The 130,740-nt window shown below is 49.1% G+C and overlaps 1 long non-coding RNA gene across 1 annotated transcript; it reads right to left on the minus strand.

The window, feature by feature from the left end:
* Positions 1–15,057: 15,057 nt before the first annotated feature.
* On the minus strand, positions 15,058–121,154 carry LOC120619705 (uncharacterized). The gene is made up of 4 exons (XR_005657632.1): positions 121,030–121,154; positions 116,256–116,433; positions 15,497–15,642; positions 15,058–15,191 (listed from the first exon to the last, which is right to left on the minus strand). It is a non-coding gene; the product is annotated as an uncharacterized LOC120619705 (long non-coding RNA).
* Between the last annotated feature and the right edge of the window lie 9,586 nt (positions 121,155–130,740).

The following is a 130,740-nucleotide window of genomic DNA, read 5'->3' on the forward strand; positions in this document are numbered from 1 at the left end:
AATTTCTTTAAAAGATTATCAATTCCTCCTGCCTCTGGTTCCAAATGTAAGGAGGTTAGAAGTCACCATTCCATCCTAAGAACAAGGAAAAAACTGAACGGATCGAAAAATGAACAATTCCTGGATTTGCAACGAGATGAGGACACAGGGCAAACCACTGCCCCCCAAATCCGAGTGACGGGATCACGGCTTCATGACTGGACACCACCCTGGGAACCAGGGCTAGGAGAGGAAGACCCTGGTTCTCTATCAGTGTAATTGATAAAGTGCTGGAGGCCCAGTGTGGACAGCTCTGACAGTTAAAAACTCCAGGGGCACCCAGTTATTGGGACCACCCACAATACTGTGAGGTTTGCGTCCAGGAGCTTGACCAGATTCCCACAAGAAACAGGACAGAAAAATCTCCTGCTTCCTGCGGGGGAGGAGAAAGGAACCACTTTGAAATACAGCAGAGCGCTCCGGTCTCCCGACGAGTCTTGCCCTGGTGAGAAATTAGTTAACCGGAGCGGAACCGACCTGGGAAAAGGGAAAGACCCAACTCCTGCCCACTCTAGCCATCACGTTTCATTTAGCGGGGGAGAAAAAAAATAAAACCCACGAAACACTGGAGGAGTTCACAGTCCAGAGGCGCAGGCTCACGAAAGGCCGAGACCTCCCCATGCGGCTGTAGAATGTTTCCCCTCCCCCTCACCTGAACGCCATGCTATGGAGGCCTATTCACAGCAATTGCTTTTACCTGCCATCACGTCTGGCTGTTAGGAAAAATTACAAGGCATACGAAAAGACAAAAAGCACACTTTGAAGAGACAGAGCAAGCATCAGAGCCAGACCTGGCAGGGATGTTGGAATTATCAGACCGAAAATTTAAAACAAATACGATTCATCAGCTAGGGGCTTTAATGCGTTAAGTAGACAGCGTGGAAGAACATACAGGCCATGTACGCTGAGAAATGGAAATCCTAAGAACCAAAGAGAAACGCGAGAGATTTAAGAGGCAAAACACTAACAAAAATGGAGAAAGCCTTTCATGGGTTCGCTGGTACGCTGGACGATGGTTCGGAAAAGAATCTCTGAGCTTGATATTTTAATAGAAATCTGAAAAATTGGAAAACAAAGACTGTAAAACAAACAAACAGACAAACAAAAAACCAAAAAAACCAAAAAAACAGACTATCCAGGAACTGTGGGACAACTACAAAAGGTGTAAATACATGTAATGGGAATACCAGAAGAAATATTTGAAACAATAATGACTGAGAATTTCCCCCAAATTAATGTCAGACACCAAACCACAGATCCAGGAAGCTCAGAGAACATCAAGCAGGATAAATGTAAAAATACAGGATTTCAAACGGGGGAAAAAAATTCTGAAAGAAGCCAGAAGAAAAAGCATCTCATCTATGGCGAAGCAAAAATAAAAATTATATCTGGCTCCTCCTCAGAAACCAGGGAAGCAAGAAAGAGCGGAGTAAAAAATTTTAAGTATTAAGACGAAAAACTCACCAAACTAGAATTCTGTACCCTGTGTTCAATTATGTACGTTTATGTCTACATCATATAGATATTATATAAAACACATATAATGTATATATGCCTATTTATGCTTATATATAAATGAGATAAGTGACAGCAATGATATAAGAAACAGGATGGAGAAATTTGGATTTTTTTTTACAATAGGTATTCATACTACATATGAAGCAGTACAGTGTTATTTGAAAGTGACTTGGGTTAGTTGTAAAAGTATATTGCAAGCTCAAGGGCAGCCACTAAAAAAAGTTAAAAAAAAAAAAAACGAAGTATAACATATATTTAAAAAGGAGAAAAAAATGAAATCCTATAACGTGCTCAATTAAAACCACAAAAGGAAGAAAAATAATTGGAGATAAATAGGGACAAAGAACACAGGCAACAAATATAAAACAGTAACAAAGGTAGATATTGATCCCACTATATCAATAATTGCTTTGAATGTCAATGGTTTAAATGTACCAATTAAAAGATAGAGATCATCAGAATGGATAAAAATGCAAAGTCCAACTATATGTTCTCTACAAGAAACCCACTTTAATTATAAAGACACTTATAGGTTATAAATAAATGGGTGGAGAAAATATACGATGCTAACACTAATTTTTTAAAAAGCACGAGTATCTATATTTATTTCAAACAGAGTAGACTTCAAAGAAAGGAAAGTTATCAGGGATAGAGCAAAGACTTACATAATGATAAAGGGATCAATTCTCCACGAAGACATAATAATCCTTAATGTGAACGTTTCTGACAACAGGTCATCGAGCTACGTAAGGCAAAACCCGATAAAACCGCAAAGAGAAAAAGAGAAATCTACTATTATAACTGAAAACCCAGCGAGCCGAAAATCAGTAAGGACATTGTTGAACTCAATGACATCACTGATCAACTGGGTATACTGGGCACTTATAGAATATTCCATCCAACAAAAGCAGAATGCACACTCTTCTCAAGCTCACATGAATTATTCGCCTAGCTAAACCACACTCTGGGCCATAAAACACACCTTAACAAATGTAAAAGAACAGAAATCATTCAACATCTGCTCTCAGACCACAGTAAAATTAAACTAGACATTAACAACAAATATCCACTGGAAATTTTCGAAATACCTGAAGATTAAACAGCATATTTATAAATAACATACAAGACAAAAAAATAATCTAAAAAATTTAAAAATATTTTGAACTAAATGAAAATGAAAACATACTTATCGAAATTTGTGGGAGGCAGCAAAAGCATTCAATTCAATAGCATTGAATGTATACATTAAAAAGGAAGAAAGATCTTAAGTCAATTTAATCTCAATTTCTACCTTAGGAAACTAAAAAAAAAAAGAGCAAATTAAATCCAAAGTAAGCAGAAGAAAATAATGAAATTGAAAACAGAAAATCAATAAAAAAAAAAATTAAACTAAAAGCTCATTCTTTGAAAAGATTGATAAAATCAATAAACCTTTAGCCAGGCTAGCTAAGAATAAAAAAGAGAAGACACAAATTACTAATTTCAGGAAGGAAAGGTAAGACATCACTACAGATCCCATGGACATTAAAAAGAATATCAAGAAATACAGTGAAAAATTCTATTCCCACAAGTTGATAATCTAGATAAAACTGACCAAGTCCTTGAAAGACTCAATCTGCTAAAACTCACAAGGACCAAGAGACACTTTAAATAGGCTTATATCTATCAAATGTTTTAATCAATAATTAGGAACCTTCCAAAAGAGAAAGCACAAGGCTCAGATAGTTTCCCTGGTGAATTCCACCAAATATTTAAGGAGGAAATTATACCAGTTCTCTACAATCTCTTTCAGAGGACAGAAGCCAAGAGAATACTTCCTAACTCGTCGCATAAGGCCATCATTATCCTAATACCCAAATCAAAGACATTACAAGAAAACTATAGTCCAATATTAATCATGAACATAGATGCAAAAATTCACAAAAATAGCTAATCGAATTCAACAATGTATACAAAGAATTATACACCATGAACAACTGAGGTTTAGCCCAAGTAGATCTCAATTAATGTAATCCATCTTATTATCGAGATAAAGGAAAAATAATCATACAATCATATTAATAGCAGGAAAAGCATTTGACAAAAGCCAACACACATTCGTGATAAAAAAAAAAAATCTCTCAGTAAACTAGGAATAGAGAAAAACATCCTCAACTTGATAAAGAATATTTATAAAGAACCTACAGCTAATGTTATACTTGGTGGTGAAACTCAAAACTTTTCCACCAAGTTAAGGTACAAGGCAAGTATATCCCCTCTCACTACACCTTTTAAACACTACTGAAAGTCCTAACTAAACAATACGACAAGGGAATAAATGTATATAGATTGGGAAAGAATTAAAACTTGTCTCTTTCACAGATGACATGATCCTGTATGTAGAAAATCTGAAAGGATCCACAACAACAACAAAAAACTCCTGGAACTAATAAGTGATTATAGAAAGGTTACAGAATATAAGGTTATTTTATAAAAGTCTATCCTATATATTAACGTTGAACGAGGTGAATTTATCATTAAAAACCTAGTGCCATTTATATCAGCACCACCCAAAATGACATAAATCTAACTATATATATGGGTATGTATATAACGATTTATATAAGGAAAACTACAAACTTCTGATGAATAAAATCAAAGGATTAAATAAATCAAGTGATAGTCCATATTTATAGACAGAAAGACTCATATTGTCAAGATGCCAGTTCTTGTCAACTTGATATGGAGATTTAACCAATCCAAAACAAAAGCCCAGAGGCTTATTTTGTGGATATCAATGAACTGATTCTCAAGTTTATATGGAGAGGCTAAAGGCCCAGAATAGCTAACACGATTTTGAAGGTAAAGAACCAAGCTGGAGGGCTGATACTACTCAATTGTAAGACTTAATGTAAATCTACAGTCACTGAGACGGTGTAGTATTGGTGAAAGAATAAACAAATAGATCGATAAAACGGAATATAGAGCCCAGAAATAGACCCACATAAATACTGTCAAATGATCTTTAACAAAGAACCAAAGCCAATACAACGGACCAAAGAGAGTTTTTTCAGCAAATTATGCTGGAACAGGATATCCACATGAAAAAAAAAAAATCAGTCTGAATACAAACCTTACATACTTCACAAAAATTAACTCAAAATTGATCATAGACCTAAATGTAAACACACAACTGTAAAACTCCTAGAAGATAACATAGGACGAACGCTAGGAATCTTGTTTATAGTGATGACTTTTTAGTATAATTCTTGAAAGAAGTAATTGATAAGCTGGATTTCATTAAAATTAAAATTTTTTCTCTGCCTAAGATGATGTCAAGAGAATGGGAAAACAAGCCACGGATGGGAGAAAATATTTACAAAACACAGATCTGATAAAAAGGCTTGTATCCAAAATAAAAAAGAACTCTCAAACTCAACAAGAAAACAAAAAATACAATCCAAAAATGGACCAAAGACCTTAACAGACACCTCACCATAGACTACATACAGACAGCAAATAAACATGTAAAAAGATGCTCCACATCAAATGCCATCGGGAAAATACAAATCAAAACAACAATGAGATGCCACTACGCACTTATTAGAATGACGAAAATCCAGAACACTGACACCCCAAACGCTGGTGAGGACCTAGGACAGCAGGGCTCATCACTAGTGGGATTGCAACATGGTGCAGCCACTTCGGAAGACAGCTGGAGATGTCTCATAAAACTAAACACCCTTTGACCACAGGATCCAGCAGTCGTGCTTCCCAAAGGAGTTAAAAACCTGTAACTACACAAAAACCTGCGCACAGATGTCTACACCAGCTTTATTCATACTTCCAAAACTGTGAAGCGACCCAGATGTCCTTGAGTAGGTGAATAGATAAAAAAAAAATAAGTTGGATCCATCCAGACAATGGAATGTTATTTAGTTCCATAAAGAAATGAGCCATCGAGACATGAAAAGACACAGAGGAACCTTAAATGCATATTGCCAAGTGCAGACTGCCCAGGTCTAGCTCCGACTCTACTAGGACAGCACAGGGACTTGGGCCGGGGCGGCCCAGGGGGAATGCTGGCTAAGCTGACCACAGGAATGCCACCACCCCGTCACCCTTTACACGAAAATGTAGAAATAGCTAATTATGATCTTTCTGCTGTTGACTTCCAGACACATGTCAGGACCACTGTCCGAAATGCTCACAGTTGGAGGTTTGACACTGTGTAACCTTCCTGGAGGTGACCATAAGGAGCAGGCTGCCACCTTGCCCCACAGCAGCAAGAGGAACACGGTTACTGGGTAACGCAACCGGTAATGAAGGCCGGTGGCCTTCAAAAAGCCCACCTCGCCCCAGTTTGAGAAAGCAGCCAGACAAAGCCAGGCCACGGGTCAATTTGAAGAACCTCCCCCGCGCCCCGCCTCCCCATGCTGCCTCCTTTGTGCTCCAGCATAAGCTTAATAAAATTTGTCTGGAAACTTCTCTGGGGTTTCCTCTTGATTTCTGTCTTGGGGAACCCAAGAACCCAAATGCCGGGAATAATAGGGCATTCTGGAAAGGAAAAAACTATGGAGACAGTGAAAAAAAAAAAAATCCATGGTTGCAGGGGTTAGGAGGGACGGATGGACGAGAGAAGCACAGAAGATTTGGGGACAATGAAAATATCCTGTACGATGCTATAAAGACGGACACATGTCATTACACATTGGTCCCAGCTCATAAGTTGTACAACATCAAGGGTGACTCCTATGGTATTCTACGGACTTGGGGTGCCTATATGTGTCAGTGTAGGTTCATCAGTGGTAACGAACGCCCCACTCCGTGGGGAATGTGGGTGGTGGGGTGGTTGGGATGCCGAGAGCAGGGGGTAGATGAGAAATCTCTGTGCCTCCCTCTCAGTTTCGCTGTGAACCTAAAACGACTCTAAAAAATAAAGTTTAAAAAAAGACAACTGACCGTTTAAAGTAAAATTAAGAGTAATGCTTCGTAGAGTTTGTAACCTTTGTAGAAATAATGTGTAGAACAATAATAATACAAAGACAGGAGGGGGAGATGGAAACAGTTTATATTTTTACTGTATACGTGAATTGATACATTTTTAAGACAGACTGCAATAAATTAAATGTGCTTATAAATCCTTGATCGACCTTTAAATGAAATAAAGGGGTACAGTTAATAAGCCGATGAGAGAGATCAAATAAAATGCTAAAAGTAACTCAATCCAAAAGAATTCAGAAAAATGGGGTAAAAAAAAAAACCAAAAACAAAAAAGAATGCATGGAAGGCAACAAATAGCAAGATTATAGAATTAAACTAAAAATGTAAATGGTCTAAATGTACTCATTAAAAGCAAATTGTCTGACTGGATAAAAAAAGCAAGACTTGAGACTTCCGATTTCAGCCCTGAGGTGGAAAGTGTTTGACAGTAATCACTCCCATCTTTACAAAAGAAAAAAAAAAACTGAACAAAGTGAAAATCAATGCCTTTTGTTGGACTCATCAGAGAACTGAGGTCACAGGGGAAACCACCAGCTGAAAATGGGAGAGAGAGCAGAATCCAGAGCCACAGCCCAAAGCTGCTTACCTGGAGCGGAAGCCACTGGAGCCGTAAACTGGTATTAATCCTTAAATGGTAATTGTGACAAACCGCCAGAGACGTGGTGTGGACACGCATGAGAGTGAGAAACGCCCGGGGACTGCATTCTTGGAGGGGAGGGGTGCGCAAATGAGTGAATTTTATCTCTAATCCCACAAGGTGCTCCCCTTAAAGAGCCAAGAAAATTCCCTTCACGTCTGAGGCAGGGAGAGGGGAAAATGAACCATTCGAAATAGTCTCAGAGCATCTTCACAGCAAAGCCCTACTCGGCAGGAGAAGACTCTGTCTGCGGGGCATCTGCTGGGAGGAAGGGCAATTAACCAGCTCCACCCGCTCTGGCCTTCCCGTCCCACTGAAGTCAGGGAGGAAGGGGGCCGGCCAGCGAAGGTCAGGAACACAGGCTCGCTAAAATTTAATCACGAGATTACACGATGCTTCCCCTCCTCCGCACCTTACTGGCACGACAACAGGGCACTATTATAATGCCAACGGATCGCCGCTAACAGAGCTGTAAGGCACAGACTGTATTTAGGAAGCAGTCCTTAGAGGAATACACAAACAAGGACACTGGAGGAAATTGAAACCTCTGGCACTTAACATCTGCAGCAAACGTTAAACACGATTCGACTACTAGCCAGGTTAACATCAAACCTTACACCAAAGACCTATTTAGCTCAGCTACACCACGCTGGACAGTCAACGAAATCGTTATAAAGCATTCTAGAAAGCAAGGAAAAATAAGAGCGGGTTCCGGTCAAGGGGGCAGGGTAGGCAAAGGCTGGGCTCGCCCCCTCCCATGACCGCATTAACATTACAAATAAATTACAGGACAATCAACCTGGAGAAGCATCTGAAGACTAGCTGAACAGAACGCCTACAACTGAGGATATAAGGAAGAGGCCACATCTGGTAGGAGAGGCGGAGACGCAAGACAGGCTGGCCCCGCACTCGCCTGCGGCGGTTGACAGACAGGAGGGATATCTCCGCCGTGGAGGTCCCCCTGGAGGAGTGAGGGGCCCCCACCCCGCCCAGGGCTCCCCAGCCCAGGGCTCCATTGCCGGGAAGAGGAGTCTCCACAAAGTTCGACTGTAAAAATCGAGGGGGATTCCAACCTTCTGGCCTGCTAGAAACCCACACATCCCCTTAAAGGACCCATGCACAGGCCTGCTCGCAGGCTCTCACCCTGGGCTCCTGCAGAGGGACAGCAGCTTAGGAGGCGCCAGAAAAATACAGGGGAAGGCTGAGTTGTGTGGCTTTGGTGCAAAGACTGGAGGGACAGCTGCCATTGTCCCTGAGTTGAGCCTTCCTGCTGTGCTGCCTGCAGGCGGGCACCATCTTGCCCGGGTTGAGCCCTCCTCCACTCAGCCATATCTGAATCTGATTGGCCCGGTGAGATCAGCTTGCTCCACCCAGTGACTTCCTGGGACCCCACCCACCCAACCTTCAAACTGCCCAAGACATATTCATGGCTAGGAAACCAGCCCCACCCAGCCCTCTGGCAGGGGCTCCTTTAGCAGCCATTGCGAGGCCTCCACTCCCGCATCTCCCTGGACGTCAGGTGGCGGGCAACTAGCCCCAGCCTGAACTGCAGTGATTCTGAACAAATCTCGGAGGTCTGTGGCCCGAAGAGGGCGGGAGCCGGCCTCGGCGTGATCTGAGACTTTTGCAAATAGCTATGGGCTCGGCACTGACACCAAATCTGAATCTGCACTAACCCGGGGGAAACCATCTGCCCCACCCCGAGGACTCCCTGGCACCTCGCCTCACCGAACTCACGTACCACCTGAGACTCTTTCAGCTGCTGAGCCTCACAGGTAGCCGGCAGGCAGCCTCAGGCCTGGGGGTGCCCTGACCTTTTGCCAAGCTGCTCTAGGCTCAGTACGGGTGGCAGCTGGCCTCCATTCACCACGAAGTCCCTCCCATATGCCTCCAGGTCCAGCACAGGCAGCCACCAACCACGGACCACTTCGTCGCTCCTATCAGGTAGCCCTGGCAATCACAGGCAGTGGCTGACCTTGGCCTGCATGGGAGCCCCTCCCAGGAGGCCTTAGAACCAACGCACCTGGAGGCTGGTGTCAGACCACAACTGAGCAGCACCTGATTATCCCCACAAGCGGCACACCCAAAGGGTGATCCCAACAGGCACACGAGCTCACTGGGGCGAATCCCACTCCGTGGGGTCAGCCCGAACACAGCAGCTCATACACTGAGTGTGGCCCGTCCTCACAGCTAGTCAGTCTGAGAGCCGATCCCACCCACCGATGTGCCAATAGCAACCAAGGCTTAACCACGACAGGAGGGCACACACAACCCCCACAAGGGACACTCCTGGAGCACTGGTGCAGGTGACCAGGGAGACTGCTCCACTGGGCCACACAGGGTACCTACAACATAAGGCCAGCCTTCCAAGACTGGGAGACATAGAAAATCTACCTAATGCATAGAAACGCACACAGAAAGGCAGCCAAAATGAGAAAGCAAAGAAACATGTCTCGAATGAAAGAAAAGGAGAAAACTCCAGAAAAAGAATTAAGCGAGGCAAGCAACCTACCAGACAGGGTTCAAAACACTGGTTCTAAGGATGCTCAGTGAACTTAGCGAAGTGTAGACGATCTCAGTGAGAACGTCGATGAAAACATAGTAAGCATACGAAAGGACACAGAAACCATAAAAAAGAACCAGTCAGAAATGAAGAATACGATAACTGAAATGAAGAATACGCTAGAAGAAACCAACAGTAGATTAGATGAAGCAGAGGATCAAATCAGTGGTTTTGGAAGACAAGGTAGCAAAAAACACTCGATCAGAACAGCAAAAAGAAAAAATAATTTAAAAACGAGGAAAATTTAAGGAACTTCTGGGAAAACATCAAGCAGAATAAATTTGCCTCATAGGAGTATCAGAAGAAGAGAGAGAGCAAGGGATTGAGAACCTATTTGAAGAAATAATGACGGAAAATTTTCCTAACCTAGAGAAGGAAATAAACATACAAGTCCAGGAAGCACACAGAGTTTCAAACAAGGTGAACCCAAACAGGCCCCCACACCAAGATTCACCAAAATTAAAATGCCAAAGGTTGGAGACGGAGAATCCTAAAAGCAGCAAGAGAAAGTGCAGCTCGTTACTTACAAGGAAGATCCCATAAGATTTCTCAACAGAAACTGTGTGGCCCAGAAGAGACTGACACGAAATATTCAAAGCGATGTAAAGCAAGGACCGAAACCAAGACGACTCTACCCAGCAAAGCTATAAATTGAAATCGAAGGTGAGACAAAGAACTTCCCAGATAAGAAAAAGCTAAAGGAATTCATCACTACCAAGCCAGTATTACAAGAAATGTTAAGAAGGAGGAGAGAAAATAAATATAATAATACAGTGGCAATAACTATATACCTATCAGTAATCACCGTAAATGTAAATGGATTAAATGTTCCAATCAAAAGACACAGGGTAGGTGAATGGATAAGAAAACAAGACCCATACATATACCATCTACAAGAGACCCACTTCAGATCGAGAGACACACACAGCATGAAAGTAAATGGCTGGAAAAAGATATTTCATGCAAATGGAAATTTTTAAAAAGCTGGGGTAGCAATACTTATATCAGACAAAATAGACTTTAAAACAAAGGCTATAATGAGAGACAAAGAAAGACATTACATGATAAAGGGATCAATCCAAAAAAAAGAACATGTACACATACGTACCTAATAAATATATACGCACCCAACTTAGGAGCACCTCCATGTATAAAGCAAATAGTGACCAACATAAAAGGAGATATTGACAGTAATACAGCCATAGTGGGAGACTTTAACACTTCATTGACATCGATGGACAGATCTTCCAGACAGGAAGAGAGAAAATCATAGCAATACAGGCCTGCATCAAGAAACAAGAAAAATCCCAAACAATCTAACCTTACACTTAAAGGAACTGAAAAAGAAACAGTAAAAAATAAATAAAAATAAAAATAAATAAAAAATAAAAAAGGCCAAAGTGAATAAAAGGAAGGAAATAATAAAGATCAGAGAGAAAATAAGGGAAATAGAATCTAAAAAAAAACAAAAACAAAAAAAACAAAAAAACACACGAGAGATCAATGAAGCCAAAAGCTGGTTCTTTGAAAAAATAAATAAAATCAATAAACCTTTAACCAGACTCATCAAGGAAAAAAGAGAGAGGGCTCAGAAAAATAAAATCAGAAATGAAAGAGGAAAAGTGACAGCCGACCCCGCAAAAATACAAAGGATTATAAGAAAATACTGTGAGCAATTTTATGCCAACAAGTTGGACAATCTGGAAGAAATAGATGAATTTGTAGAAACATATAATCTCTCAAGACTGAGTCTAGAAGAAACAGAAAATCTGAATGGAGCAATTAATGCTAATGAAATCAAATCAGTAATCAAGAAACTCTCAACAAGATTCCTGGACTGGATGGCTTCACAGGTGAATTTTACCAAAGAATCAAAGTAGAATTAATGCCTATTCTTTTCAAACTATTCGAAAAAAAATTCAAGAGGAGGGAAGGCTCCTAAGCTCATTTTACGAGGCCACCATTACCCTGATTCCAAAGACCTTACAAAAATAGAAAATTACATGCCGATGCCCCTGATGAACATAGATGCAAAAAATCCTCAACAAAATATGAGCAAACCTAATTCGTCGATACAGTAAAAAGATCATACACCATGATCAAGTGGGATTTCTTCCTGGGATGCAAAGTTGATTCGATATTCACGAATCAATTAACGTTATATACCACATGAACAAATTGAAAAATAAAAATCATATGATTATATCGAGAGATGAAGAAAAAAGCATTTGACAAAATCCAGCATTCATTTGTGATAAAAACTCTCAGCAAAGTAGGAATAGAGGGAACATACCTCAACATAATAAAGGCCATATATGACAAGCCCACAGCTAACATCATACTCGATGGTGCAAAGCTGAAAGTATTTTCCTTAAGATCAGGGGCAAGACAAGGATGTCCGCATTCACCACTTTTATTCAACATAGTATCGGAAGTCCTGGCCACAGCAATCGAAAAGAGAGAGAAATAAAAGGCATCCGAATTGGAAAGGAAGAAGTAAAACTGTCATTAATTGCAATGACACGATATTACATATAGAAAACCCTAAAGATTCCAGCAAAAAGACCGTTAGAACCGATAAGTAAATTCAGCAAAGTAGCAGGATACAAAATTAATATTCAGAAATTAGTTGCATTTTTAAACACCGATAGTGAACTATCTAAAAGAGAAATTAAGAAAACAATCCCATTTACAATTGCATCAAAAATGATAAAATAACTGGGAATAAATTTAACCAAGGAGGTAAAAGACCTGTACTCGGAAAATTATAAGCCATTGAAAAAATAAATTAAAGAAGATATAAGTAAATGGAAGCAATTACTGTGCTCATGGGAGGGAGAATTAACATCATTAAAATGTCCATACTACCCAAGGCAATCTACAGATTCAAGGCAATCCCTATCAAAATACCAATGGCGTTTTTCACAGAACTAGAACAAGTAATTCAAAAATTTAAACGGAACCATAAAAGACCCCGAATAGCCACGGCAATCCTGAGAAAGAACAAAGTTGGAGGTATCACACTACCTTATGTCGAATTATGCTACAAAGTTATAGTAATCAAAACAGCATGGTACTGGCATAAGAACAGACATATAGATCAACGGAACAGAATACAGAGCCCAGAAATAAATCCACACCAAATGGTCATTTAATCTATAACAAAGGAGGCGAGAATATACAATGGAGCAAAGATAGTCTATTTGATAAGTGGTGATGGGAAGAGTGGACAGATACATGCAAAAAACTGGATCACCTCCTTGCATCATATACAAGAATAAACTCAAAATGGATTAAAGACTTAAATATAAGACCTGAAACCATAAGACTCCTAGAAGAAAACGTGGACAGTAAACTCTCTGACATTGCTCTTATTACTATTTTTTCTGATATACTTCTCGAGCAAGGGAAATAAAAGAAAAAATAAACAAATGAAACTACATTAAACTAAAGAAGGTTTGCATAGCAAAGGAAACTATCAACGAAACAAAAAGACAGCCTACTGAATGGGAGAAAGTATTTGCCTATGACACATCCGATAAGGGGTTAATATCCAAAAGTTATAAAGAACTCACACAACTCAACACCAGAAAACAAACAAACAAACAAACAAAATAATCCAATTAAAAAATGGGCAGAGGACCCGAATAGGCGTTTTTCCAAAGAAGACATACAGATGGCCAATAGACATATGAAAAGATGCTCAACGTCACGAATCATCATAGAAATGCAAATTAAAACCACAGTGAGATATCACCTCACACCTGTCAGAATGGGCATCATCAATAAACCAAAACACAACACGTGTTAGTGAAGATGTAGAGAAAAAGGCCCCCTCGTGCACTGACGGTGGGAATGCAAACTGGTGCAGCAACTATGGAAAACAGTTTTGAGATGCCTCAAAAAAATTAAAACTAGAACTACCTGATGACCCAGCAATTGCACCTCTGGGTATTTATCCAAAGAAAAGCAAAACACCAGTTTGAAAAAGAAATCTACACTCCCACGTTCACTGCAGCACCACGGAAGCAACCTGAGTGCCCATCAATAGACAAATAGATAAAGAAGGGGTGGTACATATATACAACGGAATATTACTCAGCCAGGAAAAAGAGAAATCTTACCATTTGCAACGACATGGATGGACCTAGAGGATATTATGGTAAGTGATGTGAGTCAGACAGAGAAAAACAAATACCTATGATTTTGCTTATATGTGGAACCTAAAGAACAAAATTAGTGGAAAAAAAAATGAAAACAGACTCATAGATACAGAGAACAAAGTGGCGCCTGAAAAGGTGACGGAACTAGGCAGTACGAATCGATAATTACAAAACAGTCACAGGGATGTAAATTATAACATAGGAGATAGAGTCAACTGCATTGTTCCAGGCGGGTACTAGATTAAGCAGGGGGATCAGTTCATGAATTATATAGATGTCTAGCCACTATGCTGCACACCTGAAACTAATATCAAATAGAATTAAATTTCTCTTAGAATTCGATTCTAATAGAAAAATAAAAGTTAAAAAAAGTAAGAGCAAACTCTGTGCTGTCTACAAGAAACCCAGTTTAAAAATAAAGACACAGAAATACGAATAAAAGGATAAAAAAAGATATCATACGAACACTAATAAGAAAACTAGGGTTTCAATGTTAATAAGAGACAAAGGAGACTTCAAGAGAGGAAATATTCCCCGAAGAAAGAACAATATTTTATAATGATAAAATTCTCAGTTAATCAATATGACATTAAAAAAAAACCAGAAATGTGCGTGCTCCTAATAACAGAGCATCAAAATATGTGTAAAAAAAAAAAAAACAATGAAAAGATCCATGAAAATGTGCTATTATTTGAGATTTCAATTTTCCTTTCAGTAATTGGGGGAAAAAAGTACACAGAAAATCACTAAGAAGGAAAAATGAGAGTTACATTGAACTTTTCTTCAGAAAATATGGAAGCAAGAAGAGAGTTGCAGTGCGATATTTTTTGTAGAAAAAAAATTCCACCCATCTAGAATTCTGTATCCAGTGCAGTCATCCTCCGAAAGTGAAGTTGAAACACTTTCTCAGAAAAAAATTGGGACAATTCGTTGCCAATAAATTTTCCTTGAAAGAAATGTTAAACGGGTTTCTCCGGAGAGAAGAAATGATATAGATCGGAGACTCGAATCTACAAAAAGGACGAGGGTTAGGGAAGGAATATAAAACGGTAAAATAAACCTTTATTTTTATTATTTTTAATTGAACTAATGGATAACCGTTTGTTCCAAATAATGATAGCAGCAATGTATTCTGCGATTATACTTACGGAAAAGCGAAATGGATGGCAGCAGTATTATAAGGAATAGGAGGGAGGAATTGAGAACTCTCTGTTATTAAGTGCCCGCACTCCCCATGAAACAGGATCATATTGTTTAAAAACGGACACTGTAAACTCTGGAGCAGTCACTAAAAAAGTAAAAAGAAAGAAAGAATATGTAATTAATATGCTAAGAGAGGAGAGAAAATGGAATCATGAAATGCTCAAAACCATAGAAGGCAAAAAAAAAAAAAACAAAAAACAAGGGCAATGAATAGAGAACAGTAACAAACAGGATAGATATTAACCCAACTGCTGTGGTCTGCATGTCTGTGTCCCCCTAAAATTCATATGTCAAAATCCTTCCTAATTCCCAAAGATGATAGTATTAGAAGATGGGGCCTTGGGAGTGCTTAGATCATGAGGGCGAAGCCCTTAGAAATGGGATTAGTACCTTATAAAAGTGGTCCCCGAGATATCCCTGTCCCCTTCCATCACGTAAGGGCACAGTGGTGAGGGACCGGCTATGAATCAGGAAGAAGGCCCTTGCCAGAAGGCGATCCTGCTGGTGCCTTGATCTTGGACTTCCAGCCTCCAGAACTGTGAGCAACAAGTTTCTGTCATTTATAAGCCACCCAGTCTGTGATATTTTGTTATAGCAGCCTATAGGGACTACGACACTAATCCTATCAATAATCACTCAGAGATTGTCAGAGTAGATAAAAACAAGACCCGCTATAAACTGTCTACAGGAAACTCACTTTAAATATAAAGACTCGGATAGATTTGAAAAGTAAAGGAATGAAGGATTACACAATGCTACTAGGAAAGCTAAAGTAGTTACGTTCATTTCAGACAAAGAAAAAGTTCAGAGCAAGGGAAATGAACAGAGATTTAAAAGGAGGTAGCACTGAATAATGATACAAAGGTCAGTTCTCCAAGAAGACATAATAATCCTTGACGTGTACGTACTTAAAAACAAAGCGTTAAAATACATAAGGCAAAACCGCCGAACCTCCAGGGAGAAATAGATTTACCCGCTGTCGTAGGTGGAGACTTGGACTCCATCCTAACAGAAGTGGACAGACACAGCAGGCAGAAAATCAGGAAGGACATAGTTGAACTCAACAGCACCATCAATCAGCTGGATCAGACGGATATCAGTAGAGTACTTCCTACGACAGTAGCAGAATATATATTCTTCTCGTGGAATGTTCGCCAAGATAGATCGAATTGTGAGTCATAAAACATACCTCAACAGGGTTACAAGAATAGAAATAATAAAGTCTGCTCTCAGACCACGATGGGATTACGCTAGAAATCAATAACAAGAAGACGCTAGAAAATCCCCCAAATACCTGGAGATTAAATAACACATTTCTGAATAACTCATGGATCAAAGAACGAGTCGCGAGAGATATTAAGAAATATGTTTAACTCAATGAAAATGAAAATACGACTAATCGAAATTTGTGATTAGAAGGAACTTTTTAGCGTTGAATGTATATATTAGAACAGAAGGTCTATGGTCAATCATCTAGTTTTCACCTTAGGAAACTAGAAAAAGAAGAGCATATTAAATCCAAAGTAAGCAGTAGTAAACAAATAATAATAAAAAAAAAAACCGAGGGCAAAAATCAGTAAAACTGAAAACAAGAAATCAGTAGAGAAAATCGAGAAAAGCGAAAACTGCTTCTTTGAAAAATATAAATATTCTATAGTGGCACAAAGCAGTTAAGTGGTTTCCTAGGGACAGAAGGCGTGTGTGGGGTGTAGGAAAGGTCAGAAGTCGGGGTTTAAAAAGAACAGAGGAAATTTGGGAAGTAATAGATACTTTCCTCATTTTAATTGTGGTGATGGTTTCATTTGTCGAAACTTATCAACTCGTACATTTTAAATGCGTGCTGTTTATTCTAAGTCAAGTATACCTCAGTAAAGTTATTTAGAAAATTTTAAAACGTTTTTCAAGCTGCTTCTTTGAAAAGGTCAATAAAACTGATTAATCTCTAGTTAGGCTAATTAGAAAAAAACAAGAATACACAAACTACTAACATCAGAAATGAAAGACAGGCCATTACTACCGATTCCATGGGCATTAGAAGGATAATAACACTCTCTTCCCACAAATTTGATAACCTATATGACACGGACCAATCCCTTGAACATACATTTTACCAAATTTGCACGAGAAGAAATAAGCTCAATCCGTGGTAACTGTAAAATGGTGCAACCAGTTTGAAAAGCGTTTCGATCATTTCTTAACAGCTAAACACACATTTCTATGGCCCTGAAATTTCATGTATAGATATTTCCCCAAGAGAAATGAAAGGCTATGTCCAAAAAAATTAGCTGCTAGACAACTATGTAAAGTATATGCTTCCCTAATAACCCCACACTGGAAACAACCCAAATGGCCATGAACAGGTGAATGGATAAACGAATCGTTGCACATCTGTGTAATGGAGTACGTTTAGCAATAAAATGAAGAAGTATCGATGCACGCAGCGACATGGGTACATATGAAAAATATTATGCCGAACATCACAGGCAGACCTGAACGAGCACTGAACATATGACATTTCACAGGAGGCAGTTCAGCTGCCTGAGGGCAGAGGTGGGCGGGGAGATGGACTATGAAGAGACAGGAGAGGACCTCAGGGGATAGGAAATGTTTTATCTTGATTGACAGCTTACATTTGCCAAACCGCAGGGAAGTGGACCTTAATAAATGAATTAATAAACATTTTGGACATACATATAGGAGGTGGTTGGCTTTTGGGAGGGTTAGCCGATCTGCAAAATGAGTGAATGGACTCTGCTCCTTAACGTTTACAAACGGTTACGCCTGCAATTATAACCTCCGCTGGGGGATGTACTACAATAAAGGCAAATTAGAGGATCGACCAAAAGTATAGAAATTAAACATAGAACGTAATGAACGAATGATAAATGCCTGTCTAAAAAAAAAAACAAGAACGCAGACTGATGTATTATTTGTGGCTGTGCCCCTGGCCAGCTCGCGGCCATAAATCAACATCACTGGATGAACGAGTTTGATTCTCTAAGTCCCAGCCTCCCTCAGTCACCAACCGGGTGTGTAGCCTTGGGCAAGTACGTTAATGCTGGCTCATAAGATTCCTGGACGTCTGGGTCTGAAAGACAGAATGCTATTTTTAAGGACGAGAATGAAAGGAGCAAGCTCCATAATACGGTCATTGCTGATTTAATTTACGAGGGTTTATGGGAGGCATAGGAATCAAATCAGCGAGCACATCTGCCGGGGAGACGGTTTCCCCGCGCTCGTCTGAGAAGCCCTTCATTTCATCTTCTCCCCGGGAGAAGGTTTCCAGTGGACACAGAGTTTTAGACTGGCAATTACGCTTTCTTTTCCAGCAGGATATAACTGTCCCGCGGCCTGGCCGTGCTGGCCGCTGGTCGCAGTCGCCCCGTGGGGGCGAAAAGCAACAAACACACGCGAGGTGGGGGGTCCCTTCCAGCTCCTGGAACCCCGCCGTCGCCCGGACCGGGGCTGGATGGGGGACGCGGGGTGCAGTCCTAGGTTTTCAGCTGCCATATCCCAACTCGGAGGTGCTGGAAGACACAGGAGGAGGTGGGGGGAGGGCGCTCGCTGACTGGGGGGCCCTTCCTAGGCCGCCTGTTACCGTTTACTTTGGGGGTCCACGAGGGCTGGTTCCCGCACCCCGTCCAGGGTTTCTGTTGGATCCGCGGTTGACACGCAGGCTGGCGTGGCCCTGCAACCTGACAGCCGCGACGCTTTCCTAGCTGTCCCCAGCGGGACGCCCCAGGTGCCCAGGCAGAGATGGGGTCCACCTCCTCCACGCGGCACCCTAAAATTCATCGCATAAATGGACGGCGCGTGATGCCTGAAGGGAGCGGTGTCTGCAAAGCGGCGGCGCACGTCGTGCATCCGAAGGATGCTCGGTCTGGGCGAGCGACAGCCTTCGTCACCACCTGCAGGGGCCGAGGCCACCCACGTCCTCCTGCTTTATCTTCCAACCAATGGACGCGGAAATCTTCAACACAGGGCGCGACGCGCCTGCGGTTCGCGGACCTACTTAAGCAGATGAGGCAGCGCCCCAAGAATGCTGTGCGTAAGCCCCCCAAGATCGGCGTTTACTGTGGCAAACGCTGCACGGAAAAACGCAAGGCCGCTCTGCACGGGCAGTGCACGTGTGCACGCACGCGCGCACCAACAGTGCCGAAGCCGGAGCTCTTCGAAAGGGGACTCCCCCGTTCCCCGCACTCAGTCACCCGACCGAGGGACATCATCCCTTTGGGGGAGCTCTGGGCCCCAACGCTTTGACCCAACGAGGAGCGCCCACCCTCCTGTGCAGAGCGGGACACAGCGCGCTGCGGGGCGGGGTCCCTGCCACCGTCGCGTCGCTGTCCCTCGTGCGATGGTGGCACCAGGCTCTGGCAGTCCGCGGCCTGCCAGCTGCTGGGGGGTCCTGTCCCATGCCACCTGCCCAGGCGCTGCCTTCCGTTTACCTAACCAGCGAGGGCCTCTCGTCGTCGGAAAAATTACACGCGACCTTGCGGGAGCGACGTCGCCCCTGGACTTCCAGCCCCGGTCCCTCGGGGGCGACCTCGGGCCGTGATGGCGAGTTCCCCTCTCAGCTGTGATCGCGGGGAGTCACGCTCTGAAGCGGGGGCCGCCTTTCCATTCCCAGGACAACCGCGCTCTCCCCACGCGCCGCTGCATTTCCTTTCTGAGGTTTGGGCTGGAGTTTTTCGCGCGGGTTTCATAAAGCGGGGCGGCCTGTGTCCATCTTAGTGCCGGATTTCGTATCAGAGTTAAGCCAGCTTCACTGAATGACTGGGAAGTCATTTTTCTCCTCTGTGGAATAGTTTAGATGAGCACAATGTAGGTGCCACGTGTTCCTGAAGCGTTTGCAGCAGGCCGGCTGGGGCCTAGGCCTGTTTTGGGTTTTATTTTCCTGTGTCCCTCAGATTACCTCTTCCGTTTGGTCTACGGGTTATTTTTCTCTGTAGATTTTTTCTCCTCTTTTGAGTTCCACTTTAGCTCATCCGTTCTCAATTACTTCTAAATAGTTTTTAATTTTGTTTTCAATGTTCTTTTTAACCGAAGTTATTTCAAAAATTTTTTTGTTTGTTTTTTTTTTGTTTGTGTTTTCAGTTTGCAAGTGAATGGATCCTTTTTTGATGAGGCAGGAATATTACTCACCGCCGTAAATCACCACCTCTCTCTCTCGCTTGAGGGGCTGCATTCCGGTCACGGTGGCACCGTGCCCAGCCGAGGCGTGGCTCGTGGGTCCCCAGCCGAGAAGCCCTGCTTCCCATCGCCATTGACTCACTTTCCCAGCCTGCTCAGTGACGGAGGTGGCCACAGGACCCCACCTGGCCCCCTTTCGTCCTGCTTTGGCTCAGCCTAGAAGGTGAGCCCGGATGACACAGTACCGCTGGGTTCAGCTCCTAGTTCCATCAACTACTTAGTTCTGTAACTTCGGCCAAGTGACTGCATCGCCCTCGGCCTCGGTTTCCCCATCTTTAGGTGAGAAAGAACAAAACCTGCCTTAGGAATTGATGTGAGTGAGGGAGTGAAAATACCTAAGGGGCTGAGGACAATGGTTTGTACAAAGTCGGTCAGACAAAATATCATTCCCATCATGGTCGTAATTATTAATACTGTCACCATGACAGTCATCGTCGTCATTTTGGGGCCTTGCGGACGAAAAGAATACAGAGCAGAAGCAGAGAAGGGGCCTGGATCCTTGGCGGGGACGTTGGACAGAGCCCAGAAAACCCACCTGCACACATCCAGAGCGTGTCAAATGGCCTTCCTTAGGCCTTCTGCTGATTTCCATCGAATGCATTCTAACCGACATGCCTGCTTATCTTTCCCATTAATTCAAAGACGGGTGCCAAGCACTGTTCTAGGCTCGGGGGACACAGCTGTGAAGAAAAACAAAGAAACCCTTTGCCTCCCGGAGCTGAGATTCTTCTCTTACCAACATTCGATCGTATTCCGTTAAAGTCAGAAGAAGGAGCCTTCGAGTTCTGCTTTGGAGACTCTACTGAAATTTTGCTCCTAACACACAGTTTTTATCCCTGTGACACAGGGGTGTTGTTTACCCCAGGGACATTTTCGCTTCAGCCCTGCGTGAACCGGGACTAAAATCTAGATCAAGGTTCATTTTTTTGCCCATCGATGTCCAACTGTACTATTTGTTGAACAGACTGTTCTTTCCCCATCGAATTGCTTTTGCACCTTTGTCCAAACTCAGACGGCCACACTTCTGGAGATGAAGCGAGAGAGAGGCGGGGAGGGGAGGAGAAGGACAGGCAGAGGCGACGAGAGCGTCCAACACCAGAGAGCCGCGTGCCGGCAAAGGCACCGCGCCGCCTGCGCTGCGTGCGGCTCCCCGCAGGCGACGTGTCCATGGGCGGAATCCATCTTTTCGAGCCGAAACGCATCCTCTAACACGGCCCTTCCCGCGCAAGTATGTGCTCAAGCCGAACCGCTCACGGACATTCAACAAAAGCACAAGCTGGAGTGCGCCCAGCAGCTCCCTCTGCGGGAGCCCCACGCCGGAGACCACCTCGGGGCTCATCCTCAGTACGGCCACCTGGCCAGTTCGCACGATGGATCGCGAAGGCACAACGGGCGGGAACGACCTAGCGCGGCTCACGGGGGCCGGGCCGAATCTCATGGACACGGATGTGGGCAGAAAAGCAGCAAGATACGGATGGGGGAGATGCTATCATTTCACGCACGCGAGTCCAAGAACAGGCGAAACTCACCTGTGGCGCTCGAAGTCGGGCTAGACCTCGGCGGGAACGGGGGATGCTGAGGTTGGGGGATGTTCCGTCTCTTGATCGGGCGACACAGGTGCGTTTCGTTTGTGACGACTCTACGAGCCGTCACCCATGCGCACTGTTCCACGGGTGTTACATACGTCAAGTAAAAGTTTAGAAAAGAGAGAGAAAGAGAAAGACAACGCTTCTCTGGAAAGAAATTACTAAGAATAAAGTCACCCCGATTTTTGCAGACCAGGGTGCATTCTGCCCTCCTGCTCCACGACCCTGCATGTTACAGCCCAGCCCACTAGTTGACCTCCCCAGGTATCCGAAGTGTCAGGTCCCAGGGTGTTCTAGGATGCTGACAGGACACGTCCCTCATGAGGTTAAAATCTTGAGGACCCCACTGCCATCACACCCCCCAAAGCTAAACAGTACGAGGGGCCACATAACTGTGCCCACACGGTAAGCCTCGGCACCGATGGTCACAGGAATTCTACCTAAAACCCCGTTTCTGGCCGAAAGCACTCTCACCGTGAAATGCTCTGTGCCACAGCTCACTGCTCCGTTTCAAATCGCCATCCTGGACCGCACTGCGGGTTCAGCCTGCCGCCGAGGCAGCCTGTGCACCCCAGCTAGGAAGCGCTGAATGGATGTGCCTGTCGCCGGCATTGACATCGCGTGCGATTTCCAGAAAGGCACAGAGCCCCTGCACGCTCCTCCTGGGAGCAGGAAACTTTCTTTCTTCATTATGAGAGGGGAAGATGGCTCCATCCTATCCAGGGAAAGCCACGGGGATTAATGCTCTCTACGGCACAGAAATATCCTGTGGCCAAAAGCTTTTGCTACCTCTTCTCTCGATCTCTTTCTGTTCTTTAGCTTTTAAGGCTCAGAGCTAGAAAGCCAAGCCTGTATTTTTCAATATTATTAGCAGAGATTAGAGAGAAAGAAAAAGCCACGTTCCCAACCCCTGGACCCCTATGCATATCCCGAGGACGTTTTCGCTTCAGCCATGGAGAGCATGAATGACAAAGCAACGCGAGACTGAGGCGTGATGGGCTGAAGTCCTCAAAGACAAGTAAACTGTCAAAATCACCTGGATATAAATTTTCTTAAAAGCCATGCCATACAGCTGTCATTTATGAATCCCTATGTTAAATGATATTTAGTTGTTTTAATAAAGATTCCCATTTTGCTGCAAAAGGAAGAGTCTCATAGCACCACTAGATATATACCACAGATGGAACACAGGCCCCCCGTTCAAGATGAAGGACAGCGGTTTAGGTGATTTCAACCTCTCCTGGCACGGTGTCCTACCTGCAGTGAACAGTTCTGCTGAGTTGAAAGAGCCTTAAATAACGAAATCGCCAAAGGAAGCCCACAAAATTCTGACGGTGTCCTGACACCCCAGCCACATCGTAAACAAGCTGAGGGCATGACCATCCTCATCCAGGCCCTAGGGGGCTCAGGGATGTGCACGCACACATGGGCACAAGCACACACATACATGCACACGTGCACCATGCTGGCCAGGAGCTGATGTCTCCTTCCAGGGGGGCTGTTATGCCCACAAGGGAGTAGAGATTGGATTCAAATCCAGGGGTACCAGGACCTTAAGCCAGTGGCCCCTCCAGCAGACAGCTCTATAATTTCCCGGATAACCTAGTAAGGACATGTCATTTCACCGGGGAGGTGGGGACTAGGGACCAGAAGGGCAAGCGACTTGTCCACCTTGGAGGAAAGCTCAGAGCGCCTGGGGAGACGAAGGGGAAGGCAGTTACAACGTTCACACAGGGTCCCGGCCCTGCACCTGACCCCCACAGGGATCTTGAGAGGGGCGCCACGGGCCCCCGCTTCACGGGTGCGGAGGCTCGGAGATGCGGAGGGATTCGCGGAGCTCAGAGCGGTGGGTGACCGAGTGAGGCCGGAATTGCGTCTCTGAATCTTGAAGCCAGTGGTCCTGCAATCACACCCCTTTGTCAGCCCTCCTTAGAAAATCAGCCCCTTGCCGGGGCCTCCAGCCTTCCGGGAGCTGACCCTGTGACCTGGTGGCCCCATCCGCCGCCATCCGCCGCCATCCGCCGCCATCCGCAGGCTCCCGGCCGAGCGCAGTGCTGAAGGGCATCTGTGCCACCAGCCTGCAGCTCCCCAGGCCCACCGCGCACCCCACTGCTGTCCCCCCTCCCCCCACCTCTGCCCGGAGACACCTGCTCGCCTCCTGCCACCACCCTCTCGAGAGTCCAGAGTCCACGGTGGCTGATGTTGACGTTCTTCCAACAAGAGGTAAATTTCCTGAAAAAAGCCCATTATCAAAAAACAAACACTCGCAAGGACCCCGAGCGGGGTGTGCCTAAATGACTTCTGCAGGGCCGCTGTCCTCCCTGATCCACCACCCCCCAGGGCCACCGATGGCCGCGCCCTCTTGTGTAACTCAGCTGGGTGCAGATGCCAGAACGGGGAGAATCCCGGGGCAGCCCATGACAGGCTGTGACAGCCCGTGACAGCACGTGACAGCACGCGAGTGGACAGCGCTCCTGCAGGGAGGAGGAGGGCCTGGGTTCCTGCTGGCAGCCAGGATTCTGCTCCCGCGGCCACGGGACCCCAGGCAGCAAACCTGCCCCTTTCTGCCCCCAGCCTTGGGGAGACGGAGGGGTACCCTCCGACATCTTATGGTTCAGCTGACGCTCAGGCGGACACAGTGGGAAAGAGGCAGGTTTGATAACTGCGTCCATCTGCTCCGACGGCCACCTGGAAACACGACAGGCTGGGCAGCGCCAACAGCAGGACTGCAGTTCTGGGGGCCGGAACCTGAGATCCGGCCGAGGCCTGCAGCCCCCCGACCCGCCTCCACCTCCACGTGGCCTTCTCCCCCCACGCTGTGCGCGTGGGCGTCCAAATGGCCCCTTGCGACAAGGCCGCCAGTGTGTTGGATTAGGGACCCACCCGACTCCAGTGTGACCTCATCTACACTACCGACATCAGCAGCGACCCCGTTCTGAATAAGGTCACCCACTCTGAGGTCCCGGCGGGGCGAGACTTTGATACGCGAATTTCGGGCAAGACACAAGTCAGCCGATGACGAGGCTGAGCAGAAGTCGAGCTCTCAGCACTGCCACGGCCTGTCCTCCGTCACGTGAAGGAAACGAGGGCAGGAAGCGGGCCCGCCGGGCGCAGGCGCGAAGGTAAGGACGCCGGGCAGCCTGAGGTCGGGCCCAAGCTGGGCAGGTGGCGGAGGCGGGTTGCATCCCGGGCCCTCGACTTCTGCAATAAAAGGCTGATCTTCACTTCCCGCGGGTCTAGAAGGACACGGTGTGAAAGTGTCAGAAGGTGTCCCTCCTCCGGCCCTCCAGGGACACGCCCCAGCGCCAGGGCGAGGCGACCCCAGCGTCCCTCGTTAGCTGTCGCTCGCATACCTCAGTGAAACGTGAACTACTCTGCAGCCCCCCACACGTGTGTCCGTCCCTTCTCCTTTTTATCCAGTGCCAGCGATGTCCCCTCTTTGCTTCCCTCCCTAATCTGCGGGTGGTTCCGTAACCCTCCTCCATGCCACCTCGCCCTATGATTGTCATGTATCGAATGAACTGCAAAACTGCCATTTCCCAGAGCATTTTCGCGATCCTTTGAGATTTCGCTTCCACGTGTGGCCCTCGGCCGTGGCTCAGATATAACTCTTTAAAACTTTCCTTCCGTTTGGACTTTGTGTTGTCGCAAACCGCGATGGCTTCAGCCGGCAACACGCTGCCCTCATCTGTGAAACAGGAAGGAGACCCCTCTCCCTCCCGGCTGAGCCGCGGGGGCACCGTATACTTCACGGCGAGGCGTCCCACGTGCTCAGGACGGCGTGGGTGGCGTCCTGCTCGTCACCAGGCAGGCCTCCAGTGGCTCTCAGGGGGCGGGGGGCGGGGGTGGCACCTCACCCCACAGGTGTAAATATCCCCTCCCCCGTCCCCCGCCAGCCTTGGTGACCTTCGGAAAGCCATCAAGAGGCAAGCCAGGTGTTGGCGAGCCAGGTGTTGGCGAGCCGCAGGTGGAGGGGCGGCTCATGCCGCGCAGCCCTCTCCGCAGCCCGCGCTTCTCCTAGACGCGTCCGCAGCGGAGCTGGACGCCGTGGGAACAGAAGTCCTGCGCGAGGACGTCCGCGCTGAACTGCGCATGTCGGAAATGTATGGCCTCGACTTGTCCTTACATTGCTCTTCGCTCCCAGTCACGGTTTTAGGGGTTCGTGGTGAGTAAAACCCATTCCAGTGCGACAGAGCCGCACCTCCCAGAGCGCCGGAAAGCACAGCTGACCCCAACGTCGCATTCCGCCCGGAGGCTGGCATGGCTCGGAGCAGGTGTCCTCTGCGCGACGCCGCGCTGTGTACAAACCGTCACGCTCGGGCACGCGCACGCGATGACAGTGGCGGGGGCCTGATCGATGACGGAGGGGACGACCGACGCCCAAGCACGTCTTACAGACAGGAGGCCCGGACGGAAGGGGGCAGGGCGCCGGCGCTGCGCGTGGAAGCGGGGGCTGCGTGGGGAGAAGGCGAAAAGACGGGGAGACCCGTAGAGACGCGCGGCGCCGAGCGCGGCGCCTTCCCACACCCAGGACGCGGTGAACCTGAGCACTTTGTCTCTGCGAGACCGCGATCTGGACATCGGAGGTGGGTCACCTTAGCCACTCGCCTCCAGCAAGCCAACTTGGAGGCCGGCTCTTGCCGCCCGGCACTGGGAGTCTATCCGCTTGGCCTCTGGGGACGGACGTCTTTGCCGCATTTAACGCCGTGTCGCCCCGGGTGAGGAAGCTGGCAGGTCCGCTCCAGAGCCGGCCCCGGATGCCCGGCCGGCCAGGACCGCAGGCCGTGGCCGGAGAAACGCTTCAGGAGAGCGGGCGGGCAGCTGCTTGCCCTGTGCTCTGCTCCCCGGGGGGGGGGCCCCCAGCCCCCCTCGCCACCAGCCCCCCTCTCCCACACGACCATAGCATCACATCTGGAACCAGTCGACACTTAAGCCGTCTGGCGACCCAGAGATAAGCAGAGAAAAGAGTGTGCTGAAGTTATATTCTACAAAGAGTTGATGGGGCTGTGCCTGCTGTGGGGGCGGGGGGAGCTTACGGGCATTTGTCCACAGCCTCGGGGACTCGTCACAGCCATGCTCCCTGAGCGGGCTCCAACACTGTAGCTATTCTGGGTCACCCCGCAGGTAGCCACTGTTCCTGCTGAGCCCCCCGCCCTCACCAGTCCAGCACACACCGCTGGGACAGGCCACCCCACCGTCCCAGGCACTGCCCCCGAACCCTCTCGTGCTGATGGGAAGAGGGTCCCATCTCGACCCCTTTCCCTACAAGGAGGCTCCTGTGCAAACGTGCCCACCGCCTCACAGGGCTCTCTGCAAACTAGCATTAAAATGATGGCGGGGCCCCAAGTCCCCTCCCACAAGGCAGTGGGGGCCCGGCTAGCACACTGGTACCACTGAGAAGAACAACGTGGCAGGAGTGCCTGGGAAAGACAACGCCTCTAAGGCGACTGTCCGCGTGTCAAAGGACGCGGAGGCAGTGGGCGGCTCTGTCCCTGAGCGATCCGGGCTCGCCCTGCCCTGCCGCCTGCTGCGGAACCAGGCACAGGGAACCGAAGGGCCTCGTCGGCTACTACGTGCGGGGCGGGGGATGGAACCAGGTCCAGGCACATCTGAGATCTCACTTCCCTTTGACTTCTGCAGAAATAAAAGCGGGGACCCATGAGAGAGGCAGCGGTTTGCCAAGGTCCGGTGGCAAGGGGCGGGCTTGATGGTGACTTGCCATGAAACCTTCCGGCACCGTTTCATCAGGTAGCATTAATGAGTGCAGAAAATCGGGAGGCCAGCCCGCCACCCCCACCCCCACCCCGGGCGCAAACCGGGTGATTTGGGGCTACTTGATCCGTTCGTCCCAGTAATGCCACCTAATTAAGATTCCAGGAATACGGCAGCGCCGGGCGCTTCGCAGGGGTGGGGGGGTGGGAGGGGTGGCCTTCCGAGGGCTCAGTGGGCTTCGGGTTCGGGCTCCCTCCTAAAGAACGGCTCCCATCGGGTCCGAAAGAAAAGACACAGTCGGCCCAGTGCAGGACGTCCGAGGACCCACAGGACGGGCGGGTGACCTGTGACCCGCGGAGCAGCGTGAGGACGTGCTGCATCGCCAGGCGGTCCTCTGCTCCGGCCCTCCGGCTCCCCGGGGTGGGGGCTGAGCAAGACCGAAGCCCAAGACAGGAACGTGGCCGACTTGGAACGGCCGTCCTGGGACTTCTCAGGGGCAGCTCATTTTGTCTTAGGCTTGTTCGTGTTTTTGTTTTTGTTTTTGGAAGGGGGTGGCTCACGCTCGATTTTTGCCCCAGTTATCCAGATCGCAAAATAACGTTCCTTTGCTGTTGGACTCTGGGGTGTCAGGAAGTCATCGCTTCCTCAACCAACGAGAATTTCCAACAGCGAGGGACGCGTCAGTCCCGTTTTGCCGGATGGTTAAGGAGGATGTACTCGGTGGCGGGGACATGGGGGGCACTGACCTCGTGGCGGGGAGCACTGCCACACTCGCTCCTTGTGGCCCTGAGCTCCTGAGCACAGGACGACGGTCCAGTTTCCGGGGGGAGAGAGTAATGGCGACAACTGAAGGCTGTTTATCGACTCTTCCGTCCCCAGGCTTGGGGAGCTGTGTCTCATCTCTCCCGGAACCTGCTGGACACGTGACACTTCAGCTTATTCGACTGCAGGGACCCCCAACAACAGGAGGTCAAGAGGAGGCTGGGGCTCCCCATCAGGAGACTGCGGGGTGGCCTTCGCCTCAGGACACTGGGCCCCGGCAACCTGCAGCCGGCAGCGGCTCGTCCTTCCTTCCTTTTAAAAATCAACACCCGTCCCCAGATTTGCTCTTGGCAAACGTCGCTTGACTACTGCTGTTTTCCCTGAAGTCACTGAAGAGAGTTAGGTAATGAGCTGGCACGCTCTTTTGAAATGTTTACTGTGTTCCTTAGAGCAAGGGACATGCTGGTTCCTCCACTAATTTGGGGTTGCTAGATCTTTTCCACTCTGTTTTGGAGATCTCTGAAGCAAACGCATGGACTCGAGTATAATGAAGCCATGTCGGGGAGTCAGAGCGACAGTCGTGGGGCTTCTTCCTCACCGAGGAGCCACGGCAGGTCTGACGGTAGAAACGTTTCTCGATTTCCCCAACAGAAAGGAAAGGGAGACACGGGAGCATAAAGAGAACGCATCATGGGACACCCCAAATGTTTGAGGACAAAAGAGGAGACGGCCTTGACTTCATTTCAAGGAGACCAAACACGGGACAGGACCACGGTGACGGTGGCATACAGAATTAACCCAGTGTTCACAGAAAATCTAAATCCAGACTAATTTTTGTAATGGGGCTTCCATTTGAAAATTTCTGAGCCTCGGCCTGGCATAATTCACCTTTTTTTTTTTTAAATTAAAACTCAGGGCATCCAGTCGTGTGTAATTTCTGTGAGAACTATAATAAATGCATCCACATAAGCCCTAAATTCCCACTTTCGAAATGAATATCTGGGGTTAGAGTGACATTTATATAAATTCCACTTGGTATTTTGGTTGCATGTTTTCCCCACGGAGTTCAAAGGCATTTATAGACATTCTGATTAGTGCCTGTGATATCCTGGGGGGTGGCAAATTCTATTAGCTCAGTTTTACGATTGGGAATAGAAAATCTTACAGCAGCCAAATGGTTTGGCAAAAACCATATGGCGTGTCACTGATAATGCTTCGAGAAGAAAACAGGTTTTTTGTTTTTTTTTTCCAGCATCTCTTCTCGCATTAGTCTTCTGTCCGACTTGCTTGCAGGATGTGTTTAAAAAAACATTAGCTGCGAGGTGATCCCTAGGGTCTCTGAAGAGCCTCGCCTGCCTTTTCAGCCTTTTGGTGCTCACCTGTGCAGAAAGGGGTGACACCGAGCTGTGCCCCTCTGCTTGTTGGGAAGGACAGACTTCCCTGCATCGTCCCAGCCATCTGGACAGCGGAGTCCAGAAAGCAGAGAGGGGCGTCCTGGCCAAAATGCCGAATGAGGAGATGTGACCCAAGACCACCGATCCCTGAGCCCCCTTCCTGCTGCGGACCCCCCTCGGCTTGCCGAGCGTGAGCTATGGCGACTTCCTCCGTCCCCTAATCCGAACGAGAAGTGGAGAAGGAAGAACAGGAAGACGTGGGCTTGCTGTCTAGGGCAGATGGTGTATCGGGAACAGATGCCAGGGACGAAGAAGACGCTTTTTCCCGACTCCTTGTCGGCTGCCACCGTCCCTTCAAGAAGAAGGCCCTGTCGCGTGTGGAGGACAGAGCAGGCGGTGGCCGCAGGGAGAGGAGCCACCGCGGCTGCAGCCGGCGGGAGCAGGGTCTCGTGCTGCGTTCCGGGCGTTTCAAGACCCTACGGACAAGATCGTTCAGGGGCCCGGTGAGGGCATTCGAGGAGTCATGGCGACGCCATGGCCAGGAGGAGACACCGGCCGTGGGTCCCGAAGCACCTGCCGCTGCCAGCTGGCCCCGTGACCTGCCCTCCGTGCCCTGGTCACAGCCGGTCCCTTCACCGTAACCTGCTCCGTCCTGTGTCAGGGAAGGACAGGCCATGCCGGCTGCCGGGGACACCCCTTCCCACCCTGCACACGGGCGCCTGTCCTGTCCAGACACGAACTCCCCAGGGAAGCTCCTGACCTCGATCTGGGGTCAAGTCCGGTCGCTCCCAGCCCTCTCCTGTAGGTGACAGAGACGATGGAGGTGAAAGCATCGATGTCACTTAGCTGCGCGGCGGGCGTCCTGCCCTGGGAGCTGAGACCCTGTGAGCGGGTTCGTTTTCTCCCATGCACCACTGCCAGCCAACGCCTGCATGGCACCCAGAAATACTGAACAAATTAATAAAACCAATGGGCATCCGTCTGGCCCAAAGACACAGTGACCCAGGCAGCGGGGCGGCAGTTAGTGGTTTCACGGCCCCGTGTATGAAAACGGCTAACGTCGGGTCACGTGGTCTGCCGCCTCCTCCCCTCCCCTCCCCTCCACCGCCTGAACTTTCTTCTGACTCCCAGGCACTGGCACAGACCCCTCGCCTGGCCCACACCTGCCGCCTAAGAGGACAGCAAGAGGGAGGTGGCCCGTGGTGGCCGTGTTTCCTACATGGACACGAGCTGCTCCCTCTGAGTGGTGCCTTTGAAAATCCGGCTGGGTCTCTTCCCTAACGCGATACTTCTTGTGCTGGAGGGAGAGTGAATTCACTCGTATTTTCCGATATTCACATATTTTTCATGGCAAATCTTTTCTATGCAATATTGTAGTCTGCACTTCCTTGGGAGGAATCAATTAAGGTTGTTATATTTTAGCCAGACTTTTAAATACACAGGAGACTCCAACTCCCAGCTCCTAATGGCTGTGTTTTATAAAATTAGGACGGCTCGTTCAATTATAAATAAAGGCTCCATCAACATCGTTAGCATTGTTTTAAGCCTTTTTTCCCTCTCCACGGAATCCCGTATCTCCCTAATGGGACTTCATAAAATTATCATTAGAAACAAAGGTATTAGCCTCTCTTCACATCTCACCCAGCTGCCTCCCCTGCCTCCTACCCCCACCCCCACCCCCAGAAATATCCAGAGATGTTTTTCAAAAGCAGAGAAACTCTCCAAGGAAGAAATTGCTTGGTGATCTGTCATTGCTACTAGAACACAACTACCAATTTTCATAAGTGGTAAAAGTAATTTCAGAATAGCAATAGGTAAGTGGGATTGTGAGGCAGGAAGAGAGAGGCGTGGGGTGGGGAGAGGGAAGGAGGGAGGACAGGCAGGAGGCAGGGGTGGGGGGGCGAGAGAAGGAATCGAGAGAACAGGACCCCCGAGGGGCCAGTCCAGCCCCCCACCCCACCCCCAGGGCAGAGAAGCCACCAGAGTTTAGGGATGTCGGCTACAGGTGTATTGGGTTGTACACTTTGTCACAGAGCCCCTTTCTAATGATATAAAAAGTCCTGCAACTTTGAAGCCAGTGGGGTGGGGACAGCAATCATCTCTCTTCCGAGTCCCTTCACTGAACCGAACTACCCTTCGAAAGGTCCAGAACCCTACATCTGTGCGTGGCCTCTGTGGTTTGCCGGGTCCAAAAGGATCATTCCTGAAATTCGAAAGCTGATTTCGTTTAGGTAATAATGACACACCTATAAGTCACACCCACTTCGATCAACCGTTTTCGGTTTTCTATGACGAATAGCACGCCCTCCTTGCCCATCACTCAGGCAGACGCAATGCTGAGAGCAGAAGCTGCCATGAGCTCTGCAGTGGAAAACGAGGCGGAGTCTTCTGTTCTCTCGACTGAGCGTTTTCTGGTGTCGGTTGTCATTGCCGGCCAGGCAGGAACGGGGACAGGGCAGAGGGAAACCGGACACCCAGCGAGCGCCTTTCTGCCAGCAGGAAATCCCGTCTCATCCCTCACGTGTGATGAACCACCAACACGGGCAACTCAGGCCTCTTCAGAAATTCCTTTTACCACCTTCCCAGCTTCTAGAAGCCGAAGATGCCTGCCCAGATGGAGGTGGCTCCTCTCCTCGTTCACGGTTAAGTCTGTTTGCGTATAACATGTGAGTTTCCAAACACGCGGTCGCCCACGCCTGTCGTGCATGAGGAAGCGTGTCACCCTGGGCCAGGGCCTGGCCGTCACCGTGAGAGGACAGGGTTAACAGGGTCTGTCATCTTCCAGCTCGTCGCTGCAAGTGTCCACACTCGTCTCCCAGAGTCTCCTTCCCAAATGCCCTCCGAGCCGCTATGGTCAGTGTGATTTCGAAGCACACTAGTCTCGTCAGATTGGCCCCTAGTTAACATCCGCCCTTAGCTCCTGGGACGAAGGTTGAATTTCTGAGTTTCACGCTGCAGGTGCCAGGAAGTGTGACCCTAAGAGAGGTTCCAGCCTCATCCGCCACCCCGCCACCCATGCCCTGTGCTGTAGCCACACCCCGGACCACACAGTCCCCCAAGCTCCCTGATGCTCCTACCACTGAGTCTCCCAGCTGGGCAATACTTACCGACTGCTGAGGGCTCACCAGGCACAGCGATGGGTGCCAGGTAGGGAGGAAATGAAAAGTAACACTGGATTCAGCTCCCGTCACCCTGACCCTGGCCGGGGGGCGGGCGGGCACCTCGACTGCCACCCCCCAGCCCCGCTGGACCGAGAGGCCATGTGTTCATGCTGCAGGGGCTGAAGGGCTGAAAGACCGGTGTGTGTGACGCGCCTTGCACCCATTGTGATCGTTATTATGAAAAATAAAAAAATTTAGAAAAACATAACACAACAAGTGTTGGCAAGGACGTGGAGAAACCGGAACGCCTGTGCACTGCTGGCGGGAGTGGACAATGCTGTTGCTCCCTGGGAGGATCTGCTGGGTCATCAAACAAATCACATCCAGAACTGCCCTGCGGTCCAGCAATCCCAGTTCTAGGCGTACGCCAAATCCACAACGGCATTGCCACGACAGCCAAGAGGGGGTGACGACCCGAACCCCCATCAACAGATGATGGATACACAACCTGCAGTAAGGTCACACGGTGGGATGTTATTCAGCTCAAACTTAAACAGGAAGGAAATTTGGACACGTGCCGCAACATGAATAATCCTTGAAGATGTGAAGCTGAGTGAAATAAGCCAGACACGAAAGGAAAAACATTTTCCGATTCCACGTATATGAGGTACGTAGAGTAGTCAAATTCATGCAGGAAGTAGAATGGTGGGTGCCAGGGGCTGGGGGGAGGGTGGGGGAGTCAGTGTTTAATGGGGACAGAGTCAGTTTGGGAAGATGGAAAGTTCTGGAGATGGATGTGACGGTTATTCTGGTGGTGACGGTTGTACAACAATGTGAATGTATTCAATGCCTCTAAACTGTACCCTTAAAACGGTTAAAATGGTAAATATTGTGTGTATTTTACCACAATAAAAAAATTGCACATGTGTGTATTTTACCACAATAAAAAAATTGCAATTCTGCTTCTGACCATGATGCAGTCACAGAGAGCAGGTCTACCCTCCCACATTCAAAAGCAACCAGACCGAACAACTAGAAAGAAAAGATAAAACAATTTTCAGATATAAAACAACAAGCAGCACAGGACAGCGATCCTTGAGAGAAGGAGAAAAAATGAGGTGAGCCCTCTGGTGACCTTAACTTACCACCTAGAAAACGTTTCCAGGCCACGTTGCAGGAGGGGTGACCCAAACGGAGCCTGGCCCGTCCCGCAAATGAAGAGAAAGAGCCGAAACCCCAGGCAAGCCAAGGAGGCTAGAACTGCAGGGCAGCATCCTGGGGAGGCAGGACTGCAGGAGAGGGGCAGGTTGCATGAAGAGAGAGATCTGGGGTTCTGCAGAGGGTTCCCCTGGAGACTTCAGCTGAATACACCCATCAGCGTATGCACGTGTGGCCTGGAAACACCCACCAGAAAGGAACAAGCAGAACAATCTTCGTAGCTTACAGAGGGCTAGGAGTGGACAGTGTTCTCACTGAAGCAGAGAAACCTTGTAACACACAGAGCATTAGGAAGAGTACCCAGAAGGACATGGCCTCGAGAGCCGAGCGAACCTAGCCCGACACCAAGGGCCATCTGGTCTTGCCTAAGAGAGCTTGAAAGTAAGCCTCAGAAGGATCTCGTGGTTTCCAAGAAATGTAATGGCTCCCAAGAACGAAGTTCAGGATCCTGTAAAGAAATATATAAATACCAAAAATAAAATTTACGAATCGGCATCCAGTCGGAAATTATTAAGAATACAAAGTAACCAGAAAATATGACCCATAATCAGGAAGAAAAACAACCAATAGAAAGATCCGGAAGTGACACAGATGATAGAGTTAGTAGAAAAGGTGTTAGATTGTTATTAAAACGAGATTTTGTGTGTTAGGAGGGTAGAGGAAAACATAATGCTGAGGAGATGTGGGAGATATTAATAAAAAAGACAAATCGAACTGGTGGATATAAAAATATGTCTAGAATTAACATTACGCACTACAGAACAGAAAGAAATCGTACGCTTGAAGACTAAATAGCAATAGAGGCCATGAAAAATAAAAGAGAGAGAGTAAAAAGATGGAGAGAAGCCTGGACAGAGCAGTGGGGAGCGATGGGACAAATTCAAACAGCCAAATATACACGTCATCGGAATCCCTCAAGGAGAGGTGGGTGGGAGAAAATATTTGAAGAAATAATGCTTGAAACTTTTTCACATGTAAACGATCAACCCACAATTTTTTATACAAGAAGCTAAATGAATCCTAAATATGAGAAATGTGAATGAAACCACAGCAGGTTACATTATAATAAAACTGCTCAAAGCCAGTGACAAAGGAAACTTTAAAAGCAGCTGGAGTGGGCAAGGAAGGGACACTTCATGTACCAAGAAACAAAAGTAACGATGACAGCCAACTTCTCATCAGAGACAATGCATGCGAACAGTACATCAACATCTGACACTGCTAATTTTGAACAATTTACCCCAAAAATACCTTTCGAAAATAAATACAAAAAAAAAGCCTTTCTCGGAAACACAAATGCAGAAGAAATTAATGAGCAGCAGACGTACACTGAAAAAAAAAATGTTTAAGTAAGTCCTTTGGGCAAAAAGCAAATAACAAAACTTTGGATGTACACAAAGTAATAAGGAGCACCAAAAATGGTAAATATTGGGTAAATATAAAAGAAATTTTCTTTTTAAAAAAAACTCTTTAAAAGAAAATTGACTATTTTAAGCAAACATAGTAACAATATATTGTGGGATTTAAAGTATAAGTAGAAATAAAAGGCACGACAACACTGGCTAAGGGGCCGGCAAGGGAGAAATGAGTACAGCCTTGCAAGAGTGTTATACTTTAAGGGAAGTAGTCTAAAATTACTTAGAGATGACTGTGATAAGTTTAAGAAAGTGACCGCTATTAAAAAAAAAATGTATAGTGAATAAAACCAACAGAAAACATAAAGTGAAATAATATAAATTACTCGTTATTCAAATGAAGTCAGAAAAAAAAAACAACACATGGGATAAATAGAAAAAAAATAGCAATATGGTAGATTTAAGCTCAATTATATCAATAACCACATTAAATGTAAGTGCTCTAAACACCCCAAATAAAAGGCAGAGATTGTCTTATCGAATAAAAAAGCAAGAACTACATATTGTCTAAAATGTATAAATTAAGAGTGAAATAATGGAAACGGAATGTATCATGCTGAGAACAATCAGAAGAAAGCTGGAGGGGATTCATTAATATCAAAGTAGATTTCTGAGCAAAGAGAACATATAAGGACTAAGAGAATCATTTAATAATGATAAAGGAGTCAATTCATCGGAAGACATAACGTTAAATGTTTATGTTCCCAATAAATGAGCCAAAATAGATCTGGAACAAAATTTATAGGACCGAAAGAAGAAGTAGACAAATCCACAATTATAATTGGAGACTTCAGAAACCTCTCTTAATAACTGACAGAACGAGTATACAGAAAATCAGTAAGGATGTAGACGTCTTCAACAATACTATAAGCCAATTCGACCGAATTTGAAATGTATAGAATATGCTACCTAAATATAGAAGAATACACATTCTCCTCAAGTACACATAAATATTTACCAAGTTAGATCTTATTTGGGGACAAAAGAAAAGGATAATTAAAAAAAATTCAAATCATACAAAATATGTTCTCTGGCCACAAGGAAATTGACTTAGAAATCAATACCTGAAAGATATGTGAAAAATTCCCAGATATTTAGAAACTACATAATACACATTGATTCATGGGTCAATGAAGAAACCACAAGGCATATTAGAATGTATTTTGAAACAAATGAAAATAAAAACGTGACATGTCAAAATGCACCAGACATAGTTCAAACGGTGTTTACAATGAAATTTATAGCACTAAATGTTAGAAATTAAGAAAATAAGAAAGTTCTTGAAAAATGACCTTAGCTTCTATCTTAACAATAAGAAAAAAAGGAAATCGATCTCGAGTTAAGCAAAAGACAAATAGGAAAGATAATCACAAATCATGAACTAGGGAAAAGAAAAATGATAGAGAAGATCGACGAAACCAAAAGCTAAGCGTTGGAAAAGATGAACCAGACTGATAAACCTCTGGCCAGACATAGTGGAAAAAGAGAGGAAACAAATTAACCAGTATCAGAAATAAGAGAGAGGAGAGACATCATCACAAATCCTAGAGGCAAAACAATAACAACGGGAAATATTACAAACAACTTTATATAAATAAATTCAATAGCTTAATGAAATGGGGAAATTACTTGGAGGAGACAAACTCCCAGAGTTCACTGAAGAAGAAATAGATAATCTGACTAGTTCAGCTTTACGTCTATTAAAGGAATTGAATTTGTAGTTAAAAACCATCTCATAGAGAAAATTCCAGGCCCATACAGCTTAACTGGAGAGTTCCGCCAAGCATTTAAGAAGCAAAATCAATTTTATACAAATCTTTGAAAAAAACTGAAGAGAAGGGGACATTTTTCCAACTCATTTTGTGAGGCCAGCATTACCCTGACATCAAGAGCAGGAAATAATATTACAAAAACACAAAAACAAAAAAAAACTACAGAGTAATATCCCTCATGAACATACATACAAATTTTCTTAACAAAATTTGAGCATATCTAATCCCACGATATGCAAAAAGGATAACATTGTGGCGGGATGAGGTTTATAAAGGGATGTAAGGTTGATTTAACATTGAAAATCAAATAACATAATTCACCATAAAGGAGAATTATATAATCACATCAATAAATGCAGGAGACTCATTTCACAAAATCTAAAAGCTCACTCCTTAAAAATATTCTCCTCAAATTAGAGGAAATTTCTCAACTTGATGAAGGGCATCTATTAAAAAAACTACGACTAACATCACTAATGATAGACGACATTCCCCCAAGTTCAGGAACAAGACGAGGATTTCTGTTCTCACCCTATTGTTCGATGTTATCGGAGGTTGTAGCTAACGCAACGTGAGGACGAGAAGAAATAAAAGGCACACGTATTTGAAAATTAGAAGTACAACTGGCATACTTGCTCACGACATGACCATCTACATGGAAGATCCTAAGGCGTCTACGAAAGAACCACTAGAATTAATGAGTCTGCCGAGTTTGCAAGATACAGGTCGATAAAGAATATTGTATTTTTATACATTAGGAGGTGAACAAAAGGAAGTTTAGAAAATAAAATCATTTACAATATCATCAAAACAGATAAAATGCTTGGGGTTAAATTTGACAAAACATGTGCAAAAACAAAAAACAAAAAAAAAACAAAAACAACAAAACGGTGCTGAGAGAAATAAAGACTTATGGGAATGGAGAGATAGACTACCTTCACGGTATAAAAGACTCGGTGCTATTAAGATGTCAGCTCTTCCCAAATTAATGTACAGATTCCATATTATCCCAATCGGAATCTCAGCAGGCTTGCTATAGAAACTGAATAGTTAATTTAAATAGAATACACACACACATACACGCAAACTTTTAAAAAAGAACAGTCAGAGGGCTTAAACTAAATTAATAAATTTCATGATTATGAACTACAGGAATCAAGACAATGACATATTAACGTATGTACGGACACAGAGTCAAAACTGCAAAGTGGTCAGAAGCGGCTCCAGACACATATGGCCAACGGATTGCCAACGACAGTTCCAAGGTAAGCCAGTGAAGAAATGATAATCTTTTTGATCAATGATATTGGAAAATTCGTTAACCATACACAAAGTAAAAAACGTAAAATAAATGAACTTGGACATTTTCTACCGCAGGAAACATTACTCAAATTAGGTCATAGTTCTAAATGTAAGAGCGAAAACTATATAAAACTTCTATAAGAAAATATAAGAGGAAATCTTAGTAATCTCGTGTTTGCAAGGATTTCTTAAATACTATGCAAAGTATGAAATGTAAAAAAATAAATAAATTGGATTATATACAAACAAAACTTTTACTCTTCAAAAGAAACTTATGAAACTTAAAAGTGATGCCACAGAGCAAGAGGAAACATCTGGAAAGCATAGATCCAATGGCGGACGCGAATCTAGACTATCTAAGGAAGTCCTATAGCTCCATAAGACACGACGAGCCAATAAAATTGAGCCATAGATTTGATTACGCACTTTATCAAAGAAACTATCTAGATGGCAAATAAGCACATGGAAAGATGCTCGATATCATTGGTTATTACAGAAAGGTCAAATGAATCCACAACGAGGTACCACTACGCACCCACTAGAAGGACCAAATCAAGTAGACTGACCACACCAGGTGCTGGGAAGGATGTGGAGCTTCTGCGGCGAGATGGTAATACAAGTTAGCCACTTTGGGAGGCAGTTTCTCAAGAAGTTAAACATACGCTTCCATACGATGCGGCCATTCCGCTCCTAGGTAATTTCCCCACCCGAAATGGAGGCACGTGTCCATACGGAGACTTGGACACAAAGATTCTTGGCAGCTTTATTTGCAACATTAACAGTCTGGAAACAACCTGAATGTCCACCAACAGGTGCATGGACACGCAAATTGTGGTATGTCCACACAATGGAACACTACTCAGCACTAGAAAGGTACGAGCTATCGATCCACGCAGTAACGTGGATGAAGCTCAAAATAATCACGCCGTGCAAAGAAGTCAGACAAAAAATGCATACCGTACGATTCCATTTACATAATAATCTGGAAAATGCAAATGAATTGATGACGAGGATGGAGGGATGGATGACAAAGGAGCTCAGGGAAGCCTTAGGAGGTGATGACCAACACTCGATCGTGGTGACGGTTTCTTGGGCATGTGTTAAAACTCATCCAATGGTACACTTTAAATAGGTGCAGTTTATGATAACTCAATTGTATTTTGATAAATCCGCGAAACGCAAAAATGATATCTATACATCCACTAATTAGGTGACGCGATGCCCATTTTGGAGATTGAGAAAGAGTCTCTGAGCAGGAAACCAGGGTTCCAGCTCAGGTCCACAGGCTGGTCCTGGGACCGGCATGGCACACTTGTGGGTCTTAGAAGATCCAGCCTTGCCTGCTCTTCAGGACTCAGGTTGGTACAAGCTTTTCTCTCCCCAACCCAGCCATCCCTACTGGCCCAGCTGACTGAAGAAACTCAGTTCAAAGGTTAGCTCTCCATGGACTCAAGACATGGACGACACACAAGGACAGGGGACGCCCGCCTGTCCTCTGATCTGTACTCATGGTCAGCCTGGTCTAAGTCCCATCACCTGTGGGTCACTCAATAGCCGCAGTTACTAGCACAATGCCTGGCCCCGGAAATGTGCCGGGTGAATAACTAACAAGCACACGGGTAGGAATAGGTCTCAAACAGGCTTCCATCTGGAAGATGCAGAGACAGCTGAAGTTAAAGGTCTGGGAACCAGGAAGCGTGCCTGTACCAACTCCAGATGTCACCCCTCTTGCTGCCCAGAAATGAGGACAGAGAAATGACCCACTAGTGTCTCCAAATGGGCCTTGACAAATCTCCCTTCTTCTAGCTCAGGCATGCACTTGGCCCCAAGAGGAGCCCCTCTAGAGTGGCCATGGGTCATCACTGGCCTCCCCAGGACCCACGAAGAAAGGCTACAGAAAAGGCTGGGCAAGCATGAGCCTTCGTAATAAGGACAATAAGGACGATCCACCAGAAGGGGCAGATGCAACTGTAACAATCTCTGTTTCTTCTCTCGGATGCCAAAGAGAAGATGAACGTCCACGTCAATGGCCTCAAACTTTTGACCAGAACTGAGCTGACTCATGCAGCATCTCCCCTCTTGGATGGGGTCCCTCATGGGTTCCAGAAAGGCTGAGCGCTGCTCGGTCTGACCCTGCCCCCGAAAACCACAATTCATTCCTGAATGAGCATTCCTTTCTCTCCCCCATATTCCCATCAGTCCCCAGATCAGCACCGCCAAAGGAACCCTCGTGGGAATCTGGCTTACGGCACCTGCCAACGCCCTTCTCAATGCCAGGAACCTGGGCTTCCTAGGCCAGGCGAGTTCCAGAACGCATGCCTCCTCCGGATTCGGCGCTTTGCTCTCACAGGCAGTCATTTCGTAAGTACCAGACAGTATCTGAGCCGGGCAAAGGTGAAAAGGACCCGGGGGCCCTCTGGGGAACCCCAGTACCCCGGTTCATTCATCACGAAGACGTGCATCTGCCCCTGCACCTGTGCTACGTGAAGGAGAAAATGGAGAAAGGAAGTCCCAGCTTCCGGGAGCTCACGGGGGGGAGGGGACAGGGGGGCCGTAAAAGGAGAGATGGTCACGCGGGAAGTGAGGGCGCAGCCGGGGGAGGCTCGGGGAAAACTTCTGGAGGTGAACGAAGCCGAGACTTTAGGAAGTGCCAGACCGGAGAAGGCCACTTCTGGGGAAAGGCGTCAGTGTGCGTGAAGGCACGGACGCCCAGGAGCCAGGCCCGCGTGTAAGCCATGCGGGTGACAGCGGGGAGGGCCCGTGAGGACAAGCACCCCACGCGGCCTGGGCCTGCCCAGAGCAGGGGCTGGAAAGTAGGACTCGGCACTCTGTGAGTGACCGAAGTGCCGTTGCTATAATTCACGGGGATTTTTAAATCGCTTTTTCTATTTGTTTATCTTGGTAGGTGCGCGTTTCAAAGGGTGTCATGTGAAAATAAAGCTTTTTCTTTCACTTTCATAAGACACCGGAAATGCTAGGAAACGGTCAGATCCTGGGTCGACGGAAAGGAAGAAGGGAGGAAAACCTCTTTTGATGCATTGCTGGACTCACAGGAAGTGAAGGAAATCTCGAAAAGCCGACACCCAAAGTCCTGCACACGCACACTGCAGCACACCGCAGCAGCGCACACAACACCGTCGCTAGCAATAACAAAGGGACTAGCAAGAGATGGGACGGCCGATCCTGGAGCTGGCACCGAGGCGAGTGGGGAAGTGGGGCCCAAATGAGACAGGCACCCGATAGCAGCCTTACTCTCGGGGCATGAGCCGTGGTGGAGAAAGGGGAGACGGGGGGTGGGGAGGGGAGAGAGATAGGAGGGTAACGGCACCCTGGAGCTTCCACGGGACACTTGAGGATGGTGACCTGGCTGCTCATTAAAGCACCGGCCAATCCTCTTCCAAGAAAATCCTTGGAACTCCCATGAACCAAGAGGCAGCACATACGGGTTCATGAAGATCACCAAGCAGAGAGGAGGTGGCCCATGTGTGGGAGAAAAGACGCCAGAATTAGCGAAAACAATATGGGAGAGGCAGGCAGGAACGTTTAAAGACATGGATGAAGTACTGAAGACATGCACACGAGGGCCTGGGTGACGGATGGCCCTGCAGATCTCAAAATGAACCGAAAGGGACTTCCAGAAACGGAAGATATCGCTTTGGAAATAATCGACTCAACGGATGGATCGAACAATCCCCAACATCTCTGTTTCCATCCGCTCCCCCAGCTGGTACTGCATGGAGAAACAGCAACCGGTAGAGACCTCCCCGGGTCTCTGTGCTCACACCAGCCCGCGTGCCAGCGTCTGCACCCACACACTCAGCCTGCTTCCTGCTTCCAGCCACGAACTTTTCATGCCCCAACCTGAAGGCGACTCCACCTGTGTTCCAGAACCATCCGTCCACACCCCCCGAAGGGCGTTGCTCCAGACAGCCTGCCTTCTCTCTCCCACGCTGGTCACTTTCTCTCTCTCTCCTGGAATGTTTTCACCCTTTTCTCATGACCTAACTCTAGAATTAGATGGATTCATGCTCAGAGCCAATTCTTTTCCTTCATCCTTTGTTTAGCTAAAATTCTACTTCTCGGAGCGTCTTCAAGACAGGCTGAAATGAACGCTGTTTCCCGAGTTCCTGCGTGTTCACCGTGCCAGTTGCCTTCACGTTCGCATGACAGTTTAGTTAGGTATGAAACGACTTTCTCGGGCAAGTCACAGGCTTCGCTCCTCCTCCTTCTGGCTGCGAAGACTAACGCCATAGTTCTGTTCTTTCCCTTCTAGGTGACCTGATCACTTCTTGATTCCCTTTACATCTTTGAAATTCAGGAACTCTAATCAGAAACACTTCAGCATTGAACACTGCGTCCACTTCTCTTGGGACACGACGTTTCCTCCTAATCTGTAGATCCAACTCTTCTTTTATTTCCAGAAATGTTTCTTAACTTATCATTTTAATTTTTAATTTTTTTTTTCCCTGATCTCGGTTCTTTTATTTTTCAGATCACTGGGTACCCATATTTGGGCTCTTTTTTTACCATCTCCTGGAACTCAAATCCTTCTACATGCCTCGCATCATTCCATTTTATTTTGTTCACTTTCGGCTTGATCTTGTCCTCCGCACACCTTGCTATGTTTTCAGCAACGTCTATTCTCTGTTTTTGTTCTGCTTCCAAGATGCCCTCATTATCTGCAAAGACTGGCGCGTTTCTCTCCCACATCGTCCTGCGTTCTGCAGGTGCACGTCTCATTTCCTTCTCATTTGCCCTATCTTCCCTGATGTCCATCTCTGCTTTAAGCTCTTGTTTTATAGAGGTAGTTATTCTATATCTTCTTCTTTAATTCATGGCAATAGTTTGGCCATAAAGTCTATCTGCTCTGTGACAATATTTTTTGATTAAAAAAAAAAAAAAGGAGAGATTTAAAATGTACATGTACGTCATCTATTTCCAAAGAAACCCAGTCGGTCCCCATTTGATCAGTGTGCCGGTGGCTAAACAATGCAGTGCCCCTCCTGGGGGCTCTCTCTGGGTCTTCCTTCTGGGTCTCCCATCATCCCCAAATAAAAGACCTGTCTCCAGTTTGGTCCTTAACACCCTTTCTATTCCTTGGTGCTCTGTGAACCGCTGTGTCTCTGCAAAGAACCCTGGCTATTTCCTGTGACACAGAACAAGAGTTTGGGGACCTTCCACCTCTACAACCACATATATATCCTTCAGCTAAACGGCCTGCCAGGGATGCTGATATGTCAGTGGACATGATCCGGGTAGCCTGGATGCACTTCAGCCTTCCCGGACAGTGTCTTAGAGGAAAAACCTCAGTGCCAAGGACGGAAGGACGGGAAAAGAGCCTTGACAATCCTGCGAACGGGCACAGTCTCCTCGCTGCTTTGGGTGCTAAGAACTCAGCTCCGGCGGCTGTCAGAACAAGCACTTCCTCTGACTCATTACATGCTCCCTTGCCGCCATGCCTTGCTTGCTCTATCTATTCCTGCTTCAGTGTGTGCATGTATAAATAAATCAATGGCAATCAGAGAGTGGGGCTTGTCAAGAAAGGCATTTCACGGAAGAGAGGACATCGTCTCAAAACCACTGAATTAAGACAGTGACAACGAGACGCTGATGTTCATCGAACATCGAGTAAAGCTAATGCCGGGGACATGATCTTTGAGCTGCTTTTTGATTTCTCGTGAGCAGTGAGGACCCGTCCATACGCAGTCTTTCGCCCAAGCAAGCTGGGCCGTGAGGGGCGTTCGTGATTCATCCGAGAAGGATGCCGCGAAGCTGCAGGAGCAGCACGAGACTGGAGTATCAGGAAAGTGGGTGCCGTGCCAGCCTCTGGGACATCACAGAGGGCATCTTACCGCCAAACCTCACCCACCTTCTGCAGCTAGAGACTCCTACCTCAGAGAGTGGCGTGAAGATCTCACGGGACGTAACCCGTCAAAGCATGGAGCAGGGTGCTTGAAACCCAGGAACCCAAAAATTCCATCCGGCCCCGTTTTCCCTGTTTCGAGCTCTGCAGACGTTGGGGGACAGTTCCCCTTGCTGTCCGTTCCTTTTCTGACGCAGGCCACCACAAGCGTCACTTTCACCTGGCAACTTTTCCAAGGCCATTTCGATGCCAGGGATTTGGGATGTATCGACATCGAAGTGGCCTTGTCACTTTATTCAAATCATTATTCTTTTATTGAGTCACGTCCACAGCAGACGTGCTGGACACTTGCCGCATTCCACGCTCCCTGCAGCCACATCACAGCCGACCTTTCCCATACATTGTCTACGCGTCTTTCATTTTCCGGTTCCATTCTTTTTTCCGCCTTCTTTTTTTTTTAATCAGGAGCCCTCATGTTCTTTACATTGGATTTGCCTGAATCCTTGTAAGTCAGGATTCTTTTTATAATCAGAAGAAATAACACGCATCCTGAAATCAGTCACACAGTCGTGTTCCTGTGCATGTGTCACGGTCTGCTGGGAATTCAGTGGAGGTTCTTCCTGTGAGATACGAAGCTGGGAACTGGAGGGCGTCCTGCCACCCAACGTCCCCACGACCCGACTCCGCACCACGGAACGGCCCGGGTGTGAGAACGAAACCCTCCCAATTAGGATCTTTGACCCGCCTTTCATCAGATGCGTGACTCTGGTCCAACAGCTAAGCTCTCCGCTCCTCAGCTGCCTCACCTGTCCAGTGCAGAGGAGGACAGCCCCAAGCTTGCCAGGTGACTGTGAGGGGTGAACGAGGCAACCACTTAGAACGGTTCCTTGCGCATCCTGTTACTAGACACACGATCCAGGAAGGGACACGGAGCCAAAGACCCTGGAAAGGAACAGGGGTCCTTCAGCCATAAAGAGGAATCGAGTGCCCGTTCACACCACAATATGGATGAATCTTGAAAACACTGTCTTAAGTGAATGAAGCGAGCCAGTCGCCAAGACCGCGGGTTGTATGATTCCGTTCACGTGAAATGTGCGGGAAACTCAGTAGAGATGGGAGGTGGAGTAGCGGTTGCCTAGGGCTGGGGGTGCGGGGAGGACGGGGGTGGCAAATAACCGGCGGCAAGCGCTCAACAAGCACAAGCTTCCTTTGGGGACGACGTAAAAGTTCTGGAACTAGGAGCGATGGCTGTACGTGCTGGTGCACATTCTTAAAGTTAAAATGGTGAGTTTTATGTGATTTGTACTTTACCTTTGGGAAAAAAAACGTACAAGAGTCCATCCTCCACTTTTCAAATGGAAACCAGATAAGTTCTGCCAATGCTGTATCTTAACCGAAAACCAGGCAAGACCCTGGGACCCTACGGGAAGTTCAGACCTGAGCACACACTTGGCTTTGAATGACCGATGGCCCCTGTATCCTGAGCTTTGCCGTTTAACAAACCACTTTGACATTCAGTGGCTTGACACGATGTCCATTTTTTTAAGCTCGCGATCACGTGGATCAGCTGGGCTGTTCTGGTTCGGGTCGGCTCAGCTGTTCTCTGCTGGTCTTCCTCATGGGGTCAGTGGGCAGGTCAGCTGGTGGCTGGAGGGTCGAATAGAGCCTCAGTCTCATGCTTTGCTGTGGGGGGCCTGGCTGGTTGGGGAGTCTCAACTAGGAGGGCTGGTCTCTGCTCCACGTGGTCTCTCATCTCCCAGGGGACTAACTTTCCTCCAGCTGGAGGGAGAAGCCACGTGTCTGGAGCCCTTGCTTCTGCCACATGCTATTGGCCAGAGCCTGTCACAAGCCCAGCCCGATTCCAGTGGTGAGGGACAGAGGCCCCAGTTCCCAAAGGGAAGGGATGCTAGGAAGTGCGGGCCGCCGCCCTCTCCCACCGCGCTTCTGAAATGACGGGCGCTGAAGACCCCAGATGCCTAGTTTTCTGCACTTTGCTTCCCAGGAGGTGCCCGGCTCCCACTCTGTCCCTCCGTCCCCCGATGTCCTCGCCCCCAGGGTGGGCTTGCAAAGGGCGAGGCTCAGGCATGAGGTCGGGTGTCCCTGTTGCCCATCTCTTAGTAAAGTAACGCAGCTGCAAAGGTAGCGGCTCACATTCCAGGACTCGCAGTGTTCCCAACGCCAAGACGGCCGCACTGGAGGGGACACACCAAAATGCCCGCCCCGGTGTTTCCGATGGCTAATCTCTCTGCTTCAGAACTAAACGGTTTTCTCACCCGTGTTCTCGACCCGAGTCCAGAAGCCCCTCCTGTCAGCAGCCGGCGAGGCCTCTGGACATTCAACTCTGTCGGGAAGGGGGTTCCCTCCAGGTGGCAGACGCAGAGTGAGCAAAGACAGGGATCGGCTGGGCGTGGGCCTCTGCACAGTGCGCCCGGGATCCTGGGCATGGCAAGCAGGGTTCCTGTCCAGGAAGGCGAGATGAGCCGCACGGTGAGGAGCCCAAGACAGCGAGTGAAAGCGACTGGACCTCACGTCCGTGTTGATGGGGGGTCATCCGAGACTGCAGAGCGCCACAGCCAAGGCCAAGTTTAGGAAAAGCCGCCAGCTGCAGGTACAGACAGGTGGCGTTCAGAGAGCTCGGAGGCAGAATGGGCCACTAAGAGGCCGCTGACACAGCCGAGGATGGCGACGACACATCACAGAGGTCGAGGTAACGCGATCTGACGACCACTGAGATGTGGGAGGAGAGGAAGGGGTGGACGATGAATGATGACAGGGGACAGGTGACCGGGAGGGCAGCGGCGCCAGCTGTCCAGAGAGGGGGCCAGGGAAGGACGCAGTGCGTTTGCAGAGAGCAGGGAACAAGAGGCGGGCGAGTCACGCTGAACCTCTCAGAAGGCGCCGGAGCGACGGGGCTGGGGCCGCGGGGCCCCCGCGGGCAGAGGGGCGCGAGCACCCATGGGCGCCGCCCCATCTGGAATCTCGCCCAAGGTCAGCCTCGAGGTCGGATATGCCTCCGGGGTCTAAAACCCAACTCTCAAGATTGAGCAATAGCGCTTTCTTCTCCCAGATGAAAATCTGTCCAAAAAAACAGGCCGCTTGCCCGCTGCTGGCTCCACGGCTGCATCACTCGCAACAGACTTTACGAGGCCGAGCCTCTGCCAGGGCCCTTTTAGAAGTAAAAATAGAGGCAATAAGCCCACTGCCCCAGGCCGTGAAAACATTTCCCCTTACCTCAGGCTTTCCCCAGCCCGTGTCGTCCTATGCCCCACACGCCTCCCGCGGGACCAGCTCGCGGGCCCCGAGGGGCCATTCCGAGCACCCACTCTGCACGTGCTTGACGTGGGGCTCAGCTTTAAACGGGGACATCCAGCCGGAGACAGAGGCCGTCGTGTCCAGGTCCCACTAAAGCGCACCGAATCGCCCGAGACACGCAGTCCGTGACAGGGGTGCGCTTTCATCCTCGGCGGCGCCGGGCTGGGGCACGCACGGCCCGGTGAGTCCACCCCCGGCCCGCGTCCACCTCCGGGACCAGGGTCCCGGACGCCAGCAACGTGCTCTCGGATCAGCCACAGAAACATCGCGCAGACGTTTCAGTTACTGGTGCGTTTGTGAGGTCATTCGAGGCTAAGACCAGAAGGATTACAAGATCTGATTCCTTCCTGAGGCCCTGAGCTGTAAAGGACCAAAGAAGCCATAAAACAAAGATTTATTCAGTCTCAGAGGACAGCTCAGTGGCGCAGCCCCGTAAAAACCAAGAAAAAAAGAAACATCTGGCCAGAAAAGCACACTTGTTTACAAAAAAAAAAAAGAGAGCGAGAGAGAGAGAGAGAGAGAGGTTTAAGACTCCTCTCCAGCTTCACCAAATTCTTGGACTAAAATTAGGCTGAAAATGAAAAACAATGCAGAATCGCGGGCGTGCAGGCCGTGCAGGCCGGAGAAGGAACATGTTGTTTCTTCCTTGTCCAGCTGCCTCCGTCCACGGGCCCCTCCCGAGCACCCTGGGGAGAAGCCCTGCCCCATAGGTAGCCCCGGGATCACAGAACAGCTGTGGCGCTCCCCGCACAGGTGGCCCGGGTGGTGGCCGGGCTGCCTGCGCTCCCTCCGAGGCCAAGCCAGAACCCTTTTGGGGAGGGTGTTCTCTGCGTGGAGGGCAGGGCCGAGCTCTGCCAGCCCCCATGATCAAACTCCTCTCCCTCCAGCCCTCGGTGCAAACAGTCCCAGTGCTTGGCACTCGGATGCCCACGACTGCCCGGCCCGGGGGATGGGCGCATCTCTGGAGACGTGGACAATGGCTGTTTTGTAAGGAGCGGAGCCTGCGTTGGCAACGCGGCCCTCGGCCTGAGTCAGGAAACTCGGCTTCTTTTCCAGGCCCGCGTTGACTCAGCGAGGACGCTGAGGCCAAGCCCTCTGCTCAAGCTCGCCGAACCCCTCCCGACCTTCCCAGGACCGGCGTGGGAGCCACAGGATTGGGACAGCGCCTTCCGCTCTCCCCGGGATGCTGATGGGATTAACGGGTTAAGGCTGCAAGATGCTTTGAACTTCTTGGCACAAAGCTGTCTCGAGCATCGTAATTAATAAATCTTACCAAAGAGGTGGATTAAGGTCAGAAGGCACTGGGGGGCCGGGGCATCGAGCTGGCTCGGCTTCGAGGCTGGGTCTCAGCTTCGGGGCTGGGTCTCAGGAGCCGACGGGGAAAGACATGGCATCTGCCATCTGCAGCCCTGAGCGGCTGAGTGACGGGGCCGCAGGGATCCCTGGGTCCCTGGGCCATGCACGCTGGCCACCCAGACTCACGATCTTAAAACGCAGCCAGCCTTGGGACAGCTCGCGGGAGCGGAGAACATGAAAATGCACTGTCTCCACGAAATCAGAGGCTAGAGAAGGAACGAGACTGCGCCGCCAAAGCAGAATGGAGTTGGCCAGCCGATGCCACGCAAGGGACACGGAGCCTCCGCCGTGTGGGGATCAGAGACGAAGCCTCTAGCAGGAGCCAGTAAGGAAAATGCTGCTCAGACCTGTCGCCAGGCTTACGGTCACCCCACTGCTGCCTTCCAGTGAGCCTGGGAACCTTTTCTAAATCTCGAGTGCTCAGGACCTCGGTGCTCCCACGGCCCACCTAAAGGTGTCGTTTCTGGGACTCACACCAGCGAATGGCAAGTCAAGAAGACCGTAACTAAGCCGGGACTTTGTCACAGTGGCTCATTCTCTTTTCCTAAAATGGGATGCCACACTAGCCATGGCCTCCGCGCTCCTGAGTCGCCCAGGCTTCCAGTCCTTCACGCCTTGTCACCCCTCCGTGGGGTGGGCGGTCTATGTGCGGTCACCCTTCTGCTGCCCTCCTACGTGGGGGAAACTCGTGAGCGTGGAGGGCAGCACAAGGGTGACCGTGTTCACTGGCGCACCTCACGGCCCGATGACGTCGACCACCACAAGTGAGCAGAGTCAGGCACGGCGTGAGCTGGCCTCATCTCTAATGCGGCTGGCACATGGCTCCATACTGTCCTCCCCACCCAGTCCCCTGGAACCTCGAAATCCCCTCCCGTGCCATAAGCTGCTGGCACAGAGCCACGGCAGTGACGGTCCCTGCTCCCGAGCCCCTCCCCAGTGTGTCAGATTCCACCAGATGGCCCAGTGACTGTCACGTGGCCACCATAGTGTCCGCACGCTGGTTTTGCACTCAGGCTTCTCTGCGGCAAATCTCTTTGGGCCTACGTCCCCCAGGAAGTCCTTCCAGATCGGCCTCCGCTAGCTCTGCATCGGCGAATGAGTCCTCAGACCTCTTAAGCGTTTGGAAACACATTTCTGAAACACGGGGGACCCGGCCTTTGGGCTAACGAAGTCCATTTCCACCAGCAGGGCACCCCCGCCCGTCCCGACATCTCTGAGGATCCCCCCGCCCTGCCCTGATGGGAATATGTTTGCATGCAGAGAAAAACCCATCAAAAACCCACAATTTGTTCTACTTGTCTGTCCCGCACTGGCCAAAGACACAGATGGCAGTGGGCACCATTGGCGCGCTTGGTCAAAGCTGAAATCTTACGTCTGAGGGGTACCGTGTGCTCTGCGGCCCGTCAGCCCCGCGCCTGGCTCGTTAAGCACCCCAAGCCTGGGAGGTGGCCCCAGGATTCCCTTGGACATGGGCCTGGAGGTCGAAGATGTTACCTGACATTCCGAAGCACCGAGTGTCGGAATCTGGACACGGAACCCTGCTCCCATATCCACGGCACGCCCTTCATGTCAGACCACCAAGGGCTCCGGCCTGCGGCCACCTCCCCCCGCCCCTCGCGGCCACCTCCCCCCGCGGCCACCTCCCTCCCGACTTGCGGCCACCACCCCTCCTAACCCGCTGCAGTCTCCGGCCTGACTCGGCTGCCGCAGACGCTGGCATTGGTGTCCAGCCCTCCGGGCCTCCCCCACGCCCGCAGAGCTGCTGCGCCCCCGAGCCCAGGCCTCTCCCCCGGCAGGCACGAGGCAGCAAGATGGCCTCGGGGTGCTGGCCAGTCCTCGCCGGGAGTCCCCAGTCTCGCCAGGCCCCGGCTCTGTGCAGGGCCTCCCCTCTGCTTTGCACACTCGCACTCGCGCCAGCTGACCCTGCTGCCCTCGGCCACCGTCACGGCCGTCCTGGCCCCACTTCCTGCGGCGCACGCGTTAGACTCCCTCCGCGAGGCTGCCGCGCTCACTCCCGTACCCGCTGTCGCACACGTCCATGCCGAGAACGTCCGCCACCTCCTGTGGTCTCCATCCCTGCTGGCTGAAACTAGTCACTCCAGATTCTTTCTTCCCTTACCCTCCGCTCCCTGACCCTGTGCCAACCCCCACGGCCACAGCCACAGCCACGTGGTCACCCAGCCGCTCCCTGGGTCGCCTGCAATCTCCAGTCTGCCTTTCCCTGTCCATCACCCCAGGGTGAACCTAATTCCCACCCCGCAGTGTCTCGTTGGGATGACCGCAAAGCCCCTACCTAGTCTTCCCATGTCCCCAACGTCCCCCACGTCAATGCCAGACATGGGTCCTTCTCAAACGCTTTCTCAGCGGCCCCAGCGTGGAGCCTGACCTGGGCCGGGCACCCAGCAGATGGTCAGTATGGACGGATGATCACACCTGTCGAATGGGTCATAGCGTTTTCTCTTCTTAAAACCCACAGATTCTCCTGTTGCCCTGAGGACACGGCCTGGGTCTTCAGAGTGGCTTCGAGGAGCTCCCGGTAACCCGACACCTCCTCCCTCACCACCTCCCACTCCTGACTCAGACCTGCTGTCAGGACCGCCCCAGACTTTTCACCTTGACCACCACTCTGCCTCCACGCTTGGTGCATACAGCGCCCTCTGCCCACACGCCCATCGGCACCTCCACTGTCACCGTCCCATCGCCCTTCGCCTCCTAGGGGTCCCCGCCACGCAGCGGCTTTGCTGGCCGCCTCGGAGGGACTGTCCCTGTCCTGCTCCCGCAGGGGTGCGGGGCCGCCTCACACCCGCAGGGGCTGGTCTGGGAGTGCGCAGTCTCCATGCCCTGGAGGGCGTGCTGGCACCTCATCCACGCGCTTAGCGCGGGTCGGAGGCGGGCGCACTGGGGTCTCCGCGTGCGGGCGAATAAGCGAGGCCTCGTCTTGCGCTGTGGTTCGGCTGGGCCAGGCGTGAGCAGAGCTTGCCACTGGGGCTGACTTGGGGCCAGGGGAGCCTTTGCCTTTGAACTTGCTTTGTTTACTGCGCGGAAGGCCAAGGCTTTCCAGTTATCTCGGAGCCGTTTTCATCTTACCCGTGAGTTACTGCACTAAAGTGGAAAGGCCAGAGAGAATGCCAGGGCGGCCGCACGCGAGCCAAACCGCGCTGCCCCTGGCCCGCGAGGTCCGGACGGCCTCGGCAGCCCCGCTCACGAGGCCCGGGCGTTCCAGAGTTCATCCCTAATAATGCAATGTTTTGGAAAATCGCAGAAAGCGAATCCGACCGGCTCCTACCCCCCCACCCGCCCCCCGCTCCGATGGGACCGGCCTGCGCCTCTGACTCAGGCGAACGGGGCTGGGGTGGCCTCCTCGGAGCCCTTCTCGCCGCCCGCGTGTTCCTGCGTCCTCTCCAGCTGCACTGGCCGAGCCGCCGAGGGAAGAGATGGGCGTAAATCACCTGCCCGCTGTCCCCATGGAAACATGATGAATGCTCGGGAGAGGGGTCGTTTGAGCCCAGCGAGCTGCACCGCCAGCCCGAGACCCTGCGGCTCTGCACGCCGGGCTTTGAAAGTGCTGCGTGGATGCAGCGCCGAAGCCTCCACCCCCATAAATCAGCCTGAGCCTTGGCGTGCTCGCCGGGCGCTTCCCACTGGGTTCACACGGGGGTGAGGGGGTGCTGCTGGCCCAGGATCCCTCGGACGCGCAGGCCGGGGCCTCGGCTTAGCCTGGCCTGACCCCCGCAGAGGCCCACACGCTCAGCATCCCACACGCCACACACAGCCGCAGGATTACACAACGCCGTGTTGATGCTGCAGGGAACACCATGTACAGGCACAGCCGAACCCCTCGGGCCCACAGGAGACAAATAACACGGAGGAAGGAACCTGGGTGCTGCCCTCGGGCCACGGGCCCAGTTTCAGTCCAGGCTGCGTCACTCGCCGACCCAGCCACCTTGGGCAGAGACACCACGCCCTGGGCAGCCTCCCTCAAAGGGCAATGAGCAGCACCCTGGGGCTCGGCCTGGCAGGCGGGGTGCAGGCGCACATCAGCGCACCCTGCACCCCCACCCCCACCCCGGGGCGCAGGCGCACATCAGCACACCCTGCACCCCCACCCCTAACCCCACCCGGGCACAGGCGCACATCATCGCACCTGCACCCCACCACCCCAGAGGCGGGCACATCAGCGCACCCTGCACCCCCCACCCGGTGCAGGCATCATCACACCCTGCACCCCTCTACCCCACCCCACCCTGTCTGTCGCCGTGGGCTGAGAAGAAAGGACCTGCTCTGGGGACTCTGCCCGGCTCCCACTTAATCAGGATAAACCGCCCGGAGAAAACGGGCTGTCAAAATCTCTCCTTTCATGTCTGGCCAGGAATATCGCTGCTCAGAGCAGAAGTCTGCGTCCAGGCTCCTAAGCCATCTCAGGAGAGCCCAGGGGTCAGCTGTCCCAGAATGACTCCGGCCGCGGCTGCGGAAGATCTTTGCCAGGAGGAAAACGGTAAAAGTGGAACAAACAAGGAGACTTCCTGTGAAAACGGGCCTCGGGTACCGGAGCCTCGAGGAGCTGGGTCCGCGTTCCCGGGGACGAAGACACTGCGGGGGAGGGGGGGTGGCGTAGGGGACCTGTCCTTTCCACTCCGAGAGCACCCTGCTCACGGTCGCGCCCCGGCGCTGAGTCACAGGTGACCGGCAGGACAGAGCTGCCACCCGCGACGCCTCCCAGCGAACCACGTGTCTCTCTGTGACACGGGGACTTCCCGGAGAGCACCTCGGCCTCAGGGACCAAGCCCGCTCACGCCAGATGCCTGCGGACGGCGAAGGACAAGGCCTTCGAGCCCCGGAGCCGCGGCTCAGTGGCCGCGTGACGCTGGGCACGTGATCCATGCCCCCGTCCCACGACATCCAGCGAACGCCTTGGGATTTCGGAGGCAACATAGCTCTCCTTTGGGCCTGTCGCTCCAGCCCCCTCACCAAGTCGCCCCCAAATGGCGGGTTTCGAGTGGGGCCCGGAACGAGAGGGCCAGTGTTTACTGGGGACAGGGTTTCAGTGAGGGGAGATGACAACGTTCTGCAGCGGGACGGTGGTGACGGTGCCACTCAATGCCCCCGGACTGTGTCCCTAAAAAGGGTTAAAAGGGTAAAATTTATGTCCGTGTGTTTTAGCACAATTTTTAAAAACTAGGGGGGAAAAGGGTGGACTACACTTCGAAGTACTGTATGTGCAAAAATACAATACTGCCCGAATCATTTAATTCGTGAGGTATAGAAACTGTGCAGAAGATGCGTAAACCTAGTTAGAGTTTTAAAGGTCACAAAAACAATAACGGAAGATGGGGGAGGTGTGGTGAGCCTGAGCCAGTCTCGTCTTTATAGTGGGGGGGGGGCGGGCGGGCAGCAATGAGTGTCCCTCGGGGACAGCTGGGCACATGTCAGCTTCCTTGCGATGGGCGTTGCCCAGGGAACACTCGCCAGGCGGCCAGCTGGCCCGAGAGCGCGCGCCACGGCCAAGGAGGTCCAGGAACACACCCGCGAGGGGTCCCCGAGGGCAGAGCGGCGGTGGCGAGGAGCCCCCCGCGCACCCCGCCCCGTGGCCCCCGGCGGCCCCGTCCTCCCGTTTCATGCTGTTCCCTGGCTGCGGTTCCCCCGCTGCATTTTTCCTTCTCAGCACTTAATAATGAATTAAATTCTTTTCATTTTTCTCCTGATGCAAAATAACAACAACAGAGAAGGAAAGAAAAAAGGAAAAACCCCAGCTGATGAAAACCCCTAGCGTGTCTGGTAGATCATGACAAAGCACATCGGAAGTGGGCGAAAACACGAGGGCAGCTGCGCGGGCGAGGGCGGCGCGGCTGCGGGCAGGGCGGCCGGACACGCGGCCGGCCCACCGCGGAGCTCACTCGGCCTCCAGCACGTCCCTTTGGCTTTCGGCATCAAAACCAAAAACCTATCGCATGGACACGACCACCTGCCGCGCCACCCCCCCCACCTCCGCCCAGACTGAAATGAGGGTGAGGGGGAACGCCTGGCACCCAGTAGGCCTCGGTGACAACTACGTTTGCTCACGGGGGCGTCCGAGTTGACGCGGACCACGCGGCAAGCACGACGTCCCCGCCGGGGGGTCAGAGCGGCTCACAGCGCTCTGATGGGAAACTTGACACGTGCGCTTTACCACAAGGTTTAAAAATAAAATTATAATGAAAAAGGGTGTGTTCAGAGGGCTTTCGGTCAAGATGGCAGAGTAGGGAAATGAGGCGCTGGCCACCCTCCCCCCATCGCGACCTTGCAGAGGAGTGCGTAGCCCTGCCCCGCATGAACATGGGGTGCCAGGTGGGCTCCCCCACCGCACACCTGGCCCCCGGCTGGGGATCAGACTCCTCTGATCCTGGCAGAGATGCTGAGCAGCATCCTCCCCCTCCGCCGGCCCACCTGAGCAGCAGGTGAGGTCCAGACTGTTTCCGGGCTTGTCTGCAGGAGCCGAGCTGGTGGGGAGGCCTGGATGTCCCCGCCAGTGTCTGATGAAGTCTGCACGCGCGGCCTAGAAATACTGGACTGTGGTCCTACACGCGCAACCCGTATTTTTAGCTCCTTCCAACGATAGTGACGAAGGCTTCTGTGTACCTGCTTTTCCGCTGACAAGGCGGCTCCGCACCATGTGTCTGCCGACAGCCTTGAGAAGATGCACTGTCGCTAAGCCCTCCACTGCAGAAAGGAGCTCAGAGGCACAGCACGGCAGGCGTGGAGCCACCCACAGCGTCAGTGGGGGCCCAGCCACCTGGGCCTCCCCTCTGCCCTCCCCGAGCCCCTGGGGACCCCTCTGCGAGTCATCTTCAGCTTCTGGCTGGCCACTGGTACTTAAAACGGAACTTCCCGGCAACTCGATCTAAGTGGCCCTGATCAAAGCCGTGGCCATCGGTTCCCAGCAGTCGGGCACTCCCCAGAAATCTCCAGACCACAGCCGGGGCGAACCGAGGCCGGGTGGGGGCCGGGGAGCATGGCCTGGTGGCACAGAGGAACCAGCAGGACAGCAGCACCGCCTGGCTCGGCTCTGTCCCTCGCCTGGCCGCCCACGTCACTAGTCGTCCTTTGCTCTGAGCCACAATGTAAAATCCCCACTGGAATCGTTGTCATTTTTTTTTAATATGTAAGTTTGTGAATTGGTTTCCCGGGTCTTCTGTAACAAATCGCCACAGGTACGGGGACTCGCCATCACAGACATCGACGCTCTCCCAGCTCTGGTGCCCAGAAGCCCACAAACGAGGAGTCAGCAGGGCCGTGCTCCCTCCACGGATTCACAGGGACGATCCTTCCTGCCTCTTCCAGCTCGTCCCTCGGCTTCTGCGTCCCTGGCGTCTGCCTTAGCGTGGATTCTTCCCTATGTCTCCATGTCTCTTATAAGGACACCAGTCACTGGATTTGGGGCCCGCCCTATCCCAGTATAATCTCATCTCAACCCTTAATTCCATCTGTAAATCATTTTTTTTATTTCCAAAAAAGGTCACATTCTGGGGTTCTGGGTAGACGTGGAGTTTGGGAGGACCCCTTTGACTCCCCGTGTACTGTTTCAGATTTCCTCGTTATTCCAAAATAAGATTAAGTCCGCGGAGCTAAGTCTCTGTGACACAGCCAGGACCCCTGGAGCTTATGGCCGAATGGTCTGGTTTTACACCTGCCAGGGCGCCTCCCCCTCGGGCCGAGGGTCCCAGATTCGGAAGGAGGGGGCGCGGGCTCGCCCGCCAGGCACAGAGGACGGTGTGTGCGGTGGGACGGGCTGGGCACGTGTGGCATCGCTTTGTGCTGTCGTGACTGGTGCACCTGTGCTTACCTGGTGTCTTCTTTTAGACTTTGGGCTCCTGGAGGTCAAAGGCCAAATCCTCCCTCGGCTGTGTGTCCTGACTTCAGCACAGTGCCCGGAGCAGAAGGTCCCCATGAAATGTTTGCCAGCCTAGTGAAGACGCCTGCTCCAAACGTGCACCTAATCATCCTAGAACATTCGCTCAGACTCACGTGTGACAGGCCCTGACATGTCCCCAACTGACTCCTCAGGGGTACCTCACCCAGAGGACGGGGCAAGGCTCACAAGCTTTCTTCCCAGAGTCCACTTTTACAGAAAATTGTGCCATTTTATGTGCATACAAAAAGAAAATTCCGAAAATGCGTTGCCAGTTGGCTAAAAGTAGATGTAAAAATACATAATATTTGGGATGATTCTGGAGTTCCCCGGACCGAAAGGGCAAAGTGCACATCTATGAGCAGACCAGACACTTACGCCCACTGAGTCACCGGGGCAGAAAGGTCAGAGACAGTGTGGCCGATGAGCCAGGGACAGCTGGCCTCTCCTCTCCGCCTCCCCCTCAAACTCAAAACCCGCCCAGCACGCAATTCTGGTGATTAGCAGGACAGTGCGGGCCGGCGATTCGGGGCAAACCTGCTATGACTCTCTGGAGGAGGCGGCCGAAGGCAGAGCGCATCACGTCTGCACCAGCCTGCCCAGGGCCCAGGCCGACTTCGGTCCCGCCCTCAGCCGGGCACCAGGCCCCTCCGCCCACAGCCTCGCCTGTCTCCCCGGCTCCCCGGGGTGGGCTGACCGCTCTCGGACTAGATGCTTCATGCCTGTCCTCTCTGCCTTTGCTCTGCTCTGCTGCCCAGGCTGCCCAGAGCCTGGCTCCCGCCCTCGCGCCCTTGGCAAACCCCTTACAGCCCTGCAAACCAGTTCCGGCATCTTCTCTGTGCGGGGCAGCCCGCCCCTCCCCCAGTCCCACTACCTGGTAAATTTTCCTACCTTTAAAACTTTGACGGTTTGTTTCTAGATTCGACTCATCTAGCCTTGGTTTACAGTAACAGGGGCTAAACCAGGTCTGGAAAGAGTGATTCCTTCCACATCCGGGTTCCCCAGTAGGTGACCACAGGCAGGGCCAGGGCCAAGCAGCCCCACCTTCGCGTGCTCACCCTGCATTGTCGGTCACAGGGGTCAGGGCTTGACCGTCCTTGTCACCCAGCTCTACTATTCCCAAAGATCCTTCCTTTTACTCAGTTTTGCAACCCTGCATCTCATTCATTCATTCGACCGTCTGCACAGGAACTATTTGGGACCCCTTCAGGTGAGGGTGGAGGTGCCCCATCTCTGCCTCAAAGGAGCTCCCGGCCTAATAGCGAGAAAAGATGCACCTTGACACCGAAATCACCTGCAAAATGCAGCATCTTTCCCCGCATCTGTGATAACTTTGTCACGATGAGCGAGAATTCCCGGAGCATCTCCGAATGAAGGCGAACCACAGACTCGCCCAACTCCAGTACCCAAGAAAGTGAAGAAAAAACATCATAAAAACAAACTTCGCTGGCCATAAGCACCTCATGCCATGAGCATCGAAAAGGCGGCCAAGAGAAAAGCAGGCGTTTCAGGGGAGGAATCAGTCCTGCCGACCGCACAAAGTGTGTGCGTGGAGGCCGGGCGGAAGCGACGTGGAACCCTCGAGAGCAGAAGAGCCTGCGTGTTGCAAGGAGGCGCCACATAGGGGACAGTCTTTGCCATCGTCCAGGGCCTGGGGCTGGCCAGACCGGCACATAAACGTGTGCCAAGGTGCCCCATCTGCGATATGCTCATACTAAACAATTACTCGTTGCTTATCTGAAATTCGGATGTAGCTGGGTATTTTGTATTGTAACCGGCAGCCCTACCAGGGTCCTGTGCTGAGTCGGAACAGCAACGTGATGCCCATGAAAGGGGGAACGTGCCCTCGGCTGGGTGGAGCGGGCCTTGGGACGGGGCGCTCGGAGGGGAGATCAGGACTGGGGCTCGGCCTCAGCCTCGGCCCGGGGTCCCTTGCTGCCCCCTCACTCCCCACGGTGTAGACTACAGGAAATCTAACGGAGAGACACGTAGCTTCAAATTATAGCCCCGAGAGAAAGACACGCCAGCCCCAGGTCAAATGGGAAAATGACATTTTCGCACAGATTAGATCACACCGATTGAAAGGCTAGACTGACCTGCCCTCGTCACCTATGGTGACAAGGATGAAGGCACAGCAAGGCGAGGAAGGCAGATGTACCGCAGAGGCGGAGAGGGCGGGGAGAGGCAGAAAAGAGAGAGCGAGGACATGCAAGACAGAGTTGAAAACCTACGTCTGGAGGAAAACATGGCGTAAGACACAGAATCGGACTCCAGTGAGTTTTGCATACGAAATGTATATTTAAAAGTGAATGCCATTCTCCGAAAACCAAAAAGTGAGATTATAATATAAAAGAAAAATATCGCCCAGTTAAGGGAGCAACTTATAGATCTAACAAATACGTTACAATCAGGGAGAGAGCAGACACTCCTGAAAATCGAAGTAGTGACGGGAAGTTAAGATCTGAGGTCGTCCTGGGAAATGCAGAACAAAAAAGCAGAGGTAAAAGTAAGTTAAGAGAAGGTAGTGAACATGGAGGGCAAACTGCATATTCAAATGAAAGGAAAATATTTGCCTCTAAAGCAGACAACAAGCGGAACAGAAGAAATTATTACAAGCCATAATACAAGACATTTTTTCCTGCGATGAACGGAAAAGTGGGTGAAAGACCTACATATACCAGGAAAACATAATACGAAACGATTATAATACATATAATATGGTCGTCATTAAACAACATCGTTAAAGTCTTTAAGCACACAATCGGAAAAAAAAGCAAAAAACTTCCAAGAGGGAACCATCCATTAACCTCTGACTTCACAGAACCAGTCACGCACTGAGAGCACAGAGCCAGGTCCGAAGCGACCCAGAGGGGGTGTGTCTGGCTTAGACAAGCGGCCCTTCAACGGAGAAGCGTAAGGTGGACATTCTCAAATGCGAGAGAATTCAGGAAATCAGAGCCCGGGAATCGTTCTTGAAAGAAACATTGGACAAGAAATTCAGCCGAACAAAAGATGAGCCCGAATGCCAGCACTCCACGGCAAGCCACGGCAAAGAGCCGGGGGCGGCCACAGCCCGTGACTGAGAAAGGCAGTGACGGAGGGTCCAGCCGGTGCCACCCAAGGGGAAGACTTTGGTCTGGGTGATACGGTGACGACGATGACGACGAAAGAAATATTTTTAACCTGCTTTGGGGATTAACGACATCACTGACATACGAGAAAGTGGACTTGTTCTAGGCCTCCAGATGTAACCGGGAAGAGAATGTTTCCACCAATCCAGAAAGTTCCCTCACACCCGTTTTCAGCCAACTGCTCTCCTCCCTTGCAAAGGCAACAGCGGTGCATTAGACTCGTCGTTATGCGGGAGATGTCTTTTTTTCTGAGATTCGTACAAAGAATTTCATTTCATCCTCATCGTTGCTTTATCGACTATATGTCTTTGTCATTTTATGGTCGCTTTAGGGTATGTAGTGTACGACGTTTTCGTATCGTTATCTCGAGCGATGGTATACGACTTCACGGATAATATAAAAGCCTGATTTCCATGTCTCTTGACTCCAACTTTACGCTCGTGTTTCCCGCCTTCCACTTACGCAAATGTCAGAAACCCCAAAATACGTTGTGACAACCTTTGTTCGAGCCACCATCTTAAAGAGATGGACGTTAATAAGAGAATATCTTCCACGTTTTCATGTCGTCTCCATTCCCGACCCTGTTCTCTCCTCTGTGTTCACCCCGATTTGTTCTGGTATCATCTGCTTTCAGCCCGACACACTTGCTTTAATGCTCCCGCAGTGCCCGTCTGCTGAGGAGAAATCCTTCTGGATTCTGTGTCTGAGAAGCATTTTCTCTGGGTACAGAATGCTGGGTCGAGAGCCTTTTCCTTCTGTACTTAAATGATGCTGTTCTTCTCGCATCGTGTCCAATGAGGAATCTGCTGTCACCTTATCTTCGTTCCTCCATGCGCATGTGTCTTTCTTCTCTGGCCCTTGAGAACACTTTCTCTTTGGACCAAGGTGGTTATGACCGCCTCGAAGCAGTTTGCATCACATCTCTCGTGCTTGGAATTCATTGAGCTACTCGGATCTGTACGTGGGTAGTTTTCATAGAATCTGGAAAATTGGGGGCCATATTTCTCGATACACCTTTCCTGCTTCCCTGCCTCCCCCCATTTCCAATCTCACTTATGTTGGGCCAGTTGATGTTTCCCACAGATCTACAAGTCTCTGTTCCTTCTTTTTTTTTTTTATTCTTTTTTCTCTGTGTTTCATTTTGGATCATTTTTATCACTGTATCTTCAAATTCCTTAATCTCTTCTTCTGCACTGTCTAATCTCCCGTTAATCCAAAGTCTAATTTTTCATCGCACACGCTGTAGTATTCATCTCTATAAATTTAATTCGGGTCATTTGTATCTTCTGGGTCTCGGCTTAACTTTTTAACATACAGAATACAGTTATAATAACCATTTTAATGTCCTTGTCCCAGTCTGACGTCCGTATTTAGTTCTAGGCTCACTTTGATTGATTGATTGATCATGACAGTGCTCTTCATGACAGTCATTTTTTCCTGTTTCTTTGCATATCTGGTAATCTGTGATTAGATGCCAGACATTATCGATTTTACCTGGTCGGGTACTGGATTCTTTTTATTGCTAAAAATATGCTTGAGCTTTCTTGGCGTAACTTGAGGATGATATGAAGTTATTTGGGAAAAGCTGATCCTTTCAGGTCTTGTTTTGATGATTTATTAGGTGGTTCTGGAGCAGAGCTCAGTCTAAGTCGAACGATTCCCAACTACAGAGGCAAGATCTCCCTGAGGATTCCACCGAAGCCTCGTGAGGTTCTGCATTTTTCCTGTCTGGCTGGTGGGAACAGGTGCTGTTTCTGGTCTTGCATGCATGTCTTTTGGGTGTATTTTTCCCCAACTTCAGGTAACTTCCTTACATTTGTGTGCTGATTGTGCTCTGCTGAATCCTCCAGGAGAAACTTCTGCAGCCTTCTGATTTGCTCTGCGTAGCTCTCTGCCCTCCAGGGCTCTGCCCTGCAAACTCCAGCCACCTTGGTCTCCCCAGACTCTCAGCTCTTGGTCCTCAACTCAGCAGGTCAGCCAGGCTCCCTCTGGGTTCCCCATCCTGTGCAGCAGCCCAGACACTTTGTCGAAGCTGTAACTAAGCTCACTCAGTCTTCTCTCCTTCCTCCGGGATCGGTGTCTTTAGCGCCTTGAAGACTTCTGTGGTATAGCTCTTATCTGGTTTGTATTTTTAGTTTTTGGTTGTTTCAAGCATGAAGATAAATCCAGTCCCTGGGACTCCATCTTGTGTGGAGGCAGAGGTATCCAAAGAAATCGTTGTATTCACTTTGAGGATTACAGGTATAATTTACATATAACAAAATAAGCCCATTTAGCGTTTCCAGATAAATTTTCCCAATGTTAATGGGATGTGTCTCCATAGTACTTAGTTCTTTAAGTTCTTTATATAGGATTTTGTAAGATATGCATGATAAACATTTCTTCCCATTCTGTCTCACCTTTTCCTTTTCTTAAGTATATTTTGAAAGGCGAGTTTATGTTTTTGATAAATTCCAAATTAATTTTTATAATTTTTGATTTGCATATATGTGTCTTATCTAAGAAATCTTTGTCTACTCCAAGGTCACAAGAGCTTTCCACTGTTTTCTCCCAGAAGTTTTATTCTTTCAGAGTTTAGGTCTATGCCCCACTTGGAGTTAATTTGTTGCAGACATCATGTGACAAGAGTGTCATATGGATATCCAGTTGTCTTGGCACCATTTGTCGAAAAGTTTTTCTTTTCCCCATTGAAATTTGATACTTTTATCAGAACTCAACTGACCACATATCCCTGGTCTATTATAGGTATCCCCAAATCCTAAGCTCGCTTATTAATTCTAGTAACTTTAAAAATAGGTTCTTCAGGATTTTCTTCTTACGCGATCAGTCACCTGTGAATACACACGGTTTTATCCCTTTTTTATTGCCTTTAGAGATCCCATAAAATGCCGAATGAAAATAGTGAGAGTGGACATTTTTGCTTTGCTCCTCATCTAAAGAGAAAAGCGTTCAGTCTTTTACCATTAAGTATGACGTTGGCTATAGGATTTTCGGAGATGCTCTTTAGCAGACTGAGGAACTTCTCTTCTATTCCTAGTTTACTGAGAGTTTTACCATGAATAGTATGGAATTTTGTCAAACGCTTTTTCTGAAGCTATTGAGATGATCATAAGAGTTTTTCACTCTGCTTCGTGAACACGGTAAATTACATTAATTTTTTTTAAAAGTTAAGCCAATCTTATATATCTTATATCCCACTTGATCATAGTGCATTATCCATATTGCCAGATTTTATTTCATAGTTTATTAAGAATTTTGGCTTCTAAGTTCATGACTTTCCTATAAAGACATCATTTGGGTTTGCTATTGAGCTAATACTAGACTAAAATGAGTCATTTTAGTCTAGTTATTTTCTGAGTTTGTGTAGGTTTGATATTAATTATTACTTAGATGTTTGCTATAATTCGCCTAGGAGGCTATACAAATTGGAATTGTGGTGAAAATGTGTTATTACAAATTCAGTTACAGTAATAGATATAAAGCTATTCAGTTGTTTTATTTCCTCTTAACTTAGTTTTGACTATTTTTGTCTTTCAAGAAATATGTCCATTTCACCTAGTTGCAGAAGGTAGGGCCTAAAGTTGTTCATTGTATTGACCGGTTATCCTTTTAACGTCTGTAGGATTTGTAGTGCGTTCCCCTCTTTTACTCTTAATATTAGTAATTTGTATCTTTTCTTTATTAGTCTTGCTAAACCTTTATTAATCGATCATTTCCAAGAGCCAGCTTTTGGTTGCATGGATTTTTCTCTATTGTTTTTGATGATTCCTATTTCATTTATTTTTGCTTTTACTTTTCTTATTTTCTTTCTATTTACTTTGGTTTCGATTTGCTCTTTTTTCCTCTAGATGAAAGGCGGTAATTGATTTAGGATTTTTCTTCTTTTCTAATGTAAACATTTAAAATGATAACTGTTCCCCCGATCAGTGCTTTAGGTGCATTTCACACATTATAATACATTGTGTTTAGATTTTCACAGTTAAAAATATTTTTAATTGCCCCACTGCGATTTCTTTTTGTCTCATAGGTTATTTAGAAGCATAGGTGGTGTTTAAAACTCTGACATTTCCGAGACTTTGAAGATTTTTCCCGTTACTGATTTATAATTTAATCTTGTTTAGATTAGAAAACATTGTGTATGTTTTCTTTCCTTTTTTAACTTAATGAGGTTTGCTTTATGACCCTGGATACAGTCCATGTTGGTGACTGTTCTAAGTGTACCTCATGAGAATATGTGCTATAGATTTTGGGTACAGTGTTCTGTCAATTAGGACAAGGTGGCCGATAGTGTTCTTTAAGTCTTCTCAATCTCTATTAATTTTCTGTTACTCTTCCTATCAATTACTGAGAGAAGAATGTTGAAATCTCTGACTGCAGTTGTGAATCTGTCTATTTCTCTTTCTAATACTTTCAAAAGGTTCGCTTCATGTATTTTGAAGTTCTGTTAATAATTGTGCATAGGTTTAAGATTTTTATGATTTCTTAATTAATCAACACTACTACCGTTATGAAATACAAGCCTGGCATTGTTCCTTGTTCTGTGGTCTACTCTGAATGACACTAACGTAGTCAAGCTTTCTTATGATTAGGATTTGCATGGCATATTTTTTTCATCCTTATATTTTTTCATCCTTATGTCTTTAACCCTTTGCATCTTCATATCTAAGAATATAGATGGGTGATTTTTTTTTTAAAAAAAGAAGTTCAGTCTGATAACCTCTGCCTTTTAGTTAGAGGACTTAAAGCATTTCTATGTAATGTACGTATCAATTATATTACCGTTTGCTATGTGTCCCATTTAGTTTTTGTTTTCTTCCTCTTTCCTGCTCTTTCGATGAATTTTATTTTAGCATTTTATTTTTTTCTGCACTGTGGATGTATGAATGATACTTCTTTGTTTTATTTTTTTTGGAGAGATGCTCTATAATTTGCAATATGTGTCTTTACGCAATCACTTTCAAATAATATTATACTACTTGACATATAATCTAAGAATCTTATAAACTTTTATTTCTTACCTCCCTGTCCTATGCTTTTGCTGTCATAAATTTTACTCCTATATATGTAATAAACCTCATAATTCATTGTTGTTTCTTTGTTTGAGTCGATCATATTATTTATAAACAAACTTTAAAATGAGAAAAATGTTTATATCTCCTCACACATTTGCTATTTCCATCATTCTTCATTATTTTGTTTAGATCCAAGTTTCCATCTGGTATTGTCTTTCTTCTGCTTAAAGAACCTGCTTTAACATTTCTTACCGAGCAGGTCTGCTTGCCACAGATTCATACAGGTTTTGTTTGAGGTTTGCAGGCAAAATGCCTATTTCATTTTTGAGATATATTTTCTTTGGTTATGCAATTCTGGCTTGACAGTGTTTTACAGGGTTTCTTTCGGCACTTTAAAGATGCCATTCCAGTGTCTCTAATGCGTATAATTTCTGATAAGAGGTCTTTAGTAAGTGTTGTCTTGTTCCTGTATATGTAGAGTGTCTTTACCTCTGGCTGCTTTTATGTAACATAACAGGTGTGTGAGCATAAACAACCCTCGGTATTTAAAATACATAAAGATGCTCACTAAACAGGATAGGCCAGAAGAAGTTTGAATGGCCACCAAAAAGGCTTTTTCTAGGGACAAAGGGATAAAGAGCACGTCTCTTCTGAGAAGGTAGTTGGATCAAATATAGAGCTTTTTCAGAGTCACTTCCAAATATTATTATATCTATTCTCTAATATTCGCATGTCAATGTTATCAACATTAACTAATAATTAATATAATTGATTATATTATGTGATTATAGTATACATATGATTATGTATGTATGTGTGTATGTATGCACGTATGTACGTATGTATGTGTGTATGCATGCATGCATGCATGTGGCGGTTCGCTAGCACGTCCTTCTCACCTTGATTGAAACTGCTCGGATCTCTTTGCCAAGTATCGACTCCAGGCTCTTCCTTTGGGAGCCCACCAAGCCAGGGCGCTCTGCCTGACGCAACTGAACACGTGTTACTCTTACGCTTATAAAACAAGAGAAAAGAAAACCAGCAAGTCGCCCCCTTGCCTACCAGATAAAGTCCAAGTGTTTTAGTTCAGCATTCGCGGTCTCCAGGAACAAGCCCCATGCAATCTCTCCCAGTTCATCTGCTGCCACTTATCCATAACCCAACACGGGTCAGCTTTGTTTCTCCACGGAAAACCGTGCCCTTGGTCGCTGCCACAGTTTTGCTGAGGCCCCTCTTAACTTCTCTGCTTTCTAGAGAACTCGAGAGCTCATCTGGGTGGCGAACAGTGGGCACACACCTCCGGCTCGGTCTTCGCCACGCTGAGCCATGAAGACTGGGTTACCGTCAGTCTCTGTGAGAGTGCGTGTTGTAGGAGGCAGGAACCATATCTTCTCCATGTGTGGAGCCTCAGGCTCCGGCCGGGCACAGAAAGGTGGTCAGCGAGTGCGGGAGGAAAGCGGGAAAGAAGGAGAAGAGCTATGGACTGAATATGCGCCCCCCGCAATCCACATGTTGAAGCCCTAACCCCCAATGGTGACAAGGTTAGGTGAGGTCATGGGCGGGGAGGCTTCAGGATGGGACTTGTCCCTTACAAAGGGATGAAGAGACTAGAGCGCTCTGTCCGCGCCATGTGAGGACGTAGCAAGAAGCTGGCTGCCTGCCAGCCAGGCAGAGACCCCCACCAGAACCCGGCTGTGCTGGCGCCTCGATCTTGGATTTCTGGCCTTCGGAACTACGAGACACAAATGTTTTCTTTTCAGCCACCCAGTCTATGGTATTTGGTTATAGCAGCTTCACTAAGATGTGTGTGTGTGAGGGGAGAGGGCGGAGTACGCGGGGCTGCCATGAAAATGTACCAGAGACAAAGCAGGGCATATCTAAATGCACGACATGAGAGTCCACCGGCTCATCTCTCATCATGCCCCAAGTTCGTCAGATAGGAATCTGATCCCGTTATATAAGACCGGCTTCGGGGGGACCATTTATCTGCACCCCCGGCCGGTTCAGGACTCACTCTCCATGACCTGTGTAGACGTCCTCAGCCTGTGCGGCCTCAGAAGCTCCCGCTCTGAGCAGCTTGAAATGAGTCCAAGAGCAGAACAGGCAACCGTTGGCTCTGAATCTAGACGTGGCATTAAATAAGCATATGCAAAAAAAAAATTATATAATATCTAGAAATCAGTCCAAGAAACAGGCTATGGTCTCAGCACCACGGTTCTCAAGTACAGCATGAGCCTGAGAACTAGCACATCCATCTACTGTGGGCGTCCAAATTTATAGCTAAAAGGTAAACCAATATTTGTAAGGGATTTCAGTTGTCACTTTAAACAAACAGCTCCTAGTAAAAACGATTTCCATCTCCCCGTTTATCTGCACCTTTCTCATTCGAAGGTCTCAGCCTTAGCTTCAAAGAACAAAAATCTTAAATACCGGAATGATTCAAATGCTGCAGGTTTAAGACTGATAAAATAACTCAAGTCGAAGGGAGCTGGCGTCGCCCCCAGGGCCTCCTAGGCACGTGACCAGCTCCGGCGAGACTCCACACACAGCGAGACCTGGTTTGTAGAAGGCAACGGAGGAATTTTCCACACGTTAGAGGAGCCACATATAAAGCATCCGTGCATTAGAAGGGAACCGGGAAAAAAAGGCATCCGACCTTTTTATAAAGTGTGAGCATCAGAGACGCTCGATCGATGAGTGATGACGAGGAAAGCGCGTGGCGCCCTCGGGTGCATCGTCACCCCCCCCCCAGGCGCATCTGTCCCTGCGGGCCTCGCTCACGGGGACCCTGCTGGACTGGCCCGATTTTAACAGCTCCTCTAAAAAGGAGGAGAATCGGCAAACAACATTTGGCCAAAATGTGGCGTGGGATGACCTGCCATCAGACAGCCCCAGAAACAGGACGGAGCCGCCCGAGCGGAGGCAGCGAACGGCTTTGCCCACTGAGGCGCCCTACAAGGGGAGCGGAGAGCTCCTGCGCGCTTGCCGGGCTCTCGTGTGGGTTCTGCAGGTTCTGAATTGTTTTAACAGGCTTTCTGAACGTGTGCAAGAGAGAAAACTTACATAACCCTTTGGACCAGTTTGCTAAGGAGAGCAGAAACCTCAAACATCAACTTGCAGCTGATAAAGAACAGATACTTCTTTGACAGGCTTCCCTTCGGAGGCTGGCCTCGGGACGGCCACGGCCGGGGACAGGCTGGACGGGCCCCGAGAGGCGCTGGTCTCCTCCGTGCTCTTTGAACTTCCTGAGAATCAGCGTTCGCTCGTTTTGACTTTGACGGTATCCAGCTGCGCCTCGGGTGAAGCGAACCAGCCCTTCCACAACCTGGGTCAAATGCTCTTTACCTGAGTCTCGGCCTACGCTGTGCCGTTTCCACAGACTTCTTAAACGATTTCAAAGTAAAGAATTTGTATATAAAAAGATTGGGCACATCATCCCTCTGCTTTCAAAGACGGGTACCAACTCTCACAGGTGGCGAGGGGCTTGCCCAGGGCGAGATCTCGGACAGTGCATCAGTCAGGACGTGCTCGGCGATGCTGCGGAAAGACCATGCCCAGTCTCAGGGACTCGTGGCAGCACGCACTTACTTAGCGGGCGACCTGGGAGCTCTGCTCTGAGTCGGTGTCATCCTGTCTCCATGGGACTGACCACGGCCCTCACCCAGAGCACTGTGGGTCCCCGAGGAAGAGGGACAGCACGGCCTGTGGTGTGCTGGCATTTCATGCCGCCTCCTGCGAATGACTGGTGTCACCCCTACTCGCATTCCACTGGGCACGGCCACCTCACAGTGCTTGGAAAAAGGCGATCCTACCAGGTGCTGGAAGGAGCCAGGACGCCACACCTGAGAGCAGGTGTCTCAGAGCCAGAAATGAGACCCGTGTCGACTGGATCGCATGGCCAACAGGCTTCCTACTACACCGTGCAAAGTCTGCAGCTGCACCGCTGTTTTCAATTAAAAAGTTTAAATATTACATCTTTCAGCCTCTCTTTTTTTAAAAAAAAATCGAGGCATAGAACCTACGTGTCTCTTAACCCAAACCCGGCTTTAATGCACGTCTACAGGGTCCCTCAGAGAAGGACTGCTGCATAATATACTAGATACTCAGTAAAATCAGAATGTCAAATAAACAACAGAAAAGTTTAGGCTGTATGAGCATGTCCCAAATATTGCACAGGGCCTACTTATACTAAAAAAAAATTATTCATTACTTATCTAAAATTCAAATTTAACCAGGTGGCGGGGGGGGGCATTTATTTTCCCTAAAATCTGGCAACCGCACCTCAAAGGTGGGGCCATCGTGCTAACCCACAATGGATAAAAGGATGAGCGTTTAAAAATTATAATCACTGAAAAACACGCAAGGCCAAGGGACCGTGAAGACCTACAGGGCAGCCAGAGGGTGTGTCCCCCGTAATACTGCGGACTCAGAGCAAGACCCATTGGAGGGTGTCTGTGCTCCCCACAGCTCCCTGCTCACCGTAAACCCTCTCCACAGACCCTGTCTGCCGGGTCTAGTGAACGTACCTCTGAATAAAGCGCCAGCTACGATGGATACCCCCATTCTACGTCATGTGGCCGTTCAGAACCCAAAGAGTTGGACCTACTTTGATTCGGCTGCATTTCCCAGCAACCTGCACATGACCTGGTACGAAGAGACCGTGATGCATGTTCACTGGACAGAACTGAAATGGAGAGAAAGGAGGAGAGAGGGAGGGAGGGAGAGAGGGAGAGCGGACGGGCGATGACAGCACAGGACCCCATTTTCACTGAATATGTCTGAAAACCCCTGTATGTCCACCAGATGCTCAAGAAAACTGCTGATTGAATCAAAGCCACGGCTCCCTCAGGGCCATGTGGGCCCTTATAGCTCCTGCTTGAGCATCAATCAGTAAATGGTGTCCCCTTTGGGAGGACATGGCTCCCAGCACAGGGTCAGTGAGCACACGAGCCTTTGACTTGGCGGGAACACGCCCCCTCGCTCCTGGGGCAGCTCCGCCCAGGCCCCGCAGCCCCGCCAGCGGAATGGGGGTGGGCTGGCGCCCCCGTCCGTCACTCCTCAGCCAGGCGTTAGCGCCGGCATGTCAGCGCATCCCCGAGGTCCCTCCCCTGTCCCCAGTGGGAGGGACAAAGCCCTGGCAGGTGCCCTCGAAGTGGACTTACGCCCTTTGCAGAAAATCTTTTCTGTTCACGTTTCCCACACCCACCAGACTGCTCCGAACCCGAGAGCAGAACAATCGCCGCCGAGCGCGCACGCACGCACACACGTGCACACGCACACGCGTGCACACGCGCGCGCACACGTGCACGCGCACGCACAGTAACGGTGGGCGCTGAGTCGTGCGCAAGGTAACGGTCCCGCTGGAGCGGAGTCTGAACGCGGCTGATCCAATTAACGTTCCAGATGGAGCGGACGGAGTGACACGCACATTCTCCGCACTCGGTTTCACTTTTCCACCGTCTTCGTGGTGTTTTCGGTGCTGCTTAACGATGATTTAATGAGACAAAGAAGACATTACAGGGTTGCGTATAATGAAATGAGGAGGATCGCGGCGAAGGCTGACATATATTCTTTAGTTAATTCAGTTGTGCCTAATTATCTTGTTGCTTTGCCATCCAGCCTTCTCGCAGCCAGCACCGGCTTTGAGAACACTGATAATTGCAGAGCAGCCGCGAGGCGCTATCTGAAAGATAAGATGAGTAATCCTCCACACTCTAATTTTTCTGCCATGTCCCTGGATGCCTCTAAGCGCGTGGAAGAGAAAACTTCAGAATCCAGCTTTTTCCCTGAGACTCGTGAGACATCGATGACTTGCATTTCCCATCGTGCTTTGCCACAAATAACCAGCTGTCAGTCTGTCTTTGTCCACTTACAGAAACGAGGGCCCGTTTTAGGGGGACCACCCTGAGGTCTGGGCAGAGATGAGATGAACCATTTTTAAGTTACTTGACTCCAAAATCTCCACCGAAGAAAATGCACCGGGACACGCATTGGCCTGGAGTGACCTTTGGCTTTGGGGCTTGATTTCTCCAGCCGGTCAGTCCGTGCTTTTACAAATTTTCCTCTGTGCCTACGCCGTTTTCTGTAATGAGAAAATGTTTTTTCAAACACTCTAAAACTCCTCTGAACTTCAAAATTATAACCTCAAGTCAACTTTGCAACAAAGTGGGACTTCTTTGGTTTACCTTCCTTGTAACTTGGTTTGGGAAAATGTGGTTTTCAGTCATAGCAAAGAAAATTGTCTTCAGAACTTGAACTGTCTTCGGTGAAATGTCATTTTTTTTCCCGAATGTGTGTTTCCACGAAATGTTTTCTAGCAGTTGGGAGGGTCCGTCAGATGAGCTCTGCGCTAAACACAGGCCCGGAGTGTCCCCCACGCCCAAGCCCAAGGCCGGGTCACGGGACTCTCGCTTCGGACTCCAGTTCTGCCCCTTAAAAGCTGTGTGACACTGAGCAATTACTTAAGAGTGACCTTGTCTTGCAGCTGTGTTAGGGACCGTGCGAACTGCCCGAGGAGCACACTAAGGGAAGAGTGAAGGCTTTTTCTCCAAGACAGTCGGGTATGAGCGGCGTGATAAAACAGCGCAGGACGAGCACGCTAGGACAGGCACACGCGGCGTCAGGGAAAGGGAAGGAGAGGGGGGGAAAGGGTCCCTACCGAAGAGATGTCACATCAGATCACGAACAGCAAAGGCCGAGCTGAGACAGTCTGAAGTAGTGCCGGGACGTGTAGCTCCCCGCCCCGATGTCACCGCATTCAGAATTATCTGTCATCGGATGGAGAAGTCGTTCGAAAGAGGACGGAGCCATGAAAAAGGGAAACAAACTCTCCGCCTTCGCGCACACCTGACGTAGGCCCCATGACGCGAACCCACGTGGCTGACGCGCCAGGCGCAGAGCGAGGCCCCCAAGCCGCGGGGCCTGCGTTCGGACTCCAGTTCTGCCCCTTAAAAGCTGTGTGACGCTGAGCGATTACTTAACTTCTCTGTGCCTCCGTTTCTTCATCTGTAAAATGGAGCTAAAAGTAACAGCTTCCTTGCCGATATGTAGAAAACGCTCGTTTACGTTCAATTATCCATGCGACTTTGGGTGGAATCCCAATGCAAATCGCTCTTCAGTGGGATCTTACTTCTTTCCTTGACCTAGAATCGTGCAATTTTAAGATAAATGAGACTGGCATCCTTTTAGCTGGGCACAGACGCCCCCGGTAGTGAGAGCAACCAGGCACCGCTCACATTCGTGAGCATTGATCAAGACCTTTCCACACAATACTCCTGGAGGAACGGGTTTTGGTCCCGTGTCACAGAAGGGAAGTGGAGGCACCAAGATGTTATGCAACCCGCCTCCACAGCCAGAGAGGAACGGGGCCAAGACGTGAACGCCCACCTGTCCAGAGCCCACCCCCTCCACCTCCGAGCCGCCCCGACTGCGCACTGGACACGTCTATTCTGAGAAGGCGCTGAGTCACCTGGAGCACCGTGATTTAATCGGAGGAGAGCGCTTTGCAGAGCTTTCCAAATAGGGGAGGTCCACAAGCGAGAGCAGTGATTCACACAAATAGTTCAGCCACATGCATTCCCTGGAGCCACACAGGTTGACAGTCGGGGACAGGAATCACGTGTCGCCGGGGACTGAGGGCCGACCTTCTCGCTCTGGGGATGACGCTCGGAGGCCCAGAGACAGCAGAGGCTGAGACCCCACGGGGTGCCCTTGCGGCTGATGCAGGGTCCAGCTGGAGCTTGGCCTCCCAAGAGAACAGAAGAAAAGCAAAGTCCCTGAGCTGGGACCTCAGAGAGGCTCGCGTCGCCCGGAGAAGGGCTGCGATGGGGGTGGGAAGGGCTGAACTGGGAGATTCTTGCTGTTGGCTCGGGGCTCCCCTGCATCCCATGACGCCCCAAAGCAGAGGGCGAGGGGAGCAGAAAGCAGAACAGTGCTCTCTGCCCTGCACTCTGCAACGTATTGAATTTAAACTGTCAAATGCTTCGGCCTTTCTGCACAAAATAAATCCTCTGCACAGGGGTGAGAGCTGGCTCCCTCTCCGACCAGAAGGCCCTCCCTGCTCGGCAGTGAGCCCCCGGCGCCCACGGAAAACGCGGGGCCGCTCTCTGCAGTCTCCCTTCCCTTCGCCCCATATCTGGAATTTACATAATCGCAGGCAAATAAAATGATAAAAGCATACTCTTTCATAACGGGCATATTGTTACTATTATTATTCTTAAGGCAAATTAGCTTCTGATTATAGAGATTAGTCAAAACCATGATTCTGCTGATTGTGAGGTGGGGCTGGTTTTTTTCCTCCCTCTAACTAGGAGAAGAGCTTTTGTTTCAATGTTAAGAAATTACATAAAATGGCACTCCGAGGGAAATAAAGTTTCTGAGAGTCATTTAATTATTTGTTCTCTCTGAAGAGTTTAGGCATTCCAGCCTCTCGGCTATTGTCTGTCTAGTCAAATATTTTACCATGAAGTCGATTAACTTTTTTATGGCAGATCGACCTCCTCCTTTTACAAGAATCTCCAACTTTAACATATGCATTATTTTAGACACTGGTGTGTGTTTGCTGGAGTTTCTCCATCGTTTTAGGACTGCGTGCCTCTCTGGAAGGAATACTGAGTGTCCTGGCTGAGGAAGGTCTCCTCACCTGGCAGGTGGAGGAACGGGAGCTCAGGATGGGTCAGAGGCGATACAGGACCCCACCGCCCACAGGTAACAAAGCCCAGAGAGGCCGGAGCGGGAGCTCCTGGCTGCACCGGCAGCACCGGTCCTCAGAGGCACATGCAAACCTGTCACCTGGAGAGGCACAACCCGTCGCTTCTCCCTGGACTAATTCTGTGGTTCCCACCACACGGGGCATGGGCGGGGGGTGGGGGGCATAGTGGTGATCTGTCAGGAGACACTTTGGGTTGTCATGGAGGTGGGGAAGGCAGTGTTTGCTACTGGCATCCAGGGGGCAGAGGCCAGCGATGCTGCTAAACATCATATGATGCTCAGAACAGCGCCCACCCCGGCCCCCAACACGGGATGGCCTGGCCCCGAATACCACACCGCCCAACCAAGAACCCCTGGTCCACCTGATCTTACTGCACAAACACGGAGTGGGGAGTGGGGGCATGGGGGGCCACGTTTGAATCCCCCTCCGACCCCGAGTGCCCAGCAGGAGTGAAATGCACGTGGAGACCTTATTCTCGTCCCACGCCTCTTCACGATGCTCCAGATCCCCAACGTCATTTTGGGTAGAATTACACAGGAACAAAGCAAAAACCGTATAATTGATTATAGCTGTATGTCTGAATTGAGGAAGAATTTCAAAACAAAAAGATCCCTTCTGCAAAACGTATAGATACAAACTTTTAGGGATGCAGATAAAATCGCCCACTTTTCCATACGATTTCCTCATGGGTTGGCCGATGTCCCAGCTGTTCCGTCAGGAAAAAGCTGATGGACTATTTCACCATCTTTTTACATGGCCTCTTAGGTTTCACTAATACGCCGATTGGTATGCATTCAAATGCTGGTAATTACCCCGTGAGACAATAGTTCATGTAACTTTTACAGAGCATGTTACAGCTAATAAGTTTTCCTCCTCTGAGCATGTTGGAGTAAAAGAAAAGCCTAATTACATGCCCTGATCCTCAAAGAATTAAATATTTCAGCGTCTCTTACAACAGGATGTTGGCAACGTTTCCTGTAAAGAGTCGGATAGTAAATATTTTTGGCTTTGCAGGTCACATGGCCTCTGTCGCAACTTCTGGACCCTGCTCGGTAGCTGGTAGCTCCCAGCAGCTTTATGCAACATGAAATGAAGGGGCTTGGCCGCGTGCCAATAAAACTTTATTTACAAGAACAGCTGTGGGTGGGACTTGGCTCCGGGACCAGAGTTTGCTGTTCTGTCTTGCAACACAGATTTCCTGAAAATAATGCATTTAGGCTAAAAGAATGGGGGAAAGTTCAGAGCAAGCCATTACAGAGGCGACCGTTGTCATTGCCTTAAAACAAGCAGCCCTGTATGACTCTCTGCTCATCCAAGGGGACCGAGGGGCGAGCTGGAAGCTTCGGAAGGATTCGAAGGAGGAGCCGAGGACGTGCAGCCGCCCTCGTCTGTGGGAGAGCAGACCCTGTGTTGTCAGAGGCGATCTGTGTTGTCACGTTCACGTCTTCACTAGGTCACCCTTTCAGATTAAAGCAATGCTTTCGATTCCGAAGTCGCCCCTCCCCTTCACAGGCCGGCGCCCGGGGGGGGGCCAGGGGGCCAGGAGGGGCCGAGCGGCCTGCGTGACCCCTGGGACGGCTCGGTTTGCAGGTCAGAGGCCGTCGTAACCTGGACACACACGCGCAGCTGGGACCCATGGCCGCAGAGGCGGGACAGGAGCGCGGGGGACTCCTCTGGGGAGCACGGACGCACTCCCTCCAAAGTCCGCGGGCGCCTGGCGCTGAACCAGCTGCCGAACGGGACGAGTGGGACTGAGTCGCTGGCTCCTGACAACAGGTGCACGCGGCGGGGACCCTAAAAGGCCTCTTCGCAGACGAGGAAACCGGGCGGCTTGGTGCACAGGGCCGGCGGGGACTTGGGCCAGGCTGCAGGTTCGGGCTGTGCTCCCGATCCCTGCTGGGGGGCGCTGACCGTCCCCCCGCCCAGGACCAGTCTCTCGGTTTCCTGTATATTACGGCAACGTATAGAAAACATCAAATTTACCATTTTCAGCATTTCTCAGAATTGTCCCTTGGACTCTGCCTTTCTAGGGTTGAGGGTCTCTGCTGGAGTGTTAACTCCCGTGGCCAGGAAGAGGTAGAGAGACCCAGGAGGTATTGCTGTGGCCAGCAGGTGACCGCTGGGTGGACCAGAGGGGAGGGCGCAAGGGGCCCCCAGCGTCCAGCCTCGCGGGGGGCTGTGGCTCATCGTTCCAGGGTCTGCTCTCCCACGGGGCTCTGAGCTCCCGCACGGCAGGGCCCCCCACCTCTGGCGGGTTGGACGTGAATGAGCACACAGATGGCTCTGTGGCAATGGGATCCGGGCTAAGGCTTTGGGGAGAGAGGGTGACAGGGGACTCTGGAAAGGCAGGAGGAGGCGAGGGCGGGCTGGGGCGTGGCGTGGCCTCTGCGTCTGTCCCCCGACTGCCCGCGCCCTGCCAGACCCTCCCCACCCCACCCACTCCCGTGCCGTCTCTGCGGGGAATTGCACCTTGCCCAGCACCAGCTGCCACCGGGGGACGGCTCTCCCGTACCCCAGCAATGACCAAAGCGCCCTGATGACACTCCAGACGACACTGACCGGGCTGGGAGAGGACCTGGCTTCTCAAACCCGGGCTGCGGCGCACTAACCGCCAGCCTGACCACGCGGGCAGAGGAGCGACTTCGCTCCCTCGGGTCTGCCCTGGGCCCTGTTCCTAAGACTCCTGTTGCACCCTGTTCCCATTCAACTGGGTCAACATGTGCCTGCAACTCCCTCCCTACGGGGGAGATCGCAGCGGCGGCGGCAGCAGCCCCAGAAATGACAAACAACTCAAGTATGGGGAGGCCGCTGCCAAGTGCTCAACAGTGCTCAAGTTGCACCAGGAGAAGAAATCAGATAAGAAAAATAAACCGAGCTGTGCACATATTTCCTTGACTATGTGTCCCGTTTTGTGGTTCCCCCGGCTTCGGTGTGATGAGTGTGTCTGTTTGCCGGGGTCACCGCGGGCGGGCCCACGGCACTGCCTGGGATTGGCGAGACCCGCCGGCTGGTCCCCTTCTCCTCCAGAGCACAGAGTGGGGCCAATGTCCAGAACAGGGAGCCACTGACGTCCAATTTCCCACTGGCCCGCTTGCTAAATTACTCGCCAGCTGCGGCCAACCCATTTGCCTGAGCCGCGGCCTCTCTCTTGCGTTTGAGTTGGCAAAACGTATCTGCAAACTGCTTTGTCATCCTTGAGTGGAAGAGGCTGGGTAACATTCGCCCAGCGGATGGCCCAAGGCGTGGAGGGCCGTCACAGTCACCTATCTCCCCTTTGTTGACACTACTCAACTCCACAGGTAAATGGCAGTGGGATGGGAAGACCGGGCTGACCGGGGGAGCCGTGAGCCGTGACCCGTGGCATGCGTGATGCTTGGAGTCAGGAGAAGCCACACTTCACTCAACAGCACACTGCCTGCCCAGGGCACCAGCGCCTCCGCCAACCTTGGGCGGCCACTCTTGGCATAACCATAAAAGCCACAGCCACAAACACTGACGAGGCAAGAAAAGAATACGGTGAGAAACCGGCTTGCCTTCGCTTCTCAGACTCCTCAGAAGATTCTAGAAAAGCATTTTCCTATCCCCTGAAAGGAAAGGCCAGATTCCTCTATCGCTCCATCAGGAAACACGGCCCGGCATCTTAGGGCTGGGGCCTGCGCCTACGACCTGTCTTCGAGGTGCTCACATGCCGTGATTTAAACCAAAGTTGATGACACAGAGTGGCCCACACATGACCTCTCTGTGGTCAAGGTGGCCTAGTCAAAGGCAATGGGACCAAGAGAAAGAGGGTCTGAATCTAATCGGGAATAAACACCGAGAACGATGGGACCTCGCCCGAGAGAAAGCCATCTCTCTCTACGCCTATCCTTCTTCCTGTCGCATGTGCTTTCCAGGAGAAGGCGGCCATGATCTGCTCTGGCAGGCACCCACATTTTTTAAATTCCATCCCGGCTACTGAGGACATTACCAGGCACCCTTTCTTCTCAGATCTGAAACCGCACGATTGCTGCGGCTTATTAGGTAGTTATGGTTACTCTCAATAATGCCCATTAGAGAGCCGGGCGGCATCGTGAAGAGGCGTTCGGCCCATGACAACGCTGTCGCCACCCTCCCGGGGCAAACGGCCATCCGAGTCCTCGTCGGCCAGTTCAAAACCAAGCCTCGCATCTCCGTAGGATCACACATCCACTACGTCCCTTGCTGTTGTCCGCAGTGACATTAGCTGTTGAGGCTTTGAAGATTCGATTCTGTGGCACTTACTGAAGAATAAATTGTCGGCTTCCCTTGAGTTTTTGCCTAAGAACTCTGCCGAGAGAAGTCCAATCCAAGTGTAGCCTTTTTAAGGAAGGCTCGATTCAGATGGAAAGGCCAGGATTTTTCTCCAAGTGGAAATAGAGATTTATTATTTACGAGAACCCCTAAATGTTGTTATTGAGGTTTTATAAAGATTCACAGGGTTTTTTTTTAAAGCCAATCCATGAGTTCTGTACCAATTATTATGTTTATCCCGGGTAAATTACCAATCTATGAGTCACGTCTGTGTACATCGCCCTGCCCAGGGCGAAGAGAAGCATCACAAATAAGCAGGACCTGGAAAAGGCTTTTGATGATGCTCATGATGCCAGGGGCAGGGATGGGAGAGCCTCAGAGGGATATTCGCCACTTCTTACAAACAATCCCTTTCTGTCATTTCTAAAATGAAAACCATGATCTTGTCGAATGTTGAGTAGCTTGACGAGCAAGATGAACCCAAGATGGAAATAAACGAGGAGCTGGTTTCCTCGACAGACAGCAAGAGTAAGGAAACAAGGGCATTATGGGTGAGCGGGTGCTCGTTTCCAAGGGAGGGGGAATAATGCACAATTTGACCCATAAATGTCCTTTTTAAAAATGATTTCTTTTTATTTTCAACTACAGTTGACATACGTTAGTTTCGGGTGTACAACACAGTGAGTAGACATTTATGTAACTTACAAAGTGATCAACCTGATGACTCTGGTATCTGTCTGACACCATAGTTATGACAATGGTATTGACTATATTCCTATGCTATATTTTGCATCCCGTGACTATTTTGTAACTACCAATTTGTACTTCTTAATCCCTTCTCCCGTTTCGCTCAGCCCCCTAAGCCCCTCCCATTTAGCAACCATCAAAATGTTCTCCGTATCTATGAGTTTGTTTCTGTTTTGTTTGTTTGTATGTTTTGGTTTTTTTTGGATTCCACATATAAGTGAAATCATACGTATTTGTCTTTCTCTGTCTGACTTATTTCACTTGGCATAATACCTTCCAGGTCCATCCATGTCGTTGCAGACGGCCAGATTTCATTTTTTAATGGCTGAGTCATACTCCATTATATGTATATATCACATCTTTTTTATCCATTTATCTGCCAATGGGCCCTGAGGTTGCTTCCGCATCTTGGCTACTGTCAATAACGCTGCAGTGAACATGTGCCTTTCTGAATTAGTGTTTCGAGTTTCTTTGGATAAATACCCCAAAGTGAGATAACTGGGTCCTTCTCTGTCTCTTCTCGAAGCCTTCGTTGTAAAGTCTATTTTGTCCGGCGTAAGTATTGCTACCCCAGCTTCTTCCATTTCTATTTTCGTGAAGTGTCCTTCCCATCCCTTGGCTTTCCACCTGAGTGTGTCTTTTGATTGAAGTGAGTCTCATGTTTTCTTGTCCATTCAGCCACCCTTTGTCTTTCGTTTGGAGCGTTTACTTCATTTACGTTTAATTGTTGATAGATATGTAGTTATTACCATTTTGTTATTCATATTTTTATCTTTTTTCTTCTTCTTAAGGAAGTCCCTTTAACATTTCTCGTAATACTGGTTTGGTGGTGATGAACCGTTTTAGCTTTTTCTGAGAAGCTCTTTATCTCTCCTTTGATTCTAAATGATACCTTTGCTGGGTAGAGTCATCTTGGTTGTAGGTCCTGGCTCTTAATCACTTTGACTATTTCATGCCAACCCCTTCTGGCCTGCAAAGTTTCTGTTGAGAAATCAGCTGACAGTTTTATGGGAGTTCCCTTGTAGGTAACTAACTGCTTTTTTCTTGCTGCTTTTGGGATTCTCTCTTTGTCTTTATCCTTTGGGATTTTAATTATGATGTGTCTTGGTGTGGACCTCTTTGGGTTCATCTTGTTTGGGACTCTGTGCAATTCCGGGGCTTATATGTCTCTTTCCTTTGCCGGGTTAGGGAAGTTTTCTGTCATTATTCTTCAAATAGGTTTTCAATTCCTTGATCTCTCTCTTCTCCTTCTGGTACCCCTGTGATGCAGATATTGGTACACTTGACATTTTCCCAGAGGCCCCTTAAGCTATCCTCATTTTTTAAAATTCTTTTTTCCTTTTGCTGTTCTGATTGGATTATTTCTGCTACCCTAGTTTCCAAGTCGCTGATTCGATTCTCTGCTTCATCTAATCTGCCACTGATTCCCTCTGATATATTCTTCATTTCAGTTATTGTAGTCTTCATTTCTGTTTTCTTGTTTGTTTGTTTTCTATCTCCCTTTTTATGTTTTCCATCTCTCTTGAAGTTCTCACTGAGATCATGGAGCAGCCGTATAACCAGTGTTCTAAACTCTGTGTCTGGTAGATTGCTTGTCTCCATTTTGTTTAGTGCTTTTCCCGGCATTTTCTCCTCTTCCTTCATTTGAGACGTGTTTCTTTGTCTCGGTTTGGTGGTCCCCCTCGTTGCTATGTATTAGGTAGAGCTGCTATGTCTGCCGGTCTTGGTAAGTGGTCTTACATAGTAGGTGTCCTGTGAGGCCCAGTGAGGTAGTCTCCCCGGTTACCTGAGCTGGGTGGCTTGTGCGTGCCCTCCAATTGTAGTTGAGGCTCAGTTGCTGTGGGCACGTCGGTGGTAAGGACTGACCCTCGGGCTGATTGGCTGTGAGGACTGGTGTGACTACTGCGGAGGAACTGTCGGGCAGGGGCTGACCCTACAGAGTAGCATTCACTTTAGCGGGGTCTGGTGACTGCCCAGTCTGCCCTGTGGGTCTGTCACTTGTGGAAGTAGTTGGGTGGTTCTCTGTTGTGGTCTCAAGCTGGCCATCAAGAGTGTTGGTTCTGGGGCCTCTTGGGAGGGGCTCTGTTGCCTGCCAAGGTCAGCTGCCACCTGAGCCCTGCCTGGGGCCACTTGATTTGAGCTATGAAGTGATCTGAAAATGGTTGCCACTTGTGCTGGACTTGGAGGTGCCTAGGAGAGGCTCAGCTATGAACCGAGACCAGCTGCCACTAGTACCAGGCTTGGGGCTACTTAGCAAGAAGTGAGGGGCACGCTGAGGCCAGATGCTGCTTGTCTGGATTTTATGAGCCTTTGAGAGATTTTAGATAAGCCTGCAGCATAAGCCAGAACGAGCCATTTGTGTGGAGAAGCCACTAGAAGCAGCCTGGGCGGACTCACAAGTTGGGTCTCAGGGAATCACCAAGATGTAGTGATAGTGTTAGCTGGGTTAGTAGAGACTCAGACATGGCAGCCACCTGTGTCTGCACACTGGAGGCGGGGAGGGTTCAGCAAAGGAACAATGAATTCTGCCAGCACTTCTGCCCCGGAGAAGCTGTTCCTCCAGCCCTCATCTTCAAGCCAGACAACTCAGTTCCTCCCACTGGGTCCCTAGCACCTTTCGAGCCGCAGCCCCAGCGCTGGAGCTCAGAGTGAGCACATCTGTCAGTGCTAAGTCCCTTAAAAGGAGCGCCTGGGACTCCAGCTGCCTTCGTCACCATCTCCATTTGTTTCCACAGTCACAGTTATGGGGGCTTCTCTTTCCAGCAATGGAACCCTGGGCTGGGAGCCTGGTGTGGGCTGGGACCCCTCGCTCCTTAAGGGGGACCTTCGCAGCCAAAATATCCCTCCCGATTTTTAACCACCACATGTGGGCGTGGGACCTGCCCGTTTCACGTCTCCAACCCTCCTACCAGTCTCCACATGGCTTCTTAGTATGTCCTTAGTTGTAGGACTTCTGTTCCTCTAGCCTTCAGGTGACTCTCGGTGACAGTTATTCTGTAGTTTGGTTGTAATTTTGATGTGGTCTGGGAGGAGGCAAGCACAGCGTCTACCTGCTCCGCCAGTTTGACAAGAAACCTCCTCTAAATGTCCTTTAAGGAATAATATTGTCAGGTTTTCAATGATTGTACTTTCAAATAATTATCGAGGTTTAATTATAGAAAAAGAAAGAAATTGTTTGAACGGTTGCTCCAATGAAGAACATCTCATGGACCATATTTAGAAAGATACGAAATAGCCCTTCAGTGCTTCATAATGTACTGGAAGTTTCTCTTGTCGACTCACAGTAGAAGGAAGATCGGAATTGGTTTTCCTTCAAACATCCCACTGGGAACAACCTATCTTTTTTTTGTTGCTCAGATTTTTGTGCAGACTCACACACAACTTGAGAAAACAAGCTGAGCCTCTGGCATCCCTGTACTACTGAACATGCCGTGGGGACCCCAGACAAAAAGGGTGTTGTATATACAGATCTTTCTATAATTTGGTGATAACCTGTTACGACTTGTTGCTTTGGTGGTGGGGGAATGTACTTAAGACATTTTAAAATATCTTTTTAAAAATTAAATCTAGAAGCCATAGAATTTCATTTTTTCCATACCTAGAGACATACATTCTTTAAAATGCAATGTTACTTAGTTTTCTGTTTGCACTGGGTTGAATAGTGTTCCCCCAAGACCCATGTCCACCTGAAACCTCAGAATGTGACCTTATTTGGAAGTGGGGTCTTTGCAGATGAAATTCTTTACAATGAGGTCATATCAGATTAGATTGGGTACTTCTAAGTAGAGGCACAAGCAGGAGAAAGTCACTTCTCCTGGGTGTCTCTCCGTCACTGTCACATGACTTCCACGATCACATTATATCCAACACCACGAGTGTGGGGTTTTCTTTCCACACCAAGCGATTCTCCGAGTCACCAGCTGGATGTCCTACAATTCGAGTCTGACACAAACTCAAGATAGCGCATTCCCCACAGATTAAGAGCTCAGGTCCATGAGAGTGTCCCCCGCTTGAGATGCCAATCACAAGTAGCAGATCTCCAGGTCACCCACAACTTCTGTCTGACTTGGCTACAAATCGGAGGTTCGTTCCCACGACCCCCTCCCTGCATTCAAGTATTTGCTAGAACAGCTCACGGAACTCAGGGAAATACTTACATTTACCAGTTTGTTATTGAAGGACATAACAAAGGGACATAACAGATAAACAGCACAGATGAAGAGATACACAGGGCGAGGTCCGGGAGGGCCCCCAGCACAGGGGCATCTGTTCCCACGCAGCCGGGTGCGTCATCTTCCTGGTACGTGGATATGTTCTTGCCTACGTGAGGAAGCCCCCATAAAAACTCCAACACTATGGGGTTTAGAGAGCTTCCAGTTTGGTGAACCAGCCTCCGTCCAGGATCCCACCCAGAGGCATCTCATTAGAACAAAAGACATTCCGATCACTCAGGAAATTCCAAGGATTTTAGGAGCCGTGTCAAGGAAGGGGTCAACGACCATACAGTACAATAAAAGATGCTCTCAGCACTGTCATCGCTTAGGGTTTGACCAGCTCTGGGCCGGGAACCAAGGGCCGAGACCAACATACTTATTTTCTATGGTTTTACGAGGAGACGGACACAGAAACGGATACACAAAGGGAAGAAGTCGGCGCAACGATGGAGACAGAGATTAGAGCGATGTGACAACCAGCCGAGGAACACCGAGCATTGTTGCCACCAGCGGGAACTGGATGAGGCAGGAAGGACCGTGCCCTGGAGCCTTCAGAGGGAGCGGTGCTTTGGGAATAAATTTCTGTTGTTTTAAGCCACCCAGTCTGTGGTCATTGTCACGGCATCCCTAGGACACTAACGCACTGTTGAAACGTGCCTTTAATGATGTGATTTATCCCTGTTCCCATAATTGGACAAAGAAATGAAACAGTATGGTATGATCAAAAGCATCTGAATCTTTGGCGGTGGGTGGCATCCTTGGCTATGTGTCAGAGCCCCTGGGGGCTTTTAAATGCCTCGCTGCCCAAGCTGCACCCCAGCCCAGTTAAATCAGAAACTCCGGAGGTGAGAGCGAAACGTCAGGGTCTGCGAATGGTCCCCAGGTAGTTCCAACGTGCAGCTGAGGTCGCAAGAGCCGCCGAGCGACGTGGTGCGGCAACGTGGTTTCCAGCAAAGCCACGGGCTTCAGAGCGAGTCGGGTGTTGGTTTCATGTCTGGCTTTGCTGCCTACTAGCTGTGTCCTTGGGCAAGTCATTTAATTTACCTGGTATTTACTTTTTCAAATTGAAAACCGGATTGTGAAGATTAGTCTTTTTAAGCATGTAAAATACCTCAAAATGCCAGGCTCAGAGCAGACAGCTAATAAATGTCACTTTCCTTTCGCACAGAAAGGCGATTTAGCAGGATGTGTAGGAATCCAGGCTCTCGAGCAAGACCGTGAGCAAGAGATTCTGACTCCGCCACTCACTAGCTGTGAAACCTCAGGCACTTCTCCACACTCAGTCTCCTTATCTATATAATACGGGGCCTCGGAGAGTCATTATGAAGTTTACGTGGGATAATAAGATAATTTGATCTAGCTAAAGCACTTAAAACAGTATGTGGCACATTTAACCATTCAATAAATGCTAGCTCACATTATAGACATTATCTGATCACACTCTGCACACCTCCGCCTTGACGATGATCCGGAACTCCACGTGGTAAATTTTCGCAATGCTTTCCTTAGCAATCAGAAGCGATGTGATGTGTTTGAAAGAGCTGGATTAGACCAGGAGTCAGGACACTGGAGCTCTGAGCTCAGCCGAGATATCACTAAGCTTGAGGACTTAAATCGAGTCCCTTTTCCCTGTCCTCCGTTCCCTGGCTCAATCTGTAACAGGAAGGGTTTAATAAACTGATCCCTATGGTAGCTTATAGCATAAAAATATTGTGGTCTCCTGAATATTACAAAGCAATAAATGGAATTTGGGATGTGTCTGGCAAACAATCCCAACGCTTTTGTGATGTTTTGAGGTTAGAATTCACAAAAAACCAGTATTCATAGAAAAAAGAATCAAATTCCATTTTATCATAGCAAAGGACAATCCTGGGATGTTTTTCAAGATGTTTTTCTAGACGTTTCAGGCCACAGGCACGCAAGTCCACCATGCGACTGCTGATCTCAGCTGGAGAGAAGACAGCGGCCTCACTGTATTAGTTTGAAACCTAAGAAATAGCCTTATGTGGGGATATAAATTGATACAATCTCTCTAGTGGGTGATTAGGTAATATGTATCCATAACCCAAAAAATACACTGTCATTACATTTCTAGGAACATGTCTTGAAGAAATAGTGTTAAAGTCCATTTTTCTCATGCTTTTGGGATCAACATTTGGAAAATCTGGTCAGTACACTGGAAAGTCAATTATGTAGAGAAATCATAAACAATGGCAAAAATATACAATAAAGATTTTGTTATAAGTTATAATATAAAATCTGGATTAATTCATCAGTTTTATGATGAAGGACCAAGGTCTTTCTCAGAATTTTGATCCCTGATTAGACGCACAAACCACACCTATATAATTCATGTCCTTAATTCTGAAGTAGAGCACAAAAATAAAAATATTTAGGTTTCGTTATGAAAATAGACTTTCTATCATTTATCATCTTTTCTCAAATTGTTTAGAGTCACCTTGCTCGTAACCTTATCGTATAAGTGATCTTATTACTACACGTTATCGAGTCTCCCCAAAGCATTCAACATCGTTTTTATAGTTTTTATAGAAACAACCACCCTCTCTTTTTTCCACTCGTATTTCGTAGGTTAGTATTCCGTTCCACTAAATCACAATAATACTTCGTTTAAGCAGGTCTGGGAACAAACAGGATTGGTTCCTGGTAGGCTACATCCCAAATAGCAGAAGCAGAAGAAAAGCAAAGTTCCCTGTGAAATCAGCATTGCAGAAGGCAGAGAAAACAATTCATCTAGCAAATCAATTCACTGGAGGAATGGGGAAGAGATTTCTTCTATACTCAAAAATATTATCAACGATTTATATACAAACATATTTATTGGAATAGTAATATACTGACAAAATATGGAAACAGAAAATATGTACATATGAATATATATTACATAATATATAAATATATATACTGAAATGATAGATAAATATTAAAAACTATATTTTTAAACTACTTTGTATGTAAAATGCCTATAACATTATCATAATGCTCATTCGCTCAATAAAAATTTACTAAGCAATAGAACACTTGATAATTTTGAAACAAAACTTGTATTTAGTATCTTTTTTATAAAGTTAAAAGTGGGCCAGAACTTAATCAATGGGATTGATGTCATCTTGATCTCTTCACTCATTTTAACCTTGATTAATATGGAGTTTAAGAATTGCTTTTAAGAAAAAAACACGTGTCGTGTAGGTTGTCTAAAAATAAAATGCATTTTAACCTTAACAAAAGAGAGGGCAGGGGCTTTTTCCTCCCTGTATGGCCAAGTAAGCTTCTCCTAGCCCCAAGCCCCCTGCAGACAGCAACTACCAACTCTGAATAAAAATATAAAATAAGGGCTTCGTTTACTGAAGGATGAGCAAAAGGCAGTCGGACTCTAGAAGAAGTTGACATTTAGAAGGGGGAAAAAATGGCATGAGATGAAATTCCCATTTTAATAGCTTTTAGCCTGAGGGAAATTCAAAATTGTCACCGCAGAAGTGGCTAAATCACTAAAAGAAAATCCACAGTTTTTCTAACCTGAAGAACAAAAGGACAGAGTTCAGGGCAACTAAGGTCACTGGAGAGTGAGGGGGTGATTCTGAGAAAGATGGAACCGGAGAAGAGGCACCCCAAATTCTCTAGGCAGCACCTGAACCTTATGTGTGAGAGGTGGATTTAAAGCACTAAGGATAAAGAACTGAGCTAACATCTGAGCTCTTCCGAGAGAAAAAGTGTGCAGTTTGAGTCCAATCGAGTTAATAGTCTGCTTTAAAAAAAAGGTCAAATCAAATCAACATTCTTCAGAGAAATATAACAGAATCCAGATGGCATTCATAATGCCCAGGATATAGTCCAAAATTATGCAACACGGAAGAAACGAGAAAATGTGACCTGTCCTCAAAAGAAAAAATAATAGATGGAGACCAAGTCCAAAATGATCTAAATGTGGAAATAATAAGACAAGGACTTAAAAGCAAGGAAAAAATGAAAATAAGCTCTCCATGCATGTAAAGACAGGAAATGTCAGCAGATTAATAGAAACTATAAAAAAAAAATCAAATGGAAATTCTAGAGCATCAAAGTACACTATATGAAATTAAAAAGTTCTTGTGTATTCCTAATAGCATAATGAATATGACAGAGGAAAGAGTCAGTGAGCTTGAAGAAAGGCCAACAGAAATCATCCGATTTGATAAACATAAAGAAAAAAGATTAGAGAAAAATTAACGGAGCCCCAGGAACCTGCGAGACGATACTAACAAATCTACCATAAGTGCAATTGTTGCAATGAGGAAGAAAGAGAAAATAGGATAAAAAAATCTTTGAAAATATGATGGCCAAAAAATTCCCAAATTTAACGAAATACATTAATTTTCAGAGAATCTCAAGAAGAAAAACTACAAAGAAAACCACACTCTGGCACCCATAGTCAAAGAGTTCCAAATCGAAGATAAAGAGAACATTTTGAAAAGGAAAAAAAGCTGGACTCACCTACATGCTGTCTACAAGAGAGGCACATTTTTAACTATAAAGATACAGATAGGTTGAAGGCAAATGATTGTAAAAACATATATCTCGAAAACAGTAAGCATAAGAAGGCTGGAGTGACTATCCTAATATCGGATAAAATAGGCTTTAAGAATGTAGTATCGACAAGATAAAGAAGAGTATTTCATAATGATAGAAGTATTAATTCATCATCAACATAATAATCCATAAAGGTGTCTGCATCTAACGGCAGATCCTGAAGTATGTAAAGCAAATATTGACAGAATTAAAGAGAAAGAGAGAATTCTATAATCATAGTTGAAGATTTTAACACCCTTCGCTCAACTATTAATAAAAGATCTAAATTTTTAAAACCAGTAAAGACACAATCTGAACAATACTATCAGCTACCTTGGCCTAACTGATATTGATAGAATACTACATCCAAAACCTGGATAGTATATATTTTTTCAAATACACATGATACATTCATCAAGACATAAGACGAATCACATTAGAATCATACAAAATATGATCTCTTGCCACGGTGGAATGAGAAATCGAAAATAATAAAATATCTAGAAAATCCTAAATATTTAAAAATTAAACACACTTTTAATAATGTGTGAGTCAAAGAATAAGTCAAGGGAAATCAGCACTATTTTAACTGTACGATAATATAAATATGTATCAAAATTTGTGGAATTGACCTAGAGCAGTGCTTAGAGGATAATTAATAGCTTTAAATGCTTATATTTGGAAAGAACAAAGCTCTAAAGTTCTGGTTCAAGATTCCAAATTAAGACACTAGGAAAAGAGGAGCAAAGGAAACTTAAAGTAAGTAGACAGAGAAAACAGTAAACATAAGAACAGAAACCAATGCAATATAAAACAAAAAGTACAGAAAAATCAGTGTAACCAAAGCTTGCTCTCTGAAAGGTAAACATGATTGATGTACTTTCAGTTATTCTGATCAAGAAATAGGGAAAGAACAAAGTAACAATATCAAGAACGAAAGAGGGACATCAGTACAGATACTACAGATACTAGAGACTATGCCAACATTTTTTGTTTTCTTCATTCATTCATTCATTCATTTGAATAGAACTGGATTCAGCATAGTCATTTGTTCATAAAATACTATCGTCATTGTTTCGTGAATGGCTCTTATTTATTTTAATTGTTTATTTATGCTTATATATGGACAATGAATCTACTACTCACTCAAGAATTAATACATTACCAATAAAATATCTACGCGTGCATTTCTTTTCTGTTTATTTTTTTTGTTAAAATACAGTTAACATACAATATTATATTAGTTTCAGGTGTATTACATAGTAATTCCACACTTACATACATAGAGACAATGCCAACTTTAAAATAACAAATTTGACAATTTAGATAAAAAGGAGAAATTCTTTAGAACAGAGGATCTCAACTGTCATATATCTATAAAAGAAACCGGTTTATCACACACGTGGCCATAAAGAAAACTGCAGACCCTGACAGCTTCGCTAGTTAACTGTCAACATTTAAGAAAATAATAGCACCAACCACATAAAAACTCTTTCTAAAAATAGAGAGGGAGGAAACCCTTTCCAGCTTGTTTAATGAGGCCACTGAAACCCTAAAATCAAAGCCTGACGGACATTGCAAAACAAAATTATGGAGCAATATCTCTCATGAATAAAGATGCAAAAATTCTTAATCAAATATTAGTAAACAGAATACAGCAAAACATAGAAAGGAGAGTACATTATGACCAAGGAGGAGTTATCCCAGAAACTTAAGGTTGCATTAACATTAAAAAAAATCAACCAATGAAATTTGTAGTGTTAATAGACTAAAAGAGATAGGCCGTGTGATCATTTCAAAAAATGCGTAAAAAGCATTTAACAAAATTCAAAACTCATTCACGATAAAAACGAAAAAAATAACATCATACATACAGCTAATATTGTATTTAACGATGAAAGAGTGAAATTTTTTCCCAGTAAGGTCGGGGACAAGACAAGAATGTCCATGTTCACCATTCTTACTCAGCATTACGGTGGAGGTTCTAGCCAGGACAATAAGCCAATAAAAACAAATAAAGAATTAAATAAATAAATGTCATCCAGATTGGAAAGGAAGAAGTAAAACCATCTCTATTTTCAGATGTCTTGAATGTTTACACAGAAAATCCGAAAGAATCAACAGAACAGCTACCAAACTAGTGGATCTAGCAAGATCGACGGAAGGTAAATGCCCAAAAGTAAACTGCAGCAAACGATTATAAAATAAATTAAAAAAGAAAACTCCTCTTACATCATCGCCAAAAAAATGAAATACTCATTTATTTTTTCAAACAAATTTCTGCAAAGTATGTGCACAACCAGTCTACTGAAAACGACAAAACATTTTGAGAGAAATGAAAGACGGCGTACATAAATAGAAAGATATACCACGGTGACGATTGAGGAGACTAACCATGACAAAGATGTCGGTTCTGCCCAAATCGATCTCTAGATCCAGTGTCGTCCCGGTTATGACAGTAGTGCCTTTTTGGGTAGAAACTGACATGCTTATTCTAAAACGTATATGGAAGCGTAAGGGACCAGTGATTACACTGTGCACTACGGTAGCCGCTAACCACGTGTGGCTACTGAGATGTATATTTATAAAAATTAAAATTGAATTTAAAATTCTGTTTCTCAGTTGCACTAACCACAAGTAAGACTAAATTCTTACTTGTGGCTAGTGGTCACCATTCTTAAACAGTGCGGATATGTAAGATTTTTATCATTGAAGAAGGTTCTATTGGATAGCAGTGGCCTTGAATATACGAGATGAACTCTAAAAAAAATAAAATAAAATTGGAGGACTTATAGCACCTTACTTCAAAACTTGCTATAAAGCTATGCTAATCCAGAAATTATGTTATTTGCATAGGAAAACATAGGAGAATAGGCTCATGCTTGATGATAGGCAAAGGTTTCTTTAACAAAAGAAACGTTTGACGTAAAGAAATAACCATAAAAGAAAAATTGGAAAATTAGTCTTCATAAAAATTAAATGTTTCTGTTTAGCAAAAGACGTTCTAGGAAAAAATAATAAGCAAGCCACCATATGAGAGGAAATACTTTCAAAACAAACATCTGACATAGGACTGGTATCCAGGAGATATAATGAACCCCTACGACTCAATCCTAATAAAAGCACAAACAACCCCTCTCCTCAAAAAGAGGGGGAAGCAAAGTTTTTAAAAAGAAACTCTCCCCCAAAAATGCAAATTTCAAAAAAGCACAAGAAAAAATACTCAATACCATTAGAAATCAGGAAAATAGAAGTTAAAACCGCAATGATATACTACTGCACATCTATTAAAATAGCTAAAATGAAAAAGAATGAAAATGCCAAATGCTGGTGAGGATGTGATACAATTAGAACGCTCCCTCATTGTTAGTGAGAACGTGTAGTGATATAGCCACTATGGAAAAACACCTGGAAGTTCCTTATAAAACAGATCATACATCTATCCTACGACTTAGAAATTCCACAATTACGAATTTACCTAAGAGAAAGTAAAACACATATTCATTCACAAAAACCTTAGGCAAAAGACTGTTTATTGCAGGTTAATTCATAAAAGCCTAAAACTAGAAACTGCCTGTGTTCATCAACAGAAAAAAATGGATAAATAATAATATCTTCATCTCAAAGAGTAACATTCAACACCAAAAAGACCAACTACCGATACGCACAGCAACACGGGATAAATGGCAAAAATAGTATAGACTGAGTGAAAGAAGCCAGACCAGAAAAGAGAGTATACACAGCACGTTCCATTTATGTGAAACTACAGAACAAGAAAGAGTAATCAACGATGTCGAGGGTATCAGAAGCGTCTGGGTTTGACCGAGAGGGTCCACGAGGCTGCCCTCCTCGAAAGATTCTTTGGTTCGATTGAATAATCTGAGCTTTTGATCTTTTGGGTTTTAGCAAAAGGTTCTACAGTCACGCCCTCAGATTTTTCTCTAGACCACACTGCTTTAATTTCAGTACCTGTTGTCATCTGGAAAAGCTTAGAATTTTCAAAATCATCCATTCCTACTTCCTGTTGGTTTACTAGTTCTTCTATCAATTTCTCTCTCTCCTCTCACACTTTACCATAAATCGCTGGAAAAACCTACTTTGCTTACAGTTTCCCTGAGCTACATAACTAAGCTCATTACCTACAAGTTCTGCTTTCCACATCCCCGTCACTTAACTTTCTGCCACCGCGTTCCAAGGACGCCCCTCCCTCCAGTTTCCGAACGCCCGTGTGTCACTTCCTCACGAGCCCTCACAGCAGAACCCTTAACGGCCGGCTTTCCAGCGCGAACACAGTCTTTCCAGGAAGACCTGGGCTTTCTGTGTCATGCTTCTTGTCCACTGGGGAGTACCCCACATTTTGAGGTATCGGTTACAGCAGCACCCCACTTCCGGTACCGATACTCGGACTGGTTTTCTAGTGCCGCATGACAAAGTCCCACATACTTAGCGATGGGCGACGACACATGTTAATTACCTCGGCGTTTCTGTAGGTCAGGAGTCTGGGTGTGACTTAGCTGGGTGTTTCTGTAGGTCAGGAGTCTGGGAGTCCTCTGTTCATGGTCCAGCAAGACCCTGTCCTCATCTGGAGGCCCAACTGAGGAAGAATCCATGTCTAAGTTCAAGTTCACTCTCTAGTTGTTTAGAGAATGATCTTTCTGCCACGTGGCTGAGAGCCCAAGCTTTTTGCTGGCTCTCGGCTGGAGGCCAATCTCAGGTCTTAGCTCCTCCCCCAGTTCCTTGTCACGTGGGCTTCTCCAGTATGGTCACTTACTTCATCAAGCCCACAAGAAGCCTCCAGCTCCACTCAACGACGAGATGGAGTCTTAAATAATAGAACATAATCCTAAAAGGAACAGCCCGCCAGCTTGCCATGTGCTATTGGTAATAAGCAAAGTACAGGAGATTATGCGGGGTGTGAATGCCGGTGAGTATTGTTGGGAGTCACCTTCGTGTGTATCCAATACACTCAGGGCATAAACACTTAAGATTTGGGCATTTCACATCAAAATGAAAAATAGACTGATACATGCCAAATTGTTGAAAAGCATCAGTAAAATAAGCTGGACTGGCGGAGAGAGAAGGAGAAATCAATACACGACAAAGCAAGGACGACAAATCGTTAATGGTGACATCTAGGTGTGGGTATAGGAGAGTTCACCGAAACTTTTGGCTGTGCATTTGAAATTTTTCATAATAAAATATTCGAAAAATAAACATATGCTTATTTAAAATAACACAGACATAGCAGTTATCACGAATAATGAGAATAAGTCATCTATTTCTTTAAACTTTTCAACATTTCCTCGCTTTATTACGATAAGCGTGAATTTTGTGTATAATCAGGAGTTGGGAAAGTTTATTTAATGTACAAAGTAGCTAATGTATCAGGCTAGAGACCTCCCCAGGCCAGCACAGGCCTCTCACAGATCACCACCCTCCCAGGTGTCCATCTCCAAGAGACCATGGCGTCACCCCAGCATTCCTGCACCTCCCTAACAGCCAGCTCCGGATCGATCATTCGCAAAGTCAGCTGAATCCCCCCACATCTCACGTCGTCAGAACGTGTCACCTGTTGAGCATAACGACTGTGTCATGGCTGTAAAGTCAGGCACAGCCGTTCTTTTTACGTGTCCTGAAATCATGTCTGTTCTCCTCTCTTTCTAATAGTTCTGAATTCGGCAAATAAATCTGAAGTCCGCTAATCTCAGTAATTCAGCTCCTACTGTAAAAACAAACTCTATGCAAAACTTCAGCGCTTAGAGCTAAATTAACAACATACCTGGCGTTATTAGTGTCGTGCTTCCGTAGGTGAGTGAATCAGGCAGTATTATTTAAACCACATCATACCACAGCCAAGAAAAACAACAGACGGCTAGGGAATGAAGTAATTAACCGGTATAAACAGGCATGGACGTTTCCCTTTTCATTTTCTCTTTTTTACAAGAGGAAATAGTTCTGTCCGGCCACGCACATTATTGAGATATTGTTTAATAAGTGGTTCCTAACCTATGGAAGAAAGTTTTAAGGCTACTTATTGGCCGTTTGTGGATTATCCATGCTCCTCCCAAAAATCATTTAATCAATAAGCATTAGTCACTTCCTCTGGGCTAAGTCTGGGCTAGAGGCAAGAATAGAGAAAGAGAAAATAAATACACGAAATCATTAGCAAACAATACGTAACGGTAAATACCATGCGAAACAACTGACATTTTATTTCAGCGTTTGTTAAGCTAGACCCGGAAGCACAGGAGTGAAACATTCTTCCTGCCTTCAAGACCTCATGATGCTAAGCGGATCAGAGCTGAGATGTCGGCCCTCAAGAACTACCTGCTAAACTAGAGCAGACCCGGAAAAGTCATTGAGTTTACGGGGATGGTAAGAGTTAGTGGGCAAGTTAGCCAAGTTCCTTAAAAGATGGGTGTTCGGATTGACATACGTAAAACGAAAGAAGGGCCTTAAATGTCATCTTTAACTTGGGGGTAAAACAGTAGCAACAGCAATAACCTGGCTGCCCCTAGGGTGGAGAACAACCTCACGCTGCAGCATGGAGTTTGCTGGGGGAGTGACGTCCCTTGGGATGTGGCAAATATGATGAGGATAAAGGATGAAGTAAACCACCGACGAGGATGTCTATATTCCTAACCTGTGTTCCCCACGAAAGTTTTACAGGCATTGCTGAAAACTGCCGGGAGAAGCATTTCGCAAACAGTTTTGTTTGAGAGGAGTTATTGGAAATTTTAACAACCCTATCGACATACAATAAACTGCATATGTTTAAAGCGTATAATTCGCCACAATTAAGATAATAAAAATATTCATCGCCACCCCAAAAAAGTTTCCTGTGTCCCTTTGTAACGCCTCTGTGCCATCTTCCCTTCCCCAGGCAACCTCCAATCTGCTTTCTGTCACGATAGATCCGTTTCCATTTTCTAGAACTTCGTATAAAGGAGCTCATACTGGGTACTCTATTTGTCTGGCTTCTTCCGCTCGGTATAATTCAACATAGATATTGTAGCACGTGTTATTAGTCCGTTTCTTTTCGCCAATGAGTAGTATTCCATTGTATGGCTATGCCTCAGCCTAGCCATTCGCCTACGGCTAGACATTTCGGTTGTTTCTAGATATTGGCAGTTACGATAAAGCTGCTGTGAACATTTGTGTACGAGGCTTTGTATGGAGATATCTCCACACGTGTGTCATTTCTCTTGGGTAAAGCGGAATGGCTGTCAAAGTATTTTCTTTCCAAACTTACATCCTCATTTTACAGTGCCACTCGCGGTACACGAGCCTTCCAGAAGCCCCGCATCCTTGCCGGGACTTGCTACGGTCGGTCTTTTTAATTTATCCATTGTAATGGATGTGTAGTGGTAACTCATCATGTTTTTATTTACGATTCCCTAATGATTAATGACGTAGCTTTTTTTTTTCATGCTCTTATTTGCCATGCCTATATCTTCTTTGCTGAAGTACCTGTTCAAAGTCTTTGCCAAATTTTTTATTGTTTTTCTTATCACTGAGTTTTTTAAGTTTTTTATATATTCTGGGCACAAGATATTTTTCCCAGCCTTCTCGCTCTCCTAAGAATGTCTTTTGAAGAGATATTTTTAATTTTGATGGAGTCCAATTTATCAATTTGTTCTTTTATGAATCGTGCTTTGTCGTATCTTAATCTTTGCCTAAAACAATGGCACAAAAGTTTTCTGTTATTTTTCTTCTACAAGCTATATAGCTTTAGATTTTGCTTTTAGGACTAGGATCCACTTTGAGTTAAATTTTTATATACGTTTGTACCAAAATCCTAGCACCGATGCTTAAACACATTATCCTTTCTCCACTGACTTACCTTTGAACCTCTGTGGAGTTTTCCGTATCCGTGTGGGTTTATTTCTGAACTTTATTCTGGTCCATTTTGAAGCCAATACTACACTCACTGCCTTGATTACTGTCATTTTATATCTTGAAATCGAATAAAGTTAATCTTCATTTTCAAAGTCGTTTTGGCTCTTCCAGGTCCTTTAGACCTAGAATTCTCATAGGAGTTTTAGCAACAGCTTGTCAAGTGTTACAAAAGAACCCGCTGAGATTCTGATCAGGATCGTATTAAATCTGCACAGAAATTCGGGCAGAATTCACATGTGAACGATAATGACCCAAGGACGGTGCCTGTCTCCGTTTCTCTAGGTTTTCCTTGATTTCTCTTAACAATGGTTGTAGTTTTAAGCACAGAGACCTGCGTCTTTTGCCAAGTTTACCTTTAACTATTTCATGTTTATTATCATAGAAGATATTTCTACATTTTGATGTACGCTTCTTATCATTAATATACAGAAATACAATGGATACTGTATCTTCTGACCTTGCTAAGATAACTTACGAGTTCCGGTAGCATTTTTGTAGATTCCATCATGTTTTTAACATAGACAATCCAATCGTTTGTGAATAAGGTCGGTTTCACTTCTTCTTTTCCAAATTGGTTGCCTTTGATTTTTTTTCTTGCCTGATTGCCCTGGCTCGAATCCCCAGTACAGGAATGAATAGCAGTGATGAGAGAACACATCCTTGTCTTGTTCCTGATCTTAGAGTAAAAGCATTTAGTCTGTGATGTCAGCCGAAGGTTTTTTGCAGATGCCCAAAATCTCACTGAGGAAATCCTTCTGATTCCTGGTTTGCCGTGCGTTTTTAATAGGAATGGATACTGGCTTTTGTTGAATGCTTTTTGAAGGGAGGGGAGGAGGGCTTCTGTTGAAATGATCATGCGGTTTTTCTTTCTCATTTGGTTAATATAATGAGTTTTTAATATGAAATCAACGAACGCATTCCTGGGATAAACCACACGTGGCCGTGATGTATGATCACTTACCGTTTCACTTACTGTTTCAAGAATTTGTTACGACTTCGTTCAAAACATTTGCATCTATGTTCATGAAAGATGTCGATCTATCATTCTCTTTCTTTGAAATGTCTTTGTCCTGTTTTGGTATCAGAGTAGCACTGGCCTCATAAAATGAGTTGGGAAGTATTCCCTCCCCTTCAATTTTTAAAAAATGTTTGTATAGAATTGGTATTTTTTTCTTCTGTAAATGTATGGCAGAATTTACCAGTAAAGCCATTTCAGCTTGGTTTTATGGGAAGTTATTTAATTACAAATTCTATTTCTATAATAAATAGAGGGCTACTTAGGTAATTTAACTTTTAATGAGTGAACTTCGGAATTCATGTTTTTCAAGGTATTTCTTCATTTCATCTAAGTTGCAAATTTATTGGCATAGAGTTTTTCATATTATTCCCTTATCATAGTTTGAACAACTGTACAAGCTATAGCGATGTCACCTCGGTCGTTTCTGTTATTGCTAATTTATTTCGTCTCTCTTTTTTCCTTGTCAGTCTGTGTAGAGGTTTATCGGTGTTATTGATTTATTCAATGAATCAGCTTTTGGTTTTACTGATTTTCTCTCTCTTTTTTTTTCATTGATTCACACTCTGATCTTTTATATTTCCTTTCTTCTACTTAATTTGAGGTTACTATGCTCTTCCTTTTCATACTTATTAAGACAGGAACCGAAGTCATTGATTTGAGATCTTTCTTCTTTTCTAATAGAGTTTCATGCAACATATTTCCCCTGAAGTATTGGTTAGTAGCATCCCATAAATTCTGATACGTAATATTTTAATTTTCATAAGTCATTTTGTTTTCTTCTTTGACCCATGGGTTATTTATAAATGTGTTATTTAGTTTCCAAATATTTGGGGATTGTCATCTTTCTGTCGCTGATTTCTAGTTTAATTTCACTGTGATCCAAGAATACTCTTTGTATGACTTGAAACCTCTTTAATTTATTGAGACTTCTTTTATGGACCAAATTATGATCTATCTTGATAAATATGTCATGGTCAATTCAAAGAATGTACATCCTTATGTTGTGGTTGGAGTGAGCTACAAATGTCAGTTAGGTCAAGTTGTTCAAGTCTTATCAATTACTGAGAGAGGTGTATGGAAATCCCTGCCATAATTGTTGATTTTTCTATTTCTTCCTTTCAGGTCTATCAGATTTTGCTCCATTTGTCTTGAAATTGTTTTACTGGGTACATGAACTGACATCAATATCATCATGAAATGACATTCTTTATCCCTGGTAATATTCTTTGCTCTGATATCAACTTTGTCTGATGTTACTATAGATACTCTAACTTCCTTTTGATTATTATTATCATAATAAATCTTTTCCTATCTCTTCATATTAAGATGCTTTGTTTTGTTTTTTTGCAGGCAGTATATAGTCGAGTGTTGCTTTTTCATCCAATAATCTCTGCTTTTGATTGGCATATTTTCACTACTTACATTTAATGTGAATATTGGTATGGTTAGGTTTAAATCTATAAGCTTGCTATTTTTTTTCTAGTCATTCTGCCTGTTCATTGTTCTTTTTCTCTTCTTTTGAATTAATTGTAAATTTTTTATAATTCTATTTTATCTCTTGTTGGCTTATGAGAAATATGTCTTTGTTTTGCTATTTTGATAGTGCTTTGGGACTTACGGTATTTATTTTTAACTTATCGCTGTCTACCTTTAACAGATATTATATCACTTTGCATATAGGATAGGAACCTTAAAATAGTATATTTCCATTTTTCCTCTGCTGACCTTTACGCAATTGTTGTCATGGATTTTATTTTTATGTGTATTATAAACCTCGCACTATATTATTTTTTAAAATAGTCAACTATCTTTCAAAGAGGTCTAAATAAAAAAAATATCTTAAATATTTGCCCATGTAGTTATCATTTTCAGTGCTATTCCTGTTCGTAATCCATATTTTCATATGGTATCAATATCCTTCTGCCTGAAGGAACTTCCTATAACCTTTCTTATAGCCGAGGGCTATTGGTGATTAATTCCTTCAGCTTGTGAATGTGTTTATATTTACCTGAGTCCAGCATGTAACTCCATTTTATGCATAAACACAAAGGGTTTGGGGGATGCAGTTTTAACATAAAATTGATTCTGTAGGACTCTATTATAGTGCATAGAGGTAAAATACTATTTTTTGTTCTTCTGAACTCAACCGAGAACTGATCACCCTTTCAGAAAGTCGCATCACGGGTGGCAATGCCACTCACGGTGCCCGATCCGCCATCAGTACAGAAGTCTGGTGACTCTAGGTACATTCATTCAACGGCCTCGTTACAACCTCCCGTGCAGCTGAGCTCTAGCATTTGCATATCATTAATTATAAATTCCTTTCCTATTTTTCCTTTTGCATTACAATTAAGATATCACATTGTTTAAATTATATGTGCGGTAATTTATATAACCTATGACGTGCAAAGAAAATAAAGAGCATCCATTTTCTATTGGTAAATATCAAACTACCCGAAACTCAGTGACTTAAAACCCTGACCATTTCTTCGCTCGCAGGTCTGTGGGTTGGTGACTGACGGGCGCGGGCTCTGCTGGATGGCTCACCTCTGCTCACGCCATGCTGGCTGAGTACGCTGTGCCTGCGTGACGAGCAGGCAGATCAGCCAGAGACTGGTCCTGGAAGGCCACGTGTCGGGCAGTTGGCTGGGACTGTCAGCTGTGGCACCTGGATTCTCCTTCGTGTGGCCTCTCCAGGTGGCCAGCTCAGGCTCCTTCACACGGTGACTTGATTCTGAGAGGGAGAAGCTAGAAGATGCGACGCCTTTTGAGGTCTCGGCTTTGGAGTCATCCAACATCACTGCCACTGCATTCCATGAGTCATGGTCAATCACAAGGCCAGGCGGAGTCAACGGGTGGACAAGCAGACCCACTTCCTGGTGACGGGGCGGCAGCATCTCACGCAAAAGAAGTGAGCGCCCTGCACGTGCAGATGGCCGGATCGGTAGCTGTGTGTTGTCATTTATCACAGAGCATTACAAAATGTGTGTTCCAAAAAGGGACATCGGGTGTGTTAGGACTAAGATCCGCTGCTGTAAACAATATTTTCTCCCTTTCAGCCCTCACCGGTCCCAAGGGACCACATCCTTTCTCGATTCCCCACACAAACAAAGAAGAAAGATTTCTCCGTGTACCCAGAGGCGCGCGCGGCACCCCCTCAGAGTGACGGCAGCGGTCCGCCCGCCAGCCTGCTCAGTGACGGGGCTGTCGTCTGCCACACTTAGTGATCTTCCTTGGCTTCTTAAATTGGCAAAAAGAAGCAGCTAAACAGGGATTTTATAATTACTCTTTTCTTGCTTTGTTTTGTTTTTCTAGAAATAGATGAACCAGAACACTGATAACCTGTAGTGAATTTTCGTGTAAAGGGTCTTCGTTATCAGATGGCAGGAAAATGGATTAGATAACTGACAGATTGATTAGAGAAATGACACACTTCTGCTGCAGCGGGTGCTACGCTGACTTGACCTTGACATTCAACCAGCGGTACCCCGCCCCCAACATCTTTGCTCCTGCATTAGAGGTGGCAACAGACAGGCACCCAGGACACTAAAGAGCCCGGCCGATGAACACGATGCCCGACCCGAGTGATGGGACCAGCCAGGCTGGCCTGGGAAAATTCTGGACAATGCGTGCTGTGCTCTGACCAACTGTAGGACATTGAACTCCTCCAAGAGGACAAACCGTCCAGACCCAAATTTTCCTAGCCTGGCCTCGCTTTTCCTGACCCTCTTTCCTCACGGTCATGGGTTACAGTACACACAGTGAGAGCGGATCCAAGGCACAGGGAAAACCAGCAGACACTGACACGGACAGCGGGCCGGGAGTCTGGTGGCATTGACTGTGCGGGGGGGCGGGGGGAGGTGCGGGGAGGGGAAGTTGACGGTCAAGGTGTTTTCTCCTCGTTCAAGAGGGTTCCTCTCCACCAGCATCATGTCAACGGCCTTTCCTGTTCACACTCCCGTTTGAGTGGGGACGTCCCCCGGAACGCCGCCGCCTCCCAGTAGGCCCTGGAGAGGCACAACAGCTTTGAACGTGGGAAGCCTGCAAAATATTTAACAAGTCCAGTTCATGATCCACAGTGACCCTGACGTCCCTGATAACAGCTGCTGGCCAAAGACGTGTGCCAACCGACCAGAGGCCTGGGGACAGCCCTTCTCAACACTGCTGGGATGCACCAAGGACAGCCATGCCATTTTGGCTGAACTAAGGCACACCTGTTCCAAAAAATAAGTCTGAAACCCTATCAGGCAACAGACAACAATACATTTTCTTGCCAGATTCCACATAAAAGGTGACATTTGTGTGGCACTCGTGTCACATATGGACTGTTAAGAGCTGCAATGGTGGCAGCACATGATTATTTTAAAAGATGCAATATACCCTAAACCCTCGGATTCCCTATTGGAATTAACTTACGGAACAATTAGTCCTCATTTCCTCCCCCAAGAGAGCTGGGACCTTTGCTATGAAATCTGACCTCCGTGCAGGGGACACTGCTGGCGAGCTGCCCAGACACCGTTTATCAGGTCAGTCCACCTGCCGCTCAGCCACTGAGAGCGCTGGGTGCTCCCAGCTGCCTCCTTCAGGGGGTCCCCCCACTGCCACCCAGGAGCCACCCCCCCGAGGGGGAACACCCCTTCCCAGAGGTGGCCAAAGACCGGCCAGGCCCTCCCATCTGCCTTGCGGCAAGACTGGGTACAAGTCCTGCCCACCTGTGGCAGGCGGTCCCCAGGGAGGAAACAGAGTCACGCTCCTTCCCCCCGCTGAGCCGCTGGTACCTCATGGCCGCACAGCCACTGTGTTCGCTGCTTCACTGACCACGACGTAAGCTTAGCGGCCGCCTACTATTCAATGTTCACGGAACAGTCTCTCCAACAGGGACAGTCCGGTTTTTTGACAATGACCCTAAGTGAGAAATACACCGTACGGCGTACTCTGGGACGCACACACGTGCATCTGTGTCCACATCTGAGACGTGCTTTTTACGGTGCAATATTTACCTTTACTACGGTTTCCCATTTCGCATTTTTAAATGTTAGTCACGACTCACTAGATTTACCAACCTGCTGAAGTGTGTGACACACAGTTTGACGGACACTGCCCTACGCCTTGTTGCCAGGTCTCCACACATAAGCAGTCCTCGGGAAAGAGTCAGGTGACTGGCTGGCTCTGAGACCGTTCGAGGAGCGGTCTGGAAGGGTCTGGATCTCTAGCTGTGGGTCTTTGGACCTTTCCAATTTGTTAAGACTTAGTGGCAAATTACATGATTGACCTTCACAAGTGGGGATGTCCTCAAAATGGGCCCTGGAGGAAAGGCAATTGACACAAAGGGGCCATTGGTGCTGTGTTTACCCAGGTCCTTGGGCTGCCAAACAGTTCCTGTAATTTCAGAAAGATTTAAATGGTCACCAGCTTCAAGAGGGCCAGCGATGGCCGAAGATCAGCTCAAAGCATGAGCCCCGGAAAATGAACGCCAGAAAACGTCACTTGGATGAACTGGGAATCATGAATGGAAGCAGAAAATGCAAGCAAAAAGAATTAAAAACAGCAAAGAAGGTTTTGAGGGCATTCGGCATCTTTTGCCATGAGATCTTGAGCTGCCGAGCGCGATCTGCAAGGTGCTCCCTCTCTCTGCGGGTTCCTGAGGAGACACAGGGCTGGGAAGACTCGGGAGTGACTGGCCCACTTCGTTGTCAGCTGGGCTAACACGCAGCTCCTCCCGGATGCCAGAGCTCTGCACCACGGCGGGAGCAGGTGACTCAGGGTCCCGTCGAATGTAAAACACGTCACCGTATGGTTTGTTTTTTTAACCACATGTTGGCTTTTCAAAGATATAAAAAAAGAAGGAAGACGGGAAAACGGCACGGGAGGGCAGGACGGGGAGCTAGCGCCGGGCTCCGCCGACAGGCACCTGCCGCAAGGGGGACTGCCTTGCGCCCTCCTCTCCTGGCTCACCGTCCCCACTGGCATCCGAGCGGCATGAGCATCCGGTGCCCGGCCCCGCCGCCGAGCCTCACTCGCTCCTGAGCATCTCTGGGTCTGCCCGCCCAACGACCCCCTGCCCCACAGAGACCTGATGTCATACGTCGCCAGCTAACGTTCCCAAAACGAAGCAACCTGCAGTTCGACTTCTTCGTAGCTACCGTGTGCCGCAAAGACACCTGTGAACTTGAATGGGAAAAAATACGTCACGTCTTCGTTTTCAGTACAGTCTAACGGACGTGCGTAACGCGCCCTTCAGTTGTCAACTGAGGCAGCGGACCTCGGGGTAGCGTGTGAGCAGTTCCCGTGACTCGGGCATCAATGGAAACCGTGGGTTTCTCAAAACATCGCTGATTCTCATTCTACTTTCAATTATTAATTAAACAGCATGCACAGCACTATACGACAAGTTTGGTCTTTAACATACCGTAATTCTAGTTCAATAGAACGGGTTCCCTTTGTATTCTAATTTTTTCGTTTAAAAACAGTCTGAAAAAGGATCCGCAGGCTTCCCCAGACTGCCAGGTGTGGGCCACCACGCAGGTCGCCGGCGCAGAAAAGAACCTTTGACAAGCGCCTCCGTATGCTGAGCAGCGTGCAGCACTCACTTCTCGTTTTCAACCGCCTTCCCTTTTACTTTTTAAAAATATTTATTTACTGATAGCCTCAAACTACGAAAGTGATTTAAGCCCATTAAACAAGCGAAACGCTGCCAGAAAAGATGACACGGAGGCAGACGCCGTCACCTCCTCCGTGGCCCCGGCTTCCGGCCCCTGCAGAAGCCCGCCCGCCTCCGCCGTGCTTCTGTAAACACATGGGAGGGTGGATTTATTGTTTGTACCAAAATAGAATCATTCTACACACATCATTCCGTGATTTATATTTGTCACTTGGCAATTGACGTTGTAACGCAGACATTCCTACAAGTCTGGGACTATGCATCTTTCTGGTTTCTTCACGCACAGTTATATACAATGGTACGTGAATGAAATTATGTCACGTACATCGTGCTTTTTAGAGCCTTTTTCTTTCCTTCTGCCTTCTCGTTTCTGTGACTCGTATTATTTACCTATTGCTACAGAACGAAGTAACTCAAAACTTAGTAGCTTAAAACAACAATAAACATTTATTAGCTTAGAGTTCCTGGAGGTGAGGGATTTAGGGGCGCTGAACTGGGGAGGTTCTGGAAGAGGGTCTCCCATAAAGGTTGCAGTCTAGGGGGCGACTGGGGCTGGAAGCCCTGGTTCTAAGACGGGACGTCCCCTCGCTGGCAGGCCGGTGCCGGTGACTGGCAGGTGGCCCGTGTGCCTCTCTTCGCAAGCCTTTCCATAGGGCTGCTCGAATGTCCTCACGACACGGCAGCTGGCTTCCCCCAGCGCGGAAAGTAAGAGCATGGCTGAAGCGGCCATGTCTTTTATGAGTTGGCCTCCAAAGTCACCCACCTGCTACTGGTCGCCCAGGTCGGCATGATTCACTGCGGGCAGGGGCTGCGCGAAGGCGGGAAGGCCAGGCCGAGGCTCGCAGGGCCCCCCGCGGGGTGGCTGGCCCCGCCCCCAACCACCTCCGCCACCAGGGCCCCTGTCCCAGAACCAGCACGCGGGACACGGGCGCGCACGCCTCGGAACGCTGCTGGTGCTCATGTGGACAGACGCAAGGAGGTCCACGCAAGTACTCACGTGGACCGCAGCCGCCTTATGAAATAGATATTAATAAAATCAAAATTTGAGATAGTTCGTGTAAACCTTTAATGTATAAAAACTTAATATATTTTAAAATAAATATTTTTAAATATTTAAAAATAAAGAAACGGGAACTCTGGTCCAAGACCACGTGACTAAACAGGGGAGCAGGTGGTCGTTAGGGCCGAGACTGTGGGACTGTGACACCCCCACTGCCCGCAACACCGGGCCACGATCGCCGCACTATCTCGCCGGCCTCCCTCTCGGCGACAGCCCGAGTCTCCTTACAGAGGACTGTCACTCACTCTGGTCGCTCATGGAGGTGAACACCAAGCTGGTGAGCTTTCTCTTTCAAAACTCGGTGCCGTGTGCTCGAAGCCCTCCACCAACATGGGGTGCCGCCCACTCAACCTTGACAGTTGCTTTGTGTCTGCTCTCAGCCTCGGTCCATCAGATCGTTTATTTTCCCAAGTTTACAATGAAATGTTTTATGCTTTTATTCTTTCAAGCACAAACAAACATCAGAGTCCACCAGAGGTACCTGCTTCCACGGAGGAAAAAGAGAGAGCGGGGAGGAGCCGGACTCGCTCTGCGAACCTTTATTTCCAGCGTCTCTCTGCCTCTCACCTGTATTTCTCAACTGCATCCCTGTGAGCAGGTTCGAGGTGCACCTTCAGAGGCCCGCCACGTGGCAAGCTTCTGCCAAACGGTAATGGGGCACTCCCATCCTTGCACCGGGCGCCTTGAGGATTCAAAGCTGAGACGGGGGAAGTGTCTGTCCTCGAGGAGCGTGTGGCCTGTCCTGAAGGCCACATACACATGTCAGAACGGCCTGGACGACACCACGAGACATTAGCAGTTGCCCCGTGGAGGACTCCACGGGCACAGGGGACGAGAAAGCGCCGGGTTAACGGCAATCGGCACTCTGTCGACGCGCCGAACTGTGAGTCTGCAGAGCTGGGCACGCGGGCGAGGTTTCCGAAACGCGGCTGGCCGTGAAACCTCCCCCCACCCCGAGAAATATATTAGATTCCCGGGAACGTGGTCTGGGAGTTGCTGAAACAGGGTAATCTAAGTTTCGTTCTGACCTCGGCAATTTAAAACATGCAACGACAATGGCCATATCTTCTGTTTTATTCTGCTTGGGTCGGTAATGGGATCCGATGTCTTCCTGTCTTGCCAGAATTCTTTGTTTATATTTTAAAAAGTAGTATAACCACCAACAAAGATTTCGCTTTTTTTTTTTTTTTTTTTTTTTTTTTTTTGTACTAATAAGCTTCAGACTCAGCTTTTACCTTGCTGGAGGAAGAACTTAATTACTTACAGGTTTTTCTAGAACAGTCCTCGGCTCAACCCCCACCACAGTTTACGCTGCAGCCGGCATTACAGAATTCCACTGGCATCTGGCTCCTCGGGTCCCTCCTCACAGGGTAAGACTGTAGGAAAAGCCAGCGATCGGTCCCTCTGCCCTGCAGACTGCAGACTGCATTCCACCCTCTCCCCACCCCGAAACACGTCAGGGGTTAAGGAACCCCATTAACCACGTGAACAAATTATGTGTGGGCTCACTTGGACATCAGTGGCCAAAAGGCGAGCACCCGTGAGCCAAAGGCCTGTGGCAAACGTTGGCCCCGGAAGAGGCCGTGGGAGGCTAAGGAAACTGGGAGAAACTACAGCTCTCATGAGCAAACGTCAGGAAACAGAACCTGACTTTCCCAGATTGCCGTTAAAATGATCCGCCGAGAAATTCTGGTTTCTTCGCAGTCCATAAATGATCTCGCAGAAGGGAGCAGACAGACAGGCTTCGCTGGGTCACCTCCTCGCGCACACAGATCATGGGCCCCTGATGCCCAGCGCCCACCGCCGGGCCGGCTCGCGCCTGCGCACTTGAAATTACCACGGTCCCAAGGCCGTCGCTTTGGATGGAGAGGATCTGCTCAAAGGTGGTGACATCCTGCCCCTGCCCCGCCCCGCTTGCTCCTTTCCTACGAATGGGGAAAGGGGCACGATGTCACCTGACCCTCCACTCCCCAGCCAGAGCCCTGCCGAGGCCAGACCATCGCCTCGCAATGGTTGATGACCATCCTTCCCATGTCTGAATGGGCCTCAGAATCAGCATTCCCAAAGAATACCAGGACTGGCGGAGCCACCCCCACAGTGAAAAAGAAAAAAAAAACAAAAAAAACCACTTTTATGGATGACTAACCTGCAATAATGCTGCAAATGACCCGCCTGCAAAATCTTCAGCACCTGAGATCTAAATTACTCTAATTCTTCTCCCTCAAAATTAGGTATAATATTATAATTTCAAGTAATGCAAGAGCAATTTCTCCCTTCAGTGGATACCAAGCTCAAGATGTTACAGGAAAAAGAAATAGCTTTTACCGCTGATATGAGAATTTTAAAAGAGAGACAAGTGTGAGCAAACAAAAGCTGTCACATCAAATACTGTGGGGGAAAAAAATCTAGAAAAAAAAAAAATGCCAGAAATGCTCAAGTCTAAATAAAGTCATTTATTTGTTATTTTAACCCCTTCACTGTCAGAGGCACTGGCAGAGGCTACTTAATTCTCAGCAGGTGGGGATACTGAAGACAGCTCTCTCATGCTCGCAATGACGGTTGTGTTGTCACGTTTCTCTGACTTCTCTGGTCTCTTTAAGGGTTTCCAAACACAAACAAAGCTGTTGATGTCCCTCTGGTCCTAACGCCTCTGTGGGTATCATCTCTTTAGAGAACTCGGTCCTGTCCATTTTCTACCACCTTCAGCAAAAAAAAACAAAAAAAACAACAAAAAAAAAACACAGGCCACGCACTCCCATGGGGCGGTGGCCACACACCATTTGCGTTTCTGGTGGATGGCAGCTACTCGGTCCAATGTGGTGGGAAACATTTCTTATAGTGTCCTAGGCAGCTAAGATGCAGCTCCAACGTAAGACACCCGCGTGTGGGGGCGGGGCGGGAGCACGCCCTCTGGGAAGGCCAACTGGAAAAGAAAACACCAACTGGATAGATCTGGGGCCCATCCCTTGCTCCTGCTTGGTCAAGTTCATAAGCCTGTCTGGCAGGTCAAGAGTACGAGCTTCCGTAAAGACTGAGTAGGTGAGGATGGTGGCGGCACTGACCATGAAGGTCTATCGAAATAGAGGGAAGTATTTCCGATGAAAATGTATTGATTGGGCGCATGCTTTGTGCAGCAGGTGGGCCCTGGGATGGTGAGTCACAGCCTCTGTCCTCCACCTCCCACTCCCTCTGCCCAGCCAGCAAGGCTTCTGTCTCCAGGGAACTGTTTTAGCGATGGTTCCCAGGACCTCGCGGCAGAGAGCATTCGGGACTCAGCTCCCACCAGCAGGCCAACCACGACATGGCTGGTCTCCCGCCCTTCCCCCAAGTCCCCATGCTAAAGGTCCCCTCGCTTTTCCCCAGCAGGGGTCCCTTCACCGTGACCTGCCATGCACCTGTGGCTCCAAGAGGGGAACCTTGGAGGTGACCCAGGTCCTCGCCCCTTCCCCACTGCCAGCCCCGACCTCTCGGCACGGCACACACGGCGCCCCCATGGTCGAGGAGTCCCCCACCTCCGCGACGCTGCACCCCCCAACCTCAAACGCGCCCCGCGTCTGCTCAGCGCTCCCTTCGCCCTCGCTTATGCCCACGCCACGCCCCCGGGCTCGCCCCGCTCCTGCTTCGGGGCCCCCACCCTACCCGCACGCCCTTCCCTGGCTCCCGGCTCCGCTCGCATTGTGCTTGTCCAGGTTTGCGCACCTGCCCGCCCTGCTAGCCAAGGGCAGCTCCTCGAAATGGGACTGAGCGAGCGATGCCCACTCTCGACGACGCCAGGGGATCTCCCCGGGGTGGTACCGGGTGCTCTCAGCTTCCCAAATGCGTCTGGTTAAATGAGGTGCCGTGATTTTCAGTTATCCGCAAACAGGATGAACGTGCAGGGGCCCCCGCCCAGAATGACAGGCTCCGGGGGCCCAGCGGACCGTCTCTCCACGCGCCCCACGCCCCCCATCGCCTGCACCTGGCCGTAGTTTAGACCTCTGCAGTTCCTCACCTCGTGCGGATGTGCCCCGCACGGGGACAAGGTGTCCCCGTGGTCCCGGTGCCTCGCAGCGGCCACCTGCGTCTCCAGCCTGTCACATTCTCAGCAGCACCATGAGCCCAGGCTCCTTCGGGTTCGTGCTGGAGGGAGCGGCTGCAGGCCACACGAGGGATGCATGGCCGTGTGTCCTCAGCCCCGGCACTTCGATGTGGGTGGTTTCCATGTGGGTGGGTGCACACATTCCGCAAGTCTAGAATTTGTGGGGTGCGTTATCTTACAACCTCGTACTTGGAAGAGGTGTTTTCATGTCCTATGAATCGTGAATAATTACATAATCCTGTCGCCTTCTTAAAACAGACTTCAAACCAGGTCCTGTGGTCTGGGGCCAACATCCTTAAGGGGACTTTGCTTTATCCATCGGGTTTTGAGCCAAGTGTGTCCCGAACAAATTAGTTAAAACAGTTCACCCTACATAAAAGAGAAAAGTCTGTCTTCCTCTCAAAGTGAATTCTCAAAAATTACTTCTGAAATACAAACGCAGCATTCAGAGTTCCTAAAAGGCACTTGTATATCGAATGGCTTCCATTCTAGATTCTTCCCTGTCGATCATTAAGTCACTTGGTCATCCATATTTTCAAGCATCTCCAACATCCCAGACCTTGTTCGGTGCACTGGGGGTGCGGGGTAACCAGGCAGAGGAAGTCACGGGCCCACAGGTGCCCCTAAGACGCCAATCACGTGACCCATGGCTGATCTCACATTCACACTAGAGGGTGAGCATTTCAGGAAAGACACACAGAGGCTGCCAGCAGTTAAGATGTGCTTATCTTTTATCTCAGGGCACAAGTTTTTCTTTTTTTCTTTTTTTTCTCATATGTATTTCATATTCCTAGCTGGAAAAATATCAAAAGACTCATAATAGCACCATCTGGGAGTCACGCCATGGACTCCAGTGGGCAGGATTAGAACTAGGTTTCACCTCTTCCTGTAAAAGTGCATTTCTTCTGCTTCGAAATGAGCACAAACACATTTGATTCCCTAACGACCCCGACCTGGAGTCTAAAAGCCACTTATTCTTCGCCTTCTGCCCTCCACGCTCACAGCTTCTTGGGGTTCTCTGACATAGAGAGACTGGGGGTGGCGGTCCCCTCAAGGATATTGGATCCTTGGTGATCTCACTTAACCAATAAACAAATCAAATGTGTCGAAATATACAAACGTCAGAAATGCGGCACAGGGCCACTCACCCAACGCGAGCTGGCCCCCTGGGCCCCGGGCTACGTGAGAAGTCCTGACGGCCAGCCCAGTGTCAGGAGCACGTGATCGCCAATCAGTTTCTCGTGGCGTCACTGTCCTTTACTGGCACGGTGGTCCCCCCAGTGTCAGGAGCACGCGATCGCCAATCAATCAGTCTCTCGTGGCGTCACTGTCCTTTACTGGCACGGTGGTCCCCCCTTATCTGCTGGTTCACTTCCGCAGTTTCAGATACCCATGGTCAACCACGGTCCGAAAATGTTAAATGGAAAATTCCAGAAAGAGGCAATTCATAAGTTTCGAATGGTTCGCCGTCCTGAGTAGCATGATGAACGCTCCCTCTGTCCTGCTCCGTCCCTCGTGGGACGTGACTCATCCCTCTGTCCGCCTGCTGCCTGTTAGTCACTTTGTAGTCATCTCTGATGTCAGATCGACTGTCGTGGTCTCTCAGCGCTTACGTCCAAACAATCCTTATTTCACTCAGTCGTGGCCCCAGAGTACACGGGCGGTGGGGCTGCCAGCTGGGATGTGCCAAAGAGAGGCTGTGACACGCTTTCTCTCGGTGAAAAGGCGAGCACGGGACAATAAGATAGAGAGAGCACGTTCACGTGACTTCCACTACACTATCTGGTTGCAATTGTTCCATTTTATTATTGGTTATTGTCGTTCATCTCTCACCGTGCCTAATTTATAAGTTGAACTCTACCACAGGTGTGTATGGAGAGGAGAAACATAATATATACAGGGTTCGGCACTGCGCGAGTTTTCTGGCTCCCACTGGGGGTCCTGGACGTGTCCCCTGAACACGAGGGGAACGGCTGTGTCCCCAAGTTTATGTTTAACTTGTTACTTTTGCAACTACCGGTATTCTTAAGAAACAGAAGATGGTTATTTGAAAACGTTCACTTTTTATACCTCCTTTACATCACTTTCAACTTTATAAGTCTTTTTCTGTCCATCCAGAATGTTTTCTGTTATTTCCTGATGTGGTCCTCTCCCCAGCCCCTCGCCCGGGAGATATGCTCGATAAACAGAACGATTTTTTAAATTAAAATCGTATTCATAGCTCTCCCCTCGTAACTATTAGTTACCGTTTTGCATTGCAGGTGGAGCCCATATTTACAATATAAGATTTGTTGTCCTTTAAATTTTCACAGGACAAATTCAATCTGGAAACATCCCCGTGTCTCGACCAGCGATTCTGTCCAAACCAGGTGCACGGTCTGAGTGCCACCGTCACGCCAGGCTACAGAAGCTCATGATACTCGCCATTGTGAAATCTGCCCAACAGTCCTAATTTACGCCCACTCCTATTTATTATTATATAGTTTGTAATAGAAAAAGTTGTCACTGAACATGAGGAAGCCCCAGTGCCCCCTGGGTACTGAGAAGCAGGATTGACCAGCCCTGAAGCATGCAGGCTGGGGAAGTCTGACGCGCCCCCCCACCACCCCGGCCGAGGGTGAGTCTTGCTGAGCTGCCACCTCCTCATCTGCAGAGGGAGGCGACAGGAGCGCCCCAGTGGCCAGGCCGACACCGGGAATAAAGCAGTCGACACGGGCAAAGCCCTCAGATCGGTATGGGGTGCAGCCCACAAGTTATCACCATTAGCTCTCATGAAACCCCTTTAGCTATGAGACAAAGTCACGGAAGAGACACAGAACTGTCGGAGAGTTCAGCGTGAGATTCTCTCTGGGGGGAAAATACAAGCGCCATTTTCATATATTTTATATTATTTTGTTACACAATCCGTACTCAGAACTTCAACCAAAATGTTGTCTTTTCATAAGCGAGACTCACATTTAGACTCTGTCTACACACACGAGCCAATTTTAAATACCACCCAGAGGAAATTGACTGATAATTAACAGTGCATCATACAAATCGGTTTACGTTTATGGACTCAGTCCTCCAGAGTTTTTACCACGTTATCTTAAATATGTCATTAGAAAGGTTTTCGTGGACACGCCAAAACCTAATTTTATAGCTTGAAAGTAAATTAATAGTATACTGCATCCACTTTCTAAAATATTAGATACGTAAGCTATTTCCACGCCGGGCCTGGTCTAGAACTGATAAAATCCTCAACATTAACACTACGATCCAGCCCAGTTATTGGGAATAAACCAGGTAGGGAATCGTCTAGATTTTATTGTTTCAGATTTCTCGGGCCCTTACTGAACAGGAGACGTTGGAAGGGCCTTGGCATGGAAAGCGATTCATGGCGTAGGGGACGTCCTCGTCCCTCTGCAGGGTGGGAAAAACTCTCTGTGGAAATAGCACTCTCCACAAAAAAGAGATCTGTAGATGTCAGGACTGGACGAAATGGTTGGCCCGAGGTACCACCAGCTTATCTCGGACATTCTATTGTTTTTTCTGCCTCCGGCATTTATAAAAGTGGACTGCTTCGGGAAGCAAAGCCTCTTTTTCATCCGAATGCCGTGTTATTACACCGAGCAGCATCGATCGCCTCCCTACCCCGCCTGCAAGCGGGAAGAGCAGGGTTTTTGCTGCTCGTCTTGATGACGTGAGCTATCTGCACACGGCAGAGGAAAGCGAGGCTCTGGCAGGTTCCGACGCTCGCCCCAGGCTGAGCCAGATCTGTCTGAGGCCATCGCTCCTCCGTGTCCTTCCGTTCTACCTTGCCCTCGCCTCCCCCTGCAAGGGACAGCCTGGCACCAGAATGCCGCCCGCAGGGTGCACCTGGGGCCGCGGCCAGCTCCCGGGCTCTGGCTGCCCTGCCCCTTCCTGCCAGGAGGAAGAGGAGGGAAGCCTTCCTCCCGCATCCCCCGGGGTGCTGGCGGGGAGCAGCCGCTGAGGTGCCCATTTTGCGAGCCAGTCCCCCGCAGCGCCCTGCGCATCCGCAGCCGCCAGGGTGCCCACCGCCGTGTGAGCGGTCCTCACCACGTGAAGGCTGGCTGCGGCCACCCTGCCCAGCTCCGAGCAGGTATGGGGCGGACACCAGCCCTGCTGCCATAAAATGCACAAGCGGCCAGATACATTTAATGTGAGTGCATGCACACACACGCGCACACACACACACACACACTAATAACCTGATAACTTCCACGGCCAACAAACCTTCAAATCTCTTTAGCACTCAGATATTGAGAGTGTACATAATACTCTTCATACATCATTTGAAAACATATCTGGATCGCTCATAAGGCAAATGTCTGGCCGCCTTAATTTTTCTAATTTGGTTTTCATAAGGTCCTTCCCGCTCCTCCTTGCCGGTCCACTACATCGGCACACACTGAGCTCAGTGTCCGGCCCCGCGCCACGCGCTTTACCGGGGTCGTGGGGTCGAGCCTTCCGATGGCTCTCCCGTGGGAAGACGCCCCATCGTTTGCAAATGAGGAAGCCCGAGTTGTAGACACGTGAGTGGCCAAGCTGAAGGCCCAGGGCTGGACCTGAGACAGTCGCTTCCCGAGGCAACGTCCGACTCCTAAGCCATCCCGTATTCGTATTGGGCTTCTTCGTTCGCAAAAGTCCCGACAACTTAGCAGCCTACGAGTTCACTGGCCTTGTCCACAATGCCGAAGGGTCGTCACGAGCTGATACTTTCGCGTGAGGACGGTGCTGTTCCCGTCCACACGGATCTATCCGGAACTATACAAATATATGTATGTAATAAATTAGTAATCGACAGACGCAGTACGGCTAACTTAAAAATGAGTTCGAACATCAGAGTAACTACTTTCCATCCTTTGTGGAGCCAGTAACCGCTCGTTGAGGTTTATTACCGGTCAACATGAGCGCTGGACTCTGGGAGGAAGAATAAAAACCGCAGGGCCCTTTCTTGTCCCCAGATGGCAAAGTCCGGTTGCATAGATAAGCCTCATATTCTAGAAAGTTTTGCTTTTCATAAAGATAAATCAATTCAACGCTAGAAACTCACTTATCAGCAATGAAGACAGGAAGGATGAGAGTATTTCTTGGGGGGGATAAAAACACTTGAGCTTCTCATACCCTAAAGGTGGTCCCTTATCCTACGGCTAAAGAAAAGGTCGTGGCTGCGCGGGACGTGCCGCAATCCTGTTCGCTCCTGGAAATAAACAGGAATTTGGCTGAGCCAAACAGCAGACGCAACTTTGCATAAAGCCAGTAACATTGCTCCTGCTTTCCTAGTCATAATATGCTCTAAAGCTGTTTTGTCTCTTCAAAAAAAAATTTTTTTACAGGTTCAATTACTCTGTTTTAACTTAAAACCAGTGGGGTGGATATGGCTCTTCTTCCGGCGGGCAAATTTGGGAATCATTTTAAAAGCGGCCTGATTGCTCAGACATCGCGGTGCGGACTTGGGCGTGTGTTGCTCAGCTTGGCGAGCATCGCTCTGAGCACCGGTCTGCAGTGCGGTTCACCGCTTGGAGTCCCGCCGCCCTTCCCACGGCTTCGTCTGAGAAGCCTGACGACGGTGACAATCACAGGACTAGTTTTGCTGGGTAAAACTATTCTACCTGCAATTTCCTCTGACAGGCTCCACAATTTTTAAGGGCAATTAAATCCTCAGAATTTTCCCAAAGGGGGAAAAAAAAATTCTAACACATTTTTGTAAAAAATATTTTTTTATGAGAAGGTGAAAAAACACAGTGGAATTGAACAACTAATGACTAACTGGTTGTTCTTCCTAGAAAAGAGAAAAGGATTTGGCTGAGCCCAGAAATCGGCTTCACTGTGTAGACAGGCAGCTTTCTGGACCAGAGAAAGAGAGGCCTGCGGGGGTCACAGGCATTCTGACCGGCTGCTTCGGCCACTGCTGGCGTCCACTTCTTCAGAGTGAAGGGGGACAGTCTGAAACTTGCAGACAGCGGCCCTGAGAGATGGCTGTCACCTGACTCCCCTCTGCGAGAACAGAACAGCTGGCTCCAAGACAGGGGTGGGGCAGCCTGTCCCCTTCTGCTGTGCCCACATCTGTGCCACCCTCACGACCCTAGGGATGGGATCGGCACGCGACTCAGCCAGCAGCCCCTCTGGCCCCACGCAGGGTCGGCGGGAGGAGGTCTTCCTTGTAAGGGCCCAGGGGAGGCCTCCGTCGTGTAACTGGCCTGCTGGCCTTTTGTGAGATGCCAGTTGCATTTCCAGTCTGCAGCTAGGGTCACTGTTGTCCCAAGAAAGGACCCGAATCCCTGCCCCTTCTTGGCATTTCACGCTTGAAATCTTTATTCAACAAGAAGCGAATCTGACATCCAAAGCTACCCAGGCTGCATCTGGGAAATCAGATTTTTCTTTAAGAGATGTCAAATTAGACCTCATGTTGTGGAACATTTTATATAAAATATGCACCTGATCCGGGAGAAACCTTTGACAGAACATCTTCAACCCGCATAATTCTTGTCATTTAGGAGCACGTAACTCAGCAGCCATAGACGAGCCCCAGAGAAGCCAGCACCAGCCACCCGGCCCGCCCCTCACCGCTCTCATCCCTCACAGAGCTTATTGTCCTTCAGAGACACGCAGCTGTTGGGTGGTGTTCCCTCTTCCTGGAACACCCCACACACAGCAGCACCCCCTGCGTGTGTCCCCCAAGATTCTACCCCTGATGACACTCTAACGACCTTGCCCACTCTTCCCCACCAGGCCCTGAACTCATCGAAAGTGGGGGTCACCCGGCATATTCCCCAGCACCTCGCGGGACTCCCGGCCGGTGGCAGGGCTCCCAGAGATGTTTGCCGAAGGTTCCTTTCCTTCTGAGCTGCTAAAACGGCGGGCGTTAAAAAGCTCCCCAAGTTACATGTTGCTGCTGCTGTTGTGGAAAGTCTCCCCCCACCCCCCGGCAGAGTCGAAGCCCCACAAGGGCAGAAACCACACCCACTGGCCCGTCATTCACCCCGGTACTTGGGACTGTGAGACACTCAATAAATTTAATCGAATGCATGAATCAAAGACCATACTGATACAGAGATCCCAAGCGTACGCAGAAAAAGGTCTGCAGATCAAAACCGTCAAGCAACCATGCACAGAGAACGTTGGAAAGTCGTTTCTCATAAATGGAAAATTGTTTTCTCCTGTGAGCTGCCTGGGACGCAGGGACGCTGGCCTTCGGGCCTCTTCCGCGTTCACAGTGTAAGCTGTCATCTCCGCGAAGCCAGCACCTCCGGAGTGCGCTTACTGAACCTCAAGTTATTTGCAAGACCCCCTAAAAATGTGCATGGCTGAAACGGGACCGTTATGCTTTGAGCGCTACGTGGATTCCCGAAGGTCAAGTGCAAAACTGAATCTTGACAGCGACCCTCTCCCCCCACGACTCCCACCTCCATTTCAGAGTGCGTTCCTACGGGTCGAACACGTGTGTCCAGCACCAAATAAAATCTAATGAGGAATTCCGACCTCTCCTGAGAGTGTGCGGAGCCCACGTGCATTTAATTTGCTCATATAAAAAAAACTCAAGCCAATTCACAAACAGCCCGTGACCTCTCTTACTAAAAAAGTACTAATTAAAATATGTGTCACATTCCCATCGAAGTCGGAATGCTCACTATTTCTGTGCAAAACGTCTGTTTCTCGAAACAGCTGATGGTTATGAGGACGTAACAGAGGTCACACAGACCCACCGAGTCCACGTTGCATGGGACGGTAGAGGTTACGTAACCCAGCCCTGTCCCCCTCCAGGAATCCCGCCCACGTGCTGGTGGCTAACGTCACCATTTTAAGGAGCTCGTAGCATCTTAGGTTCTCTTAGTCGTGTGCGTGCAGTTTATTCACGTTAGAAAGACCAGAGGCAAATAAGGACCTTGCAGCTTTTTTAAGGATGGGAGACTTACCTAGTGGGGGAGGGGCGAGACATGGCCATCAGGGGTCGACGGCTGCCCTCGGCACTGTGTCCAGACAGCAGGATGCCTCTCCGTCTGAACATGTGGAGATTCGCCTCGGAAATGTTGACACGTCGCACTTTTAATCCGCTCGAGTGTGATCCTTAGTCCATGACGTTCTGTGAATTACCTAAAAATAGATACACCTGCTTTAAACAAGCAACACCGAAATGCCTGTGCTACAATTAAAACTCACCAATGGGAAAAGGCCTTTTTTTTTTTTTTAAGGGAAAGAGAAGGGTTCTGTGCTGCAGACCCACAATCCTTTACATCAATGTCCAGAACTCCAAAAGCACTCTGCAAACCAAAAGTGGTTTCCTAAACTCAGTGCCTACCCTGGCGCGAGGCTACCAACAGTCTCTATGGATGCCCCTCAGCATGAACGCTGGTACATTCACCGTCAAATGTCCCTGCTTTTGATACGGGCATACTCCAGGCTGCAGAATTCTATAATAACTGGGTTCCTTTTCTAAAATTCAGGGAGGAAAAAAAATCTACATTCTAAAAAATATCCACCTCCAAAGATTTTGTGGACTGGTATCATCAAAAGTCTGGCATCGGAGGGGCCTGGCACCTAATTGAGATAAAGAAACACCTAGATTGTTGAGAACAGGAAGGACGATACTGAGGATTAAAACTGAAAACCTGGCCTTGACCCAAAACTGTCTTTAACACACACTCAAACGCAGCACCTGTTCACGGATGGTTGGTGCAAACCCAAATGTTCATTCAGTGTCGAACCGTAAATCTGAAGCGGGTATTTTTGTTTGGTTTTGTTTCGTTTCTGTCTTTTTGCACCCCAGAGGGATACTGGGTGAACAGATTTAAACCGAACCTGAACCTACATATTTTATTAAACAATTGAACTGGAACAAAATGAGAACATCACAATGCTCTCCAAAAATAATGTGAACGGAATCAGTGTTTCATTTGGTCTAAGTCCCTGGTCTAAGAGACACAATGAGAAGAAAGTCAGTGATTACAGGGAGAGGAAAGGCTTAAACCACCCGTCCGTGTGTTAAAACTTTTCCCCAGGGAGAAAGAGAGAAAGTTTTCAAAACAGCTTGAAGATAATGCCTCGTATACATACGTGTAACCGGCAGAACTGCCATCCAGCTCTGTGTTTTGCATACCTGCTTTTTCTCATTGTCCTTCTGTCACTTGCGAGGATGAGGACGAGGACGAGCTGAGGATCCGATGCAGAAGGAAGTTCAGTTTCTCAGTGGCGGATGATGATTCGGGATGGCCCGAAGGGAACCACAGTAATCGCTAAACGCTAACGCTTGTGATTTGGCTAACGTGATGCCTTGCTCAAGAGACGGACTGTTTACACACTTTCACTGAAGTCTAAATGCTAAACGTTCCTCCTTCAAATCCCTGTGCATTTCCGTCATTTTAATTTCTTTCTAGACCACGGCAACTATTCAGCTCTTTGTTCCCGGAAGGGTTTTTGGGGGAGGGGGTGGGGGGGCCCGAAATGTTTTTAAAGTGGCTTTGTTCACTTTGTTCTCATTTCAGCACGTTACTCACGCACCCTCCACCGGAGTAAAATCTGCCATCCTCTTCAGAGCAAAGCCCTGTGGCCAGTGTCTGGGCAGATCCCGCAGAAGCCACACTCCCCTACACAAACTGCATGTCCTCCGCCCCTTCAGGTGGGCGGGTCGGCAATGCAATGGCACTTTTTCGAAGTCTCCCAGGACCTGCGGTGCTTCAGGGCCACCTCCAGGGTGAGAGGCCCGTGCTGCACGCTACACGGGTCACCTGGCAGAGCCCTAGGCAGGACATGTCGGCAGGTTTAGGATCTCTTTCTTGCTGTTCCCGGGAATCTGCTCCTGGGCTCGGGCAGACCGAGGACAGCCAACGCAGGCCGACCGAGCTGCCCGGATGCGAATGGCTTTCCTTTGCTTTTCTGCCACTTCCTATGGCAGCCCGACTGAGTCACAGTCGTTTTTTTAAACGATTTAAGATTCCGTTTCATTTTAGTCAGTTTTATGTTGTTTGAAAAAAAAAGTCCAGCGACGGGTCCTGTGAGTTCAACGGAGACGGGGTGCGTTCGCGCCCGGCCCTCTCCTTCCTGCGAGCCCAAACACCATTCTACCCATCAGAATGCGGGCGATGAGGGGGGCCTCCTTTCCAGGTGCCGGGCGCTGACAGAGCCCCAGACGTGCGTCAAATGATACCTGCTCTCCAGGAGCCACCGTCCTTTTCTCCTCGACCAGAAACCTTCCCAGAGTCACACCACAACATGAGAAAGAGCGCAGGGCAATGAAACACAGACGGGGCATCAGGCCCTCGGTGTGGAGCGGTAGAGGCGGTGCCCGGGCCCGGCATGGGCCGGGCCGATGTGGGCCGAGACGAGCGGTCTGGACAGGTGGAGGGGAGGGCGCCAGGCGCTTCGGAGAGGCCGATCTGTGATGGGAATCAGGAGGCCTGAGAGAGAAGCTTGTAAGGGGTCAGGGCAGAGGACTCTGAAGGCGGGGCCGGAAGGGCCTGAGGCTGGACCTGGGGTCTCGGCACCTGCTGTCCTTTCCCACCCAGGCCCTAGCTCGTCCAGGCGAAGGAGACGCGGGACGACAGACCGCCGGGGTGCGCGTGCGCGACGCAGGGTCGGAGGCCAAGGAGCTGACCCTGGGGCAGGCGGGGCCCGCAGGGGCAATGAAGTAACAGAAAAGGGGGCACATTTGAGAACGATTTCAAAATACTCGATGACTAACACGAACTCTTCGACAATTAAATATTCCATTTTTGCAGACTTGTTTTTAATTACCCCCTGACGGATCTAGTGAACGGCCCATTGCCCCATTTCATCACCATCGAAATTATCATTCCTTCATGATGAGCCTATCGACTACCCTCCTTTCCTAAAGTGAACCCGGGCACTGCCAGAGACAAAAAAAACTTCTGTTTGATAAAGCGAACGTCTGTGACGACACACCAGGAGCAAAAGCCTAACTGTTCTAAACGCGGCACTTTGCTTTGACAACCCAGTACCGACTCTTTAGAAATACTTTATTCTTTTAAAACACCTGCTTTCCTTCCATACGGGCTTCTAAAGGAAGGGATTCATTTTTATGGGGAAGAACAGAAGTTACTCTTGAAAACAACAAAGGAAAAGCGACGTTCTGTAGACGAGTTGCCTGTTATATTAAATCATACACAAGAAATATCCACGGAAAGCCACAGATCAGCCGGGCCGGTCCCGTTTCCCACGTGAAGGCCGCAGCGATACCCTCGGTCCTTGGGGATCGGGCTGCTGGTGGAGGCTGCCACTCTGGCCAGCCGGGGACGGCTGTGTTTGCACTGGAACTGCCCGGCCCCAGCCTCACCGACTGGTCTCCCGCCCCCTCCCCCTTCGCCCAAGTCCAGTTATTCAGCGTGTTATAATTTGGCACTAAAATTCAATTAAGCTCAAACTTTGGTCATACGTGGTCTTTCTCTCAGCAAAGCATAATTTCTTTGACCCATTTTCCAAATGTCAGCGGATCGATTTTGAAAGCGGAGAGAGGTAAAAGTTTATTTCAATCGAGCTCACATTTCTAGAAACTGGCTGGAATTTTTTTTTTGAAAATTCAAATAAACAGTCAGGATGTGGCGTTACCCGTCCTGAAGTGCTTGAAGGTTTCATAGCGCTTGTCAAAGGGAGACCCGAAATGCTCTGCAGACATTAATTAATGTTCGCTCTGGCCCTTGGGCCATTTTACCAATGGAAATTCCGATGAGAAAGGAAGGAATGAGGGGTTCAAGGCCGCGCTGTTGTGAGTCAGCTGCGGAACTAGGATTGAAACCCCGTGGTTCCCAATGAGCCAGCGAAAGTCTGTCGAAGTATTGAGCACCCCTATTGAGGACTGTGGGAGTTTCGGCGGCTTAATGGGGTTGTGTTCGGTGCTTCAGACTCTCCTTTAAAAGGCTCCATGGCACCGACGAAACCCCAATAAAAGGGCCTCTCTAATTGCTTTCTGACTTTCTATGAAACTTTCTAAGCTATACTGACATCCTCGAATACAACTATGGAATTAAAGCGAGGCGAGACAAAGTGGCGTACGGAGAGAAAGCGGTTCTCAGCGAAGCGTGTGTGCGGTGGGGGGTCACCGGGGAGGGCGACGGGGCGGGTGCGAAGGCTGTGCCGCCGGGAAAGAAAAATATGAGTGTTCTCCTTTGTGTGCGGACAAACGGCCGAGCGCGGGAGGTCGGGGCCCGGGTCACGCGGCTCGGGCTGCAGCTGCCGCCCCGGGGCGGGGGTCCCCGGCGGCCCCCGGGAGCCAAGGCCGGCGGCGGCCTCAGCATTCTGGCGGCGCGGGCGGCCGCTGTCCTCGCACGACCCGGGCCGGTCCAGAGCGCGCCCCGCTCCGACCCTCGCGCGCCCCGCGCGGGCCCAGGGGAGCGCGGGGCCGGAGCCCGCCCCAGGTAAGCCCGGCGGGGGGCGGCGCGCAGGCGGCCCCTCCTCGCTGCCCGGGCGCACAGGCCGGCGTTCCGCCGCGCGGGGCCGGCCTCGTTGTCCCCGGGTCCGGGTTCCCCGCGCGCTCGGGGCCCGACGCCCCAGCCGGGACCCCCGGGAGCCTGGGCCGGGGGGGGGGGCCGGCTGGCCTCACTCCGGGAGCAGGAGGACAGGGCCCGACGCGGGCTGTCGGGTCCTTTCGGGAGCCCAGGGGAGCAACGGTGACCTGCCGGGGCCGCCCGTGGCGGGGGTCACCCTCCCTCGGAACCACTCTGTGGACAGCGGCCTTACCAAGGTCCTAGCCAGGCGCTCGAAGTCCGCGGGCCGGCGGCGCATCCCCGGGACCCCGTGCCAGCCCCCAGCGCCCCCTCGAGCGCGCCCGGTGCGCACGCGCGCACCCGCCCGCGGGCCGGACGGGGTCAGGCCTGCGCCAGGTGCGCGCGCCTCCGACGCCGAACCGCGGGCCGCCGGGTCACCCGAGGGCGATGGCACACTGGGGCATGGAGGGGGCACAGGGCCGTCGGCACCGGCGAGGCCCAGGCGCGGGCCATCAAAGGCCGGGGATGGCGGCCCGCCGCGTTGCCCATGGCCAGGCCCAGGGCATGAAAGGATCTTTATCCTCGGGTGACACGGCGGCGGTTTCCTCCGGCCTCCCCCTCCCGCGGCCCTAATTGGGGCCGGCTGCTAATGTGATTAAAGGCCAGTTAAATGTTTCTGGGGCAGACGGTGGGAAGAGGCCGAGACCCCTGCCCCCTCCCCGGGTCACGCCAGGCCCGTGGGCAGGGGTCGGTAGTGGTGCCAACCCCAGGATGGCCTGGCCGGGCGCCCGCCGACCGTTCACCCCGGGGGCGGGGAGGCCGCGGGCGGGCGGGAGGCTCCTGGGGCTTTATGTAAGCCGGTGGGCTTCGGGCCCGGCCGGATTTGGGGATTCTTTTCGCACAGTTTCCATTTTCTGGCCTTTGGAACAGCGCCCCGGCGGCCCTCCCCCTCTGGTGCCCGGAGTCTGCGGGGCCCAGCCGGCCGGGAGGCGGGGGGTGCGGGGCGTTGGGGGTCTGCAGGCACCGCAGCGGGTCATGTTGGGGTCTCGGCATCTCAGGATGGTGGTGCTGGTGTTGAATGCCTGGGCCAGGCGGAGCCCCCGACCCCGCAGCGCCCCCAGGCCTCGGCGACGGCGGGTTCCCACGTTGGCGGCGGCGTGGGTGGTCTCGCCCTCCCGGGAGGCCTGGGCGTTGCGGCCGGGGGCCTGGGAGAGCGAGTCTGCACTGCGCTGCCTGCCGCACCCGCTGCAGATGTCGCTCGCAGGCTGGTGCCCTTCGTCCAAAGGCCCTGGGGACCCCTCCCCAAGCCTGCCCGACCTGGGCGAGTCTGTGCGGGGCCCGCAGACAGCGCCGCTGGGCCTGCGCGGGGAAGGCCGCGCCCGCGCCTGAAGCAGCGAAGTCCGAGCCCGGAGCCCCGAGCCCTGAGCCCCGAGCCCTGAGCCCCGAGCCCTGTCCCCCGCCGCCCGGCCGTGCGCTCGCGGGACTAATTGCTCGGGGGTCCCCGAGGGGCCAAGAGCGCGGCCCAGCTGGGTCCCCGAGCCTCTGAAGTTGCAAATCTGGAACCAGTTAGGGTGGGGGAGGCCGGGCGCAGGAGTGAGCCCGGGACGCCTGTCGGTGGCCCGGGCCGGGCCGTGCGCTCCCGCGGCGGCGGCGGCGGCTCCCGGGGAGCGCGGGGCCCCACGGGGTCTCGCCACGGCTTCTCCGCGCTGCAGAAAGGAAAACGCCAGCAGAGCGGAAGGCCGCGCGGGCCCAGGGGCTGCGGGTCCCCGCGACGCTGCCCTCGAGAACAGATCGGCCAGAGGGCCCCGCGGTGCCATGAGCGACACCGGCCAGTCCCAGCACAGCACCGTTTTTAAAGCTGACGCTTCCTCAGCAAGCGTGCTTCCGTGGAAATTTGACTTATCTCTTGTTTCCTTTTGCCCAAACATTTTCTGAAATACTCTGCAGAACTTTTTCACATCTGACAAATGTCAGACCGAACAGGTCAGAAGATACGAAAAGAAAAGAATGACATTTTAATTTAAATGGAGTGAAAGCGGAAGGTATTTCTTAATAATCTTGTTGTCAAAATGTATTGTGGATCTAAAATTTTGTCATGTTCGAGATATATAATTTTTTTAACATTTGAAATACACACTTAGTATATTTTTCAACCAAAAAAAAAAATTTAAAAAATTTTTAAAGCAAAAAAGAAACCAAAAAACTGGAGAGAAAATGGGTGGTCAGGAACCAAAGCCTGTCTTTTTTTTTTTTTTTTTCCTTCCTAATAGCCTGAAGGAAAATGCAGTGAAAATAAAATAATTTCACATTAAACTAACACATAGATGTAATTGATTTCTTTCCAGATGGGTCTAAGGGACCGGGCTGTTGTAGTGGGCTTAGAAAATGCTAGATCCAAGGTGATTTTCTTTCCTTCAGCAGCTCAGAGAATTGTCGGGAAAAGTAAACAGCTCCAGCCTCATGATTTCTTTTTTTTTTAATCTGCATATTGAGCACAGATAAAATTAGAATCGCCTTCCACTTGAGATAAAAGTTACACAGGAAAAGTCACCCAATGTTTTAAGCACAGGAGTATCTGCTTGTGTTTTATATGAAACAGTAATATTTAACAATATAGAACAAACCGAGTGACCTTGGATTTGTTTAATCTACAACTCCCCTAACGTCAGTAACCCCAGTGGTTGTAAAAAAAAAAAAAAAAAAAAACAAAAAACAAAAAACAGAGAGATCAGTTTTAAACCAATCCTGCATTTGTTCCGAGGTGACTTTTCCAGTGATCTTGTGTCAATAACTTAGTACAGAGTAAAACAAATACTGTGTGTGCTCCTAGTAGATAATTTTCTCAGTCTCGAAAACTCAAAAATACATTAACTGCCACTTTTTAGGAATAACCTTTAAACTGAACGGGGAAAAGGGAAATACATCTGTGTTGACATTTGGAGGCAAAATGGGAGGAGAGTCGAGGTGCGATCAGTTGCAGTGTTTTAGGGGACGCGCCGTCCGACAGGGAGGTCTGCTGGACGCCGCCTGCACGTTCGTTTATGTTCTCGCAGACGCAGCGCGGGGCGCACAGCGATGGTGGCTGTGGCGATATAATGGAGGAAGCCGGGCGGGTGGCTTGTGCAGTGGGAACGCAGGTGCCCGGAGCAGGTAGGCGGGTGGGACCCGCTCCCGGCCTGCCACCCCGGGGCCATATTTTGGTCCCACCTAGAGGTCTCTCCTCCATTTTAGGATGTTTTCTGTCCTTTAAAAAACTCCCCAGTGGCCTACTCAGCACCATCGGTCAATTCCACATACACAGAAAAGTGACTAAAGTGTGCACCAAAACTCGGGATCGACTGGAGGAGTCCCTGTCACATCCAGAGTCCACGCTCTCAAGAGCAAGCCAACCATGGGACACCTTTATTCACATCCCACAAAGGCCAGGCGACAGAGCGTCCAGTCTCAGTCCTGGTGTGTGTGTGAGCCCGTCGGGATTTGTTTTGTTTTATTTTGTCTTGTTCTGTTTTTCTGGGGAAACAAAGGTCCCTTTTGCGGCCCCTCGGGCTGGCCAGCCAGCAGATGGGAGAGCCGGTGGGGGCGGGAGGGGAATGTGGCCTCACGTTGGAATGCCGCTTTGCTCTGTACTTGTTTATTACAACTGAAGGTTTCGAGGTGCCTAGAGGTGCCCCAACCGGAGGCCTATTCCCAGGACAGGCATGAACGCCTCGCTGCCTCGACCCCTGCAGAGCTGTGTCTGAGATCTTGCCACCAAATCGGCCCCCAACACCCTCCAAGGAACAAAACAGTGCTGAACATCCAGGATGTTCAACGATATTCAGAAAACGAGCAGCTGGCCTCCGGCCTTGGAGCCCTTACAACTAGGTGGAAATAAACCAAAGGAGTGACAGTAAATGCCCAAAAGAGGGGACGGGGGGAACGATGCCCTTCACAGGTAAGAAGGCTACACCTGAAATGTACCTGGTGGGGTTTGCACCCCACTTTCAGGCCTCCCAGCACCAGCCTAGGCCCTCCGTGGCTGGAGCGGGGCCGTTTGGAGCAAGCCAAGCGGATACGCGGGGCCAGCCCCACGCTCCGGTCAGAGGTAGTTACCTGACTGAAACGCAAATCTAATCACCCCGAGAGCCTTCCTCCAGGTGCCCACTGCGGGCAGGAGGGAGCTCAGACACCTTCCCCCGCCCAGCCTGGCATTGCTTGGCCCCTGCTCTCCCATCACCCCGACACCGCTTGCTCCCCAAGACACTCTCCTGTTTGCCAGCGGGCCCAGGCGCAGGAGGGCCTCTCGTCTGCCTGTTCCCTGTGACCACACAGAGTTCAGCACCTCTGACAGTTGGGCAGCCTGGCAGAGCAGCCTCGGGGCATTGCTGGAGGATTTGGGGAGCACCTTGGCCCACACAAGGAGAAGAAGAAGAAAGCATTGCCCGTCGGGCCCCGCGCCAGAGCCGTGGGACTCCCCATTCGGCAGCTGCCCTGCCGCAGTCATGCACTGACACCCCAAGTTCTCGGACCCCACACAGCGGTGCCGCCACCTTGCCGAGCCAGCTGCATGGTCGGGCGGGTAGGGGCTCTCGGCGGAATCCTTCCAGCACATCCTGGCTCCCGTCCGGTGCCCAGCACTGGCCCTTCTTGTTCACAGAACAAAGGCCCGGAGGCCCCTGCAGAACGGGGGAAGCTGAAAGCAGCGGCTTTCAAAGCCGGCTGCCTGGGGCCCGGGCAGGAAACCCACGGCGCATCCCAACCGGCTGCGGGCGTGCTGGCTACGTGTGAATGTAAGTAAGGGACTGCTCAGACACGCGTGACCGGGACGCTTCCGCAAAAGAATACTCATGCCACTGTGCGTCACGGACTCTGATGCTCGGTATCCTATTTTATTTCTTCCCAGAGATGGCCGCCACCTGCTAAAACGATCCCATGACCTCTGTGGGTTGCAGCTGGGAGCTTATAGACCCACGTCTTCAGAGCTGAGTGAGGGTGTGTGGGGTGAGGAGCTCAGGGCCGAGCCGGGGGCACCCACAATCCTCGTCCGCTCCTTCCGCTTCCCCCATTCCAGCCCTGGGGTCAGACCAGCCCACTAGGATCCTGGCCACCACTTCCTGGCACCGTGACACCGGGAAAGTCACCTCCCCTCGCTGAGCTTCTTCCTCTCAGAATGCGGATGACAACGCCCACCTCCTAGGGTCACGGTGAGGATCAAATGAGACCATGCGCGTGACGAGAGCTTGACTCAAAGTGCCCACATGCACCCGTCACTTCCGCCCCTCTGCCTCCTTGCCATGCCCCTGGTCCTGCCCGAGACGCCTGCCCCCCGGATCAGCGGCCACCCCTGCCGGCTTAGCTCCAGCCTCTTCGGCCTCCTCCTTCCCAGTCCCCACGGCAGATTCAGGGCCCGGGGACCCGTGTAGTCTGAGCATCCGCAGAGCTCCGGGCGAGTCATGCTGCCCGGTGGAACGCCAAGGCGCTACCTCCGACACCAGCATCCATGGCGATCGGCTGTCTGCCAGGGGCTGCGGCGCCAACCCTAACGACGGCGCGGTACTGGATGGAGGTGTGCTCTTCTCCCTGTGCGGCAGATCAGGTATTTGGGGCCCAGAGGGTAAGGTTACATGACTGCGAGTCGCACAGTTAGTAAATGGCAGAGCTGGGGTAAGGCCGGCCCTCCTGGCCTGGACGTCCATCACACTCCTCCTGATAAGCGTCCCCTAGGGTCCACGCCCAGCATTCTCCCTGGGGCCAGCACAGAGCATCTGTACCCCTGGAGAGTGGGTGTCACAGCTCGGGTTTCCGGCCCCCGTGACCTGAAGCAGGAGCGAGGCCAGGTGCTGGCCTCTGCCACCATCTCAAAGGCCTGAGGCCATCTAGGCCACTCCCATTGTTTTACAGATGGGGAAACCGAGGCGAGGAGGGAGGGACTCTGATAAGACCACAGGGACAGAACTGGGCGCCTGCCACACTGCGGCTGCAACGTCCCCGTGGAAACCTGGCCCTGGTTAGAGCCTGAAGTAGCCTTTATGCACCAGGCTGCCAGGATACCTGTGGTCACCAATGGCAACGTCACCCTCTCAACAGCCTCGCCAGTTACAGACAGCCAGCATAAGCTCCTCTGCGCCCTGGACGCGGAGCCGGATGAGGCCAGCGGGGCCGACTCTTGGGGGCCAGGCGGTCCTAGGGCTCTGTCCTGGATTCAGTGTCGTTCCATGAGTGGTTTTCATCCTGTTTGTCAAGAAACCGTGGTGTTTCCAGCTTCCACTTCAGGGCAGCAGGGTGGGCCCTGGGTGGGAGGTGGCGGTGAGGCCTGGCGTGGGTGCCAGGTGGACCCCAAGGGCCATCTGCAGAGGGTGGTCCCTCTCCCAGCCTTGCTTTGCCCGCCCATAAAATGGGGAAACTGGACTAGAAATTATCCGGGGTCCTCCGCCTCCCGCATTCTGGGAATCATGGGAAATGAGTACGCAAGGGCCGAGGGGCCCCGCCAGCCTGGGGGCACGTTCTGGAATCCTGCTTTTTCTTTAGTTCCTGTCCTAGAGACCTGATATTCTTGGGGCGGTGGGGTGGGGGCAGAGAGTTTTTAACATGTCATGACTACCTTTCCCTTTTTAATACAGAAAAGCACAATAAAGGAATGAAAGGCTTGTTACCCTTATGCTGATAACCCCGTGGACATTTTCTAAAATAAAGTAGTAATAGATGCTCCTGGGAAGAGGATGCAGAGCATTCGAGAAGGTTAAAACAAAAACCGAAAGCCCCCGGCCCCCGGCCCCCCTCCCCCCACGGAGCCCGAGGCATCCCCGCCACCCACTGCCTGCGTGACCTGCACGGCCTCTCGCCCTCCCGGGCCTCAGCTTCTTTATGTGCACAGTGGGTCGAACGGTAATATTCACCTGCTTCCAAGGACTCGGCGACCTGACGGCATCAAGGGACCTGGGGGTAGCTGGACGCTCAGTAACCACGGCGCCATGTGCCCCTCCGGTAAAACCCTTCCCGGGCAGCGGGCCAAGCATGCGCCAACATCTAGTTCTTCATCTTTTTTTTAACTCAGAAATGGATCGCGTTTTCCATGGCGTCTTGCTTTCGTTACCTTGCTTATTTCAGAGGTTCGTCCGTCCCGGCACGAGCGGACAGACGCACCGCAGCTCGCTTTCTAAGGAGCCTTTAAACCCACATGTTCTGTTCTTTAATCGTTAGATTCTTCTTGAATAAGTTAGATTCTAAGAGCGTTGGTTCTGGCCCAAACCGTGTGCATTTTCGGTTCGGCTGGATTTACACCTCCCCCGAGGAGGATGAGGGTCTTGTCCTCACCCGCCCCGGCCAGCCCCGGGCGCCACCACGGCCTGGGGAGTCCCCAGTCTGACCCCAGGTGTCCACGCAGGTACCACCTCGTGAGTCAGAGGCTGCACGGGCCACTGCGATGTGGCAGAGACTGGGCGGGGCCTGGGCTCCTGGGAGGATGCGCAGGAGCCGCAGGCTGCAGCCAGGTCCTCGGTGCCATCAGGACCGTCCGGCACTCATCTCCCAGGACGTTTTTTAGAATGAGGTGCTGGCATTTGGCCGGGCAGTTCTCGGTCTTTCCTCGGGTGACCGTCTGCAGGCCGGGGCAGGCTGGGATGTCCCGTGGTACCCTCGGGGCGGTCTGCGGACACGGCCCATGCTGTGGCCTCCTCAGCTCTGACCTCAGAGGGCCAGCGACTGGCGGAAACAGCCAGACGCCATCCTGAGCCGAGCCTGGTGGGGATGCTGCAGGGGCCAACCTAGGTCACTGAACAGTGACGCCCTCCGCGCCCCGTACCATTACTTGCTTAGAGAAGGTTCCAGACGAGAGGCTGCAAACCTGTTTCAAGGGACAGTGGCATCACTGGATGAGGAGGCAGGCAGCCTCCGGGGCGCCAAAGGGACTCACTGGGAGAGACTGGAGTTTCGCACCTTGGTCAAAAACACCCACCTGCCAGGTCTGATCAGCTGCCGAAAATGGGGCAAAACCCGCCAGGCCCCACCCAGCCTGCGGCCGGAAACACGCTGGTCCCTCAGCTCAGCCTGCGTCTCCGCCCCGCCCAGCCTTCTGGGGCCCCTCGCTCCCCGCAATTCACTGCGTGGCCATGTTTTGTCTGGTTATCCACCCCCCATCCCAACGCTTGGAATAGGAGCTTCTAGAGGTCAAAGGTCACGTCTTTCCACATCTGTGTCTGCATTGCTCAGAGCAGTGGGTGGCAGGGACTTAGAAAGCCTGGGAGGGAGGAAGGGAGGAGTGTGGAAGGTCGCTCGGGGAGGGCGTCCGAGGACGGTGTTGGATCCCGGGCTGGCCAGGGGAGCCGGGATCGCGCACCCCCATTTCCTAATCCGTAAAAAGGAGTGTTAGGGTGAGAGGTGGCCAGCACCCCTCCTAGTGCTGCTACTTGTGGCTTTTCTCGTGGCGGGAGCCGGAGGTGGGAGGAGAGGCCGAGGGAGCCTCGGGCTGGGTGCTGGCCACCTCCCCCCTCCCCCGCACAACTCCCAGACGCCACACTGTCCCCGGGAAGGCGGCAGAGATGGGCCGGAGGGCATGAGAGGACACAGTCTCTGCAGCCCGGCAAAGCTAGAAACCGTCAAAAAGTAAAAATTCCATTTGTAAACAAGATCGAATTATTTGATTGTGAAAGCAGGGTCCGTGGAATTTAAAATAATTTAATACGAAACAATATCATTTGAAATGCTGGCCAGCCAAGGACCTGGGGGGCGGGGGGGGGGCAGCTCTAGCCTCCCGCGGCCAGACACAAGGAACCAGCCTCAGGGAACCATAACAAGTCACCCTTCGACAAGCATGGCGGAGGGTCGGCTGCGTGGCCACCCCCAGCCGGACGCGAGCCGCCAGCCCCTGGCTCCCTCCCGTCCCCCCGGATTTCGCAGTCTCGATGGGAGGGTGACACGGGGACAATTAAAAAGCAGGAGAGGATCAGTTAGGTGGCACAGAATCCACGCCAGCAGAGAGGCCCAGGTGGAGCCGGGGTGCGCTGCGGGCCACAGTGGACTCTTGGGAAGCCTCTGGGGCCTGCGTGCTGCAGTGACAAGCCGAGGGCCGAGTGCAGTTGAGAGGCAGCGTCCTGAGGGGACCGGGCGGCACAGGAGGGATGTTCAGAGTAGAAATGGTGATCGCCGTGCACAAGCGAGTCATCCCCGAGCCTCGGTTTTGTCATGTGCAGGATGGGAATAATGTGAGCCCCCGCTCCTTGCTCACGGGGACGCCGGCGGGCAGGGGCGCTCCAGGCGGAGCCGCGACGCAGCTGGCTCTGCCAGCAGACGGCGGCGGGGGCGAGGTGGCGGGCAGGTGCCTGCGGGCCCTGCAGGGCCCTGTGCTCCCGGGCTCAGACCCGCCCCGGCGCCCGCTGGTGCCTTCTGGGAGGATGGTGCGGGCAGGGCCCGGCGGGCTTCGGCGGAGCAGGCTCGGCCTCCACGTACTTATCCTGCCACAGCGTAAACACCACCGAGAATATCCTAGGACCGTGAGAGCAAGGAAAACAAACCCCAGGAGCCCAGACAAAGAGTGCGCAAAAGCCGACTTTCATGTCACATCCAGAAACCACATGTTCGCCAAGCCACCTGCGGGCTCGTAGCTCAGCGGGGAGGTTCAGGGCTGTCCCATGTAGAAAATCAAGCTGGCAGAGCTGCTGCGGGGTGAGGGAGGTCCGGCCGCCACCTCCCTCCGTCCCCTCAAACACGGCTCTGCCGCAGAGCGATCCTTGGGGCCGCCTGGGTTATCTGGGGGCACAGGCGCCTCTGAGTCCGAAATCACCTGGGCGGCAGAGGTGAGGGAGGTGAGGGGGACCTTCTCATCACTGCGTGCCACCCCGGGCACCTCCCCCAACTTCCCACTCCCAGTGGAGTCTGGAAAATGCCCAAGGTCGCCTGGCCAATAAGTGTCAGACCTTGAACTCAAAGCCAGCCCCTCCTCCGCCCCCACCCCGACTCCCCGGTCCCCCTCTCTCTGCGGCCCCAAGCT

Source organism: Pteropus medius, unplaced genomic scaffold (genome assembly GCF_902729225.1).
Source record: "Pteropus medius unplaced genomic scaffold, Ma_sr-lr_union100, whole genome shotgun sequence".
In the NCBI taxonomy this organism is placed as follows: Eukaryota; Metazoa; Chordata; class Mammalia; order Chiroptera; family Pteropodidae; genus Pteropus; species Pteropus medius.